The sequence below is a fragment of the Aegilops tauschii genome, chromosome 2 (assembly GCF_002575655.3).
Source record: "Aegilops tauschii subsp. strangulata cultivar AL8/78 chromosome 2, Aet v6.0, whole genome shotgun sequence".
In the NCBI taxonomy this organism is placed as follows: domain Eukaryota; kingdom Viridiplantae; phylum Streptophyta; class Magnoliopsida; order Poales; family Poaceae; genus Aegilops; species Aegilops tauschii.
In genome coordinates this window covers 26,181,691-26,325,869 of record NC_053036.3, presented here as the reverse complement: position 1 = coordinate 26,325,869, position 144,179 = coordinate 26,181,691, and the positions used below count along the sequence as shown (strand labels likewise).

Here is a 144,179-nt window from a genome sequence, read left to right as displayed (position 1 = left end):
ATACTAAAGGAGAGAATACATCGGGGGTATATATTGAAGAATAACAATGTTATGAGATCTGGGGAGACACATGTCATATTGTGAACTTGATGAAGAAATAGACCCTATCTCATTTTTTTTCCGCTGGTCGACCAACCAGTCTAGGTGCGCAGTCACCACAGTAGATCTATTCTAAGTCGCTAGAGAGGGGAAAGAAACATTCAAGCCGAAGGAGACGTATACAGTCCACACGTGCATGCATGCATGCATGGACCCACGAATCCAATGCAAATAAAGCTGTGGCTGCTAGCTTGTAGCAGCCGACATGTATATATCTATGTACGTCCAAGTACATGGACAACTCTGTAAGCACTGGATCTTGAACAAGAAATTTTTTATACTATGTAAGACATGTAACCAAGTTGGTGGAAAACAATCATCAAGGCTGCTAGAATGACAGCCGGACATGCATCGATGTTTTTTTTATCTTTCTCGAGGTCAAAGGAATCTCACGGTGCATCGCAGGATGTATCGTATACGTAGTAGCATGTAGATGTATATTTTAAGCGAACTAACTATAACCAACGTGACTAGTTTAATTGTACTTTGCAGCCACCACGTTAAATTGGCTATGGCTCCGCAAAAAAAGAATGGCTATGGAGGTCTTCTTTCAGGAAGGTAATGATGTCTGTGGTTTCCCTGGCGGCTGCTAATGCGGCAGCTCGACGGACAGTAGGGAGACGCCATTGGGATTGGTCCTTGTTGACCACTACAGCCTTCGGCGGGTAGAAGCAGATTGCAGGGGCCGCCGAGTGGTCCATGTGAGAGTTTCTCTTCGGATCCGGTGGTTGACTTCAACATGGAGATGTGAACTTTGAACAACGGTTTGACGCAGATAAATGGTTGTGCAGCGGCTGCTGGGGTCGTGCAAAAGAGGTGGCGACAACACATAAAGGATATCAATGATGTTGCTACTTGAGCACTCGGTTTCGAGCGGTGGGGTGAAAACCTAGGTGGAAGTGCAATTGGCACTCAATTATAATTTTGGTGCCGATCACAATATGATGTGCGAGGACTAATGTTGGTTGCTAAGTTTATCTCACGACATTAGCTTCACTACTGTGTCTACAGACGTCGGTAGCCCCATCGATACAAAAAGGGAAATAGACGGTGTTTTCGGTGACTCGGAAAGTTTTTTGGGTTTCTTTTTGAGTCATAGGAACATTCATACTATTAAGATGGGTTGCTGTGATTTCGGATTTGGAGGAAAACTTTTCCATGCACCATTATCCCAATCTGTGTTAGGTTTCGTGGGAAGAAGAAGACTCCATTTTTTTTCCTTACTAGTAGTCCGAGTGACCGGGGCTCCCACTGTCTGGGCGCTCGGAGGCACCGGAGAGATGGCCGCTAGGTTTGGCCAAGTCCGGGTGCCCGGGGTCACCCGAAAGTCAATAGAGAATGAAATGTGTAAAGTTGATATAATTAGTTTAGAATGAGTGCACGTGTCACAGCCCTAGCTAGTCATTGCTTGACTTTGCATAATCATCCATGCAACATGTTTAAATTCAAATAAAGTTGAAATGGGGATTGATCAAGCCCTAGCATCAGAAGAATTCAAATACGTTCAAATAAAAATATTTTCAATGAACCCAAAATGCCCTTCATAAAAGTTCATGATTTTTGATCAGGGTGAAAACCTCTGCCAAAACTGATGCACATATTTCTAGGCCATTCTGGACTTTTGAATTAACTCATATTGCATTTGAATTGGGGCATTTAAATACTATAAATACTTTTGAATGCTCCAACAATTCTGGTATTAGTTGAGGGCATATGAAATAATTCATTTAGTGCCCATAATTATTTTCAGAGTTTTTAAAAGTGATATGGTTTGGAAAACCAAATTAAAACAATTGCAGAATTAGAAAAACAGAAACAAAAGGAAGAAAGCTGACCTCTGTGGCCTGTTACTGTAGCATCTGGCCCAACTCCTCCCCTGGCCCAGCCCACTAGGGGAAAGGAGGTCTTCTTCCTCCTCCTGCCAGAAGGATGCAGCGCGTGGTCGCCGCAAGAGCGCACGCGCCTGGCCAGCTCCACACTGCCTGCCTCCTCCCGACCCGTCCAAGGCCGCCACGACACCCCTGGAACCCGCTGGGCCTCCTCCTCGAGCTCATTCCTTCCCCTGGCCCTCTCTCTCTCTTTCTCTCTCTCTCTCTCTCACCAACCGAGCGCCGGCGTCGCCGCCGCTCTTCGTTGCCGTAGCCACAGCCACCGCCTCGCCTCCCCAACGAGTCCAAGAGCTTAGCCAAGACTCCCTCGTCCTCTCCGGCATGCCACGAGACACCGGGCGCCCTACATCGTCGCCATCGACGTCATCTTCATCCTCGGTTGCCGACGATCGCCGCCGTGGCTCCGATGCCGTCGAAGCCTCCCCCGAGCTCGCCGACCCCTCCGTTCGATCTGCTATGAGCTGCTGCATCGAACCCTTCTTCCCACTTGCTCGATTGCTTCCTCTTACGCAGTTGCCCTTCGCGGCCGAGAGCTTGGCTCCGTCGGCCAAGTCGTCGCCGTGGCCACCATCGCCTAGGGCCGCAACCGAGCACACCACCGTGCTCAGCGCAATGCCAGAAGCCCAAAACCCCCACCCACTGCTCCTGCCGTGCACCGCATCCCTGTGTTCGTCGTGGACCGAACTCCGGCCGCCGCCTCTGTGCTCGCCGTCATCATTTCCGACGACCCCGAGGCATCCCGATCGCTTTGCTAGACGCGGTCGAGCGCGGGCTACCTTCTGGTGGCCTTCGCGCGTCCAGCCGCCGTCTGTGGCGCAGCCCCGGTGAACATCCGCCGCGTTTTTGGTCGCCACCGGCCGAACTCCGTCGACTGCCGACGTGGCCGTCATTAGGACTAACCACCCACCTAATTAACCACATCACTGCCACTGACAGCGGGCCCTACCGCTGGGTCAAACCCAGTAAGCGCGGGATTTGACCGCAGTTAACTAATGAGTCACTGACCAGTGGGCCCCACTCGTCAGGTTTGACCGCTGTCATGCTGACGCAATAAAGCTTTTATGGCGTTTTTATCAATTCAGGAAATTCCAGAAAATTGCTTGAACTTCAAAAAATCACAGAAAATCAACCGTAGCTCAGAATGAAATAATTATATATGAAGAATTATTAGAAAATTCCAAAGGATCTGTTTTGGCATTTTCATGCATGTTAGAACAACTTTTGTTCACTGTTTAGGACAAATCATATAAATGGCATTTAAACCATCACATATGGGGTTTAATTTTGAACCTTGGGTTCAAACCAACTTCATTTAAATTGTTGCTAGATGCCTTAGCCCAAATCACAACATATTGCCATGTCATGATCATGCATCATATTGTTGCATTGCATTGATTGTGTTCCTTCTGTGTTGCCGGTGTTTGTCCCCTCTCAGTAGACGTTGTTCGGACGATGTGATCGATGACACCGATGAAGAGCTTTTACTATCTTCAGATGTGCCAGGCAAGCAAACCCTCTTTGATCACTCTGATACAATCCCACTCTCTCGCTCCTGCTCTCTTTTACTGCATTAGGACAACAACGATTCAACTGTTACATATTGCGGTAGTTGAACCCCTTTCCTCTGCATGACCTGTCTTTGCCACAGTAAATAGTTGAAACCCACTAGCATGAGTAGGAGTTGTTTTGCGCCATGATGTGCCTACTCATGCATGCTTGTTTGTTATGCCTTCTATTGCCTAGAGTTGTGTCAGGTCTGATTCATCGGAAATGAATTGGAATGTGGTCATCATGTCCTACTATTGAGAGCTAAGTGTGTGAACACGATTTGGTAAAGGTGGGTTGTCTCATTGAAGCCGTGCTCAGGAACTGAGTTCCGTTTTGGTGATCCAAGATAGTTACTACCACACATTGGGCTCCGGGCACTCCAAGCTCTCTCGACTTATTAATCGCCATGATCTCTGTCCAGGAGTTGCAACTAGTTTCTGGTGCTTGTAGTATGTTGGAGGCCATGCGCAGCGCTGACCCTAGGGGTGGGCTGTGATGCGGTAGGCACGTGGCACGGTGTACCGGGGCATCCGTTTGGTGGGCTCGGGAACCCTGCACACATCGTTTGGGGCCGTAGTGGAAACCCCGGCCGGATCTCCTTGCGGATGGACCCGAATAGGCGATAAACCTGGACTAGAGACTTGTCTGGTTAGTCAGTTCGTGGCCGACACCCTCGCCAGGCTTCCGCTTGAAGGTGTCCGAGATACATGACGTGTATATGGAAGTAAGTGGCGAGAGCGCGTGTGAAGAAGTACACCCTGCAGGGTTATAAATGATCTATTTGAATAGCCCTGTCCATGGATATGGACTACTTGGAACGCTTACATTGTTCATAGACAAGTGAAAGTGGATACTCTAAAATGCGCAAGATAAGCGTGAGTGCTATGGATGGCCTTTTCGTCGGGAGACGAGAGCGGATCCATAGTGGTGTATTGATATGGTGAATATCTAGACTCGTGTGCGCCACCTCAAAAGAGTTACCGGCAGTCGTAGTACAGGATAGCCACTGAGTCAAAGCTGGCTTGTTGCAATTAAGCTCCACCACCCCTTTGCTGATACTGATGCATATGTAGCTAATTCTGATGTAAGTCTTGTTGGGTAGATTTGTACTCACGTTCGCTTAATTATATTTTTGCCGAGGAGACTTCGGTCTAACTAGTAGTTCCACGTGGACTTCGACGTTTAGCTTGTTACCTCAGCTACGATCCTGTACCCTTGGGAGGGTCTTGTAGATAGTCATGCTTCTCAGACTTTTTCATTTGTAGTTGTCTGTACTCAGACATGTTATGTTTCCGTTGCCTGTATGCTCTTCAAGTTGGGTCATGTGACCCCTGTTTGTAATAAATGCTATGTGGCTCTTCTGGGCCTTTATCTACATGAGTTGTTGAGTTAAGTTGTGATGCCATGTTGTACAACACATACTTGCATGTAATGCGTACGTGTAACGTGTATTGCTATGTGTGGGATCCGACACCTAGTTGTTTATTCTTGGTAGTCTCTCTTATGGGGAAACGTCTCCTAGTGCTTCCACTGAGCCATGGTAGCTTGCTACTGCTCCGGAACACATGGGATGATCGGCATGTGTCCTTCTTTGCTCCTGTGTCTGTCCCTACGGGGAAATTTCACGCGGTGCTTACCGGAGTCCTGCAAGCTTGGTACGGCCCGGTTTCACTCGCTGCTGACCGACACGTGCATAGCTGGGTCATGTATGCATGTCCCTGTAAGTTAGTGCCACCTTGGGTTTACGGATGCTAGCGAAACTATCATATACGTGAGCCATCAGATGCATGAGAGATGCTTCAGCAGATCTGCGCTCCCTAGAGAGAGAGAGGGAGATATATATATATATATATATATATATATATATATATATATATATATATATATATATATATATATGTTGGCGTAGGAAACAAGGGGTTTGCGGACAGTAGTGGAGAGAGAGACGGAGAACTGCTCCCACGAGTCGGAGCATCTACACGTGAGTAGCTCTGGCTCCTAAAATGTCGGCCGACACGCTCGTGGCCGGACAGTGACCGAGCACACTTTATATGTAGTCTTCCACAACTCGGTACCTCATTATCAAATCTTCAAATCCATACAATTACATGCAACGTAAAACCTGGTTCAGTCGCGAGAAACCCATGAAGTGAAGGTCCAGCCGCTGATAAGGTAGAGTAGGACATGAGACACGGACTGGCTCATGGGACTCGAGGCGCCGCCGTTTCCCATGTCCTCCTCTTCCTTGTCGGATCCCACGGCGTCGATGTGAGGTCCACGATAGACCCCTCATGGTCGAAGCTCAACACCTCCACCACGACGCGGTTGCAGCACGTGCCAGTCACTCGTAGTGGCTCTGCCGCGGCGTGCGAGTCCGCCTCCGCGAGGGCTGCGCGACCTCCCGCTCCCTTTGCCTCGCACGGCGGGCTCGCCACTCTACGATAGCGGACGGGCTATGACTCATGTCGGTGTTTACCTCCGACTCGGAGCCCGTGGGGTTGTGCCGCCGCCACGACATTGGTGAGTTACTAACTATTTTTTGACAACCCAAATAACTTTTGACATGCATATGTGAGTACATCTATTTTGTTTTCTATATATTGATCCATATTTTAAATTTTCGCTTTAGATATATTTAATAGCTTTGTTAACGTATTTCTTCTAAGGGTACACGACAATACATGTGTCCTGTAAGTTTCACTTCTCTTAACGAACATTATAACCTAAGTTCCAGCCCCCCAAAATTAACAATTTTTCCAAGGTTATGGCTTTTAATTTTCTATAAATACAATCACCTCATAGATTCGTAAACTGCATAGGTACGTGAATATTTCTGTTATAAGATCCAGACGAATATTTTCTTTGCCGCCAATATTTGATATGCCAAAGATCTCGGTCCTTCAAAGAATTAAAGAGAATGAGGGACCGGCGGGAGGCACGAAAAACCCTAGCCAAAGGGTCCTCTTTCTTCTGCGGGAAGAAAGAGAACGAGGCCTTTATTCCTTTTTAACATCCTGAATTGACATAGTTGCATGTTGAGAGAACTATAGTTAGTGTGGATCAACTACTTGGATATATTGGATTACACTGCAACGGCAACGGTCAGACACCACCATGCCTGTAAACACTAGCACGGCATCGTGACCCTGAGCAGTGAAATGCACATCTGCTATGCAACACAGAGATTTGGCATTGCACAGCGTGACATACACACGAATAGTATTGTGCTTCCGTTGCAAAAATAAATAAATTACATTGCGCTTTAGCGTCTATCAAACGTGTCAACCTCTTTCCGTTCGATCAACAAGGGCGCATTTGGTGCAATTAACCCATCTTCGGTGCATTGACATGACAGCCTAGCACATTCTTCATTAACCATGATTAAGCAAGACGTTAGCAACAATAAACACACTTATTTTGCGAGTTCCAAATTAATTAAATGTGTGATGCATGTCACTCAAACATGCCACTCTCTTGAGGTCTAGCACAGAATTAAAATGCAGGTATATAGCCAATGCCATGGCAGAGGTGATGTGGATACAAACATTACTTTATGAGTTTAGTCCTTGTATTATTTCCACTCAAAAAGAATAAAGAAGAACATTGATCTTAAAGCAAAAAAGGGACGCACGGCACCTACATAATTTTACACTTGCTTTTGACATAAAATATTTCTTTGTTTACAAGGCAACCATGGCAAACACTGAACATGTATACTTCACAAAGTACATGATTTTCTCCGATTAAGATACACTCAAGCACCTTCTACTCCTGCGAGGAGTGGTGTCGTCAAATCCGATTGAGTAAGAATTTCCTGAAGGATTAAATTCTTTTCAATCAATTTCCTCAAGGATTCATAAACATGCGTAGAAACTTTGAATGATGGGTAATCAAACTTAAATCAATTTAAGGGATGGACGACCTTCTGGGGAGGTGCGTTGTCAGAGAATCCAATGCTCTTCCTCTTGGTGGGGAAGATGATGAACACAAAGCTGGACAGGAACGCCATGCCCATTGGCAGATTCTTGAGCAGCTCTTCGGTGTTCCTGTTGGCGTCCGGGAAGAAGCAGTTCTGCAGCCCCACGTCGCTGAACGCCACCATGAGGAAAACCACAGCCGCGAAGAAGGCGTGCATGAAGTCCAGCGGCCAGAGGCGGAGCCTCCGGAACTGATCAAGATCGTTCCACTCCTGCCTCTCCTCCTCGCTGGAGAAGTTGAACACGTTGAAGCCACACAGTGTGGCAATGCCGTAATATAGCTTTCCATCGCGGCGACCAACGATGCTATCGGTGAAGGAGAAGAAGAGGCACGCGGAGGCAAGGACAGCGACCAGCGTCCCACTGAGCCACTGGTTGGAGGTCTCGCACTTGCCGTGGTTGGTGAAGGACGGGGACAGTGCCTGGTAGGCCAGCACTGTGCCTGTCGGCAGGAGCTGCGCCAGGTTCGCGACGCTCGACATGACCGTGGCCGGTGCAGGCCCCTTGGTAGTCATTGGCGTTGCTGTGCGGGCAGCTGTTATCTCATTGTCGTCCTCGTTGGTCAGTGGATGTATCTGGATCGCAGTAGAAGAAGAAGAGGCCACAGTACTTACTGTGCTAGCTAGGAAAGTAGGAATGCGTACTCCATGCTGATCGACAAGTAGCTGTTTATATAGACACAGAAGTCCTATGCGGATGATTCCAATGTCCAAGTTAGCTAGGTTGGCGCCTTGATTAGTCTTACTTGGTATTGCTGTATGATGAAGGGCTCTACGAATCAATCGTGGAAGGAATAACCACGTACTTACGCCGCTTGGTCTCCCTCCTCCCCCGCGTCGCCTCCCCGAGCGGGGCGACCGGGTGCTCTCGTCGCCCCTCCCAGCCCTCCCCTCCCCCTCCTTCCCTTCCGCCGCCGTCGGCCTGGGCCACCGGGCCTTGCCCGCGTGGTGCCGGCGGCGGCGGCCCCGGCCTTTCCCCCCCGCATGGCGCCTCGGCTCGGGCGGACGGCGGCCGACGGGGGTGCTCCTCGGCGGCAATGGATCCGGCGGCGGCGCGGCTCCCTGGGCGGCGCAGTGCTGGGGGGCGTGCGGGCGATGGCGCGGCCGCTTGGCGGCGGGGCGGCGCGGTGGCTCGCGGCGGGCCTTCCCGGCCCAGATCTGGGCCCTTTTGGGCTCGATCTGGGTCTAGGCGGGCCTGGCCCGGTCTGCTTGCGGCGTCTCCGGCGGGTCGGGGGCGTGACTCGTGCTGGGGGTGGTGGCGACGGTGGCTCGCGTTCTGCAGCGCGGCGACGGGGGCTTCGCGAGCCCGTTTCGGGCTCGGCTGGGCCAGGGGTGGCCCGGTTTGCCCCTGTGCTGCGTCCGGCCGGATCCCGCCGGAGGCGGTGGAGGATGTCCCCTCCCGCGAGGCTGCTGATGTTGCCGCTCCTGGTTCCCGGTTGCGTCGTCTTGTTTCAGTCGGTCCCGTTTCGTTTGCCATGGTGAGACAGCGATGGAGACTGCTCGACCGTGGTGGCGCAAGTTGGTGGGCGGTGTGTTTGGTGGCGCGGCATGGATCGTCTGGGGTCGTGGTTGGTGGGTGGTCGGGAGAAATCCTTGTCGGCAGGGTCGGCACCGACGCGGTGACGCCCGTGGGCGCCGCCGTGCCTTCCTGAAGGGCGTCGGGCATACCCCTTCCACCTCACCCCTCGCGTACCGGGGGAAACCCTAGGACATGTCCGGGCAACAGCGTCGTCATCGTCGCGATCCTTCTTGAAGGTGTTGTTTGGTATGCGGCGGTCTGGAGTGCTAGGAGCGTGGTGGAATTTTCCGATGGGCGCGGCGGTTGCGGGTCCTCATCGTTTTCGTTGATCCGCCGTTGTTGGCATTATTTTCTCTTCAGTTCCTTTTTTGTTTCTTTTGGGCTTGCTTGTGCTGAGGCCCCAACATTTGTATCGTGTGGTCGTTGCTTTATAATATAAAGCGGGGGGCAACCCTTTTTCGGTAAGGGCTCTACATGAGTGCATGTACCTGGACTTCAACTCTCTAGCTAGTTTTGATTAATGGTTAATCAACTTATAACCAACTCGTATGACATCTGTAGTTAGCATCCGGCACATGTGTAGTATATGCTATGCAAGTCTTTCTTCCAGGAAGGTGAGGAAGGAGAACTAGTAGTTAGTCATCGGCACATGAGTACGCCACTTTTTACTCAAGTTAATTTCCTCCTTAGATCTACTGTGTTCCAAATTACATCGCACAAAAATTTATACGAATGAAGTTATTACAGCTCAAAGCATAACAGAACAAAAGAGGCCATGCATTTTGGAAGTCAGGAACCACAGGTCCTTGAAAATTTTGGAACTGTATAACTTGTGGCGACAAGGATATAATTTTTCTAGAAACACCAAGTGCAACACGACGCACTCCATTCCAAGTTACATCACACATAAAATTTATACGAATAAAGTTATTACTGCTCAAAGCATAAGAGAACAAAAGAGGCCATGCATTTTGAAAGTGAGGAACCACAGGTCCGTGATAAATTTGGAACTGTAGAACTTGTGGCGACAAGAATATAATTTTTCTAGAAACACCAAGTACAACACAGACGCACTCACACCATACCATCACATGGACGCACTCACACAATGTCTCTGAGATTGGAGTCGCGAAGCTCAGCGTTGAAAAAGGCCTCGCTAGACGGAACGTCACCTCCGATCGGAAAATACTTCACATTAATGAGAAACCAAAGCGGGAAATCTGCAGTTTGCTCTTGGTGGGTTGGGGTACACCCATTCTCCTAACCATGCAATCAGAGGTAGGAGGTTGGTTGTTCCGTATGTACTAGAAATACACATATTCAATTTTGTTGTTTTACACAAGCGGAACAAGTATTTGCAGTTTGCACATACAATTTTTTTGGTAGTTATCTTATATTTAGGGTTCTTTCCCAATTAATTTAAATACTTATCCTAAATTTATGTAATACTTAGTTTATACAATTATGTTAATAATTGTAAAATGAAGTGGGGGTATGATGAAGAGGGGTAAGGAAGAAGTGGTGTGTCTCAAATAGGAGAGAACTCTTGAGGCAAACTGGATTTACTTCATGACCATTTTTGTAAAATAACAACATCGATCTTAAACAAACAAAGTGAATGGATGGTTGTGATAGTCCTAGGAGATTGGGATGCTTTACTACATACTTGTACAATTGATTTTTTTGGCAGAAAAACTATTTGTTTGTAGGAAACTATGACATACAATATATATACTTGCAAAACTTCATGTGTTTCTCTGGTGATATGATATACAGTCAATCAACATTTATTACACATTCCATTATTTTCAATCAATTCATATTTTTGAACTGGTCTACTCCCATTTTGATTACTATGACATAATAGAACTACATTGTGTGGTTACAACAAACAAGATACTGGAAGTTGAACATGTTGATGATACGGGAAGAAAATAGTGAATTCATGCAGTATTAAGAAACCCACATACACACACCATGGAGCGAAAAAGTTGGTAGCAAACCCTACCAGTACAAAAACAAATGATTGCGACATCCACGCCATCATATTACATGGCAGCATAAAATTTATGAACACTTAGTCTAACATGGGTGGCAACTATGTACACTTTCACTGATCTTTTGTTCTTCAAATTGTTGGACTCAAACTTTGTTCAAGGGATGGACGACCTTCTGGCGAGGAGTCGTGTCATTGAATCCAATGCCCTTCCTTTTGGTGGGGAAGATGATGAACACAAAGCTGGACAGAAACGCCATTCCCAATGGCAGGTTCTTGAGCAGCTGCTGTGTGTTCCTGCTGGCATCCGGGAAGAAGCAGTTTTGCAGCCCCACATCGCTGAACGCCATTATGAGGAAAACCACCGCCGTGAAGAAGGCATGCACGAAATCCAGTGGCTGAAGGCGGAGCCTCCGAAATTGGTCGAGATCATTCCACTCCTGCTTCTCCTCCTCGCTGGAGAAGTTGAACACGTTGAAGCCACGCAATGTGGCGAAGCCGTAATATAGCTTTCCGTCGCGGCGACCCACGACGCTGTCGGTGAAGGAGAAGAAGAGGCAGGCGGAGGCGAGGACAGCAACCAGCGTCGTGGTGAGCCACTGGTTGGAGGTCTCGCACTTGCCGTAGTTGGTGAAGGACGGGGCCAACGCCTGGTAAGTCAGCACCGTGCCCGTGGGCAGGAGCTGCGCAAGGTTCGCGATGCTCGACATGACCTTGTTCATGGTAGGCGTTGGCGCTGCCATGCCGGTAGCTCCTATCTCACTGGCATCGTTGTTGATTGGTAGAATTATCTGGTTCGCCGTGGATGACCCAGAAGAAGAAGAAGAAGAAGAAGAAGAAGCCATTGTAAGTACGTACTGTGCTTGATTAGGGGGTGCTCGTGTCCAAAGGAATGTTCAACTTGCACTTATATAGTCAAATTAATCCGATGCGGACGATTCGAAAGTCCAATGTCCAAGCTAGGTACACATGCATGCATGTATACCTTGGTTTGAACCACTGAAAAAAAAGTGCGCGCTCGCTAATAAATTAATATACAATGCCTAGCTAATTGCACATTAGCATATGCTAATAATGTATTTTAAGGGTGGAAGTATTTTTTTCATTGGTTTGAATTCTTTTTTGTGTGTGTGTGTGCAGATGATTGGTTCGAACTCTGTAGCTAGGTGTGTTTAAAAGTTGGTGTAAATTTATTTTATTTTTTTGAAAAGGAGGATAACCCCCAGCCTCTGCATCAGAGTGATGCATGCATGGATGCATCCATATTATTAAAACAACTAGGATAACAAGTGTGTAGTGCAAGTCTGGCTCTCAAACGGAACAAAACAAAATGAAATAAAAAGGTGCCACATCCGGCAGAAATAGTAACAGCCCACGATGCCTACACACCTAGTCTACTAGTAGCTCGCCATCCAAATCGGTTGAAGATACCCCCATGCTATCGTCTCCCATCGGTTGCACCCAGTATCCAAACACTCCCTGGAATCCACATGGGTGAGTAACGACCACGTATGGATCCAGGCAGTAGCTCTGTAAATAACCTGCAAAAAGTTGATAAAGTTTTCCCGGTTAAAGATTATGTCATTCCTAGTGTTTCATATAGCCCATAATAATGCGCATACTCCTATCCGAATATGTCTCGCTATGTTTGAGTCCACTCCATTTAGTCACGTTCCAAATAACATGTTCATACAAATTGGAGGGATAACGTTGAAGGCTATATGTATCATACGCCACAATAATTTTGCCAAAGGGCAATCGAGAAACAGGTGTTGAATAGATTCACCCTGATCACAAATTAATTATAAATTCTTGTGGAGATCTAGGCCGATGTTGATCTTGTGGAGATAGTAGTTGTGCGTTCAATCTCTTGGGAGAAGTTTCTTCTCTGTTTTGACATGGCGATGATTGAACGAGTATACTTTGAAGAATAAGGATGCTATGAGAGCTGCGGAGACACATGGCATGTGGTGTGACGGGTCTAATTTTTTTTCCGCTGGTTGATGAACCAAGCTAGGTGCGTCATGGCCGCAGTAGAGATATCTTCTATTCAAGGTCGCCAGAGAGGGGAAAGAAACATTCACGCCGAAGGAGACGTCTACGGTCCCACGTGCATGCATGCATGGACCCACGAATCTAATGGAAATAAAACTGCGGCTGCTAGCTTAGGGCATGTACAATGCATAGCCTCAAGGTAATGCCTCGCATGCCATGTAGGATCGGATATGACGTAAAGTATGTTCAGATAGGGAAGCGGGATCCTCTCCAGGAGGCGGGTGCTTTAAGGGAAAAAGTGTGGTCCGGTGACAAAAGCTGAAAAGGTGGAGTGGAAAGTAGAGATGCATGTGTACTAGAGTTTTTATTTTTTATTTCTTAATGAGGCCCACTAATGGTAGCTTGCATTGGGAAGAAAAAATAAATGTAGGTGCCTCAAATTACTTTTTGTCATGGGGCATATGTATCCATATGCCACCATTGTACATGCCCTAATAGCATTGTTGGAGCCGCCGACATGTATATATCTATGTACTCCCTCCGTTTCTTTTTAGTCTGCATATAAGATTTGATCAATGTCAAACTTTGCCAACTTTGACTAAGTTTAGAGAAAAAAATATCAAAATTCACAATATGAAATCAATATTGTTAGATGCATCATAAAATTAATTTCCATACCATATAGTTTTGGTATTGTAGGTGTTGATATTGTACATGAAGAACTCTGTAAGCACTCGATCTTGAGCAAGGCATGTAACCAAGTTGGAGGAAAACAATCATCAAGGCTGCTAGAATGACAGCCGGACATGCATCGATGGTTTTTATCCCACGTCACCAAGAATAATCCTCACCAGTGACATGCCATTAGTAGGCGTTCTGGCCCACCATTTGTAAACAATTCTGCGGTAGTGTATGATCCAACCTTTTTTGAAAAGTCCGAAAAGCCTCAGCCTTGCATGAGTATTGCACACAGCCTATTGACTGGGATCTCGTACGTGACAGTGGCTCCCTATGAACCTCATTATCAGCATATTGCGGCAACATCAATCGTATCAAAAAAACAAATGAATATTGAGTGGTTGAACCATCATATGTAAAGCAACTTGGTGCAACCACTCGTGCCAATTAGACATGCATGGTCATGACAAGAGAGACGTATGAATTGACACGGTAAAAAAAAGCGACCTCTCACAACATGAGCGGCTGTTCGACAAGGCATCGATATCTAGCTTCTATCTATTCAAGTTGCCGGACAAGAAAAGAAACGACGTTCAAGGTCCATATGTACAATTACCAAGTTGGGGAAGCAATCCGAAACAAGCATAGTAGCAGCTTCGCCATCATTTCTGTTAGAGTGACGACTGGTGGGACATGGAACGTTTTTATCATTCTCGCAGTCACAGAAATCTGTGTGCACTGCATGCTGTATTGCTATATTGTATACGTACATATAAATCTTCCATTGGTCTATCCTTGCGCACATAGAATGGTTTTCACTTTTAGTGTACTTTCGTTTTAATCTCGGTGTATAGTGAAATCATTGACTTTCGGTCAAAATATTTCAGCAACCAGTGTTACACACATGCTCAAATTGTTTTTAAAGGATCTGGTTGGATTTCAGTCAAAATTAATTGAAAAATTTGGGTATTTGGCCGAAATGAAAACCGAAATGACTGAATATGAGTGAAATTCAGTGTCTTTGACAAACACTGCAATATTTTTGAAACTGAAATTTAAAATCATGGCACGTAATAGGAAATTTCAGATAACCATTGGCATTGATGATAATAAGCGCACTTTATGTAATATGTTTGTTCCTCTTATTTACTCCCTCCATTCCCAAATATAAGTCTTTTTAGAGATTTGAATGCGGACTACGTATGGAGCAAAATGAGTAAATTCACACTCTAAAATATGTCTATATACATCCGTATATAGTCCTTATTGAAATCTCTAAAAAAAATATTTAGAAATGGAGCGAGTATTCCCTAAGGCAAATACATCTGGAGAACATGCACCGTTCGTTCTGCCATAGTTATGTTTGCTGAATCCACTGGTGCTGAGAAGACATGCATGGCATATGGCATGAGACTATGAGAGAGACGTCTACCCCAGGTGCATGCATTTGCAAAGGAACGTCTACCCCATGTGCATACAGGTAACCTCGAATCAAATGGAAATACAACTGCGGCTGCTCATAGTGTCTGTTGTAGCCGCCGGCGTGTATATATACATTTTTATATACGCACGTACTTACGCGCGTACATGGACAACTCTGCAACTACTGGACCCTGAACGAACACCAAATTATACTTACACTGACATATAGAGTAACCAACTTGGAGAAAAACAATAATCACGGATGCTAGAATGACAGCCGGACATCCATGGTTTTTTATCCTTCGATTCTTGGGTCAGAGGAATCTCTCGCTGTATTGCATGATGTATCGTAGGTGTGCATGTATATCTTCTATTCATGATCGCCAGAGTGGGGGAAAGAAACATTCTACAGTCCCCACGTGAATGCATGCATGGTCCCACGAATCCAATGAAAATAATACTGCGGCTGCTAGCTTGTAGCCGCCGACATGTATATATCTAAGTATGTGTGTACATGGACAACTCCGTAAGCACTGGATCTTGAGCAAGGAAAATTTTATGCTGTGTAAGGCATGTAACCAAGTTGGAGAAAAACAATCATCACGGCTGCTAGAATGACAGCCGGACATGCATTGATGTTTTTTTTATCTTCCTCGAGGTCAACGGAATCTCACGGTGCATCGCAGGATGTATCGGTATAACTAACTATAACCAACGTGAGTAGTTTAATTGTACTTTGCAGCAAGCACGATAAATTGGCTATGGCTCCGCAAATAAGAATGGCTATGGAGGTCTTCTTTCAGAAAGGTAATGATGTGAAATCAGGTCTGTGCGTTGCCTGGCGGCTGCTAATGCGGCAGCTGGACGGACAGTAGGGAGACGCTATTGGGATTGGTCCTTGTTGCCACTACAGCCTGCCGCGGGCAGAAGCAGATTGCAGGGGCCGCCGAGTGGTCCATGTGAGAGTTTCTCTTCGGGTCCGTGGTTGACTTTGGCATGGAGATGTGAACTATGAACAACGGCTTGACGCAGAGGAATGGTCGTGCAGCAGCGGCAGATATGCATCGCGTGTAGCTGCTGGGATCGTGCAAAAGAGGTGGCGACGACACATAATCGATATCAATGGTGTGCTACTCGAGCGCCCGGTTTCGAGCTCTGGGGTGAAAACCTAGGTGAAATTCCAATTGCCACTCAATTATAATTTTGGTGCTGATCACAATACGGTTTGCGAGAACTAATGTCGGTTGCTAAGTTTATCTCAGGACATTGGCATGTCTATTGTGTCTACAGACGTCGGTAGCCCCATAGATACAAAAAGGGAAATAGACGGTGTTCTTCGGCGACTTGGAAAGTTTTTCGGTTTCTTTTTAAGTCCTAGGAACATTTGTACTATTAAGATGGGTTGCTGTGATTTCGGATTTGGAGAACTGAAAACTTCTCCATACACCTTTCTCCCAATCCGTGTTAGTTTTCGCTGGAAGAAGAAGACTGCAATTTTTCCCTTACTAGTAGTCCGGGTGCCCGGGGCTCCCACTGTCTGGGTGCTCAGAGGCACCAGAGAGATGGCCGCTAGGTTCGGCCGGGTCCGTGTGCCCGAGGTCACCCGAAAGTCGATAGAGAATGAAATGCATAAAGTTGATATAATTAGTTTACAATGAGTGCACCTCAGTTTCATCAGCTAAAGCTACCTACAGGTTCTCATCTTTCAAATGGACTACTCTACAACTATTGGTTGCCCCTTGTACTTTCTAGTTGTTTAATTAACAATTATTTGAGACTAAACAGAAACATTCCGGGAAGGAACTTCAAATGAAAACCTTGGCATTAATTTTGGTCTGCTTATATTTTTCTTATTTGTTCAGCCAAACGGGAGCATTAAGAACCAAAGAAGATTGGTACAAAAGAAAAGGCACCTTAGTTTTTAGTTTCTCCCACGACATCATCTGTTGATACATGGAGTTTTAACCAACGGCGCGGTGATACCGATGCAGGCCGGAATTCGTAACGCACTCGACGTCGCCTTGAAGAAGTAACGGCGCAGCGATGCTGGTGTGCCCGACCCACGAACGTTATGAGCATTTTCCGATGTGGCAATGTGACGTGATTGATCTCTTCTCGACGAAGGGACGGTGCGGTGATGCTGGCGCAGGTCGACATCTGTGGAGCAACAAGGTCGGACCGTTTTGACACTGGTGCGTTGTGAAGAGCACTTCAAAAAAGGCTCCAAATTTGTAGGCACGTTTTTTAGGACAAAACACAATACCTTAGAAGCATAAATTTGATGCACTGCTCGGGCCGCCCTCGGAGTTTGAAGTATCGGGTTGAGCTGAAATTTTGAGAGCTTGTCGACATAACAATTCCGCATGATATGAACTATCGGATCTTCCAAAGGATGTATGAGCTGACAGCTGGATTCCTCGCCCCGAACCCGGGCGGATTTCTGCGCAGATCCGATTGGGCCTCGGTATATTCAGCGATTGCCAGAGATTCTGTCATAGGAATGCGATAAAATTTTATTGGTCGTTGTAGACTCATTTCCGCACAATTTGACCGAAGGAATTGTCAAAGCAACGCTCAAGGAGGAGTGGAGGGCAAAAATGAATCCGCTGCCCAAAATATTTTGCACAGCCCCCGAGCTCCATGGACGATTTTCTCCATGATCTTCATTGAGATCAAAGTTGATTTTGATAAAGACGCGCACTGATCTTTGACAGATCTGACATGGGGTGTAGTCCTCAACTTGGCCCAGGTAACCAGCTGAGTTGGCGCCGAAGATGAAAATTCGTTCCGGCGTGTAGATCACGCCGCAACCGATCTAATCTTTTGTCACACAGCTGCGACTACACAGATGGACCTGTAGGGGCCACCCATGATGGAATCAAATCCAACAAATCTCGGGTAGGGGGTCCGGAGTTGGTAGCCTTGGTGCGATGGTAACAGAGACACAAATTTCACCTAGGTCCGGGCTCTCTCGAAGAGATAATACCCTACGTCATGCTTTGATTGTATTGATTGGGGGGTATAGAGTACATGTTGATCTATCACGAGATTTTTTGTCTATGAGAGTAGTTTCATCTCTATGATGTGTTGAGACTCTAATGATCTATCGACTAGCCAAGCCTCGTCTTATATAATGTATCGTAGGCCTAGGATAACAAGACTCCTAGTCGGCTACGTCGATGGAGAGGAGTCCTTGTCTTGTATGCCAAGTCTTGGGAATCCCCTTGCATGCATCATGGGTTGCCCGAAGTGACCCGAGACCAAACCGACAAAGGGGGTCCTCACACAGCCCACCTAGCTAGGAGTAAACATGGTAAGTACCACTGGTCCTTTTTTGCGAATAAGTACCCTCTAGTCCTGGACACCATCATGCAGCAACTGAATCTGCTTGAGAATGGCAAGGAACATTGCCTCACTGTAAGGCTCGTAGTGATGGCTAAGAGGAACACACATCATCTAGGAGGTAACAAGGGAGACGATCGGGCATCGAAGGACCAAAATTATTGTAGGCAACCAATTATTGTGAGCATCATCAAGCAACCAATTATTGTAGGCAACTAGTTTCATCTGGTAGGCCTTGGAACCCTATTCAAGAAAAATAATACAAAGACTTATTGTTACAATGACATAGCAATGACAAGTATAAAACTTTACATGGCTATAGAGCCATATGATTTAAAGTTCCACATATTTCTTATCTCTGAGACCATAAATTTATTTCACGGAACTGTTCAATACGCTAAAGATGATGCCCTTGCATTTGCAAAGCCAACCTTGCTAGCTAGTATGGAACGACATCGATCCTTCGTCCTCATTGAAGAATCTTTCATGTCCCAAACGGATATCAGAGATTGCTCATGCTTGGAGAGCAAGTTGATGACATCTTTGATGGATGGCCGCTTTTCACGCTCTTGCTCGACACACATCAGGCCGGTTGACATGACACGCTCCATCTGCCACCGCCACTGCTCCAAATCCCCTCTCATCCGCTCATCTAGCATCTCAAGGATGGCGTCCCTGCTATAAGACTCCCTAACGGCGGCGATGAGGTTGTTTCGGTTCGATGCCCTTCCTGGGACGACTGGTCTGACACCGGTGGCTACCTCCAGCAGAACCAACCCAAAGCTATATATATCAGAGGCTGGGCTCAGCGTGCCGGTCTCGATGTACCTGGGGTCCATGTAGTCCATGCTCCCAATCACGGTGGTACAAGGAGTACATACGCCATCGTGGCAGCTGACTTGCCGCACGAGCCCAAAGTCACCGAGCTTGGCCTCGAAGCCCTCTCCGAGCATCACGTTGCTAGGCTTGATATCCCGGTGTAGCACGTACCTCCTGGCCGAGTCGTAGGCGCCATTGTGGAGGTAGTCGATGGCGGTTGCGACGCCGAGAAGGATATTGTACCTCTGTGGCCATGTCAATGTCCCCCCACCGTCGCCGCTGACGTGGAGATGGTCGCTGAGGCTACCGTTGGGTTCGAGCTCATAGACAAGCAACAGCCGACCATTGTCGTCGCACCAACCGATGAGTGACAAGAGGTTCTTGTGGCGCAGCTGGCACAAGGTCTCGATCTCGTGCACATAGTTCTTCTGGTTCCTCTTCGACGTCGGCTGCCGCATCTCCTTCACCGCCACCGCCCGTAGGTCCGGCATTGTTAGCCGCCCTCTGTACACATCGCCAAAGGATCCCTTGCCAATTTTCCTATCCTTGGAGAAGTTATCCGTCACCACTACTAGCTCAGAGTACGAGAACTTCCTGGCAACTTGGATTTTTCCCGGTGATTGGAAAACATGATTAATTAATAGAAATTATTAGATCAAGTGGCATTTTTTAGTTTAATTGAACAGTTAAATCAAATCATGATATATGTTTACCTTGCAAAATTGTTTCATCGAGACACCGTCTTCCACGGTGCATAACAGTACTATAGAGAAGAACGAGAACACTGGATAGGAGACCCGCAAACAAAACTGTCGCGATACATAAGAATATCAGCCACAATTTTCTATTGGTAGGGGATGGATCTGTAAGCAAAATAAGAATCAGTTAATGGTGCTAATTGGCTAAGTCTTTTGACAGAAACATACCAGTTCAATATATGATTATTATTCTAACAATTTATCCTCCACAAATTCCGAAATAATATAAAAATTCTATTTTTTTCCTCCTGAAACATTGGCTTGGCTCGTATTTTCATCTATTTTTATTTAGTCTCGCTAACTCTCTAAATCATCATGTTCTGGAGAACTTTGCTCCCTTGTCAATTTCGGCAAACAAAAAGTTACGGCTGTAAACTTTAAGATATGCAAAAGAATCATATAGTTTATGCACAATTTTTTTTGTTAAAAGTACAAACTGTGGAAAGAAAAGGTAAGAGATTTACTTTATTTTTTCATTCATCTCAAATTTTCATACTTTTTAACTAATATATGCACACATATACATTATCTCATAAAGTAACAATGATGTGAAAGTCGGGCACATGCACATGATGACATGATGTTGCCATGCAACGTTGGCAGGGTCGTACATTTTCGCATGGACTAGAAGGAAACTAGCTAGTACACCTAGGTAGGCCAGGAAAAACACACACATGGTATAGGTAGTTACCTGTTGAGTGGAAGGACCAAGCGAGCAGCTGGTGCGACTGGCTGAGGAGTCCCGTGGCCGCCGTGAACCCGACGGCGGCATCCTGCACAAGGCCGGCGTCGTCCCTGAGATCCATCGTCGCGTTGAACTCGTAGGTCATGCTCGACTCCGCCGCCAGCTCAGTTTTCCGAAGCACCACTTTCATCACCTTGGACTCGGCGTCGTACGTGATGCTCGCCCACAAGGTGCCACGGAGGCTCAACGGCGGCAGGCTTCTGGTCAGGTTACACCTGGTGCCGTTGACGTCGATGCCGATGTGGTCGCCTCTGCTGGCGGTGCCGTCCTCGCTGGAGGGGTCCCAGCCGTCGTCGTTCCGGCGCGTGTCGAACTCCACGCCGAGGGTGTGCCGCGAGTCGCCGGCGCCGGTGCTGTTCTTGTGGCTGAAGAGCCCGAGGAGGCCGACCTCCCAGCCCGGCGGCGGGAAAGGCCCGATGAAGAACGACATAGTGCCGCCCCCCCGTCTGGAGTTGTCCGTTGTGTTGTCGCCATGGACGATGGCGAAGTGGAAGCTGGTGGTGAAGCTGGCCCTCCTGCCGGCGCCGTCCCACAGGCGCACTGGCTGCCGGTGCGTGACGCCGCCGGTGAGGTTGGAGATGTCGTCGGTGAGGATGAGGCGGTCCCTGCCGGCGTAGGACGCGTTGATGAAGTTGAGCTGCTCGTGGTCCGTCGGGATGGTGAAGTCGTAGTCGAAGGATAGTGCGGCGGCCCGAGGAGCTGTGTAGGCGGCTAGAAAAAGGTAGCAGCTGATCAGGCAGTACGTGGGGAGGAGGATGCCTCTTGCATGGGCCATGGCTAGCTGCAGCTAGCACGAGAGAGTTAAGCTAGTGGTCCGTACCTATCAGGTTGCTTGCTCATGCAGGGGTGGACAACTATTTATTGATTGGGTTCAAGCAGAGTGGGCCTGTAGACATTGCAAGCTGATTGTGACAACTGCAACCCTATACATTTTTTATTTTTTGCTGAATGGAGATGTTGGTGGCTGTTCAGGAATAATATCTTAGTTTTTTTCTAAAAAAAAGGAATATCTTAGTTTCAATATTTATATTGTGTTTCCGCGCTAGAACCTGGAACTCATGGTAGAGCATTCTATTTGGAAGGGCCAGTGTGGAGTGTTAGAAAGAGAGAAAATAGTTTTTTTTACATGTAACCGAAGCCACATGAGCTGTGTACACAATTATCGGTTGGGGTTAAGAAGCAGATGAGCAAATTCTATTACTCTGGCAGCCGGCGACTACGAGAAAGAGTAAAGAAAGCGTATACTATGGGACTATGTGCAGGTTCATTATTGTATGTACATCTTCACAGAGACTTGCTACTGCTAATGAAAGTAGCTTTGTTGTTGTATACGTGGTGACACAGACACTGGTTTATCTATGTCTGCATTCCCTGGATCCATAAAAGATGCAACGACAGCAGTAATGGCTTACCAGGGCGAGTTTTAAATCAGTGCCGGCTAGCATCGTCAACGATCGATCTGTACATGGAGCACATTTTCATCTACTCCAATCATATGTGCAACGCACCCTTCCATATGCACTTCATGTGCTAGCTTCAGGAGCCAATCAGCCAGCGTAGACCACATTGTTCAGAAATAACTGCCAAGTCAAGGACCGCACGCTGGCGCAGTGGTGGGGAACAGCCGGTGGCTGGTTGGCTCCTGAAGCTAGCACATGCCCGGGATCGATCCCGAGGGACTCAAATCTTTAACTCGCAACTCAGAACTTGCAAAAGTGGAGTAGTGTGGACGCGGCGAGGGGGCAGTGAAAGAGTGTGGACGCGGCGAGAAGTGGGCTGGCCGGTCCACAGCTTCAGCATTAAAAAATGACAGATTGGAGGGCGGCTGTGAGGCTGACGTGTGGGTCCGGAAATCCGTGCGGATTAAATGGGGTCGGTAGGAAGCAGTTGCACGGCCAACATGCGGGCCGATGGAGGACGAGTAGTGTTAAGAGTAATCCCGTGTCCGTCTTGTATGTATGCGTGTCCATGTAGGATACTAAGCCTAGTCGGTTTGGGTTTAGTTCTAGCCTGATAGTATATATACATAACCACCCCGTGTAATCTGATCAACGAAACGAAAAGGCAATACAAAGAAAAATCCAGGAGCGACACGCCCCTGTGGCTATCACCAAATCAGTTTCGTTCCTGTTGTTTCCTTCGCTAAGTTAATTACTTGAGTCTCGCCAAGTTGATCGAAGGATCGATCTAGCTAGCTTGCACAGACTCGTACGTACGTACGTAAGTCCCAGCTAGACACGCACGTACGCTGCTTGCAGGGAAGATCAATCAAGCTGTCAGCTTGCTTGCCTCCACACACGTACGTGTATCTGTCCTGGGTGAATTGATCTAGCAATCAAAAGTCAACAATTGGTATCTAGAGCCTCGACGATCTACGATCTTCGATGACGGACAGTGACAAGGAGTCAGTCAAGTCCGGCAACGGCGGTTCCAAGGCGAACAAGAACGGCGACAAGGTGAAGAAGGGCGGCAAGTCAGCGACTAGTGGTGGCGGAACGGGTGGCGCCAACGTACTGGTACACCGCAACATCCCCATCCAGTACCCGATGCTCACCGACGCCAACTACGGCATGTGGGCGGTCAAGATGAAGATTATTCTCCGAACCCTTCGAGTGTGGGAGGCCATCACGGACGAAGACGTCGACGAGGAGTGCGACGAAGGTGCCATGCGCCGCCATAGCCCATTCTGTGCCAGATTCCGTGCTGATGACATTGGCGGAGTTCGAGACAGCAAGAGAGGCGTGGAACGCACTCAAAGAGATGAGGATTGGAGAAGATCGCGTCACGAAGGCTCGGGCACAAGTGCTGAAGCGCCAATTTCACATGTTGCAAATGGAGGAAACTGAATCGGTGAACGACTGTGCCATGCATCTGAATACTTTGGAGGGAGAGATCCGCGCGCTTGGTGCAAAGATCGAGGAAGCCGAGATTGTGGAGAAGTTTTTTAGCTCGGTAAATGATAAATTCACGTACATTATCGGCACGCTCGAGCAGCTTTACGACATCAACGACATGACCATAACGGAGGGGATCGGACGCTTGCGGACGTGGGAAGAGAATGATCGTGGCTGTCGAAAAGGCAACGGAGGAGGTAGTGACCAACTCATGTACGCGCGTGCAGATTGGGATTCCCCAAGTAGGAAAGGAAGGCGCAACGTTGGTGAAGGCTCAAGCAACGCGAAGCGCGGCGGACAAACCGAAGAAGGCAAAGGAAAAGGCAAGCCACAAGGTCGTGGTAAGGCGGACCGATCTAAAGAGCGGAAGCCACGGAACTTGGATATGTCCGAGGTCAAGTGCTATAACTGCAAGGGTCACTTTGCAAAGGATTGTCCGGAGCCTAACTAGAGGGAGATCAAGGCAAATTTGGCGAAGCAGGAAGACGAACGTCCAGGTCTTCTGATGGCCAAAGTTTGTGATCTCGTGGAGCCTAACAAGCGGGAGATCAAGGCAAATTTGGAGAAGCAGGAAGACGAACGTCCAGGTCTTCTGGTGGCCGAAATTTGTGATCTCGTCCAAACGGTGGTTGTGAAACCAGACCGGAAGGTGCTACTTCATGAGAAGACAGTAATACCAAAGTTATCCGGAAACCAAAACGTGTCATGGTATCTAAACACGGATGCCAGTAACTACATGACGGGGTGCAAGGAGAAGTTCCTCGAGTTGGAATATGATGTTCAAGGCTCGGTCAAGTTCGGTGATGGTTCATATGTGGAGATTTGTGGGAAAGGTTTTGTCTCTTCGAGGGTCTCACAGGAGAACATCGCATACTCACCGGAGTGTACTACATCCCATGGCTTCGCAACAACATCATCTCTGTCGGGAAACTTGATGAGAATGGATGCAAGGTGGATATTAAGAACGGAGTGATGACGATCTTCAACAACCTCCGAAACGTGCTAGCCCGTGTAAGTCGCACACGGAACAGGCTCTATATCCTCAACCTTGATCAATTGCAACAGGAGTGTTGGCTCGCCAAGAGTGATGATGATTCGTGGTTATGGCATGCTAGATTTGGACACGTCAACTTCTATGCCTTGAAGAAGATGTCGAAGATCGAGATGGTATCTGGGATGCCGTTTATCTACCATATTGATCGAGTATGTGATGGGTGCTTGGTTGGAAACAGCAGCGCAGGCCGTTCCCTGCTCAATCCACCTATCGTGTAAGTGATGCATTCGAGCTGCTCCATGGTGATCTATGTGGCCCTATCACCCCAGCAACTAACGGAGGAAAGAAATATTTCTTCCTAGTCGTAGATGACTACTCGAGATATATGTGGGTCACTCTCCTACGATCTAAAGATGAGGTGTTTGAAGCGTTTAAGAAGCTCAAGGCTGCAACAGCGATGGAACACAAGCTGAAGGTTCACACTCTAAGGACAGATCACGGCGGAGAGTTTACGTCAAACGAGTTCAACGACTACTGCGAGAAGATTGGCATAAAGAGGTTCCTCATGGCACCTTATACGCCGCAGCAGAACGGGGTTGTTGAAAGGTGCAATCGATCCATCGTTGACATGGCGAGAAGTTTACTCAAGAGCAAGAACTTGCCGGGGACTTTTTGGGGAGAAGCTGTCTCGACGGCGGTCTATCTTCTCAATCGGGCTCCAACAAAGGAAGTGATCGGCAAGACTCCGTATGAAGCAATTTACGGACGGAAGCCGAATGTGTCTCATCTACGGACGTTTGGGTGGGTGGCACATGTGAAGACGGTGGAGCCGCATCTCTCAAAGCTTGCCGATCGCTGCACCAAGTTGGTGTTCATCGGGTATGAGAGGAGTTCCGGCACCAAGGCATACCGCTTCTACGATCCACGAACCAAGCGTCTACGGATTTCACGCGACATCGTGTTTGAAGAAAACCAAGCGTGGAATTGGAGCGCAGCAGCCAACGATGCTCCAAACAGTAACATATTCACAGTTGAATTTACAACTGATGATGATGCAGGGGAAGGCGTCCAGGTGGTTGGTAGGACACCCAACTTAGTTGATAACAATGGTAGTGATCATCATGGTGCCGACATGAACAACGACGCGCATGGGTCGCAAGGTGATAGCGACAACGACGCGCAAGACATGGGTAGAGATTTCGGCAACGACATCGACAACGAGGCGCATAGTGATGATGACAATCAAGATGATGGTCACGATCACGACGACTACCCGACGACGCGGATGCCAAAGACCCGGCATCCACCACGCCCAAGACTCAACCGTCTTCCACAAGTGCATCGACGCCGACACAATTTGTGTCGCCTCCTTCGCAAGCCACAACGGATTCTTCCAGGCCTCGTCGCTACCAGACCCTTAAGGAAGTCTACAAGTACGCAAAGCCAGTCACGCTTGAGTACTCCGATTTGTGTTTACTCGGAGTTGAGGAGCCGGCGAACTTCATAGAGGCGAGCAAAAGCTCAAGTTGGATGCACGCCAAGGCTGAGGAGATGAAGGCGATCGAGAGCAATGGTACGTGGACTTTGGTAACCCGACCTCCAAACCAAAAGGCAATAGGTTTGAAGTGGGTTTATAAGTTAAAGAAGGACACGAAGGGTGCCATTGTGAAGTACAAGGCAAGACTCGTCACAAAGGGCTACGTACAATGTCAAGGAGTGGACTATGAGGAGGTGTTTGCACCGGTTGCTCGAATCGAGACGGTGAGAGTGCTCCTAGCCTTGGCAGCACAAGAGGATTGGAAGGTTCATCATATGGATGTGAAATCCGCTTTCCTCAACGGCGACCTCAAAGAAGAAGTGTACGTGGAACAACCCCTCGGCTACGAGAAGAAAGGAGAAGAAGGGAAATTTAAAGTGTATAAGCTCAAGAAGGCACTTTATGGGCTGAAGCAAGCGCCAAGAGCTTGGAACTCAAAGTTAGACCGAAGTTTGGTCTCGCACGGGATTAAAGAATGTTCCCTCGATGATCCAAAGGATAGTCTACCAAGACCGAAGAACAGGTGAAGATTGAAGACACGACCAAGGATGAGTGTTGCCGTCAAGCTATGGATGACTCGACCGTAGCAAAGTTAGTCCCTGGAATGCTACGAGGAACGACGAAGGCATTGCCAAGGGTAAAGCATACGAGCAATCACATTTGGGATCTAGGTCGAGAAAGTAAGGACATCGTGATTAGGGGGTGAATGTTAGAGTAATCCCGTGTCTGTCTTGTATGTATGCGTGTCCATGTAGGATACTAAGCCTAGTCGGTTTGGGTTTAGGTCTAGCCTGGTAGTGTAGCGACCCGACCTCATACGGTCATGTCTCTGTGCTTAAGTGTCATCCCTGGATCGGTATGCTGACACACACAGTACTCGAGGATACTATTACCTCAATCCAAATAGCGGAAGTAACAAGGTTGTGGATTCCCATCAACACCAATGGCAAAGTTGAGTGTAGAAATCGTAACCCTAACGTATCACTTACTCGTCATAAGAAATCCTGCAACATGAGACGTTGCAGCCACAAGGGTCAGTACATTGAATGTACTGGCAAATTCACACCATAGGATAATAATGAATAATAACTATCACTACATGCATATATGGCTGGTGGATTCCCTACTGCAAAGGAATATATTTTACTTAACTACAAAAGTTGATTGATAAATATTGAGAAGGTTCCTCCAACTCAATCCCAAAATAATAATCATTAACCCAATCAAATTAATTTAAATAGAGTGTTGGGATCAACATGATAATCCAAGAACCAGAGACTCAAAATTGTCCATAACCGAGGACACGGCTAACCATGATTAGTTTGTACACTCTACAGAGGTTTGCACACTTTTCCCCACAAGACTCGATCTCCTCCGTTGGATTTCTCGCACTACAGGGTGTTTGAGAAACGGATGACCGAGACACAGTCTTTCAGAAACATTAACTCTTTACTCCGGGCAGACCATACCAACCTACATCCCTCTACCTGCTGATCCACCTCTTCAAGGGCTCATGCAACTTACTCAACTATGCTAGAGCCCATAATAGCTTGTGGCTGCACACGGAAGTTTCTAGCATGAATAACCTTATGATCCCTTTGAGCCTGGGTGGCATTCCATAGGATGATCACACGGGTCCTCCGGGATCCCCTTGGGCAAGCACTGGGTTCTCCAGGTGCCCGGGCAAACCACTGGGTGCTCCAGGGTGCCCCAACCAATCCACCCAGATGTGTGTTAAAGTAGCCACCTTAAGTTAACCATTAAATAATAATCTCACATCTGTCATGGATACACTCAATCCCAAATCCACGTCTACGAGCATAGCATAGCAGTATAAGCATAACGTAGTAACTCCCAAGGGTTGAATGCAAGTCAATAGGTTCCTACCTCATCAACTACTTCCCAATACCCACATGTTATCAAATCCTAACCATGCAATGTTTGAGGGTGAATCTAATGCATAAAAACTGGGTATGAAAGGGATATGATCAAAGTGTGAACTTGCCTGCAATGTTGATGAAGATGATTCGCACTCAACACTCTTGATAGATCTACTCGTCACAGTCCGGTCAATCTACCGTAAGCAAGCAATAGTAATCACACATAAGCAATCACTCAAAAGATCAGAAAGATCGAAGAAGACGATTCGGAAAACATCAAAACCAAGCAAATAACTCTTGCAACATAAGACAATTTCTAACAGCACCAAAATTATGCGAATTTGGCCTTATCAGAACGTTTAGGTCAAGAGCTTTAATTTGCAAAAAGAATCAACTCAAACGGAGCTACGAAACTCAAATTACGATCAAACGAAGTTTGAATTAAAATCTGGTCTAAATCAAATTTTAAACTTTCAAAAACACGTTTGAGTTGGATTACTGGATACAGGGGATCATAACGAAGAAGTGGGCGTTGGTTTCGTTGGATTTGGACAAACGAGTAAAAAGTAGTGATCGTTTGAAGTATAGGGACTAATCTGTAAAAACTTTAATCACAGACGGGTCCCTGGCAGAAATAAAATAAAACGAAAAGGCTACTAAACGAACGTTCGCTAACGAACGCTAACGAACGAAAAACCGTTCGGTGCAAACCCTAACTAACGAACGTTCGTCAAATAACTAGACTAAAAAGAAAAACCGCGGTTTAAAGAAAAACCGAGAAAGCCAAAAATAACCGATCTAGGGTTCGGTTTTTATACCGGTCCTTGGCGGTTCGGCGGTCTTCAGCGGTAAACCGGCAACTCTCCGGCGAGGCTGCGGACTCCGGCGGGTCCGGCGAGCTCCGGTGTTCGCGGCGGGGTGCGGCGGTGGGCGGCAGCAGCGGCGAGGCGAGGCGGAACGGCGGCGCGCGTGCAGCGGCGGTGGCGGCGGCAACAGCAGCAGCAGTATGCGGCGGCGGCGGCGAACTAGAGTTGCGGCAGCGGCGGAAAGCGAGGAGCGGCGCGGCGGAGCAGAGAGAGAGGCGGGGGTCGAGCGACGGCTTAAATAGGCGGAGGGGGCGACAGGTGGCGTGGAGGAGGGGTCAAGGGGAGAGGCGGCGAGGAGGAGTCCGCGGCGGGGACGGCTCGGACGCCGAGGCGGCGGCGATGGCGTGCGGGATCCGGCCTCCTGCGTGAGGTCAGGGACGGCGCGGCTGGGCTGGGCTTGGCCTGGCCCGGTTGGGTGCTGGGGAGGTGGGGAGCTGGGCCGGCCCAGTCGGCGGGAGTTCTTTTTTTAAACACAGACAAAGATTAAAAAAATATAACCTAAATAAAATAAAATAAACTATAGGCATATAATATATCAAAATTTTCAGAAAAAGATTTTCTAAGACATGAACATTTTTCTAACGTCAAATAAAATCCACACAAATTGAAATAAAATAAAGAGTGCTACTGCTCTAGTGAAATCCAGTAAAAATCATTTTAAAAATAACAAAATTTATTCAAATTTATTTCTCTCCAATTTTCTGATGTAGGGAATCATGTTACCCTATTTTTCATAAAAAAATTTGGAGAAAAATAATTTAAATAAAACCAAAATAACTCCAAATTGAAAATAATTTCAGAAGGACTTTAAATTTTGATCCTTTTAAACTTTCAACTCATATTTCATATGTTTTGACGAAGTCATTTTATCTTCGCTCGTGAAAATCATTGAGTTGCTTAAAGTTTCTGAATTTGAAATATTTTCAAATGAAATTCAAATATTTTCAACACCTCTTTTCATTTAAATAAATGAAAGAAGTCATGTCATCTTCTCTCCAGAGTTTTGTGATGAATAGAATTTGAATTCACGGAAATCATAAAATGCAAAAATGAAAGTTTGGGAAAGTCATTTTATTCCCTCTAATTTAACTTTCAAAAAGTTTCGAATTTCACTCAATCAATCACACAACAATCAAACACTCAATCAAATCTATCTATTTATTATAACATTCCAAAATTTAGAATTTTGGGATGTTACAGGTAGTATATATACATGACCACCCCGTGTAGTCTGATCAACGAAACAAAAAGTCAATACAAAGAAAAGGCCAGGAGCGACACGCCCCTGTGGCTATCACCAAATCAGTTTCGTTCCTGTTGTTTCCTTCGCTAAGTTAATTACTTGAGTCTCGCCAAGTTGATCGAAGGATCGATCTAGCTAGCTTGCACAGACTTGTACGTACGTGAGTCCCGGCTAGACACGCACGTACGCTGCTTGCAGGGAAGATCAATCAAGCTGTCAGCTTGCTTGCCTCCACACACGTACGTGTATCTGTCCTGGGTGAATTGATGTAGGATGCGTGCGCATCCATCTAGTGTCCGTCCGGATGCCAATCCGGTCCAGATTTGTGCTGGATTTGGGTGGAGGCGGACACGAACCGGGTAGAAAATGAGTATGCTGCCGCGCGTTGTACCGTTGGTTTTGTCTGTTTGAACCAAAATAGGCACACCTGGACCAAATGGGGTCGCCCGTTGGAGTTGCCCATCGAACCCATTACTAGTCGCGCAAGGGGCGCTTGCTCGCCTATATATGCCACGTCGAATTTTACTGTCGCAGGATATCTAGCCCAGGTAACACCTCCCCGAGGTTTCATGTATTAGTAGAAAAATGGCCATTTGTCCCGATTCGTAAGGCCCATCTGTCCCGGTTGCGGATCCGGGACTAAAGTGTCGTTACTAAAGCCCTAGGCCTTTAGTCCTGGTTCTTATACGAACCGAGACAGATAGGCCTGCACGTGGCCGCTGCGGCCAGTCCAGGCAGGAGGGCCTTTGGTCCCGGTTGGTGGCATCAACCGGGACCAAAAGGCATCCACGCATCAGCAGCTGGCAGAAGCTGAGGTTTTTTTTTTGAAAGGGGATGGTTTAGGGGTTTTGGGGGTTAATTTAGGTTGTTAGCTAGCTCATAGAGTAGTGTCCTCTCTTATCTCCGTGCTTGGTCGACGCTACGTACTATACGTATAGAGAGGCCCTCGACACGCTAGCTAGTAAGCAAATGAAGAAAACCATTAAGTACACTACTTCGTCATGAACATATGCATACCGAGAGAAGTGATATCGACCTCTCCTTCTCTGAGAGATTGGGCGAACAACAAGTTTTCGTATATCTATCCAACGCTACGTACAGGCTACATATATACAATATTAAGATCTCTTACAATATATATATATATATATATATATATATATATATATATATATATATATATATATATATAAAATCCCCTAATTACATATGAACTCAGGTGCAACATGGTATTCTCCGTCTTTATTGATGACATGGTCAAGAAAGAATCCCGCCAATTCCTCTTAAATTGCTTTGATACGTAGTATCCACAGTAATCATTCCCTTCTTCCTGCCACAAGTACTTTACGAGAAATGGAGGTCAATCAAACTGATAATGAAAGCATTATAAATGGCATTGATGAAAGTAGCTAGATTCAACAGGAGATGCACGGAACAAGCTAGCTAATAGTACTTACTTTCGGGTATCTAAATCGCAGCTCCCTCGGCAGTCCTGGAGATTGTGCGGTGAATACTTTCCAAACCCTGCGAGACAAAGAAAATAATTACTTGATATCAGGAAAAAATGAACAAAAAAGTTGCCGATACGGTGCGATAATGATCGATTGAACTTACTTGTTGATAATTTTAGTCATGTCCACATAGTTCTCTGGATCTTTTTGTCTCGAGTCTAAGACGATTACTAGTCCCTGCTCAAGCTTAATCTCCAGGAGAATATAGTGGTACCTGCGCACGCATGCATAACTAATCAATTACATTACTATAACCTCGAATAATAAGGGAAAGCGAATATGCACAAGACAGTAACACTCACTTGCATTCGTAAAAAAGTTGGCCTCGGTTTCTTTGGCTTGATGTTTAACCGAATATTCATCTATGAGATTTGTGTTAATGAACGCAATATCATACATTTCTGCTTTTCTGCATTCGACGATCTTCAATCTGCATAATATAGTGAGGATAATTATAAATACATGCAATGAAAGAGCTGAGCTATATATAGAGACTTAATGACAGACAGTTAATTTATGGATGGCCTTTTGATTGAAAAAGGCGAAAAACTCCTCAATGGAACATACAACAGATCAATTCCAACGAGGTCGTGCTCCTCTTTAACTCCCAGCGTCAAAGTATTCGTCCCCCCAGACTCTCTGCAGGTTTTCATCATGTACCAATCATGGAATCTTCGCATCATCGTTGTTAGAGATCTTTCATCTTTGACGAGAGGCTTCCCGTAATGGTATTTGTGTTCGTCCACCTCCAAGAAATCATAATGTACATCGTCGGGCAGGTAATCTTCAAGATTGGTATAACCGGCCACCATCCTCTGACCATTAGCGATGATATCGCTAGAAACCTTGAGCGGGGGGCACGATTGGTTCGCTTGTTCACCGAGCTGGGCAATTTTTTCCCAGCTCGTCGTTCTGCTAACCTTCGATGACTGAGAGTACTTCCCGACCGCTCCGCTTCCTTATATACCTTTTCAGTAATGCGCTCATAGTTGTTTTTCGGCGGAGACGGTGGTGGTTTCTTCAGGGCATCGATAGTGCGCTTTACTTTCACCGGATCCATCTTCTTCTCCGGAGGTGGATATTTCTTTGCTTTCACAGCTTCAAAGAAGTTTGTCACTTCGGCTTGCACGATCTCCGCGGTTTCCTCCACGGTCCCCTCGTATGGTAACTTCTCTAGAGGCTTGAGAGATGGACCGAATCTGTATTGCCTCCGCCTCTGGCTGTACTGCTAGACGCCGGAGCAGACGGAGTGGCTGCGGCTGTCTTCTTTCGTGCTTGCTTACGAGGCGGAGGAGAAGGACTACGATGCGCCGGAGTAGTCGGAGCGGCGGCGGGTCTCTTCCGCCCATGCTGGCGAGGCGGAGAAGGAGGAGGCTGGCTGCTCGGGTGCGCCGGTGCAGGCGGAGAAGGAGGCGGAGTGCCGCCACGCGCCGAAGAAGGAGGCTGTGTGCCCTGATCACTCGCCGGAGGAGGAGGCCGAGTGCCCTGACTCGCCGGAGGAGAAGGAGGAGGCGGAGGCGTCCAGTTCGGAAGGTTGATGAGCTCCTTCCGCCATAGGCATGGAGTCTTCATAGAAGAACCCACCCGAGTCTCCCCTTCACCCGTAGGGTGGTCAAGCTCGAGGTCCTCAAATCCATTTGTTATTTCATCCACCATCACGCTGGCATATCCTTCAGGAATCGGCTGGCAATGAAAAGTTGCGCCAGGTTCAGGAGGTGCAACAGAGCCAACAGCTGCCTTGACTTTCAATTTCAGCCATTGCGTCATAAGGTGGCACTGTTGAGACTCCGTGATAGCATCTACGTGGTAGCTAGCAGGAGCCGTGAAGACAGGCTCCTGAAGCAGCTCGGTGGAAGCCACGCTGCTCTCTGCTGAGATTGCGGGGTAGCTTCGGCGGGTTGCTTGCTGCGAGCTGCGTCTCGTTCCTCTAGCGCTTGTAACCTTTCGTGCAGCGCCTGTATTTGGGTCAACTCCACTTTCCTTTTCCTGCCACGTCCTTTGTAACCACCTGCCTCGGGAAACCCAGCCTTCCACGAAACGGAGCCTGGCGTGCCTCGTGTCCGTCCGGGGTGCTCAGGATTCCTGAGGGCCTGTGTGAGCTCGTCATTCTCTCTGGCCGGAACGAACGTCCCTTGCTGCGTTTTTTCGATAAACTCCTGAAGCCTCGTGATGGGTGTTTTCAGCTGCTCGCCCGTCCAAATGCACTTCCCTGTTTCAGGGTCCAGTGTTCTCCCAACCCCGATGAACCAAGTCCTTGAACAGTCTGGCCAGCGCAATATCTCTGGTTCGATCCCTTTATCCTGCAGGTCATTCTCAGCATTGTCCCACAACGGCCGGGCTTTCAGGTAGCCACCTGACCCCGTGCGATGGTGATGCATCTTCTTTGCAGTATTTATCTTGTTTGTCGCCGACATCTTATTGGCCTTCTCATAATTTTTTTGGGCGACAAATGCGTCCCAGTAATATTTGATCTTCTCAAATCGGCCGATGAATTATGGAGTCTTGTCATGGTCGACTAACGTTGATTTCAGCTCATTCTTCCACCTCCTGAATAGCTGAGCCATCTTCTTAAGAGCATGAGCCTTGATCAATGGCTCTTTAACTGGCTTCTCTGGATGCTCCTCTGGCGGTAGGGTGAAATTTGCCTTCAGCGCGGTCCAAAGATTAGCTTTCTGCTTATCGTCGACATAAGACACCCCAGAGTCTTCGTCCATAGGCTTAAACCATTGCTTGATGCTGATCGGGATCGTGTCCCTAACAAGAAACCCGCATTGAGCAGAAAATGCTTGCTTGGTCTGGACGGGTTCAATCGGTTGGCCATCGCGATCGATTTCGGTGATCATGTACCTTTCATCCGAGCGCAACTTTCTCTTTGGGCCTCGTCTCGTTACCGAAGTTTTGCTCGACCTGGAGGGCTAGAAAAGAAGAAAGAAGAGAGTTAACATGTGTACATACCAAAAACAATTAATGCATCAATTAGCTATAGTCAGCACATGCTGAATTAATATATATACCTGGCCGGACTCCGTTCCGTCATCGGAGCCGTCATCACGGTGTCCTTCTTCCACCGGCATTCGGTCACCGAAGCCATCATAATCATGTCCTTCCTCCTCCATTGTTCGATCACCGTAGCTTGCTTCTTCACCCTGTCCTTCCAGACCATCGGTGTCGTTGAGAAACGACAAAACAACATCACTTCTGGCTGCGATTATGTCCCCCAACCCCGCTTCTGTTGCTTCGTCTCGAGGGTGCTACATAGTTTCTGCAAATATTTACAACATGGCAATTATTATTCAAACATGACAGATGGATATATTTACAACATGGCAACAACGCTTCAAGGGTTTGGGGTGGCCTCGACGACAACGCTCTTTTAACTTGGTAAATTAGGGTGGCCTCGAGAGAGTTTGTCGGGTAGGGGGCGGCGGGAGGGGGTAGGAGACCGACATCATTTTTTTAGGGTTTGGGTGTCTTCGAGAGTTTTGGTTGAGCGAGAGGGCCGGGGGGTGCTCCCGTGGTATAAGTTATCGTGGTCGAGAGGGGTATATATATCGACCACCCCTCATGTGAAAGTAATCGGGGAGCGGGTTATTTCGACAACGACGACATACATACATGGGAAGGGGGTATATCGACCCCCCCTCATGTTGAAGTTATCGGGAGGGGGTATATCGACAACGACATAACCGATAAAAAATAAGAAGACGAAGAAGAAATAAAAAGAGGAGAAGAAGAAAGGAATAGAGGAGAACATCGAAGAAAAAAAAGAAGAAAAAAAAGAAGAAAAAAAAGAGGAGAAGAAGAAAGTACATCTATGATCCCTCGACGTCCCCCCCCCTCTCTCATGAACAAAAAAAAGATCTATGAATAAAAAACATCATGTTCTATGAACAAAAAAACATCATATTTCATCCACATCCATGCATACATCATATATGTGATCATCTATGAAAAAAAAAATCATATTCTATAAAAAAATCATTATATATATATGAACAAAAACAATTATGATAACAGGCACATATATGAAAAAAAGAACCATATATATGAAAAAAATGCCAGCGAGGGCGCCGGCCGGACCAAGGTGAGAGGAGCGCGGGGTCGGCGGCGAGGACGGCGACGGGGCAGTGGGCGCGCGCTCGGGGAAGGGGGCGACGACGGGGGTTGGCCGGGGCGGCGCGCGTCGGGGTAGGGGCGCGGGCGACGGCGAGGGCGTGGGCGACGGCGGACGACGGTGAGGGCGCGGGCGACGGCGACGACGAGCATGGGCGACGGCGACGGCGGGGGCGGCCGGCGGCGTCGGGGCAGCCTGGCGGTGTCGATGTCGTCGGCGTCGTCGGGGCGGCAACTGCAAGATGAGAGTGAAAATTTCCTATGTGTGAACTTATATAGCAAAGCCTTTAGTCCCGGTTGGTGCCACGAACTGGGACTAAAGGTGGGCATTAGTCCCGGTTGGTGCCACCAACCGGGACCAAAGGTCTCTTTTCAGCAGCCGAAAGGGCGGGAAGCAGAGGCCTTCGGTCCCTGTTGGTGGCACCAACCGGGACTAAAGGGGGGGCATTGGTTCTGGTTGGTGCCACGAACCGGCACCAATGCACCCCTTTAGTTCCGGTTGGTGGCACCTACCGGGACCAAAGGCCCTGTGCTGCCCACGTCACAACCAAAACTTTAGTCCCACCTCGCTAGTTGAGAGAGCTCGAGAGTGGTTTATAAGCGCTGTTGCGCCAACCCTTTCGAGCTCCTGTCAACTACAGGCTTTCGGGCCTAATTCGTCACGATGTGCCTGTGGGCCTACATAAAATGTGCAGGAAAGTTGGCATGGTATCATCATTTCATCCACAGCATGTGCAAGAAAGTAGAGAGGGTTACGGCAAAAACTGGATGCACTTCGTGTACAAAACAGACAGTCTCTTTCGAAGTATCAGGGTTTCATACGGAAACTCGTCTGTTACAAAGGGATTTTATTTTTTTGAACATATTTGAACTCCAGACTTTTTCTGTGTTCAAAATGCACCATTCGAAGACACATCATCAATTTCAACCCTTTCTGACTTCATTTGTTATTTTTCATGCATTTACTGATTGTTTTGAGCTATAAGACCCTGAAATTAAAAAGCATTCCAAATGAACTCTGAAAAGGTTGAAAGTTGGCATGATATCATCATTTCATCCACATAGCATGTGCAAGAAATTAGAGAGGGTTACGGAAAAAACTGGATGCACTTCGTGTACAAAATGGACAATCTCTTTCGAAGTATCAGGGTTTCATACGGAAACTCGTCTGTTACAAAGGGATTTCATTTCTGCACATGTAACTGCAGTGATATTCTAGATCAAAGGCATCATCATAATAGTTGTGGAGAGAAAGTCTTCACTTTTTCTTCTATCAAAGGCAACATCATGAATAGATTAGTGACCAAATGAATAGAAGTTCATCATCACATTAAAACCAAAGTACATACATAGTTCAAATTGAACAACATATAGCTCTCCAGAGCATCTAGTTTAACCAAACATTGAAACTATGTAAAACCTTTCAATGCAACAACAAATGCGATCATAATCACAACCAAGGTAACAATTGATCAAACGGCATAATGATACCAAGGCCCGGTATGAATGGCATATTTTCTAATCTTTCTAATCTTCAATCGCATTGCATCCATCTTGATCTTGTGATCATCGACGATGATACGTCTCCAACGTATCTATAATTTTTGATTGCTCCATGCTATATTATCTTCTGTTTTGGACATTATTGGGCTTTATTATACACTTTTATATTATTCTTGGGACTAACCTATAAACCGGAGGCCGAGCCCAGAATTGCTGTTTTTTTGCCTATTTCAAAGTTTCGCAGAAAAGAATATCAAACGGAGTCCAAACGGAATGAAACCTCCGGGAACGTGATTTTCGGAACGAACGTGATCCAGAGGACTTGGACCCTACGTCAAGAAAGCTACCAGGAAGCCATGAGGTAGGGGGCGCGCCTACCCCCCTGGGCGCGCCCTCCACCCTCGTGGGCCCCACGTTGTTCCACCGACGTACTCCTTCCTCCTATACATACCTACGTACCCCCAAACTACCAGATACGGAGCCAAAAACCTAATTCCACCGCCGCAACCTTCTGTACCCGTGAGATCCCATCTTGGGGCCTGTTCCGGAGCTCCGCCGGAGGGGGCATCGATCACGGAGGGCTTCTACATCAACACCATAGCCTCTCCGATGAAGTGTGAGTACTTTACCTCAGACCTTCGGGTCCATATTTATTAGCTAGATGGCTTCCTCTCTCTTTTTGGATCTCAATACAATGTTCTCCCCGTCTCTCGTGGAGATCTGTTCGATGTAATCTTCTTTTGAGGTGTGTTTGTTGAGACCGATGAATTGTGGGTTTATGATCAAGTTTATCTATGAACAATATTTGAATCTTCTGAATTCTTTTATGTATGATTATTTATCTTTGCAAGTCACTTCGAATTATCAGTTTGGTTTGGCCTACTAGATTGATCTTTCTTGCAATGGGAGAAGTGCTTAGCTTTGGGTTCAATCTTGCGGTGTCCTTTCCCAGTGACAGTAGGGGCAGCAAGGCACGTATTGTATTGTTGCCATCGAGGATAACAAGATGGGTTTTATATCATATTGCATGAGTTTATCCCTCTACATCATGTCATCTTGCTTAAAGCGTTACTCCGTTCTTATGAACTTAATACTCTAGAAGCATGCTGGATAGCGGTCGATGTGTGGAGTAATAGTAGTAGATGCAGGCAGGAGTCGGTCTACTTGTCTCAGACGTGATGCCTGTATACGTGATCATACCTAGATATTCTCATAACTATGCTCAATTCTGTCAATTGCTCAACAGTAATTTGTTCACCCACCATAAAAACTTATGCTCTCGAGAGAAGCCACTAGGAAACCTATGGCCCCCGGGTCTATTTTCCATCATATTAATCTTCCAACACTTAGCTATTTCCGTTTCCTTTTATTTTGGTTTTATTTTACTTCGCATCCTTATCACAAAAATACCAAAAATATTATCTTATCATATCTATCAGATCTCACTCTCGTAAGTGACCGTGTAGGGATTGAAAACCGCTTATCGCGTTGGTTGCAAGAATTTATTTGTTTGTGTAGGTGCGAGGGACTCGTGTGTAGCCTCCTACTGGATTGATACCTTGGTTCTCAAAAACTGAGGGAGATACTTACGCTACTTTGCTGCATCACCCTTTCCTCTTCAAGGGAAAACCAACGCAGTGCTCAAGAGGTAGCAAGAAGGATTTCTGGCGCCGTTGCCGGAGAGGTCTACGTAAAAGTCAACATACCAAGTACCCATCACAAACCCTTATCTCCCGCATTACATTATTCGCCATTTGCCTCTATCAGTTTCCTCTCCCCCACTTCACCCTTGCTGTTTTATTCGCCCTCTCTCTTTCGTTCGCCTCGTTTTCACTTGCTTCTTGTTTGCTCGTGTGTTGGATTGCTTGCTTGTCACGATGGCTCAAGATAATACCAAATTATGTGACTTTACCAATACCAACAATAATGATTTCCTTAGCACTCTGATTGCTCCTCTTACCGATACAGAATCTTGTGAAATCAATGCTGCTTTGTTGAATCTTGTCATGAAAGATCAATTTGCCGGCCTTCCTAGTGAAGATGTCGGTACTCATCTAAATAGCTTCGTTGATTTGTGTGATATGCAAAAGAAGAAAGATGATGACAATGATATTGTTAAATTGAGGCTATTTCCTTTTTCGCTTAGAGATCGTGCTAAAGCTTGGTTTTCGTCCTTGCCTAAAAATAGTATTGATTCTTGGAATAAGTGCAAAGATGCTTTTATCTCTAAGTATTTTCCTCCCGCTAAGATTATCTCTCTTAGAAACGATATTATGAATTTTAAGCAACTTGATCATGAACATGGTGCACAATCTTGGGAGAGGATGAAATTAATGATACGTAATTGCCCTACGCATGGTTTGAATTTGTGGATGATTATACAAAAATTTTATGCCGGATTGAATTTTGCTTCTAGAAATCTTTTAGATTCAGCCGCGGGAGGCACTTTTATGGAAATCACTCTAGGAGAAGCTACTAAACTCCTAGATAATATTATGGTTAATTACTCTTAATGGCACACTGAAAGATCTACTAATAAAAAAGTGGATGCGATAGAAGAAATTAATGTTTTGAGTGGAAAGATGGATGCACTTATGAAATTATTTGCTACTAAGAGTGTTTCTTTTGATCCTAATGATATGCCTTTGTCTACTTTGATTGAGAATAATAATGAGTCTATGGATGTGAATTTTGTTGGTAGGAATAATTTTGGTGACAACGCGTAAAGAGGAAACTTTAATCCTAGGCCTTATCCTAGTAATTCCTCTAATAATTACGTCGATTCCTACAACAATTCTTATGGAAATTTTAATAAGATGCCCTCCGAATTTGAGACTAGTTTTAAGGAATTTATGAATTCGCAAAAGAATTTCAATGATTTGCTTGAAGAAAAATTGCTTATAGTTGATGAATTGGCTAGGAACGTTGATAGAATTTCTCTTGATGTTGATTCCTTGAAACTTAGATCTATTCCACCTAAGCATGATATCAATGAGTCTCCCAAAGCCATGAGAATTTCCATTGATGAGTGCAAAGAAAGAACCGCTAGGATGCGTGCTAAGAAAGATTGCTTTATAAAAGCGTGTTCTTCTAATTTTTATGAAAACAAAGATGAAGATCTAAAAGTTATTGATGTGTCCCCTATTAAATCTTTGTTTTGCAATATGAATCTTGATAATGATGAGACTGAATATGATCCACCTTCACCTAGAAGGCGTTCCAGAAATTCGGAGTTTTTAGATCTTGATGCTAAATTTGATAAAAGTGGGATTGAAGAGATCAAAACATTAGATATTAATGAACCCACTATTTTGGATTTCAAGGAATTTAATTATGATAGCAGTTCTTTGATAGATTGTATTTCCTTGTTGCAATCCGTGCTAAATTCTCCTCATGCTTATAGCCAAAATAAAGCCTTTACTAAACATATCGTTGATGCTTTGATGCAATCTTATGAAGAAAAACTTGAGTTGGAAGTTTCTATCCCTAGAAAACTTTATGATGAGTGGGAACCTACTATAAAAATTAAGATTAAACATCATGAATGCTATGCTTTGTATGATTTGGGTGCTAGTGTTTCCACAATTCCAAAAACTTTGTGTGATTTACTAGGTTTCCGTGATTTTGATGATTGCTCCTTAAACTTGCACCTTGCGAATTCCACCATTAAGAAACCTATTGGAAGAATTAATGATGTTCTTATTGTTGCAAATAGGAACTATGTGCCCGTAGATTTTATCGTTCTTGACATAGATTGCAATCCTTCATGTCCTATTATTCTTGGTAGACCTTTCCTTAGAACGATTGGTGCAATTATTGATATGAAGGAAGGGAATATTATATTCCAAATTCCATTAAAGAAAGGCATGGAACACTTCCCTAGGAATAAAATAAAATTACCATATGAATCTATCATGAGAGCCACTTATGGATTGCCTACCAAAGATGGCAATACCTAGATCTATCCTTGCTGTTATGCCTAGCTAGGGGCGTTAAACGATAGCGCTTGTTGGGAGGCAACCCAATTTTATATTTAGTTTTTTGCTTTTTGCTTCTGTTTAGGAATAAATATTTGTTCTAGCCTCTGGTTAGATGTGTTTTTATTTTTTAATTAGTGTTTGTGCGAAGTTAAACCTATAGGATCTTCTTGGATGATAGTTATTTGATCTTGCAGAAAATTCCAGAAACTTTCTGTTCACGAAAATAATTGTTAAAAATCACCAGAACGTGATAAAATATTGATTCCAATTGCTGCTGATCAATAAACAAATTTTTTGGGTCGTCCTATTTTTACTGATTTTTTGGAGTTCCAGAAGTTTGCGTTAGTTACAGATTACTACAGACTGTTCTGTTTTTGACAGATTCTGTTTTTCGTGTGTTGTTTGCTTATTTTGACGAGTCTATGGCTAGTAAAATAGTTTATAAAACATAGAGAAGTTGGAATACAGTAGGTTTAACACAAATATAAATAAAGAATGAGTTCATTACAGTACCTTGAAGTGGTCCTTTGTTTTCTTTCGCTAACGGAGCTCACGAGATTTTCTGCTGAATTTTGTGTTGTGAAGTTTTCAAGTTTTGGGTGAAAGATTTGATGGATTATGGAACAAGGAGTGGCAAGAGCCTAAGCTTGGGGATGCCCATGGAACCCCCAAGATAATCTAAGGACACCTAAAAGCCAAAGCTTGGGGATGCCCCGGAAGGCATCCCCTCTTTCGTCTACTTCCATCGGTAACTTTACTTGGAACTATATTTTTATTCACCACATGATATGTGTTTTGCTTGGAGCATCTTGTATGATTTGAGTCTTTGCTTTTTAGTTTACCACAATCATCCTTGCTGTACACACCTTTTGAGAGAGACACACATGATTCGGAAATTATTAGAATACTCTATGTGCTTCACTTATATCTTTTGAGTTATATAGTTTTTGCTCTAGTACTTCACTTATATCTTTTAGAGCACGGTGGTGGATTTGTTTTATAGAAACTATTGATCTCTCATGCTTCACTTAGATTATTTTGAGAGTCCTAAATAGCATGGTAATTTTCTTAAATAATCCTAATATGCTAGGTATTCAAGATTAGTAAAAACTTTCTTATGAGTGTGTTGAATACTAAAAGAAGTTTGATGCTTGATGATTGTTTTGAGACATGGAGGTAGTGATATCAAAGTTGTGCTAGTTGAGTAGTTGTGAATTTGAGAAATACTTGTGTTGAAGTTTGCAAGTCTCGTAGCATGCACGTATGGTAAACGTTATGTAACAAATTTGAAACATGAGGTGTTCTTTGATTGTCCTCCTTATGAGTGCCGGTCGGGGACGAGCAATGGTCTTTTCCTACCAATCTATCCCCCTAGGAGAATGCACGTAGTGCTTGGTTTTTGAGGACTTTTAGATTTTTGCAATAAGTATGTGAGTTCTTTATGAATAATGTTGAGTGCATGGATTATACGCACTCTCACCTTTCCACCATTGCTAGCCTCTTCGGTACCGTGCATTGCCCTTTCTCACATTAAGAGTTGGTGCAAACTTCGCCGGTGCATCCAAACCCCGTGATATGATACGCTCTTTCACACATAAACCTCCTTATATCTTCCTCAAAACAGCCACCATACCTACCTATTATGGCATTTCCCTAGCCATTCTGAGATATATTGCCATGCAACTTTCCACCATTCCGTTTATCATGACACGTTCATCATTGTCATATTGCTTTGCATGATCATGTAGTTGACACAGTATTTGTGGCAAAGCCACCATTCATAATTCTTTCATACATGTCACTATTGGTTCATTGCATATCCCGGTACACCGCCGGAGGCATTCATATAGAGTCATACTTTGTTCTAGTATCGAGTTGTAATCATTGAGTTGTAAATAAATAGAAGTGTGATGATCATCATTTTCTAGGGCATTGTCCCAAGTGAGGAATAAAAAAAAAGAGAAAGGCCACAAAAAAAGAGAAGGCCCAAAAAAAGAGAGAAAAAGAGAGAAGGGACAATGTTACTATCCTTTTACCACACTTGTGCTTCAGAGTAGCACCATAATCTTCATGATAGAGAGTCTCTTGTTTTGTCACTTTCATATACTAGTGGGAATTTTTCATTATAGAACTTGGCTTGTATATTCCAACAATGGGCCTCCTCAAGTGCCCTAGGTCTTCGTGAGCAAGCAAGTTGGATGCACACCCACTTAGTTTCTTTTGTTGAGATCTCATATATTTATAGCTCTAGTGCATCCGTTGCATGGCAATCCCTACTCCTTGCATTAACATCAATCGATGGGCATCTCCATAGCTCATTGATTAGCCTCGTTGATGTGAGACTTTCTCCTTTTTTGCCTTCTCGACATAACCCCCATCATCATATTCTATTCCACCCAAAGTGCTATGTCCATGGCTCACGCTCATATATTGCGTGAAGGTTGAATTTTTTTGAGATTACTAAAGTATGAAACAATTGCTTGGCTTGTCATCGGGGTTGTGCATGATGAGAGCATTCTCGTGTGACGAAAATGAAGCATGAATAAACTATATGATTTTGTAGGGATAAACTTTCTTTGGCCATGTTATTTTGAGAGGACATAATTTCTTAGTTAGTATGCTTGAAGTGTTATTATTTTTATGTCAATATGAACTTTTATCTTGAATCCTTCGGATCTGAATATTCATACCACAATTAAGAAGAATTACATTGAAATTATGCCAAGTAGCATTCCGCATCAAAAATTCTGTTTTTATCATTTACCTACTCGAGGACGAGCAGGAATTAAGCTTGGGGATGCTTGATACGTCTCCAACGTATCTATAATTTTTGATAGCTCCATGCTATATTATCTTCTGTTTTGGACATTATTGGGCTTTATCATTCACTTTTATATTATTTTTGGGACTAACCTATTAACCAGAGGCCCGGCCCAGAATTGCTGTTTTTTGCCTATTTCAGAGTTTCGCAGTAAAAGAATATCAAACGGAGTCCAAACGGAATGAAACCTTCGGGAACGTGATTTTCGGAACGAACATGATCCAGAGGACTTGGACCCTACGTCAAGAAAGCAAGTAGGAAGCCACGAGGTAGGGGGCGCGCCTACCCCCCCAGGCGCGCCCTCCACCCTCGTGGGCCCCATGTTGCTCCACGGACGTACTCCTTCCTCCTATATATACCTACGTACCCCCAAACGATCATATACGGAGCAAAAAAAACTTATTCCACCGCCGCAACCTTCTGTACCCACGAGATCCCATCTTGGGGCCTGTTCCGGAGCTCCGCCGGAGGGGGCATCGATCACGGAGGGCTTCTACATCAACACCATATCCTCTTCGATGAAGTGTGAGTAGTTTACCTCAGACCTTCGGGTCCATAGTTATTAGCTAGATGACTTCTTCTCTCTTTTTGGATCTCAATACAATGTTCTCCCCCTCTCTTGTGGAGATCTATTCGATGTAATCTTCTTTTGCGGTGTGTTTGTTGTGACCGATGAATTGTGGGTTTATGATCAAGTTTATCTATGAACAATATTTGAATCTTCTGAATTCTTTTATGTATGATTGGTTATCTTCGCAAGTCTCTTCGAATTATCAGTTTGGTTTGGCCTACTAGATTGATCTTTCTTGCAATGGGAGAAGTTTTTAGCTTTGGGTTCAATCTTGCGGTGTCCTTTCCCAGTGACAGTAGGGGCAGCAAGGCACGTATTGTATTGTTGCCATCGAGGATAACAAGATGGTTTTTTTATCATATTGCATGAATTTATCCCTCTACATCATGTCATCTTGCTTAAAGCGTTACTCTGTTCTTATGAACTTAATACTCTAGATGCATGCTGGATAGCGGTCGATGTGTGTAGTAATAGTAGTAGATGCAGGCAGGAGTAGGTCTACTTGTCTCGGACGTGATGCCTATATACATGATCATACCTAGATATTCTCATAACTATGCTCAATTCTGTCAATTGCTCAACAGTAATTTGTTTACCCACCATAAAATACTTATGCTCTTGAGAGAAGCCACTAGTGAAACCTATGGGCCCCGGGTCTATTTTCCATCATATTAGTCTTCCAACACTTAGCTATTTCTTTTGCCGTTTTTATTTTTGTTTACTTTACTTTGCATCTTTATCACAAAAATACCAAAAATATTATCCTATCATATCTATCAGATCTCACTCTCGTAAGTGACCGTGTAGGGATTGACAACCCCTTATCGCGTTGGTTGCGAGGATTTATTTGTTTGTGTAGGTGCGAGGGACTTGCGTGTAGCCTCCTACTGGATTGATACCTTGGTTCTCAAAAACCGAGGGAAATACTTATGCTACTTTGTTGCATCACCCTTTCCTCTTCAAGGGAAAACCAACGCATTGCTCAAGAGGTAGCACATGTATGGTAAACGTTATGTAACAAATTTGAAACATGAGGTGTTCTTTCATTGTCCTCCTTATGAGTGGCGGTCGGGGACGAGCGATGGTCTTTTCCTACCAATCTATCCCATAGGAGCATGCTGATAATCCCCAAGTGAAGGGAATCATCGTAGCAATTCCCAAAGGTGTAATTGATAAGTATGGAGTGTCGAACCCACAAGGAGCTAACGGTAAGATCAATATTCTCTCAAGCCCTATCTGCCACTAATACGACTCTACGTACACCGAACGTTTGCTTCCAACTAGAAACGAGAAATAAAACTACGTTGTGGGTATGAAGAGGATAACTTTGCATGATATCGGAGAGCTAAAATATAAAAGTAGGTGTTGTTATCATAAAGTTAGAATATATTACCATATATTATAAATAGGGAGTGTGGAATAATGATGGATCGGTGTGCGGAAATGTCCTAGGCAATTGTTAACAAGACCGGTAGTCGTCATTACAATTTCACATGAGGGAGAGGCTTAAGAGAACATACTTTCTCTACTTGGATCATATGCACTTATGATTGGAACTCTAGAAACTACTAAAGATCATTAAGGTAAAACCCAACCATAGCATTAAAGCATCAAGTCCTCTTTATTCCCATACGCAACAACCCCCTTACTCGGGTTTGTGTTTCAGTCACTCACCAAGCCACTATAAGTGAATCATGAACGTATTGCAACACCCTACAGCGGGAATCCCTCATGCTTGCGCGACACGGAGGGCACCATAGGATAGCACCAAAATAAAACATACAACTCGTACCAATCTAGATCATCAATCAACCCAAAGACAAAGGATATCTAATAGCATGAATACTTCATAAATTATAGATACATTCGATACGTATCAGCATCCCCAAGCTTAATTCCTGCTCGTCCTCGAGTAGGTAAATGATAAAAGAAATAATTTATGAAGTGTGAATGCTAGCAGGTGCACAAGTTTGATCAATGATAATTTCAATCACCTTTTCTAGCATCATTATATGTCATAACAGCAGCTCATCACATAAAACTTTTCATGATCAAGTAACAAGCTATTCACATGTTAAAGTATAGATCATACTTTCTTGAAAACTAACAAACAATGCTCTTAGTCATCAAACAATTGCAATTCATGTTATTTTCAGGGAAGGTCTATGTAAAAGCTTTGATTCAGCAAACTCCACATACTCAACTATCATTTAATCTTTCACAATTGCTCACACTCATGTGATATTTATGGGTTCAAAGTTTTAATCGGACACAAAGAAAAATAGGGGCTTATAGTTTCGCCTCCTAACCTTTTACCTCAAGGGTAATGTCAACAATAATAATTTATGAAAACCTACATCCAAGTGGATATATATATATAGATCGCTCAAACACAAAGTGCTTGCCAAAGGAAAAAGTGTAAAAAGGAAAGGTGATGATCACCATGACTCTTGTATAAGGGTAGAAGATAAAAGTAAAAGATAGGCCCTTCGCAGAGGGAAGCAGAGGTTGTCATGCGCTTTTATGGTTGGATGCACAAAATCTTAATGCAAAAGAACGTCACTTTATATTGCCTCTTGTGATAAAGACCTTTATTATGCAGTCCGTCGCTTTTATTTCTTCCCTATCACAAGTTCGTATAAAGCTTATTTTCTTCGCACTAATAGATCATACATATTTAAGGAGCAATTTTTATTGCATGCACCGATGACAACTTACTTGAAGGATTTTACTCAATCCTTAGGTAGGTATGGTGGACTCTCATGGCAAAACTTGTTTAAGGGATGTTTGGAAGCACAAGTAGTATTTCTACTTGGTGCAAAGAATTTGGCTAGCATGAGAGGGAAAAGGCAAGCCCAACATGTTGGATGATCCAAGACAATATAACGTTTCGGATATAGGAAAACATAACCCATTAAGTTCTCTTCCTTGTCCAACATCAACCTTTTAGCATGTCATATTTTAATGAGTGCTCACAATTACAAAAGATGTCCAAGATAATATATTTATATGTGAAATCTCTCTTCCTTCAATATTCTTTCATGAATTGTTCAAGTGACCAATTCTGCGTTTGCTTAACTATCAATAAGTTTACTACCTATACTTATTCTGTGTGAAGTCATTACTCCCCATGATATTCAATTCATTCAACCATTTACTCACAGGATATATGTGAAGCACATGAGTAAATGACAAACTACTCCAAAAAGATACAAGTGAAGAACACTGAGTAGTCAAATAATTAACTAGCCATGGGAGGATTATTTTTCATTCAAGATTTAAGATCCAATGATTTTATTCAAACAGCAAGTAAAATTGAAAATACGCTCCAAGCAAAACACATATCATGTGACGAATAAAAATATAGCTCCGAGTAAGGTATACCGATAGGTTTGAAGACAAAAGAGGGGATGCCTTCCGGGACATCCCAAAGCTTAGGCGCTTGAGTCTTCCTTGAATATTACCTTGGGGTGCCTTGGGCATCCCCAAGCTTAAGGTATTTCCACTCCTTATTCTCCTCATATCGATATCTCACCCAAAGCTTGAAAACTTCAATCACAAAAAACTTAACGGAACTTCGTGAGATAGGTTAGTATGATAAAGAGTAAACCATTCACTTTGGTACTGTCAAAGACAAGGTTCATAATTTTTCTCACACAATTCCTACTGTACCATATCATTTCTACAATTTATATTGAGAAATATAATCCATAGAAACTAGAAAACAAGCAAACTATGCAATGAAAACAGAATCTGTCAGAAACCGAACAGTCTGTAATGATCTGAATGGCAACCATACTTCTGCTACTCCAAAAATTATGAAATAAATTGGTGGACGTGAGGAATTTGTCTATTAATCTTCTTCAAACATAATCAACTAAAAATCCCTCTTCTGTAAAAAATGACAGCTAAGCTCGTGAGCGCAAAGTTTCTGTTTTTTACAGCAAGATCACATTATCTTTCACCCAAGTCTTCCCAAAGGTCTTACTTGGAACTTTATTGAAACAAAAGCTATAAAATATGATTAATACAGTAGCTTAATCATGTAAGCACACAAAAACAGTAATGGTAAATGTTGGGTTGTCTCCCAACAAGCGCTTTTCTTTAATGCCTTTTAGCTAGGCATGATGACTTCAATGATGCTCACATTAAAGATAAGAATAGAAACATAAAGAGAGCATCATGAAGAATATGACTAGCACATTTGAATCTAACCCACTTCCTATGCCTAGGGATTTTGTGAGAACATAATTTATAGGAACAAGAATCAACTAGCATAGGAAGGCAAAACAAGTATAACTTCAAAACTTTAAGCACATAGAGAGGAAACTTGATATTATTGCAACTCCTACAAGCATATATTCCTCCCTCATAATAACTTTCAGTAGCATCATGAATGAATTCAACAATATAACCATCACATAAAGCATTCTTTTCATGATCTACAAGCATAGAAATTTTACTACTCTCCACATGAGCAAAATTCTTCTCATTCGGAGTAGTGGGATCACTAATTCCTAAAGTTGACACTCTTCCAAACCCACTTTAGATGATAGTATTATTTATACTCCAAAATATATAAGTGAAGTACATGGAGCATTCTACCATTAATATAGTTTAACCAATATCCAAGCTCAAAATATGTAAGTGAAGCACACCAAGCATTCTATAAAACCATACTCAAAAGATCTAAGTGAAGCACAAAGAGCATTCTATAAGGTCATACTCAAAAGATATAAGTGAAGCACATGAAGTATTATATAAATAAATGAAGGGCTATCTCATGCTAGCACGGTTCTTAAAGGAAAAACAAAAACACAAAGGACACAAATCATGTGAACAAAACAAAAAACCGAGGTATACCGATATTTGTTGAAGAAGAAAGATGGGATGCCAACCGGGGCATCCCCAAGCTTAGATGCTTGAGTATCCTTTGAAATATTTACTTGGGGTGCCTTGGGCATCCCCAAGCTTGAACTCTTGCCTCTGTTTATTCTTCTCATATTGATAGTTCCTCGATCTTCGAACACTTCATCCACACAAAACTTTAACAAAAACTTTGTGAGATCCATTAGTGTAATAAAGCAAACTACCGATTTAAGGTACTGTAATGAACTCATTCTTTATTTATATTGGTGGTAAAACTACTGTATTCCAACTTCTCTATGGTTCATACCCCCGATACTAGCCATAGATTCATCAAAATAAGCAAACAACACGCGAAAAACAGAATCTTTCAAAAACAGGACAGTCTGTAGTAATCTGGAAGTTTAGTAAACTTCTGTAACTCTTAAAATTATGAAATAAATTTTACAATTTGAACCATTTGTACAGAAGTAATGTGCAAAACGTTTCAGACACATTTGACCTTCCAGTAAAAAATGTAAATTCATGCACTACAGGCAAAGTTTCTGTTTTTGTTCTGCACATAGTAAACAAGCAATCTAATCATCCAAAAACCAAAGCTTGGCACATTATTTTTATAATACAATGGATATACACAAGGGGATAATTATTTACAGAGAAACTTCCATGAAAAATTCTACATTGTTTCCGTGAGCATGAACACAAGTGCTCAAGGTCGACCCTCACTTTTTCAATGCATAACTTTCCAATCACTTCTCTTTTTGAAAAAACTTTTTAGGCATGAGAGGCAAGTAATTTTTTTTGGTATTTTCATTCTTATTTTTTGTATGTTTCACCCACAACTAAACAGAAACAAAAAGGAAAAAAAATCTACTTAGTGAAGAAAGCAAACAAGCACACACGAGAATATCAACCCCACGCTATTGCTCCCCGGCAACGGCGCCAGAAAAGAGCTTGATAATCCCCAAGTGAAGGGAATCATCGTAGCAATTCCCAAAGGGGTAATTGATAAGTATGGAGTGTCGAACCCACAAGGAGCTAAAGGTAAGATCAATATTCTCTCAAGCCCTATCTGCCACTGACACGACTCTACGTACACCGAACGTTTGCTTCCAACTAGAAACGAGAAATAAAACTACGTTGTGGGTATGAAGAGGATAACTTTGCATGATATCAGAGAGCTAAAATATAAAAGTAGGTGTTGTTATCATAAAATTAGAATATATTACTAAATATTATAAATAGGGAGTGTGGAATAATGATGGATCGGTGTGCGGAAATGTCCTGGGCAATTGTTAACAAGACCGGTAGTCGTCATTGCAATTTCATATGAGGGAGAGGCATAAGCTAACATACTTTCTCTACTTGGATCATATGCACTTATGATTGGAACTCTAGCAACTACTAAAGATCATTAAGGTAAAACCCAACCATAGCATTAAAGCATCAAGTCCTCTTTATTCCCATACGCAACAACCCCCTTACTCGGGTTTGTGTTTCAGTCACTCACCAACCCACTATAAGCGAATCATGAACGTATTGCAACACCCTACAGCGGGAATCCCTCACGCTTGCGCGACACGGAGGGCACCATAGGATAGCACCAAAATAAAACATACAACTCGTACCAATCTAGATCATCAATCAACCCAAAGACAAAGGATATCTAATCAAAACATCATAGGATGGCAACACATCATTGGATCATAATATGTGGCATAAAGCACCATGTTCAAGTAGGGATTACAGCGGGGTGCGGGAGAGTGGACCGCGTAAAAGAGATGAGGATGGTGATGATGATGGTGATGTTGATGAAGACGATCACCGCGGCGATGTTGATGAAAACTCAAAAACAAGGAAAAAGGAGAAACTGGCACTGGGCTCTAGGTTAATAGGTTAGTCCCAAAAATCATATAAAATAGCATACAAATGCATATAAAACATCTAAGATGGATAATATAATAGCATGAATACTTCATAAATTATAGATACGTGGGAGACGTATCACATGTGCGTAGTGCTTGGTTTTTGATGACTTGTAGATTTTTGCAATAAGTATGGGAGTTCTTTATGACTAATGTTGAGTCCATGGATTATACGCACTCTCACCTTTCCACCATTGCTAGCCTCTTCGGTACCGTGCATTGCCCTATCTCACATTGAGAGTTGGTGCAAACTTCGCCGGTGCATGCAAACCCCGTGATATGATACGCTCTTTCACACATAAACCTCCTTATATCTTCCTCAAAACAGCCACCATACCTACCTATTATGGCATTTCCATAGCCATTCCGGGATATAATGCCATGCAACTTTCCACCATTCCGTTTATCATGACACATTCATCATTGTCATATTGCTTTGCATGATCATGTAGTTGACATAGTATTTGTGGCAAAGCCACCATTCATAATTATTTCATACATATCACTCTTGGTTCATTGCATATCCCGGTACACCGCCGGAGGCATTCATATAGAGTCATACTTTGTTCTAGTATCGAGTTGTTATCAGTGAGTTGTAAATAAATAGAACTATGATGATCATCATTTTCTAGAGCATTGTCGCAAGTGAGGAATAAAAAAAGAGAGAAAGGCCAAAAAAAGAGAAGGCCCAAAAAAATGAGAGAAAAATATAGAAGGGACAATGTTACTATCCTTTTACCACACTTGTGCTTCAATGTAGCACCATAATCTTCATCATAGAGAGTCTCTTGTTTTGTCACTTTCATATACTAGTGGGAATTTTTCATTATAGAACTTGGCTTGTATATTCCAACAATGGGCCTCCTCAAGTGCCCTAGGTCTTCGTGAGCAAGCAAGTTGGATGCACACCCACTTAGTTTCTTTTGTTGAGCTTTCATATATTTATACCTATAGTGCATCCGTTGCATGGCAATCCCTACTCCTTGCATTAACATCAATCGATGGGCATCTCCATAGCTCATTGATTAGCCTCGTTGATGTGAGACTTTCTCCTATTTTGTCTTCTCACATAACCCCCATCATCATATTCTATTCCACCCATAGTGCTATATCCATGGCTCACGATCATGTATTGCATGAAGGTTGAAAAACTTTGAGATTACTAAAGTATGAAACAATTGCTTGGCTTGTCATCGGGGTTGTGCATGATGAGAGCATTCTTGTGTGATGAAAATGGAGCATGACTAAACTATATGATTTTCTAGGGATGAACTTTCTTTGGCCATGTTATTTTGAGAGGACATAATTGCTTAGTTAGTATGCTTGAAGTATTATTATTTTTATGTCAATAATTAAATTTTATCTTGGATCTTTCGGATCTGAATATTTATACCAAAATTATGAAGAATTACATTGAAATTATGCCAAGTAGCATGCCGCATCAAAAATTCTGTTTTTATCATTTACCTACTCGAGAACGAGCAGGAATTAAGCTTGGGGATGCTTGATACGTCTCCAACGTATCTATAATTTTTGGTTGCTCCATGCTATATTATCTTCTGTTTTGGACATTATTGGGCTTTATTATGCACTTTTATATTATTTTTGGGACTAACCTATTAACCGGAGGCCCGGCCCAGAATTGCTGTTTTTTGCCTATTTCAGAGTTTCGCAGAAAAAGAATATCAAACGGAGTCCAAACGGAATGAAACCTTCGGGAACGTGATTTTCGGAACGAACGTGATCCAGAGGACTTGGACCCTACGTCAAGAAAGCTACCAGGAAGCCATGAGGTAGGGGGCGCGCCTACCCCCTGGGCCCGCCCTCCACCCTCGTGGGCCCCACGTTGCTCCACCGACGTACTCCTTCCTCCTATATATACCTACGTACCCCCAAACTACCAGATACGGAGCCAAAAACCTAATACCACCGCCGCAACCTTCTGTACCCGTGAGATCCCATCTTGGGGACTGTTCCGGAGCTCCGCCGGAGGGGGCATCGATCACGGAGGGCTTCTACATCAACGCCATAGCCTCTCCGATGAAGTGTGAGTAGTTTACCTTAGACCTTCGGGTCCATAGTTATTGGCTAGATGGCTTCCTCTCTCTTTTTGGATCTCAATACAATGTTCTCCCCCTCTCTCGTGGAGATCTATTCGATGTAATCTTCTTTTGCGGTGTGTTTGTTGAGACCGATGAATTGTGGGTTTATGATCAAGTTTATCTATGAACAATATTTAAATCTTCTGAATTCTTTTATGTATGATTGGTTATCTTTGAAAGTCTCTTTGAATTATCAGTTTGGTTTGGCCTACTTGATTTATCTTTCTTGCAATGGGAGAAGTTCTTAGGTTTGGCTTCAATCTTGCGGTGTCCTTTCCCAGTGACAGTAGGGGCAGCAAGGCACGTATTGTATTGTTGCCATCGAGGATAACAAGATGGCGTTTATATCATACTGCATGAGTTTATCCTTCTACATCATGTCATCTTGCTTAAAGAGTTACTCTGTTCTTATGAACTTAATACTCTAGATGCATGCTGGATAGCGGTCGATGTGTGGAGTAATAGTAGTAGATGCAGGCAGGAGTCGGTCTACTTCTCTCGGACGTGATGCCTATATACATGATCATACCTAGATAATGTCATAACTATGCTCAATTCTATCAATTGCTCAACAGTAATTTGTTCACCCACCGTAAAAGCTTATCCTCTCGAGAGAAGCCACTAGTGAAACCTATGGCCCCCGGGTCTATTTTCCATCATATTAATCTTCCAACACTTAGCTATTTCCATTGCCTTTTATTTTAGTTTTATTTTACTTTGCATCTTTATCACAAAAATACCAAAAATATTATCTTATCATATCTATCAGATCTCACTCTCGTAAGTGACCGTGTAGGGATTGACAACCCCTTATCAAGTTGGTTGCGAGGATTTATTTGTTTGTGTAGGTGCGAGGGACTCGTGTGTAGCCTCCTACTAGATTGATACCTTGGTTCTCAAAAACTGAGGGAAATACTTACGCTATTTCCTGCATCACCCTTTCCTCTTCAAGGGAAAACCAACGCAATGCTGAAGAGTTAGCAGACGACATCCGCAACATGCAACTCCAATATCATCTTCTCCTCCTCAATTTTTTTATTTTTTCATTCAAGTAATTATTTTCATCTTCAACTAAATTTAACCTCTCGACAATACGGTTGGTTGGAATTTCCGGTTCAACCACCTCCTAGATAAATAAAATCTATGTCACGTTGGTTGGCATAATTGTCATAAACAATAAATGAACCAAATAGTTATAAAAACATAATATATACCACATCCGAATCATAGACAGGACGAGGGCCGACGGGGGTGGATACCAAAACCATCTCACTATATAATAACAAGGAATAATAAAAGTAAGAAAATTAGACAAGTATCTATCTGAAGTAAGAATTTTTTTCTTTTAGAAAGAAGATAAGAACAAGAGGCTCACCACAGTTGTGCCGGCGCGGGCGATCGACGGCGGTGAAGATGGGGACGGGGCGTGACGGACCGCTAAACCTAGACAGATCTCAGGGAAATTGTAGCTCGGAGGTCGAGTTTCGAGAGGAGAAAGATTAACTAGTGTGGCTCGGGCATTTCATCGCACACCTCATGTGCATAGGAGGTGAGCTAGAGCACCCAAATGCCTCCCCCTCGCCGGCGAGCAAAAAACAGAGCACTGTGGAGTGCTCTGCTGCGGTGATGGGGTATATATAGGCAACTCATAAGTCCCGGTTCGTGGAAGGAACTGGGACTAAAGCTCCCTCTTCTGTCCCGGTTCGAGTCACGAACCGAGACCAATGGTTGTGGGCCAGGAGCGAGGCCCATTGGTCCCGGTTCGTGCCAGGAACCGGGACAAATGTGTCCAGACGAACCGGGACCAATGCCCACGAGGCTCCGGTCGACCCCCTAGGCTAACGAACCGGGACAAATGCACCCATGGGTCCCGGCTCGTGAATGAACCGGGACTAATGGGCTGGCCAGGCCCGAACCAAAGCCCTGTTTTCTACTAGTGATGCTTGTATGCAGTCAACACCGTATCGAGCCCCACGCCCTCGTCCTCCCCTTCTCCTTCGCAGGCACGTCTCCTCCTTCCCTCGGCGGTCTGATCCCCTTCCTTCTTGTGCACGCCGCCTACTCCCCTCCTCCGGCTGGAGCAAGGTGCCGCCGTCCCTCCATCCTCGCGACGCCGCCTCCTTCCTCCGCCGCCGGCAGAGGCAACCTGCTAGGGTTCAGTCGCCGCCGCCAAAACGGATGGCGTGCTCCTCGGCGAGTGGCCCGGCAAGTTCTCTCTCTCCAGCTATCAGGACACCACGAGACCCAGATCATCTCCACCGATAAGGTCCAATCCTTCCTTCATCCACTGATTTTGCTGCAAGCTAGATGTGTTCTTTATCAGATCTGATGGTTTTCAGGTGGTTGCATGCTGCTGCGCCTCCAGTCCCAGCTATGTCCGACCTTTCGCATTCCCTTCACTCTCATCAGCTCCTCCTCTCGGTTTGATTAGCATCCCCATTTGTCCACACCTCCAGTCCTTGGTTTCTACATGTTTGTGAGACTTCAAGGTTTAAGTGTGGCTTTAGTTGAGGTGAGGGCCTACACCCGTGGATCTGATCACACTATTTTTTTGTCTTAGGTTCAGCCAGGTATGCTCCTGTTGTGTACATTCCATGGCTAATGTTTTTGGGGGAAACTTTTCCAATTCACTTCCTTTGTCATGTTCCTAAAACCATGTTCCTTGAAAAGACAAGAGTAAACGGGAAAACTTACTTTCGGTTCATATGATGCAGACGAAGAACAAATGATAGTTTATGAAAGATTTGAGTGCAGGTATACTCAAATCAATGTCTTTTATCTAATTGACTGGATAACTACTTTTTAGGTTTCTACTGATTATTACATTAAGACATGTAGAGAAGTGAGGAAATATCAGGTGCTCCCATCCTTGGGATGCTCCCCCTATACTCCAACTTCAAAAAAAAAAATTTGAATGCTTCAAAAAATTCTGATTTTTTCAATGAATGCTTACAATAAATGTAACTACAAGTCCTGAAAATTTCAGATCTAAACTCTAACTGAAAATTGAGAAACAAAAATGTGAAATCTAGCATGAATAGTGTCATAAAAAGACAAAAGCAACACGTGACACTATTCACACCTGAATTTTTCTTTTTTGTTTCTCAATGTATATTTTGAGTTTGGACCTGCAATTTTTTGGTGTTGTAGACACATTCCTTGTGAGAATTCACATTTTTTTCTGAAATTTTTGAAACATTTAAAATTGATGTTTTGAAGTTGGAGCATGGGGAGCATCTGAAATTTTCCCGTAGAGAAGAGTATCACACGCGCTGTCAAAGAAAGAGGAATGGGAGTAGGAAACGGACACGCAGCCACTAGTAGAAAACATGGCATTGGTTCGGCCCTCGTAATACCATTAATCCCGGTTCGCTCACGAACCGGGACCAAAGGAGGCAACTGTCCCGGTTCGTGAGCCCAGGGGGCCGGCTGGGCCACGTGGGCCATTGGGGAGCATGGGGAGCACCTAAAATCTAGCATGAATAGTGTCATAAAAAATCATAAAAATGTTTGTGTGTTCATATATATGCAAAGAATATGTCAATTTTTTCATAGAATTTTTTAAATTTTGTTCTGTTGTAATTTTGTTCATAGAATTTTTATGATTTTTTTGTTGTAATCTTGTTCATAGAATAAGAAGAGAAAGTGTTTAATAGAATTAGTTAGAAAAAAATAGAACTAGTTAAACTAGTTTATTTTTAGTAAGTACTACTTTATTCTATTTATAGTAAGTGCTTAGTAGTTGAACTAGTTGATTTAATAAAACTAGTTTATTTTACTATAGAAGTAGTTTATTTTTAGCAAGAAAATTAATAGAACTAGTTTATTTTTTTAGTTAAAGCAATTATTCCCGCATCGACTCGACGATGCCAATCCCGCATCCTCATCGTCGACTCGGTGGAGGAGGCCGGCTTGATCAGAGGGGCCATGTCCGGGACTGGGCTCCGCCGGGCTGGTTTTGGGAGGTGCTACCTTCCGGGGGGCGTAGGTTGGTGAGGAGCCATTCCGTCATTGACCCGATCCTTGTTTGGTGGCGGTCGCGTGGGCCAGTGATGGTGCCGAGGCTTCCGGACACCGCGGAGGTGGTACGTCATCGTGTCAGCGAGGAGGACGAGCACGTCCGTCGATACATGGTTGCGTTGGAGTGCAGGTTCGACAATACCTGGCAGGTTCTTCAGGGATCTCACTGGAGCTATGATCATGTGATGGTTCCTTCTCTTTGGGTATCCACCGCCCGCGCCGATACCCGTCGGGCGCTACGGTTCTAGCTGTACTAGCGATGCTATATGTATGATACTATTCGAGGTGTATTAGTGATAATATTCGACGATGTACGGACGCATGGAGATGATGTAGTTTTGCTTATAATTGAATGCATCCTAATTTGAATACTACTTTATTTTGTGATTTGATTTTGCTTATTGAATGCTCAAATTGGAAAACTACTCCTACTTTGAATGCTAAAATTGGAGAGCACTATGCAAGGCGTATGCATATGATTAGTTGATAGCTTATAGGGTTTTTGTTTTCGCAGAAATCTAGGAGCCCCCCTCCATCATCCCCGCCGTCGTCCCCGTCACCGACCCCCTCCGACCTCGAGGTGAGACCAGCCACAAACCGGTTTTAGAAAGATAATTAAACGATATTTCGGGTTGACTTTAAGTCTATTGAGTCTCCACCATATATGAGAGGACAAAGAATCCCGAATGTTGTCGTGGGGGTAGCTTCTCCTTCGTTCCCGTGTGCTAGACAATTTGGTGTAATGCACTCGGGAATGAAAGGAAGGAGCTACCATCACCCACGGTCGCAAATGTCTGAGAGGAATCACTGAGGGAGAGTTCCACCATATATATATATATGAGAGGACAAAGAATCCCGACTGTTGTCGTGGGGGTCGCTTCTCCTTCGTTCCCGTGTGCTAGACATTTTGGTGTAATGCACTCGGGGACAAATGGAGGAGCAACCATCACCAACGGTCGAATGTATACACCACGTGAGCTGAGAGTTTTCAAGAAAAGACTCGACAAACCGATAGTCAACCCGTGATGAATAATAATGATCTAACTTAGGTTTTTTAGTACATATATTTAATTATAGACATTTAATATTTGAATTATGAACATAGGAAATGTCATACTCGGACGACGAAAGTCTCCCGTGGGAGTGCGACTGCTGCCACCACGACCGAGGTCTGTGCGACACGCCTCACCTAGACGAAGATCGGCGCTTCAGTATTAAGCTGGAGGAGATCTTCGATGTTGAAACGGTACGCAACGACAACAAGTGTTATTTTTTCGTAATTAAGCACGACTTCAACTATTTCAACGTGTACTTTTCATGTTTTACAATTCGACTAGCTTATCCCATGCCATGCAAGACGCTACGTCTTCGAGAGGATGGGTTTTGAAGACCATGAAAGTATGGAAACAAAGAAAATTCACCTAAGGACCCATCATGATATAGATTTTGAAGTAAATCTGTATAATTCTGAGAGCGTAACCCATTTTGGTTGCAAAAATTGGGAAGCATTTTGCAAGATGTATGGTTTTGATGAGGGTATGCTTGTCACCATGGATCTTGGTGATCCTGACATCAAGCAAGACAATATGGACATTTGGGTCCTTGTTGATACGCCTTCAATTCTACCGCTATGTGAGTTTCTCAAACATAGTTATTAGCTAATTTATATTGTTCATTTCAAAATAGTTGACGGCTTATTTTCATTGACAACTTATTTTGATTGTTCAAACAATGTGCGCAACATGGTAGACAGAACCTACTACACCGATGGCTCTGAGTTAACTTATAAGGAGAAAACTCATCTGGTCGAATTTTGTACTGATCTTGAGAATTACAATATCTATTCTAAAACTCCTCCACATTATGGTCAATACGTGCCACTAGTGCACGTGTTGAACTACGGTAACTACTATGGAGATACCCTGGTAAGATTTCTTACTATTACGATATCCGTGCATCTTTTGCATACTTCTAAAACTAGTACATCATTGCTAACTATGAAGTTATTACTATGTTTTTCAACAGATAATCCCAGAGGATTGTGTGCCTCATTTGATGTATCAGAATGGTAGCCTTGATGTTTTGAACATACAACCAGGTCATCCTAGAATCTCAACTGTCCATACCGGATTTCTAAAAGAAGTGGAGACATGAAAATCAAAGAATGAAAAAAATGTATGGACAGTCGCAAGAAGGTTCTTGGAAGCAAAAGGAAGCGAAGCGCAAAAATTGGAGACAGGATGATCTCCATTCTCCATAATGGAGAGTCGGGGTCTATATTGTTTTATGCTATTTTACCTTAAAGAGGGTATTTATGTCCTACCTAATACTGATGATCGTGTGCTAAGAACAATTAAGTAGGGTTGGTTCGATGACTATGATGATGATGATCGTATGACTTGTTATTAATAACGAGTAGAAGTTGTATGATGATGATTAGTAGGACTTGTTATTATGATGATGCATGATGCGGGCATGAAGATTTATTATATATCAGTGGGTGAAATGAACATGGATTGGAATGAAGTGAAGGCAACAAGCATGTGGTGCATGTCGAAAGTAGTACTAATCCAAACTTGATCAAGTTAGGATTAATATTACTTTCGACATGCACCACATGTTGCCTTCACTTTAATCTAAGTCATGTTTAGGCATAGCAGTAGCGTTGGTAAATCAAGCACGGAAATAAGAGAGATCAGTTCTCTCTGTTAGCTAGCTTACACACCCTAAATTACCCCTAAACCCTCCCCCTTTAAAAAAACAAAAACACCAGCCACTGAAATGCTGACACGTGGATGCCTTTTGGTCCCGGTTGATGTCACCAACCGGGACCAAAGGCCCTCCTGCCTGGGCTGGCCGCAACGGCCACGTGGAGGTCCATCTGTCCCGGTTCGTGTAAGAACCGGGACTAAAGGGCTAGGGCATTAGTAACGACCCTTTAGTCCCGGTTCAACAACCGGGACAAAAGGCCCTTACCAACCGGGACAGATGACCCTTTTTCTACTAGTGAGCTGATTGATTTCAATGGCAAGGACGCAAGGTACTTCAAAAATGGCAAGGAGTCCAACAAGAAAAGGAAAAGAAGAGTAGCACGGCACAGCAGGTTTTAATTTGTTAATTGTACAGCAGGTTTTAATTAGAACGGACACGATTTATTAGAACTAAATGTAAAAGGCATAGATGCGTTCAATGGAAGTTGATGGAGTACCATTAACTATTGGAGGGGTTTGAATCATTGAAAATAATAGCATGCTATAGCGCAGCTAATAGCATGCTATAGCTTGCCAAGGAATGGCTCGCTACAATTAACCAGCAGTTTTGGCCAAGCACAGCTCCACCACAGAGGCTGCAGCTGGAATACCAGGGAGGTTTAAAACCCATATGGCACAGGCATGAGAGCAGCCAAGACGAAGGTGCTCCAGGATTTCCTCCTCTCCACAGAAGACACATGCAACACACGAGATGATGCGCCTGAGATGGAGGTGGGCAACGTAGGGGAGACAACAACAATGACACAACCAAAGAAAGAACTTGCAGTTTCCCAGGAGCGTGGCTGCGCCATATGGCGGTTGAAAGATTCCACTTCATGCATGGACATGGCATGGTTGTACACGGTGCAGGCCGTAAGACCTGCACTGGAGGGGTGCATGCCGCGGCTGTCGGGCAGACCAGGTCTGAGCACCACAGAACTGAGCTCGTCGTGTGGGCTGGCAAGCTCTGCACGCACAGCTGCAAAGAGCCTCGGGTGGAAGTCATCTTCTATGCAGGGGAGAGTAGACGCAAGCCCGCCACCCAGCCATTGGGGTGGAACGCCATGCACTGCCATCTCCGACCACACAGATCGTGCAATCTCAAAATTGCACCAGGGTCACCTAAATCCTGCGATGCAGACCACCCATAGAGCTCGATGAACCACACTAACCATGAGGTCGTGGGAGGAGGATGGATGCGAGCAAGTAGCCTCATGAGCAGGCAGGTCCGCAGGTGTTCTCGAGGCGCATGTCATGCACGCCCAGGCCACTCCTTGCTCTAGGTTTGCACACTTTGGACCGGGCAATCTTGCACTGAGAATTGTTCACCGTCGTGTCATTGGCCCAGAAAAATGCCAGGCAATAAGTTAAGGTTTAAAGGACTTCTTCGAATTTATGATAAAATTTAAAAAAATTGTACCGGGTTGGAACTTTAAGAAAATTTGAACAGTCTCACCGCAAAAATAAATCAATAATTTGAGGAATCTAACTTTCAATAGATTATAAGAATAACGTTGAAAAATCAGATCTATCAAATAAACTATTATGATTCCATCACAAATTGTGGAAGTTTCTAAGAAGTTATGAGAAAACATCAAAGATTTAAATAGCGCGCTATAGCGACGCTCCCGACCTGTGCTACGCTACGCGAAGGTCATTTTCACGTACGAAGTATTAGCATGCTAATAGCGCGCTAGAGTTCACTTAGCGCTAAAATTAGGCCTCCAAATAGCGTTAGCGGCTTACAAACCCCACCTGATTCTCTCGAGCCAACCCTATCCCCACTCCCGTACTCATCATCAAGCCGGAACTGTGGTGGCGGCCGACCAACGACCAACCATGGCGGCGGCCTCGACCTATGACTCCGGCGGCTGACTTTCCTCGCCACTCCCTACCAGCGACGGCGGCTTCCACCAGGCGATGCAGCTCCCGGCCACTTCGTCTCGGCTGCTTCCTACCGGCCACTTCGGCACTTCCTCTGCTGCCGGCGAGGACGGCATCCACCAGGGCACGGAGCTCCCCGCGGCGACGGCGTCCATGAGGCGATCATGAGCCAGCAAATCCCATCGGCAGGTAAGCCAGTCTATCCTCTGTTCATCTTCTTGTGAATCCTTGTGCTACTAGCCTGTGACAGAAAAATGGTGAATGGCTGAATGCTCCTGCTTCGCGACAAAAATGAATGCTCCTGAAGTTTTCACTTATATACAGATACATTGGAAGTTTATTTGCTGATTTGGTTCTCAACATTGGTTTGATGCTTAGCAAAGGTCAACCTGTAGGTTAGGCCCCTCTGATTTTCTAGATGGAAAGAAACGTCTCCGTAGTATTCTAGGTGCAAATTGAGTTTGGTTGATGATCCTGAACAGCACGGGAGAGTGAATGCTTCAATGTTCATCACGTGTATGTAGAATCTGGACTGCTTCATAATCTGTTTTCATCATTAGTACTACTAGATAAGTAGTAATCTTGAACATCTTTGTAGCTTGCAAAAACCAGATTGCAATTAATCCTGAACATCTTTGTAGCTTGCAAGAACCAGACTGTTGCTGGATCTTTATCACTGTGTAACCCTATGGTCTTAAAAAACAACATTCTAGTAAATGCCAGCCTCTCTGTATAAATCTTTGGGCTTGCAATTTTGCTATATTTCAATGAATGAATGCTCCTGATTCTGCTATATCTAAATCTCTACAATACTTGTTCTTTTGTAGAACAACTAGTTCTTTTATTTTTCATTTTTTTATTGATTTATGCTGAAACGCTAAATGAGGCTTAGCACGCTATAGGCTTTTGGCCGAGCCGCCGCTAGGAGGCTTAGCGTGCTATTTAAAACTTTGGAAAACATTCACAAAAATCCCTGAAAAAAGCTTCAAACAAATTCTCTCATATCGACATGCCAACGCTGACCCACAAACGCCCTGCTGACAGATATGTCCAATCATGAGCTCCTCGAATGGATCCAGTTGTTATGTTCTGAGTTGTTGGATTGTTGCCGCCGCCAGATCGTACGGTGAAAAGGAGGTGGGCCATGCAGAACAGAAAAATGGCTCCACGCGAAGCAGAGGCCAGAAGGCTGGTCAGAATCAGAAGTAACCACGGTTACCCGCTCCAGAGTGTCACTTCTACATGTGTTTGCAACAATTCCAAAACCCCACAATCCTACTTAGATGACACATTGGCACTAGTAGAAAAAGGGCCTTTGGTCCCGGTTCATAAGGGCCTTTAGTCCCGGTTCTGGAACCGGGTCTCGGTTCTTACACCAACCGAGACTAAAGGCCCTCCACGTGGCCGCTGCCTGGAGGTCCACCTTTAGTCCCGGTTGGTAACACCAACCGGTACTAAAGAAAATTTTATGATTTTTTTTTAACTTTTTTTGATTTTTTTTATTTTCAAATTTCTGAATTATGTTAACCTCTAATCTCTAATCACCCCTCATCATTCCAAATCATCTAACTTCCCGAATGGTCAACCATCCTCTCACTACTCCAGCCTGAGCACGCTTAACTTCTGGGTTCTATTCTCCCTCGTTTCCAAGTATGCACTTGTTGTTTTCCTGACAATAGTAAGATGTCAATCATATTAACCATCAGGAATTTAGCTTGAGCATGAAGTCACACATTTCATTGTTTGAGTTTGAAACTATTGTTCTAAAAAACAATAATTATTTAGTAACACTAATATTTCTTGAATAAGTAGTTTGACCATAGTTTGACCAGATTTGACCAAAATTCAAAAAACTGAAATAATTATTTAGTAACACTAATATTTCTTGAATAATTAGTTTGACCATAGTTTAAAAAAAATTGCGAATTTTTTTAATTTTTTTTTTGATTTTCAAATTTCTGAATTATTTTAACCTCTAATCTCTCATCACCACCCCTCATCACTGCTCAATTTATCCTCTAATCTCTAATCACCCCTCATCATTCCAAATCATCTAACTTCCCGGACGGTCACCCATCCTCTCACTACTCCAGCCTGAGCACGCTTAACTTCCGGGTTCTGTTCTCCCTCGTTTCCAAGTCTGCACTTGTTGTTTTCCTGACAATAGTAAGATGTCAATTCTATTAACCCTCAGGAATTTAGCTTGAGCATGAAGTGACACATTTCACTGTTTGAGTTTGAAACTATTGTTTTAAAAAACAATAATTATTTAGTAACACTAATATTTCTGGAATAATTAGTTTGACCATTGTTTGACCATTGTTTAACCACTGTTTGACCACAGTTTGACCAGATTTGACCAAAATTAAAAAAACTAAAATAATTATTTAGTAACACTAATATTCTAGAATAATTAGTTTGACCATTGTTTGACCACAGTTTGACCACAATTTGAAATTTTTTGAAATTTTTTGCCTCTCCAGATCTGAAAAGCGCCGTATCTTTTTTTCTGTTAGGTTTTTGAGGATTTTGAAAATGTTTAACGGGGTTCCCCCAGTTAAATTCGGATGTAACTTTTCGAGTAGATGATTTTTCATATAAAAAACTTTTTCATCCGAGTTCGCATGCAGAAGTTATGCCCATTTTAAGAAATTGCAGAGAGATTTTGCAAATAAAGTCGAAATTCATATTTGTTAATTTTCCCAACAACTAGACCACATATCACATGGGAAACTTATTTTATTTTATTTTATTGACATTTCCATCATTTTCTTTTGTTTTTTCTAAAACTGAAAATGCGGTCCACCAGGGGGGGTAGAGTTTGATGGGCCCTTCAGTACCGGTTCGTGCCATGAACCGGTACTAATGCCTCAAAGCCCATTAGTACCGGTTGGTGGCACCAACCGGGACTAAACGACTAACCTTTAGTCCCGGTTGGTGCCACCAACCGGTACTAATGGGCATCACACCCTTTAGTCCTGGTTCGTGGCACCAACCGGGACTAAAGGGCCCAGGTGAACCGGGACTAATGCCTTAGCCGCACGAACCGGGACCAATGCTCACATTAGTCCCGGTTCGTGACTGAACCGGGACTAATGTGAATATTGCCCTGTGACGAAAGCCCTGTTTTGTACTAGTGATAGTTTGACCAGATTTAACAAAAATTCAAAAAAACAGAAATTTGAGCATAACTTTTTTTCCTTTGAGAATTTGAGAATTCTAAAAATTTGCAAACAGGCCGGGGGGAGAGTTTGAAAATGGGACCTTTAGTACCGGTTCGTGCCATGAACCGGTACTAATGCCTCAAACCCCATTAGTACCGGTTGGTGGCTCGAACCAGGACTGAAGGTCTAACCTTTAGTATCGGTTGGTGCCACGAACCGGTAGCAATGGGCATCGCACCCTTTAGCCCCGGTTCGTGGCACCAACCGAGACTAAAGGTCCCATTTGAACCGGGACTAATGCCTGTACGGTGCCCTAGCCGCTCGAACCGGGACTAATGCACACATTAGTCCTGGTTCGTAATGCAACCGGGATTAATGCTCTTTTCTGGCCGAACCAAAGCCCTGTTTTCTACTAGTGTGGCCTCCAAGTTTCTCAAACAGAAGCAAAGAGGACATAATCTTTGATAGCAAGGATGTGATCTACTGAATGTTTGATACGCGCAGTTCTATAATTCAGATGTCATTTACACTGAGTTGAATTCTATCACATTCAGGAGCACACTTCATTGCCCCTCATCCCGCTTTATAAGAGAGTGGTCATAACTCATAACTTGCAGTGGTCATATTCACCAAACCTTTGTACCATGAGTAAACACAACATATGCCTTACCTACTACAAATACAGATCACACCTCCTACCACATTGGTATGGACATAAATATAAAGGACAAGACTAATACAGGACTTTGAAAAATTTCCCATCTACAGAAATATATTAACAAATTATAGGACATTCTAGTGAACCTTCCTTTTTTTTTACGAAAACATTGTCATACCAGAGACTATTGAGCTCGCCTAACATATATTGATTCTATAACTTCACAAAAATGAAATAATGTAGTGGGTTCTGTTTCAAAAAGAAATATATGATTAAACCTGCCAAATTGCTACTCAAAACGGTGATGTAGAGATGTGTTGGCTGCTTAAAACAAGGTTCTTTTGTATGGTTTCATTCCATAATGCTTCCTACCTCCTAATTTTAGCTCACGACCAATATACATGACATCTTTTCAATCTATTATGTTTCCCTTCCAATCGTACCAGGTCATAATAAACAAGTCATAATTTTAGCACAAGCTCAGGTAACTCTTGTTGAAAAGTATATATCGCAAAGGTCATCCTGTTTTCAGCTCTTCATTGATAAAAATGATGTCTTAAGTAATCCCTTTATTGATTATAGCATCTTGATCAGATATATTCAGTGTACAGTAAAGTTTTGTTTCCCTTACATAAATGTTTTATTAGTTCTGTACGTACAACTTCTTATCTACTCCCTTATTAATTCTGTACTTTCTAGATCAGCTTCATTATGAAGTAACAAAAATTTAGTTATAGCTAATAGTAAAGAATGGGACTATCCTTCCTCCCATGGACGGTAGAAAGGCTCGCCACGTCTAAGTAATCCACCAATGTTTTGTTTCTCTATGTCTTTTATTATTACCAAATTCCTGGCAGGATAAACTTTTAGAAGAACTTAATATTTTTATTCCAAATATCTCTTTGTATTATTACTTGAACAAGCCATCGATACTCCAAGAAAAAATCAATGATCAGAACCGAGGTATTCAATAGTGGATAGAACACATTACTGAAATAATTACCATAAGGCTGGTTCTGTTTGCCTTTGTTCCTAAAGAATGAAATGATGAAAGAGAGCAACCAGTGACGGCACATCTTTCGGGTGGGCCAATTGCAGGCTTGCAGTGGCCTTTCTCTTCCACCAGCCAAAAACTAGCATCATACCTGGCTGGGTTCCGAATAGAGCAAACGGCATGGGCCAATTAACTAGCATGATTACTTCATGATCTTCTATGGTCCTCAACATCAGCCTGCACATCTCATGATCATGGGTGGTACACGGGCTATTCCCAAGGGTGATTACGAAGGAAAATACTTCTGCTAAGAGAGTCCTGTGCACCCCCATGGCTTTACCGAGATCTACTTAGCTACTCTGTTTCTACAAATATCCTAATGCCTCTCTATCTTACTTCCACGACCTGATATATAATGCATTAGCTACCAATACTTGATATCTAATACATCGCCCGGATCTTATCAACGGATGAAATATAGAAAGGCCATCTTCTTTAGTTCGAATATCCTTTGATATTCAGGAGCACACTTCACTTTGTCAACCTTCTCCTGCTTTATAAGATAACAGGCATAACTTGTAGTGATCATATTCACCAAACCCATCTACCGTTAGTCCTTCACTAAATTTAAGCAAGCTCCTTATTTTTACGGGGTAAAGGGGATTTTCATTACTCACAGGGGCATCTAAGCCAAAGCCAAGTTTAGAATGAAATCTAACCCCGAGTACAACCACACTGCGTTTCAGGGGGTACTACGGTCGTATGCGGCAAGTTCATGGCTAACCTTATTCTGTGAATGATGACAAAGAGTAAAAAAAATATCTCCCTATCCTTAGTTGAGGACAAGCTCTTAATCTCTTGGATCACAAAGCGATGTACTGATCTCTCATCGGATTTTGCTGTGATCAGCGACACTGCCTCAGCACTATCCAGTTTTACCGAAATTGGCAGTTTCGTCCGGTGGGGCGCTAGCTCCAGCCCCTCTCTGCACGCCGCGAGCTCAGTGCCCAGCGCGTTACCACATGTACGAAGTTCATGGCAAGCGCTGAAGATGATGTTTCCCTGAGTATCCCGGAGGATCATGCCATCTACTACCATACCTGTAGCCGGTATAAAGCTTCCGTCCGTGTTCAACTTGGTCCAGCCTGTACCAGGGTCGACCCATCTCAGCTCCTTTTTAGCTAGGACGCTGGCTGTGTGTGCTGGAGGCGCAACTCCTTCACATACTACAAAATACAGATCACACCTACTTCCTCACTGGCATGGTTTGATATTATGCCAAGAGTGAGTAGGAAATTTTCCATGCACACAATCAGATTCACAGACCATTACACATTGTGATGAGCCTTCCATTCGTGACGGAAACATGTCATAGGGGGAAATAGTCAGGTCGCCCCAAATATAATGATTTTATAACTTCCCTTCCTCATTGGCATTCTTTCTATGTAGCTGCAGAATTTTTTAGAGAAATATGTACAATTATGGGCTGCATAAAAAAGTACAAATATGCATATCTATAATGGATACTTTTAGCTATTATAGATCCACACATTTTTTTCTTTCTCGTGCAGCACACAAACAACCGGTCCCAAGCCCAGGTAACGGAGGAGGGTTGTGATAGGCTTGGCGAGCCAATGTAAAAACTCAGCCACTCTTATGGAGATGAAACCCAAAAGGGCTATGAACAGGGGTGCATGGAAGCTTGCTATCTACCCCTAAAAAAAAAGCTTGCTATCCATGTGCCAGAGCAATGAGTTAGTTGCGAGATCTTATAGGTTTCACCTCTAGCCTACCCAACTTGTTTGGAACTAAAGGCTTTGTTGTTGTTGTGCAGCACACAAACAATAATAGTTCTTAGTATGGTTTAATTGCTCAGACTTCTAGAATTAGATATTGGAACTTCCAGCTTATTCCCAAACTTAAGAATATGATTTTATGTTTTTCTAATTAAAATTTGCTCGAAGTGAGACATGGGAGCTGGAACACCTCGCTCCATTGGACCATGTTTGGAGTGCAGATCAAATATTAAAGTTGGCAGATAGTTAATAGAAAATGTGCCATTGCGATGTGTTGGCATCTTAGAACCAAGATCTCCTAGTGTATTGTTACACTAGAAGGGTATGCGCGCTTTGCGGTTCAGCTTGCCTCTGAGCATCTCTCCTGCAGTTGCTCTCCTTTTTTTGTGTTTACCTAATGTTGCTGATATTGTTTTTAATTGGAGAGATCGTCCTAAGGTCGATTCAGTATTCCTTATATTGGCAGAACGCGGGCCAGCCACCTACACAAGCGAAAGGCCTGATAAATAGAGGAACAAAGAAAACAAATGATTCCAGCAAACAAACACGGAGAAACAACAACATCAGAAAGAATTGAGAAACACCACCCCTCATAAAGAGACATACGACAGGGTTCTCCCCAATGAAAGAACCAACTGTAGAACTCGCACACCATCACAAGATTGATAACGCCAAAAATCCATCATATCAAAACAAAAACACGTCACCTAGAGCCCACCGACAAAATATCCCATCAACATCGAATCTCATGAGTAAGCATGACAAGACCTTTCCTCTTGTCCTGTCCCCAAATCAAAACTAAAAGAAGTATCACAACAAATGGGAAAACAATGGATGCTTGATGAGCTAATCAAATAGAGTTACATGGCAAAAGTAATTCCTACGCATACTTGTTGCAATCACAACATACTTTGGTGGCATCGATGATGTGAAACCAACCTTGGGCTCGATGATGCCAGTAATAAATTTGGTATTCTTCCCCTCCTTCATCTTTGGCAAGTTCAACTACAAGTTCTCAACTCTCATCTGTCATGGTACCCAAACCACCAAAATCAGCACCCATGTGGCCACGACATCATTCATTCGTCGTGGCAGTATTACACTGTTCAGATCATGGACGATGAATACGAGGTGGGGAATCTAGCGAGCTTAAAGGCCATGTTGAAACAACTGTGGTCTCTAGCATGGTGGAGCAGATGAAGCCAACACTCTGCCCAAACCCGTTAATGCAATAGATGTCCAAGAGCACGGACTCGAAGAGCACATAAAGCACCATCTTGCGACTCGCTTCATTGCCGCTTGCCGACGCATTTTGGAGGGTACTTAATCCACAACACCATCAATAGAAAGATAGGGCATGGTGCAGCGACATAACCGTCGAATGAACCGATGCCGCAGTCTCCAGTTGCAATCCAGAAGTAGCAAACTGGCCCTTCTTGTCTCTCCCTAGGAGCCCAACTAAGCAACACATGTGGAGCCTACACACATTGCCCAAAAGGGAAACTAGGCAGCATGATGACATCAGATTGAGCTACGTGTAACAAGCGTCTTGACCTGTAGGGATAGGTAGAAAAACCACGAATCGATATGTGGATCAAAAAACCGGAACCGAAGTAGGAAAAGGTTGGCAAATGTCCGCTGGACGGCTGCACCGGTGCATGGTCCATGCGCTTGCTAGCCGAGCTTTTGGACGGGCCTCCTGCCATGTCTGCCAAGCGCCAGTGATCACAACAAGTGAGCATGCCGCCACTGACGCTCACACCATCGATCAGGTGGATCTACTGCCGTACATCTCGACACGTACGCCATGCAACCCTAGCAGCTTCTGCCGCTGCCCGCTTCTAGATCGATCTTGTTCGTTCGATTACTGCTTGAAGATAACCCGGCCAACTCTGCTACTAGATCACAAGTCACCGACTATATTCGCTTCCGTATCATGATCGCTTGCTTCCTTCGTCCTCTAGATTAACGCAACACGACCTCTTAACAACTTTGTTATGATACCACTTGTTAGAATTAATCCGACGCACGTAGTCGATCATCCGAGGACCAAGCAATCACACGAGCACGACGCCGAGATTTGTTAACGAGGTTCGCCGATATAGCTATATCCCCGAAGCGTGGTCCTCCCCATGACACGGTCACAATACAACACTCCAGCCACCTGGGGGCCGGCACACGTTGCCGGTTCCCCCTGCGCGTCTGTGCTATTATGTTGGCATTGGTTACATCGTGTGTCTATCCCGCATTATAGGAGAGGCGTAGGATACGAGTGTCCTGAGAACACGCCTTTATATCCTATCTAAACATAATACCACTAGGAGTCCAGCTGTAACATATCTGTTACACAATATTCGACACAATCCTTTTTTTGACCCCACCTTTTTTCTGTTGTAAAAGAAATTACCGGAAAATAGGAGAGCACCGCTAGGTGCTTGGCAATAGAGTAAATGCTCCGGCTCATGCCGCTTGCTACAAGTTCGCGTCCACCAACCCACAACGCTGCCTCCGTCCTGCCCTCACTCTCAATGTCCAATTCACCACCCTTTCTTGAGCTCAAAGAGTAGTGGCGGGCCTAAGATGGCCTAAGATTCAAAGATTGTGTATTCACAATTGCAAAGGCTAAGGTAGAATTAAACTTTTGCCCATGTTGTTGGTGTTCGGTATGTGCTCAAATAGCCTATAGCTTTGCTTGACGACGGGAGAAGAAAGCGACACCTACAGCGATGCTCAAGTGTAGCTCAGCTAAGGAGAGAGTTGAATTATAAAAGTGATAGGATTTTCTTTTCTATGGGAATCATGCGCAAGAACAATGATGCGGTAGTCGACTCTCCCCGCTCCAACATCTGAGTTGTTGAAGAAGGCCCGCTGCTGCGAGCACATAGGCCTTGGCAACGAGACTTGTGTTGCGTTTGAAGTTTTGCGACACTAGCCCTATTGGGCTCCCTCGAACTGTTTTTTTTTCCTTTGAAGCAACGCTTATGCTGCGACGGCAACAAAATTACCATCTTAGGCCCAGTCCAGACAAAGCTGCGGCCAACGAGGTGCTGTCCGACCATCGCAAAATCAGCTACCGCCGGAGGCTGGGAACCCTCATACCCCTACTCCAGGCTTCTGGAACACCATGGTGCACCATATCGTACGGGTGATGCTCGGATCTGACATGGATAAAGCGCAATAAGGAACCCTACTTCATCTGCGGCCGCGATAGACTTTCTCAGCTTCTACCACCGTCGAGGAGCCGCTGCAGCGAGCCGACATGGATCAAGCGCAATAAGTCAAAAATGAGTCTTAAAACTAAATTAATAATGTTTTGCAGAGAATAAATCCTTATATTAGCAAATAAATGGAGTGAAAATTGCAGTAAAATTTTGCTCATATTACAACCTTTTTTTTGGACAAAATGTTTATACCTGGCGTTGTGCACCTCGGTTCGTGACAAATAAACAACAAATATGACCATGTCTCCCCTGGATTTTGTGTGAACACGATACATTATAAAATTTTCCACCTTCCTGGTTCCTTCCACTCGTCAGTGCAAGACACACAGACAAGAGCGTGGCAGCAAATTTGACCATTCCCAACACCATGAACGCTGTCAACATGGAGACCACGGGCACCACTGGCTCAATCCTCGGCCATGGAGCAGGCGACGGCCCGAGGGTGCTCCTTCTCCCGTTCCCGGGGGCGCAGGGCCACACAAACCCGATGCTCCAGTTCGGCCGCCGCCTCGCGTACCACGGCCGCCGCCCCACCCTCGTCGTCACCCGGTACGTGCTCTCCACCACCACGCAGCCTGGCGCGCCGTTCCGCGTGGCCGCCATCTCGGACGGCTTCGACGCTGGTGGCATGGCGTCGTGCCCCGACTACGCGGAGTACTTCCCGCGACTGGAGGCCGTCGGGTCCGAGACGCTGCGGGAGCTCCTCCTGTCCGAGGCGCGCGCTGGGCGGCCAGTGCGCGTGCTGGTTTACGACCCTCATCTTGCGTGGGCGCTGCGGGTGGCGCGGGCGGCCGGCATGGCCACCGCGGCCTTCTTCTCCCAGCCGTGTGCAGTGGACATCGTCTATGGGGAGCTCTGGGCGGGGCGGCTGGCGCTGCCGGTGACGGACGGGTGCGCACTACTCGCGAGAGGAGCGCTGGGCGTGGAGCTTGGGCCGGAGGACATGCCGCCGTTCGCGGCTGTTCCGGAGTCGTAGCCGGTGCTCACGAAGACGTCTATTAAACAGTTCGACGGGCTGGAGGACGCCGACGACGTGCTCGTCAACTCTTTCCGTGACATCGAGCCAAAGGTGCGCCATACTTTGAGACTTGTCTGCTCTGCTCTGCTCTGCAGGTGAGCGTTTGTGCTTAAAGAAGTCCTTGGAAATTAAACTTTACACGTTCTGCACTGTTGAGAGCAGAGCTTTATAATTTTTTTTTCTTTGACAAAGAATGAATTTTATTTGCTCAAAAAGTTATAATTTTATAATGTTACTTATAAATATGTATTTTTATTGCATTTGTATGTTCTAAATATCTTACCAACAAAGCCGTTGCCTTCATCATTTAACAAATAGTATATTTTTATTTTACTTTTTAGTTTATAAGAGGAGTAAAGCACAACAAAGACACTCCAGACACATGACAGGGTGTAAGGGGAGCACGTCTACTACTTTTCTATAATCTTTTGTTCCACATTTCTAACATGAGGAGGACGCGAAACGGAAAATTCAGCTTGAAATATATGGTGGAGCACAGTGGCCTCATGTGCTACAAGCTAGGACTTGCATGACCACTAAACATACATGTGTTCCGCCAATCAGCTATTAATTTTATAGGACACATTGGATTGATCATGTGGAGCGATTCATATGGGTAGGGGCGAACAAATACGCTCCTGTGAGTAGGACATTTTCATACTTGATTCTTCTTAGTCAGTTTTATATGGAATAACAATTTGCCAACTGAGCAGGAGGAAGAGTACATGGAGTTAACATGGAGAGCGAAGGTGGTAGGCCCAACCTTGCCATCATACTACCTTGATGATAATCGCTTACCATCCAACAAGTCTTATGGTTTGAACTTGTTCAGTGCTGATGCATTATGCATGGATTGGTTAGAGAAGCATAGCATTTCCTCTGTTGCGCTTGTATCCTATGGGACCGTCTCTAACTATGATGCAACCCAGTTAGAGGAACTTGGCAGTGGGCTATGCAATTCTGGCAAACCATTTCTTTGGGTTGTAAGATCAAACGAGGCACACAAGTTATCTAAAGAAGTCAAACTGAAATGTGTGAACAACGGACTAATTGTTGAGTGGTGCCCCCAACTTGAGGTTTTGTCACACAAGGCAATCGGTATGTTAACCCAAATTACATTTATTTTACTCTTATTATGGAGATAAATATAAAAAAGGTTTTACAAAGTTAGAAAATAATGATAACACTTTAGATTTAAATTCATGAATATACTTGTAGGTTGTTTTGTTACCCACTGTGGATGGAACTCAACATTGGAGGCAGTTGTTAGTGGTGTTCCTCTTGTGGGAATCCCACATTGGGCGGACCAACCCACCATAGCGAAGTATGTGGAGAGTGTGTGGGGAATTGGTGTGCGAGTACGGAAGGGCGAGAATGGGTGGCTAAAGAGGACAGAGGTCGAGAGGAGTATTAGAGAGGTGATGGATGGAGATAGAAAGGATGAGTTCAAAAGAAATGCTGCAAAGTGGATGAGAAAGGCGAAGAATGCAATGCAGGAAGGAGGGAGCTCAGATAAGCATATTGCCGACTTTGCTGCAAAGTATACGGCAATATGAAGTCATATCAATGCATTCCCTACTTCAAACTAAGCAAGTAAGTGGTGCTTTCACTGATACAATTCTTTTAGAGAGAATAACGTACGTTGTAAGTAGAATGTTATCTTCTCACCATTTATAAGGATGTTCAATTTTTAGTGTACTATAAACACGTGAAAAATTCTTTACATGGTATAGAATCAATTTGAATAGATCGTATGGAGCCTATAAAAGTATTGTTATAGAAATAGTCAATGTATTCTATCCATGGATATTCTTAGTGTTCCACACAATAAAACAGTTCCCCATTATTAATTAAGCTAAGACGATGATTCTCCATTAATGCTAAAATTGCTTTGAATGCATATTTAGAACTAGGAGTTCTCTAAATTTAATTTCGCACTGAAATTTGAAACTAACAAGTGTATACAATACAAGAAACCAGAGATGTCTTGGTTAATCAGATACATCCAAAGACACATGAAAGATTAATCCATGGTTTCAAAGAACATCATAATATGCATATGTAAGATAGCATAACCATGTCCCCTCTGTCAATGTCTATCACATCATAGCACAGGGTACCCTACGTTAGGCTCTTTTGGGAAGCGGGAGTTTTCTCATAATCTTATTGCAATTGATTGATTTCTTTGAAATATTGGATGTAGTATGCTCTAATGATACAAATTACTAGTAGGATGCGTCCAAGTTTTGTTAAGACATTACATTACATTCCCACAAATACTTGAAGACACTGTAGAATACCATGAATATATGAAAATAACTTTCAGAGTTTACTATTAACATAGTCAAATCTTTAGACATTTGAAAGCTTCATGGAATATCTACATAATTCTTAATCGATTTGTTCGATATAATATATCACCCATGGTATTAATTTATAAAGAATAAAAATGTATGCACATAAGATACATCATCTCAATATAATTTACGGATACGTATGAACTACACATAGGACATGGCGACCTTATTTATCTGAGAACTATCCATATGTATGATTACGTGGAATTTGGTGGGATAATTCCTATTTGGTGGGTAAGAAGGCTCCATGGAAAGACCACACATGGCCTTTTTGTCTGCAATGTCCTTCTCCATTCTCAAGTAGCCATCTTCACCCCAAGTTGCGCCCCATGAATTCTTCATCAACCAATAAGTTGTACCATCTAGCCTTTCCAAATCCATTTGCTGCAATTCCATGGTCCATGTTAGTGCCGGAGGACCCAGTCATGAGCCCGCCATAGTAGAATTGGAATGTCATGTCGCCTCCGTCCACTGCTATAGACACTGGTTGGTTGGCCAGCGCCTTCATAGGGCGCCCTCGTTATTGACAAGCACATCATCAAAGCCGGTGATGCTTGCTTCGCTATTGGATCCAGCCTTGCACTTACCATCAGTTGGAGTATAAGGGTAGCTGGACTCCATGGTAAGGCCTCTGTATTGATAATGAATTTGAAGGCATCATCCATGAGTCCTCCCTCACAGCCTTGATCTTTACCATGGACATCACAGTAAACCAACTCTTGCTCCGACAGCGACAGTAACTTGCCAGTTTTCAGTTTTACAAGCCCTTTCTCGCGGCAACAACAGAAAATGCCCAACAACGGCTTAGAAATAATGGTGTTGCTATAGTATTGTCCTATACATTATTAACACATATGCAACACATTTTTGTGTACTTACCACACAGGCATTGATCCTTGATAGGGTTGAAACCACTAGTAGAAAAAGGGTCATCTGTCCCGGTTGGTAAGGGCCTTTTGTCCCGGTTGTTGAACCGGGACTAAAGGGTCGTTACTAATGCCCTAGCCCTTTAGTCCCGGTTCTTACACGAACCGGGACAGATGGGCCTCCACGTGGCCGCTGCGGCCAGCCCAGGCAGGAGGGCCTTTGGTCCCGGTTGGTGACACCAACCGGGACCGAAAGGCATCCATGCGTCAGCATTTCAGTGGCTGTGGTTTTTGTTATTTTTTGAAAGGGGGGAGGGTTTAGGGGGTAATTTAGGGTGTGTAAGCTAGCTAACAGAGAGAACTGTCCTCTCTTATTTCCGTGCTTGATTTACCAACGCTACTGCTATGCCTAAACATGGCTTAGATTAAAGTGAAGGCAACATGTGGTGCATGTCGAAAGTAATATTAATCCTAACTTGATCAAGTTTGGATTAGTACTACTTTCGACATGGACCACATGCTTGTTGCCTTCACTTCATTCCAATCCATGTTCATTTCACCCACTGATATATAATAACTCTTCATGCCCGCATCATGCATCCTCATAATAACAAGTCCTACTAATCATCATCATACAACTTCTGCTCGTTATTAATAACAAGTCATACGATCATCATCCTCATAGTCAGTGAACCAACCCTACTTAATTGTTCTTAGCACATGATCATCAGTATTAGGTAGGACCTAAATACCCTCTTTAAGGTAAAATAGCATAAAACAATATAGACCCCGACTCTCCATTATGGAGAATGGAGATCATCCTATCTCCAATTTTTGCGCTTCGCTTCCTTTTGCTTCCAAGAACCTCCTTGCGACTGTCCATACATTTTTTCCATTCTTTGATTTTCATGTCTCCACTTCTTTTAGAAATCCGGTATGGACAGTTGAGATTCGTAGGATGACCTGGTTGTATGTTCAAAACATCAAGGCTACCATTGTAATACATCAAATGAGGCACACAATCTTCTGAGATTATCTGTTGAAAAACATAGTAATAACTTCATAGTTAGCAATGATGTACTAGTTTTAGAAGTATGCAAAAGATGCACGGATGTTGTAATAGTAATAAATCTTACCAGGGTATCTCCATAGTAGTTACCGTAGTTCAACACGTGCACTAGTGGCACGTATTGACCATAATGTGGAGGAGTTTTACCATAGATATTGTAGTTCTCAAGATCAGTACAAAATCCGACCAGATGAGTTTTCTCCTTATAAGTTAACTCAGAGCCATCGGTGTAGTAGGTTCTGTCTACCATGTTCCGCACATTGTTTGAACAATCAAAATAAGCTGTCAATGAAAATAAGCTGTCAACTATTTTGAAATGAACAATATAAATTAGGTAATAACTATGTTTGAGAAACTCACATAGCGGTAGAATTGGAGGCGTATCAACAAGGACCCAAATGTCCATATTGTCTTGCTTGATGTCAGGATCACCAAGATCCATGGTGACAAGCATACCCTCATCAAAACCATACATCTTGCAAAATGCTTCCCAATTTTTGCAACCAAAATGGGTTACGCTCTCAGAATTATACAGATTTACTTCAAAATCTATATCATGATGGGTCCTTAGGTGAATTTTCTTTGTTTCCATACTTTCATGGTCTTCAAAACCCATCCTCTCCAAGACGTAGCGTCTTGCATGGCATGGGATAAGCTAGTCGAATTGTAAAAGATGAAAAGTACATGTTGAAATAGTTGAAGTCGTGCTTAATTACGAAAAAATAACACTTGTCGTCATTGCGTACCGTTTCAACATCGAAGGTCTCCTCCAGCTTAATACTGAAGCGCCGATCTTCGTCCAGGTGAGGCCTGTCGACCTCCTCTGTTTGATGGCCTATGGAGATGCTTCCTTCTGGCCTAGCACGGTTACGAACATATTTCTTGAAGACTCCCATGAACCTCTCAAAGGGGAAACATATTGTGTAGAAATACAGGGCCCAGAATGGCAATCTCGTCGACTAGTGGCGCCGTGGACCCGGTGCAGATCTATTGTGATAATAGTGGCGCCGTGGCTCAGGCAAGGGAGCCAAGTTCGCAACATAAGACAAGACATATTGAACGCAAATATAAACTCATTCGACATCATGTCGAAGCGGGTTTAGTGAAAGTACACAAAGTTCACACGGATCTGAACGTGTCAGACCCGATGACAAAGCCTCTACCACGAGCAAAGCATGAGCAGCACCAGATAGCCATTGGTGTTAGGGAAGCCACGTAACTGGATTATGACTCTAGTGCAAGTGGGAGTCTGCAGGAGATATGCCCTAGAGGTAGTAATAATAGTTATTTTGTATCTCCAAAGTTTGTAATGAATGTTTAGCTTCCATGCTATAACTGCAATGATTCTCGAGTTTGCACTATCCATGAGGCTCGGAGGGAAACTCATGTGCACGTGCGGTATACTAAACGGTAAAATGTATTCCTAGTCTTGCCTCTAAGACTGGCTCATGTATTGCATGATGATCCTATTTTCCTGATCATGGGCATGTCTATGCTGGCAATTCTGAGGGCGCGATGTTGGTAGAACACTTGTGTTGAATCGACCCAAATTGATGTTATGCTATGAGATTCTTTTCATCACATGTTTATGGTTAATAACATAGAGATAGTTAATGTTTGCATAATTCCTTAGACCATGAGAGTATCGAGTTCCTTCGTACTTGCTTCGTGAACTTTGGGGTTTGTTAAACGTCATCCGTAACTGGGTGGCTATTACGGCGGCTTACGGGTTCACGGAAAAGTATGGCAAGTAACGAGATAGCTCAAGATTGGGATTTGCTCCTCCGATGATGGAGAGATATTCTCGGGCCCTCTCGGTGTTACGGTATCCATAATCGTCTGGCCAGACACCTTGTGATTTGATCACTAGGATGCCGGAACACGGAAACGAGAAAAGAGAACATAATCGGTAACGAGGTAACTTGCATGGTGGACAAATTGTTCGTCCACGGGGATGCAATAAATCTCACCTCGGGTGTTTGTGACATATCGTGAAGCAACAGGAATAGCTCACTGCAACTGGAGGTTCACTCGAATATTTATTCGTGTGGGTATAGGGGTCAATATGGGTGTCCACGGCTCCGATATTGATCATTGATCGGAAGGGGTTCCGGGTCATGTCTATACTTCACCGAACCTATAGGGTCACACGCTTAAGGGTCATCTATCTGCTGAATACTAGACAGGGAGTCTGAGAGAAAATCACCGAAAAAGTTTCGGACATCGGAAAAGTTCCGCAGAGAGAGGTCATCGGATGAGTTTCGGTGAAACCGAAAAGTTGTTTCGAGATATACTATTAAGTGAAATTGGTTTCGGCACATGCCTGATAATTCTTGGAGGGTGCCAGAATCATTCTGGGAACTTCTTGGAATTTTCCGGGATAAAAACAGGAAATGTTCCGGAGCTGCTGGAGCCACTTCAGATGCGTTTCGCAGATGAAAATCACTAAACCGGAATTGTTTCGGAACGCATTGAAAATTATTTTAGTGGGTACTGGAAATGTTCTAAGCCCACATAAATATTTTCAGTTCGAACGGACGCTGAAAAATGTCGTCGTGAATAGTGAAAATCAGCTTTATGGATATTTTTTGGAAAGCCACATTTTAGGGCTTTTGTGAAAAGGCTTCTAGAAGGGCTTGGGGGCCAAGGAAGCCCCTCATGGGGGGCCCCCAAGGGTTTGGATGGCCAAACATGGTGGTGCTCCATGGAGCTCCACATGGCCTCCCATTTTGCCCATAACACCCTCATGTGTGACCTAATGCATGGGAGTTTTTGGTAATTTGTGGAGGCACCCTACCCCTTGGTTTTCCTATAAATAGGGGGTGAGGGGGCTGCCCAAAGATCTTCCCTTGCTCTCATACACATGCCATGACTTGTCTAGCTTCTCTCTCCCTCCCAGCGAAATAGTTTCGTAGAGCCGAAAGGCTGTCTGGGTTCCGGCAGGAACTAGTTCTGGACGGCGAAGCCCTGCCGGATAGCTGACACCATATGTGTGCAACCCCATAGAGAGATTGTAGTTTCGATCTTTTGCCCGAGGGGCTTTTCGAGTATCCTCCCGAAGGGCTGTCCGAGTTACCGTCCGAGTTTCGAGGATCCTCCCGAAGGGCTGTCCGCCACATCGTCCGGGGGACTGTCCGACCGCCTCCCGAAGGGCTGTCCCGCGAGGGAGTACATCCTCGCGGTTGGGAGGTTGTAAATCCTAGCTGCGGGGATCTGCACCGACGATCTCCACCGACTCTACTTCCGCTGCGCTTCGAATCGGTCGGATCAGATCAAACCTTGTATGCAGTCTCCATAGTGGTCCCGGGCGTGCTCGCTATACCGAAATTTTTGTTTTCTGTCGCGTTCCCCTAAATTTGTGCCATCGCATCAACTTAGCATGCTCTTTGTTTCTGAATAGACGTTTCATCCGTGGTATTATAGGAGCATACCACATCACCTTGGTAGGAATCCTCTTCCTGGGGAGCTCACCCTCAACATCATCATGGTCATCTCGTCTGATCTTATACCGCAATGCACCGCATACCGGGCATGTGTTCAAATCCTCGTACGCACCGCGGTAGAGGATGCAGTCATTAGGGCATGCATGTATCTTCCGCAGCTCCAATCCTAGAGGGCATAGAACCTTCTTTGCTCTGTACGTACTTTCGGGCAATTTGTTATCCTTTGGAAGCTTCTTCATCAATATTTTCAGACGCTTCTCAAATCCGTTGCCAGATACACTATTGTCTGCCTTCCATTGCAGCAATTCTGTGGGGTACTGAGCTTTGTGTTGTCATCTTCACAATTTGGGTACAACCCTTTTTTGTGATCCTTTAACATGCGACCGAACTTCAACTTCTCCCTTTCACTTTGGCATTGTCTCTTTGCATCAGCAATGACCCGGTGAAGATCATCATCGGGCACATCGTCCGGTTCCTCTTGATCTTCAGCTTCCCCATTGCAGCATCACCGTATTCAGGGGGCGAACAGTTGTCATCATCCTGTTCTTCTTCGTTGTCTTCAATCATAACACCTCTTTCTCCGTGCTTGGTCCAAACATTATACTATGACATGAAGCCCTTCTCAAGCAGGTGGATGTGAAGGGTTTTCGATTCAAAGTAAGACTTCGTATTCCCACAGATAGGGCATGCACAATACATAAAACCATTGTGCTTGCTTGCCTCAGCCACTTTGAGAAAATAATGCACGCCCTTAATGTAGTCGGAGGTGCATCTGCCACCGTACATCCATTGCCGGTTCATCTGCGTGCATAATATATAATTAAGTGTGTCAAAAACCATTACAGAACATCATGTATAGAGAAGTGACACTACTAGGGAAAAGCCTAGCAGTAGCGCGGCTTTTTGGCCTATCAGTAGCGCGGGTTGCCGCGCTACAGATAAGGCGCTACAGCTAAAGGTTAGGAGTAGCGCTTGTCAACACACGCTACTGCTATATGTGATTAGTAGCAGCGGTTTTCTCATAGCGCGCTGCTGGTAAGTACTAGCAGCGCGCCTCCACTCCCGCGCTACTACTATTATTGCATATTCTATTTCTTTTTCGTTTTATGTCATTTCATACACCATTATACAAGTTTTCATACTGTAGAAATTTAGAGATTGTTTTTACATCATAATGAGTTATTACATCAGTGGGTGAAAGAGCCGTGGACTAGTTTCAAGTGGATGGATCCATCCACTTGAAACTAATCTGTGGTTCTTTCACCCAATGATATAATAAATCGTCATCATCATCATATCATTAACAACTTATCATCATAATACATGATTATCATATAACACCTCCTCATGATCATCATTTTGATCAATGATACATCATATAGCAAGTTGCACTAGTAGAAAACGGAGCTTTATTACCGGTTTGTAAGGGCCTTTAGTGCCGGTTCTGCAACCGGCACTAAAGGGTGGAGACTAAAGCCCCCCCCCCATTAGTACCGGTTCGGCACGAACCACCACTAAAGGCCCACCACCTGGCGTGAGCTCGCGCCGTGGTATGGGGGACCTTTAGTACCGGTTGGTAACACCAACCAGTACTAAATGTTTTTTTTTTGATTTTTTTTGAAGATTTTGGAAATGAAAATTGATTATTTTTTCGATTTTCAATTTTCTGAATTATTTGATAATTTAGTCTCTAATCACCCCTCTTAATTGCTCAAGTGTGGATCACTCATTCCAAATCGTCTAACTTCCCGGCCGGTCACCCATCTTCTCACTAACCCAGCCTGGGCACGCTTAACTTCGAAGTTCTATTCCCCCTACTTTCCAAGTCTGCACTTGTTGTTTTCCTGACAAATGTAAGCTGTCAATCCTATTAACCCTCAGGAGTTTAGCTTGAGCATTAGGTCACACGTTTCACCGTTTGAGTTTGAAACTATTATTCTAAAAAACAGTAATTATTTACTAACACTAATATTTCTTGAATAATTAGTTTAACCACAATTTGACCATAGTTTGACCAGATTTGGCCAAAATTTGAAAAACTGAAATAATTATTTAGTAACACTAATATTTTTGAATACTTATTTAGTAACACTAATATTTCTTGAATAAGTAGTTTGACCACAGTTTGACCAAAATTCAAAAAAACTGAAATTTGGGCATATCTTTTTTTCCTTTTACAATTTGAGGATTCTAAAATTTTGCAAACAAGTCTATGGCGGTCAAAATCGGATGCGGATTTTCGTGCTGAACATTTTGATATATTATACATTTTTTTCTGACACCGTATGCAAAAGTTATAGCCAGTTTACTTTTTCATAACACATTTTTGCAAAACATGTCCAAATTTAAGTTTTTTAATTTTCCTAACTAGTAGATGTAGTAATATAACTACATCTCAAAGAATTTTATTTTTTGAATTTTTTATCATTTTCTTTTGTTTTTTCAAAACTGAAATGGCGATACACGGGGGGGGGGGGGGGGGGGGGTAGAGTTTGAAAATTGCCCTATAGTCCCGGTTTGTGTCTCCAATCGAGACTATAGGTCTGACCCCTTTAGTCCCGGTTCGTGGCACAAACCGGTACTAAAGGTTAGCCCTTTAGTACCGGTTTGTGCCACGAACCGGGACTAAAGGGGCTCGTGGGGCCCCGGCCTGACGCCAGCCTGCCACCACCCCTTTAGTACCGGTTCGTGGCATGAACCGGTACTAAAGGTTCAACACGAACCGGCATTAATGCATAGCCGTTCGAACCGGGACTAATGGTACCATTAGTACTGGGCTTAAATCGAATCGGGACTAATGTGTCTCACATTAGGTCCTTTTTCTACTAGTGTTGGTCACTAGTCATAATCACAACTCCTCCTCCTCATCATCAACTCTAACACATTGTAGCACGTAATAACACATTGTACCTAGGACCTACTCCTCTCTCATAGGACCTACTACCCTCTCTTAGGTAAAATAGCAAAGAACAAGATAGGCCCTGACTCTCCATTATGGAGAATGGAGATTATCCTATCTCCAATTCTTGCGGTTTGCACAATGTTGCTTCCAAGTAGCTCCCTACGATTGAGCATACATTTTTTCCAATCTTTGATTGTCATGTCTTCATCGGTTTTAGAAATCCGGTATGAACAGGAGTGATTCGTAGGATGACCTGGCCGTAAGTTGATAACATCAAGGCGACCTTTCAGAAACATCAGATGAGGCACACAATCCTTCGAGATTTTCTGTTGAAAAACATAGTAATAACTTCGTAGTTAGCAATGTAGTTGAGTTTTAGAAGAATTTATGCAAAAGATGCACTGATGTCGTAATAGTAAAGAATCTTACCATGGCATCTCCATGGATGTTACCGTAGTTCAACACGTGCACTAGTGGCACGTATGGACCATAATGTGGAGGAGTTTGATAATAGATATTGTAATTCTCAAGATCATTAATAAATGAGATCAGGTGATTTTTCTCCTAATAAGTTAATTCTGAGCCATCGATGTAGTATGTTCTGTCTACCATGTTCCGCACATTCTTTGTAGAATCAAAATAAGCTATCAATGGAAATAAGATGTCAACTATTTTGAAATAAATAATATAAATTACTTAATAACTATCTTTGAGAAACTCACATTTCGGTAGAACTGGAAGCATATCAACAAGGACCCAAATGTCCATACTATCTTGCTCGATGTCAGAATCCAAGATCCATGGTGACAAGCATACCCTCATGAAAAGCATACGTCTTGCAAAGTGCTTCACAATTCGGGCAACCAAAATGGGTTACGCTCTCATAATTGCATAGATTTACATCAAAATCCGTACCATGATGGGTCCTTAGCTGAATTATCTTTGTTTCCATACTTTCATGATCTTCAAAATCCATCCTCTCCAAGACATAGCGTCTTGTATGGCATGGGATAAGCTAGTTGAATTGTAAAAGACGAAAATTACATGTTGAAGTAGCAAAAGTCGTGCTTAATTACAAAAAAAAACACTTGTCGTTGTTGCGTACCGTTTCAACATTGAAGGTCTCCTGGAGCTTAATGCTGAAGCGCCGACCTTCTACCAGGTGAGGCTTGTCGCACAGACCCCGGTCATCGCCGCACTAGTCGCACTCCGCCGGGAGACTATCGTCGTCCGACGACGACATCGACGACATTTCCTATGTTCATAATTCAAAGATTAAACTTGTACAATTAAATATATGTACTACAAAAACTAAATTATATCATTATTATTCATCACAGGTTGAATATCGGTCTGTCGAGTCTTTTCTTGAAAACTCTAAGCTCACGTGGTGTATATATTCGACCGCCGGTGATGGTAGCTACTCCTGTCATTCCAAAGTGCATTACACTAAAATGTCTACCATAGGGAACAAGGAGAAGCGACCCCCACGACAACAGTCGGGATTCTTTGTCCTCTCCCATATATGTTGGACACACTCCCTCACTGATTTTCGACCGTCGGTGATGTTCGTTATTCCTCCTTCCCCTAGTCCATAACAAAGGTCTAGCACAAGGAGAAGAAGGAAAAATGAACCCCACGACAACAGTCGGGATTCTTCTTCTCTCATATATGGTGCAGAGTTTCTCCCTCACTCATTTGTTGACTATCATGTATGGAGCCTCGACAGACTTAAAGTCAACCCGGAATGTCGTTTAATTATCTTTCTAGAAAATCCAAGCCACTCGATATTTCTTACATATTCTAGCACAATTCATGCCAAAATTCACGGAGAAATCCGGCATGACCTTTGCTAAAAAAGGACATATCGAGCGTCTGAAATTTGCTGAAACGGAAATTAATCAACACTCCGGCAAAACATAGGCCACTCGGAGGTGTAACCTACAAACATGGCCGGCCAATTGGGCAAGCACATGTCCTATTTGAGCAACACAAGATATACATGTTTATATCTACATCATATGAGCATTCAAACTTGATGGTCATTGCATTTCAATGGTTGAAAATATGAACAAAAACATTTCAAAATATCTTATGGGACTCATATTGACATGGAGATTTGGCTGGTCTCACCTTGAGGTCGGAGGGGGTTAGTGACGGGGACGACGGCGGGGATGATGGAGGGGCTCCTTGATTTCCGCAAAAACAAAAACCCTATAAGCTATCAACTAATGAAATGCATACACCTTGCATAGTGCTCTCCAATTTGAGCATTCAAAATAGGAGTAGTTTTCCAATTTGAGCATTCAATAAGCAAAACCAAATCATAAAATAAATTAGTATTCCAATTAGCATGCATTCAATAAGCAAAACTAAATCATCTCTTGCGTCCGTACATCGTCAAACATTATCACCAACACATCTCGAATAGTATCATACATATAACATCACTAATACAACTAAAACCCTAGCGAACGACAGGTATAAGTGCGGGCGGTGGACACCCAAAGAGAAGGAACCATCACAGGATCATAGCCCCAGTGAGATCCCTGAAGAACCTGCCAGGTATTGGAGAACCTGCCCTCGAACGCAACCATGTAGCAACGGACGTGCTCGTCCTCCACGCTGACACGGTGACGTACCACCTCCCGGGGTCCTGAAGCCTCGGCACCGTCACTGGCCCACGCGACCACCAACAAAGAAGGTTCGGGTCAACGACGGGCTGGCTCCTCACCAAGCTGTGCCCCCGGAAGGTAGCACCTCCCAGTACCAGCCCAGCGGAGCCCATTCCCAGACATGGCCCTTCTAATCAAGCAGGCCTCCTCCGCCGAGTCGACGACGAGGATGCAGGATAGGCTTCGTCGATGTCGATGCGGGAATAATTGCTTTAACTAAAAAAATAACAACAAATGTGACATGTTCAAAATATGACATGTCCACTTCAAAATGAATCAACCTAGAATTCTGTTAAATACACCAAACTAGTTCTATTAATTTTCTTACTAAAAATAAACTAGTTCTATAGTAAAATTTTAATTAGACTAGTTCTATAAATTCAACTAGTTCAACTAAATTACTATGAATAAAAATAAACTAGTTCTTACTAAAAATAAACTAGTTCAACTAGTTCTATTAATTTTCTTACTAATTCTATTAAACACTTACTAAAAACAGTAAAAAACTACATTATACAATAGTAAAAAATACAGTAAAAAACAGAAAAAAAAATAGATATGGAGGGATCAGGGGGTGGGAGGAGGGAGGAGGAGGAGGGGGAGGAGGGCGGTGGGATCAAAGGAGGGAGGAGGAGGGGGTGGGAGGAGGGAGGAGAGAGGAGGAGGAGGGGGCGGTGGGAGGAGGGCTGCCGGCGAAGGAGGGAGGAGGGAGGAGTGGGCGGCCGGAGGAGGAGGGAGGAGGTGGTGACCGGAGGAGGAGGGAGGAGGGCGCGGTGGGAGGAGGAGCGAGGGGAGGAGGAGGGATGGAGGGAGTACCTCGGTGGAGGAGGAGCAGCTCGACGGCTACGACGGACGATGGGGCGTGCGGGGGAGAGTGACTGAGAGGGGGAGAGAGGGTCAGCTGCATGGGAACGATAAGGTAGGTTTAGTAGTAGCGCGGGTTCGAGAAAAGCGCTACTGCTACGGAGCATAGCAGTAGCGCTGGGTACGGATACACGCCGCTCCTAAGTGGGGCTAGCCATGTGCGCCCAGTTCAAACTTAGCAGCAGCGCGTTTTGCTAATACGCGCTACTGCTAAAAGGATAGCAGTAGCTTCATTTTGTCCAGCGCTACTGCTAAGATGTTTTGTATAAGGTTTTCCCTAGTAGTTTGACCAAATTAATACAAATTCATCATCACACTAAAACCAATGCCACACTATAGTTCTCATTGAAGAAGAAGAGGCTCATGGGGCACCTCATGTGCATAGGAGGTGAGCTAGAGCAACACATACCTCTTCCACGGCCAGCCAAAAAAACATAGCAGTGAGCGAACAGAGAAGTGAGCGGGCAGGGGTATATATAGGCTTCTCTTTAGTCCCGGTTTGTGGCTAGAGCCGGGACAGGAGACTCATCTTTGGTCCCGGTTCCAGCCACCAACCGGGACGAAAGGTGCTGGGCCAGGAGCGAGGCCCATTGATCCCGGTTCGTGTCTGGAATCGGGACCAAAAGTGTCGGACGAACCGGGACCAATGGCCCCCGAGGCCCGGCCGGCGCCATGGCCTCACGAACCGGGACTGATGCACCCTTTGGTCCCGGTTTGTGAGTGAACTGGGATTAATGCCCTTATCCTGGCCTCAACCAAATCCCTGTTTTCTACTAGTGTGCATACGCCTCCCCTGATGCCATATGTCCTCACCCACCACTAGCCGATGTCGCCAGGGCAAAGTCCCTCGTGGTTGTTGGCGGCGGGGTCTTCGTCCTCCTCCGTCGGGTGGCGCAGTGGAGTGCAGTATTGTAGGGTGCAGCGGCAGCAGAGCGTATGGCCAGGCTTGTGGCACGGTTTGTTGATGAGGATGTCGCTGAGTGGTGCTTTTGTTGGGTGGAGGCGCCTGTCAGATGTGACGTGACGGCAGGGGGGGGGGGGGGTCGCGGCAACCCAGCGTGGTTATCGATGTACGTGCAGTGTGGCGGTAGCTCCTCGCTGGTCTACCATAGTTCCATGGAAGCGACGTCTCTGACTCAATCTGCTTCGCTTTGTGTTGTTTCCTATCTCTGGCAATTGCGGTCATCATCTCCTGGATGGATATGGGGGTGTGCATGGATTTGGGGGAACCACATCCCAACACGGCAGCATCACCAAAGTCTATGCCCTATGGTGCCGATCCCTTTCCTGGAGGCTTCGGTGTGCATCCTGTCCCACTCACCTCCTCCATGAGCATAGGAGAAATTCTCTTTTCCTCTTCTATGTCAGGGGTTTTAACCTCAGGCGCCGCTAGGAATCAGACTACTGATGGTTTGCATCTATCAGACTAGCCATAGGCCGTCAGATGGAAGCAGGTTGTACATCCGATCACGCAAGAGATAACGAGCTTTCCTTTCCTAATTTATTGCTGCTTCATAACTGCTCCCATTACTTTGTCGTTTCTCCTCGTTTGATGCTCCAGATCAAGCTAGCAGATATCTCCATCACCACTACCTCCGTAAATAACGTGAGAAATTGTTGTTGATTTTCTCATCAGGATGTTTGTTTCGTTAAGATTATGAAGCAAATCTTGAATCCTGGTTTTCAGGTTAGTCTGTTTGCTTCCATATGAGGCATATCTTGAATCCATTATTATTTAAATTTGCTTCCATGAGTTTCTTGTGACTTTGCTTCGACATCAAAGACATTTTATTCCAACGTAATGTAGAATTAAACCTGCATCCATTTATCGATGAATTTCCTCCCACAGTATAAAACCTGAACGTGCTCAATTTGCTTTCATCATATAAAAATTATGCTTCCAGCACTACAAACCATGCTTCATAATCCGTAGACGTTTCTGGATTACTAGCAAGTTGTAGTATGCTGCACCACCGCTACTGTCCCATCCACCGTGTCCGACCTAGCAATTGATGACTTTCTTTTGCCCCACAAATCTGCTGCTGCTGACATCAGGATCCACAAGAGGCCAAAGAGGAGCACCTAGGCTGACACCATCGACTCTTGAGCATATGCGGTGCTTTGTCTTTCTGTGTGCAGCTATGGAAAAAGTGGTTACAAATAAGAAAGCTTATTTGTTGACTGAGGCGAACAAGAATGTGGGAAGTATGAAATATGGCAAATGAGGACGCATGTGTTATGTCGCCAAACATACAAACTGAACCCATTGTAAGTTATTATGAGATGAAGGCACAAAAGCATTTTTATAGACTACCGTGGCAAAATGAGTACTGTGTAGAAACACAGAGGTATGAAGTTGGAAAACAATGCAAATGGTGGATTATTAGTGTTGGGAGGAAGCATGTAATTTTGAAAAATGAAACGAGAAAATTTGCTCCCATCTAAAATTAATTGGTTGGAGCACAGAAGCACACTAAAAAACAAGCTTTTTAACAATAATTCTAACAAACAATCCTCAATGCATATATTTGGTACAGTCATGCTTTCATTTTTGTAGACGTATGAAGCTAGAAAATAGTTCAAATGGTGCATTATTAGTGTTGGGTGGAAGCAAGGAATTTTGAAACATGAAACCCGAAAATTTCCGCCAACTGTCGATGCATATATTTGGAAGCTCTTTATACAGGAAGCAATGAAACAATTTTTTCTCAGCATTTCTCACCGTCATTAGAAGCATCGAATATTGAAACTAAGGAATACCGATGGTTGCCCACCCACATTGCTGCGGGTTATCGAATTTACTAGGAGAAGCAACACCCAGAATGTTTGAAGCATATTTCAATGTCGGTCGAAGCATACGCTAATGGCGGTTGAAGCAAAAAGTTTACTATCATAGTAACATATGTGAGAAATATTGAAGTCTAATTAGATGTCCTGGATATAGGACCAAACAATATAAGCATTAAAGCTGGTAAAAAAATACATCAAACCACGCTCCTTGACACATTTAGGCATTACTAAAAAACAGAGTAGTAGATAATAATGTATGTGTACAATTTAATTATATGAAAAATAAAGTAAGCGGCGTGGTTGTCCTATAAATAGAAAATGATGGAAACATATGTCAGAAATGATGAAGCAGTCCTACCAAAGAACCGACACAGATCATAACATGTATCTGTGTGCAACATGTATATGTGAGAATAAAGGAAGTACACATATGTAGTGGTAGAAGCAAACATTACTACCGTAATAAGGAAGTGAGAAACAATGAAGCCTGATTAATGGTGGTCTAAACCAATTTATTATGTATGATCGAGAAAAAGATAAGAAGCAGTGGAAGGTTGGAAGCATGCTGCAACCTTCACTTATAATAGTACAATCTATTCCGAAGCTCTCGAAACAACATCAATCTCAGCGGCTCGCGATGAAGCATAGCCGGCAGTGGTTGAAGCAAAATTATGTACTATCTAGACATAATTAAGAAGTAGTGGGAGCATGTTGCAACTTTATTTTTTTGAAAGTGATACATAATAAGAATGGAATTTTTTTGGAAGCAACTGTTAAATGCAATCTCAACATATAACTTATATGTTGTGGAAGCATAGAATGTGAATGACCAAAGCTTGCCACCAATAGGTAGGTGCACCATTATACGGTCTAGAAAACCAATTTCATCTCAATTAATTGGTGGTTTCGTCAGGTTACACACTAAACTGGGCAGGCTCATGAGGTTAGGTGCAATTGAATTATGTCCGCCATGGTACTGATAATGAGGACAAGCTTGTATGACCGCAAGCTATATAGTAGATCAAAGAATCTATGTAGTACACATCTGAAGCATGGATGTTTTGAACCATGAATTAGTGCTATATCAACATGACTATCCTTAGTAGCAGGCATATAAATTTGCAAAAATTGTCACTAACATGTATATGCCTGTTTAGGTGATCAATATACCAATTTAGATGCTGTACAGAATTAAGAAGCACGAAAATATTAGTTTGGGAGCAGATCTATACTTGGATGGAAGCAAGAAAATTTGAAATCATGTCAAAAACTAATATTGCCTGGAAAATTGGGAGTCATATTATTGTGATATGCATATGAAACTAACCAAAATTCCATTATACATCGGATAGAACATAGATACACTCAACAAAATTCATCGAAGCAAGCATTGCATCCAAGATAAATGTTTGGTCCGCCTTGGATTATGTCCACATAGCAATTAATTTCATAATTAGCTTTCCATTACACCATCACACAAGATAAATGTGTGGCCGACCTTCTTAATTAGTCATTTGAATCGATCTTGAACAGTTCCAAATTAGAACTACTTACAATGAAATTCGAAACTAAACAAGAAGTGTATGAATTTTGCATGACAAAATAGTGTTGCTTTATTAATGAAGGCAATGAAACTTATGGATTTCCAATGAGGCAGGAAAGAAACCTGACTAATCAAGCAAACTGATCAGAGGAAGGAACAAGCGCCATAATTTCACATGTGTAATTGTCTGTTGCCGGTAGCCGGAGACCGGCGGTTTGCTGTGTGGTTAGATGAACTGGGCATATATGTCGCACATGATTGATCGGCATCGAGGGGTATCATCACGGCCAGATGAAAGACCCTTTGCAGCTGTTGGCTACTAAGGGACTCTGACGGCAAGGGATGGTTCTGTGAAATTATTTCTTTTGGGGTTGCTGTAGCTTGGACAAGTACACGGGTAGTAATCGTACACCAGTTTGGTCGAGCTCTGGTCCTCGAGAAGTAGATGGCAGATACCTGGCTGATTGCAATCGTTCCAATTGAGTTATCCATGTTCAATTCGCAATTATTCTTGTTTTGTTTGCATAGAGTCAACTGAGTAAATAGCATAAAAGTACTACAATTGTGGTTAGGGTTCCAAAAAACCACCAGATTGTTTTTCACTGATACTAACTTTGGGGTCGGCTGTTTCAAAAAACTCAAATCACCATGGGTTACAAAATTGATCTGATTTATGACAACTCCGGCCAGCTAATCAACAACTGGTAGTTTGACCGTTAGCTTACAAGTCGGTCCCACGTGTAAGCTATCTCTTCCTCCTCCTTTGTTTCTTCTCTCCCTGTCCTCTCCTCCCTCCCCTGATCTCTCTCTCTCTCTCTGCACGGCACACTCTCCTCCCCCAAGGCAGTGATGCCCCTTCCAACACAGGCGGCTCGATAAAAGCGTCGGGACTTGCAGGAGTAGGGGAATCGAGTGCGTCGACATGCGCTCGGAGATGGAGAAGAAGACGGCCGCTGCCGTGAAGGTAGGTGGCGTCTGCTCCTGTCTTGCCGCTCCCATGTGTTTTTTGCTTCTCTCGTGCGGTGCACTACCCTGTCCTGCAGTGGAGGCTCCTAGCTCGAGAAGTGGAGGAGCAGCAGAAGAGGATGTCTAGGTGTCTTGCGCGCTCGCCGTCAGATCCCACAAGGAGCACCTCACCTCTCTCCTTCCCACGGAAATTAGCTTCGACATGGTCGGCTCCCTCAATACGAGCTCGTCTCCTGCCGCTCCGGTCGGCCACCGACATTGGAAAGCATGGGAGCTCCGGCAGCATCCGTGAACCTCGACGCGCCGCTAAACCTGGCCAATGGCAGAAGCTGTCCTACGGGTGCCCGGCGGCAGCACTTCGTTTTAATGGCATGGTGCGGCGGCGGCAAGGAGCAAGGACATGATCACTTTAAAAAAACACAGGGACCCAATGCTTTTTCACAAACACTACGGGGACCTTTTTCTAAATTTGTAAAAAGAATTGGATTTTCAATATGAGGAAGAGGCACTTACATGTGGGCCTGACAGTTATAAACCGGATAAATTTTGTAAGCCATGGTTATTTCGGTTTTTTGAAACAACCAACCCCAAAGTTGGTAGGTATCAGTGGAAACAAAATCCGGTAGTTTTCTCGAACCCTAATCCAAATTGTAGGCTTGGCTATGATTTTCGGTGGTCTGGTTAGCATCGACCATCTTACTGAGTCAGCTGGCTGGCACCTTGAATTTGAAACTAAATCAAGCTTAAACAAAGCCTTAACATGGTATTATTTTTGGCTCCACTAGAATGGCAATCGTTGAGCCCTTTACCCAACTTAGTTGGTGCTTTAATGATATTCTCTTAAAAGGCAACAGTGTAATGCAAGTGGGCCATGTCGAGCGACCCACACTGATCCATCTTAGTTCTGTCAAAGGGATATGTGTGCACAACTTAAGCCACTTGTTAGAGAAGTGAACACCGGTTATGTGGGTGGGTTCAGTGGGTTGTTGATCCATTTTCATTTGTTGCATCCTGCTTTTGCCCTTTCTGTGTGGAAATCTGGAAAATGTTTGTGGTTTGGACTAATAATACTTCTACGTGTCAAAGGCTTTTAATTAACTACTATTCTTTGGAGTGGCGTTTTGTTGATTTTTTTTCTGATTATATTTTGTTGACTTCTATTTTTGAGAGGGTGTGTTTTCATTAACTTGAAGTTGAAACTTTATTCGGAGATGCTGTTATGTCATTCTTTGAATTAAAAGCTGCACTTGAGCAGTAGATCTGATTGGATGGTGACTTTACTAACTTTAATTCTCTGGGGTAGCGCTTTGTTGGTTATTCTTTTGAGTATATTTTTGTTAACTTATATTTTTTTGAGACAGTGTGTTTTTTGTAACTTGAAGTTGAATATTTTTTTGGAGACGCTGTTACATTTTTTTGGGGGCATTATTCGAGTTATTTATCAGAAACTAGATGCAAGTTAACTTTCTTTGTCTCGGCTATAGTGCTTAGAAAAAGAAAATGTTTCCAGTCTGACATAGGTGTCATGATTGCCGTGTGGATGAACTGTGCTTTCTAGTATTCAGTTTGGGCGAGGTAAACATTTTGATAAACAGACTCTTGGTAGAGTAGTAACTGCTAACAGGTGACCTGCCTTTGCCTATGAAGGTTTTAGAACATGGTTTTCTTTAAACTGTTGTCCAATAAGTATATGATCTGATGAACGTCTGAAGGTAGGACCACCCAATTTGTGAATTATTTGTCTGGGTATCTGTTGAGCTGGAGCCTGGTTCAGAAGGCTAGTGACAATCTGTTCTTGCAACAAAACTGATCCACAGAGAATGTGGATGCATCATGAAAGATAAGGGTCTGCTTTGGCATCTTCTTGCGCTTCATCAATTCTATGATATCACGATACAGTACACATGGTTAGCTTGCTTACTGTCGTGCATCTGCTTCAAACCAGTTACAAGCTGGTTGCATGAGTGCACTAGGTGGTTGGCATGAATGCCTGATCACGTTATACCTCAGATGAATATAATAAATATGTGCTACCTAGCCCTATCTTAAAAACAACAAGATGAAGTGGTTCATTGACAACTCATCATCAGTGCTCCCATATCCTGGATCATGAACTCTTTTGCTACATGGTGAAGCATTTCTTTCTCTTTGAAACAGAGGCAAATGATTTGCCTCCTCCATTACTTAAGCAGAAGAGAGTTGCTTGGTTAATTAATGAAAGCTGGGCGAAAACCATTGCAAACCGTTGAGCGGCACACATAGGATACCCCACACAAGCCTCTCCAAAGAGGGTCTCGCCGAGACAGCCCACCGGCATCATCGTCATCACTTCTGCTTTAGAAGGTCGAAGATTGTTTGTGGCAAAGTCGGAGTCGTTTGCACAGAGTATGGATTGACATGGTGAATTATTGATGTCAGCTGTAAATAAATCTAGATCGGAGAAATTATTTGTACGTGCCATTTTTCTTGGTGCCTTTAAAAATTACAAATTTAGGGGATGCATTTTCAGTCGAAGTAGTAGTATTTTCGCTGATTTGGTACATGCCTGATTGAGGATCGTGGCTTTCTTTACAGAGGGAGTACATGAGACTGATTTCGTACATATGAACATGCCTGATTACCTGTCGGGTCATGGCATGTACATGAAACTTCTTGCTTGCACAGACACTTCAGTCTCCTCACACGCCAGCAGACTACTATTAAAGACATCTAGCCAGAAGATAACAAGCTGTGATGGCAATGGTGAGAGTGAGATGAAGCTAGTGGATCTGCCATCCATGTGACACTGCTCGATCTTGGCTGAGAGGTGGATCTAAGGATGGGCTAATTCGCTATGGGTTGGGTTTGGCTCGGTTTGAACAATTATCAAATCCAAACCCAAATTTAACGGCATTGTTTGCCAACCCATGCAAGAAATCACGGGCAAAAAATTGTGTAAGCGTCCAAACCCAATGGGTCTATGATGTCTTCCCAACACATATACATATGATACAAGCAAAATGCGTACCAATTTTGAGATTAGCACTTTGGACACTATCAAATAAGCATAATACCGGTCTAAGTTTCTCATAAAATGACAACACGACTTCCGCCGTCTAAACTTGGATGACATGGGCGATGACCCCAAATCGCGTCACCACCAGACAAAGCCCATGCAGTGACGGGGTCTTCTCCCCTTATTATGGCGTGTGGTGACGTAGAGGTTGGTGGTCGGCAGTGTGGCTAGTGGCGTTACGCCGACGTATATGCGCGTGGTTGCCGACGCTGTGGCCCTATGGTGAGCTTCCCGGCACAACTTCGCGAGTGGGAGGCGGCAACTTGGGTGCTGGTGCAGGTGGCGCTCTTTGGCGTCTGTGCTGGATGGCTGGCGACCACGGAGGTTGGTGTGGGTCATATAGCTGGAGCAGCTTAGCCAGATTAGGGTCATCCCGCTTGGATATGTGAATGAGGTTGTGGATTATGTGTGGTAGCGACCACGGAGGGCTCACCGCTGCCATGGGAGGTGATGGGGTGGTCCAATTGCGATGGATCCATTCTATGCAGTGCAGTTCGGCCCGACAAGGGTCGGGGCTCGATCGTTGGTGGAGTTCAAAAGCAACGGGATATTTTTCGACTAGATAGAAATAGTAAATTTGAATTGAGTATCTTTTACTTTGGATCTGGCGTGAGCGGCGACTTGCCTAGTTGTTAGAGTTGTGGCTCCAATGTGGTTGTGTTGTGCATTTCGTTGGTCGTGTAGATGGCGGGCCACCAGTTGGTGGTGGTTGGCGGTGTTGGTGTGTCATCACCCTCGACATTGTTACTCGCGATGTGACATGGATGGAGGATGGTGCCATGGTGGAGCTCATTTTTGGCAGTGGGTCAGCGGCCATGCGGCTTCAGGTGTCGTGGTGATCATCGGCCGCGGTGAGATGCATGGGTTGCATCGCTATTGTAGCTTGAGAAGATGAACAAGCATGCACTACTAGGAAAAACCCTAGCAGTAGCGCGGGTATTTTGTCTATCAGTAGCGCGTGATGCCGCGCTACTGATAAGGCGCTACAACTAACATGTAGTAGTAGCGCGTGTCATCCAACGCTACTGCTATACATCGCTAGCAGTAGCGAGCTTTAGTGCAACGCGCTGCTGCTAATATTTGCAGCGCTTTTTAGCAAGAAGCGCTACTGCTAAGAGAGCGCTACTGCTAAATTTATTCCCCTCGCTACTGCTAGTTTTATTAGTTTCTGTTTTTTCTGCATATTTGTTTTCTATTTGAACAGGCTTATACAATAATCTTTAGCATATCATACACATACAAATGTAATCATAGCATATACATACAAATAGTCTCATCAAATCATGTCATCATCATAATCATCATCCAACACAAAGTGGTCTCTCGTCATCATCTTGAAAATACCGATACAAGTCTCGATTACTTGCAATCTAAACAATGATATACGCGAGAAGAGCTATCACTATGAGTGAGAGCGGAACTATGCAGTACATGAGTTCGTATCCCTCTCTCGCATTAGCGTGAACCTAAACTAACTACTGGCTGTCGCTCGGAGACCGGAAACCAGTACACCTGAGCCTGACACTCCGGCAACTCGTCGTATACTCCTGGCATAGCACTTCTTCGCCATCGATGATCTATGCACATGCATCGTCACATGAGTCGATGATATGCAACATATATAGTTGAGCAATAGAAAGAGACAGACTTGGCAAAAATAGAAGTAACATATCATAAGCATAAATAACAAAGTTCATCGTACCCAAAATTCCCTAACTAGAGTGATCTTCGCGAGTCGAGGAGGACGGTTTAATTACATCACAAATAAAGTTTCATCGTGCATAACTCAAAGTTTCGTCATACAGGAAGTATGGACTAAATGGACACATTGTCATATATCGACAATCACTCCAACATGTCGTGCCATCCCTCCAAGTCAGGGAGATAGTCCCCGAGCTTAGTGAAAGGCTTCAGGTCGAGACGCTGAGCGGCTACGCGTGTTCGGACGTCTTCCCGCGACATTTGTCCTTCTTCGTAGAACATCCCTGTTTTTGCGACGACCTCCTTCATGATGATTTGGGCAAGTTTGCGTTGGATGTGATAGAACTCAGCTCGAAGTCGATGATCCTCTATATCTCCTAAGTTCTTTGCCCATTGCAGAATATGGGCATCGCCGGATATAGGTGACATGCGAAGGTTCTGGTGATCCTGTCTGTCCTCCAGCATGTGGTGTAGGACATAGAATCCATCATTAAGAGAATCACTCAGTTGTTTGATGTAGCAGAAGTCGGTCTTATGGCCGAAGGCGGGCCTGCAGTCCCTTTTCTTCTTGTCCTTGACCTCTCCACCCCGTGCTATGTAGTAAAACATAGCACTGTCGAGAACAGACTTGATGTGAGTGTAATCCTTTTTGTTAATGTTCTTCGATGAGTCCAAGTAAAGAGCGTGGGAGTATCGAGGGTAGAGGATGATGAGGACGGTGCGCCCGCCGCTGCGCAAAATAAGTACACCTCAAATTAATTAGCCTCCACCGTGCAAATGAATGATTGAAATCGAAGGAAGGATATCCGCGCGGATGACTTACAGGGGATGATAAGGCACGAGAATCGCCTCCTTGTCCTTATTGGCGAGCATGAAACTGGCGATGTAGTCCCTCGCGTATTCACGATGCTCTGCGCAGACTCCCAAGAAGCCCTCGTGCATGAAGTCGGGTCAGCGACACAGATATAAGGTATCTGCTCAACCCCGATGAGGTATTTCATGTGCAAGGCATAAAGACGGACAAACGTAAAATCCAGCTTCTTCACGTGAAACATGTCGAAGATGTAGTCGAATCGAAGGAAGAACTTGTCCAGGACGCATGTGTGGACGTACGAACTTTGCCGCGGAACATTAACCACGTAGAGTGGGTATCCTAGATCTTTCGAGGCGATGAGGCCTTTCTCTATCCTGTAGGGGAACGCAGCAGAAAACAAAAAAAATTCCGACCTACAGACCAGCCCAGGACCACTATGGAGACTGCATACAAGGTTCGATCTTTTTCGTTACCGACTCGTAGCGCAGTGGGAAGTAAAGTCGATGACGGGTGCAGATCCCCGCAGCTAGGATTTACAACCTCCCAACCGCGAGGATGTATACCCTCATCTTCTTCTCAGACAGCCCTCCGGGAGGCGGTCGAACAGCCCCCCAGACGGTGTCGCGGACAGCCCTTCGGGAGGACTTTCGAAACTCGAACGGTCACTCGGACAGCCCTTCGGGAGGACCTTCGAAACTCGGACGGTCACACGGACAGCCCTTCGGGAGGCACTCACAAACTAAGACCGAAACTACGATCTCTCTACAGAGTTGCACACATACGGTGTCATCTATCCGGCAGGGCTTCGCCGTCCAGAACTAGTTCCCACCGGAACCCAGACAACCTTTCGGCTCTACGAAACTATTTCGCTGGGAGGGAGAGAGAAGCCAGATCATGCATGGCACTTGTATGTGAGAAGGGATGATTCTTTAGGCAGCACCCTCCACCCCTATTTATAGGCCAAGCCCAAGGGTGGCTTCTCCAAGAAGCCAAGGGGGGAAATACCAAAAAGGCCCTCAAGGTGGCTTCTCCAAGAAGCCAAGGGGGGAAATACCAAAAAGGCCCTCAAGGTGGCTTCTCCAAGAAGCCAAGCAAAAAGCACTTTCACTATTCATGACGACATTTTTCAGAGTCCGTTCGAACTAAAAATATTTATGTGCGCTCAGAACATTTCCAGTACCCACTAAAATAATTATCAACGCGTTCCGAAACAATTTCGGTTTAGTGATTTTCATCCGCGAAAAGCAAACAAGAATGCGTTTTCACTATTCATGAAGACAATTTTTCGTGTCCACTAAATCCGAAAATGTTTATGTGGGTCTTAGAATAATTCCAGTACCCACTAAAATGATTTTGGATTCGTTTTGAAACAATTTCATATTAGTGAATTTCATCTGCGAAAAACAGCCAAAGCGGTACCGGCAGCTCCGAAACATTTTCGGTTTTTATTTCTGAAAATTCCAAAAAGTTTCCAGAATAATTCTGGCACCCTCCAAAAATTATCAGGCATGTGCCGAAACCATTTTGACTTAATGGCATACCCCGAAACAACTTTTTCGGTTTCACCGAAACTCATCCGTGACCTCTCTCTGCGGTACGATTCCGCTGTCCGAAACATTTCGGTGTCCGAAACTTTTTCGGTGATTTTCTCTCAGACTCCCTGTCTAGTATTCAGCAGATAGATGACCCTTAAGCGTGTGACCCTTCGGTGAAGTATAGACATGACCTAGAACCCCTTCCGATCAATGATCAACATCGGAGCCGTGGACACCCATATTGACCCCTATACCCACACGAATGAATATTCAAGTGAACCTCCAGTTGAGGTGAGCTATTCCTGTTGCTTCACGATATATCACAAACACCTGAGGTGAGATTTATTGCATCCCCGTGGGCCAACACTTTGTCCACTATGCAAGTTACCTCGTTACCGGTTTTGTTCTCTTTTCTCGTTTCGTGTTCCGGCATCCCCGTGATCAAATCACAAAGTGTCTGGCTAGACGATGATGGACACCGTAACACCGAGTGGGCCCGAGTATATCTCTCCATCGTCGGAGGAGCAACTCCCAATCTCGATCTATCAAGTTACTTAACATACTTTCCCATGAACCCGTAAGCCGCCGTAGTAGCCATCCAGTTACGGATGACGTTTAACAAACCCCAAAGTTCATGAAGCAAGCATGAAGAAACTCGATACTCTCATGGTCTAAGGAATTATGCAAACATTAACTATCTCTGTGTTATAAACCATTAACTTGTGACGAATGTATCTCATAGCATAGCATCAATTCGGGTCGATTCAACACAAATGTCCTTCCTGACATTGTGCCCTCAAAGTTGCTTGGCATAGACATGCCCATGATTGGGAAAACATAATCATCATGCAAAACTTGAGCTAGTCTTAGAGGCACGACTAGGAATACATTTTACCATTTATTATTCCACACGTGCATATGGGTTCTCCCCAGAGCCTTTATGGATATACGGGCTCGGGAACCACAACAGTAATAGCATGGAAGATAAACATAATTATGAACAGGGAGATAATCAATAACATTTATTATTGCCTCTAGGGCATATCTCCTACAGACTCCCACTTGCACTAGAGACAATAATCTAGCTTATGCTAATGCACTTCACACCTGTGGCACACCGGTGTAAATATGCTTCGCTTGTGGTATAGCCTGATGTCCAACGGATCTGACGATTTCAGTTCCGTGCGTATCTTTGCATGTCCTTGCGTTTTCACGTTTTCACAAAATTCATATTTTGTGTGGACTTGGCTTTGTATGTATGTGAATCACAGGTCGAACCTGGATTCCTCAGACTGAGTTATGGAGCAACTACCTGCAGTAGTGTCCCATTGTCAAAAGCCATCTTGGAACTATACTAAGTTCATGAATGAACTATATGATTCAACATCTTCTTTGTCGCTTCTAAAGCGTCAACATACTTAGCCCTTGTTATAGAATTCGCCATAGTAACTAGTTTGTACAAATTCCAACTAACTGTGCCACCACATTGTGTGTTACACAAAACCCTTAATTTAAATCGAAAATCGCATGGAGAAAAGATGAAGACTGTATCGATGTAACATTTTACAACGAACTCTTCATGATCTCTGCTTGCGAGAAAACCATGTCATCAGTACTTACTCTAGTACTCTGTGACATCTTTCACTGTTGTCCCATGATCAGTAATTTGATCACTTTGGTATCCATACTCGCAACACCTTGGGAGTATCGGACATATCTGGTTGTTTTACATACCATGGAATACATGATTAATCCAAACACAAAAGTGTGTGGAATCTGCATCATGTATTTTACTCATCAGTGTTTTGGGACACCGAGTCTTGCAAAAACTCTTTCCATGTGACTTTGGCAAGAATCACTCCTTGGCGTTTTAAATGCTAAAAGGTTTTAGCATCTTGTCAATATGTATTCATTGCTTAGCCCCATTAGGTAAATCTATCTCCATAGATCATCATGCCTAATATTGAGGCTATTTAGCCTAAGCACTTCATCGAAAAACTATTTTCAAATGAAGTCCTAATTTGTGTCAAGAAATTTATTTCCAATTACCAATGTGCCAACCACATAAGGTTTTTAGAAATATTATTACGCTCCCACTTACTTTCTTGAATTACAAGCATCTTCGTTACCCATTGATGAAGTCAAAACCCCTTTGACCATTTCATCAAAACACGAAGATTCCAACTCCATTTTGCTCTCTTCTGTCCATTGCTGGAACTCTGAAGTTTGCATACCTACTAGCATCCTCTGGATCGACAAATTACTTTGGACTGTATCATATACAAGTCCTAGCTTTCATTTCCATCAGATGGAAATCCTTTTATCATCCATGTTTCATATCTCATGATTGAAATATGTATTAATTGCTAGTTCAACCCGAACCGACTTTAAGCATCGCTATGATGAAAACAACCTCATCGTAGTCAACTCTTGAACTTGTTATTTCAACAAGTCGAGGTTTATGGATAAAACATTTTATCCGTATCAGTTTTAAGTTCCATAAATATTCGTTAGACTCTAAGTCTTCCGAAAGGTGTATCAGGGTTTTAATCTTGAATCACTTATATGGAAACTAACTCGGGTTGTATTGTCATTTAGCCAATTCCGGAGTCAGGGCCCATCAACGCTTCCTTGTGTATCGTAGGTATAATGTTGCCTAACAACAATATCTCGTTTGCGCACCTGAGAGGTTTGCACGAGCCTTGCCTACGTGGTTCAGCTGCAAGTTCGACCGAAGTTCATACATTTTATTGTAGAGACTTCCGTATCAGACGCAGTAGGAAACTCTGGAATTACTTCCAAGGTCTCTTTCCTTTGATCTGATGACGTAGATACTGTTTATCTCGTCGAGTTGCACTATTCTCCCACTCACCTTTTTGAAAGAACCATTCTCTTTAAAAGCACACCGTTTCGCGGCAAAACTATTTGCCTCGGTATAGTGAGGGAGGAATACCCAACATTTTGGTATAACCTACAAAGTAGCACTTGTCTGATTTGGAATAGGTTTGTAACCTTTTACACAAGCCCCATATTCCAAATGTTAAGAAAAGATATAACATGGTTGGGCATACCATACCATGGCTTCATTTCAACAGACCCGATGTAGCTCTTTTCAGTGTAAAACCCGCAGTCTCTAAAGCATCACTTTAAAGGGATAATGGCAAATTTATTTATGTCATCTTTGACCTTACATGTCATAAATGGTTTGATTACATCTCCACGGACTTTCCACTTGCAGTGGTGTTCCGGGAGGTGCAAGTTTATGAAACCCCTTTCACAACTCATCAGACATTCGCTAAACATGTAACTCAAATATTCCTTTGTGCAATCAAATTGCAGAAACATAATTTTCTTGTTACAATAACTTCTACTTCATTTTTGAGAACCTTTCGAATGATTTCAAAAGATCCAGACTTACGTCTCATCAAGTAAATATCCATATATCTACTTGAGTCATTTCTGAAGATAAATAAATCCACCACTAACAACACATATCGGACTACACACATCAAATGTATGATCACTAATAAGTTTGTTGTTCGTTCCTTATGGCCTGTGAACGGTATTTTAGTCACTTCACTTTTCGGAGGAAAGTTGCAAGTGTCAGATGATTCAAAATCAAAAAGACTTCAAAATCCATCATAATGGAATTTTCCATGCGGGTTTCTCCAATGTGACCAAATGTAGTGCCACACTTGTGTGGTATTCTTTTAGTCTTGCGACATTTAGCGTCAGTGTTATGGATATATCATATTACCCTCAACATTCATAACATACGTCCCATCGATGATGGAAGTATGGCCCTTATGTTATTCATAATACTTAACAACAATTGTTGTTTTTATGAACAACTCTTTTGCAAAAAACATTGTGCAATTTGCGAGAGTGTATGAAACTCTAAAATGAATTATGAAAGTAAACCCAGAGGTATTGTATTATTATCAATATTCATAACATACATCTCATTCATAATGAAAGTATGGCCCTTGTGTTATTCATAACATCGAACATAAAAAGTTCTCTTATGAACAACCTTCTTGCAAGATACCTTATGCAATGGGATAGAGTTTGTAAAACTCTAAATGAATTATGAAAATAAATACAGACGACAATACACCGATGGAAGGTATAGTAACATTTACTATGTTCCCTGTGTATACCTTAACCTCATTTCTAGCTAGTCTTTCAGGCCATAGTAGTTCTTACATCGAGTTGCAACAGAATGCAATCGAGCGGGCATTTTTGTGATGAACTCACAATACCCAAGAATTAGTGATTAACATGTTTAACCATAATTCGCAAGAACTATATCTTTGACCAGCCTTCTATACATCAAAAACTGGTTTGACATTCATACATGAGCTGGATATTCTAGTCTTCTTTCCTTTTGCCTTTATACTTCTAACAATTTAACTTTTAGTATTTCTCCTACTCTCAGAAGAAGCACCCAACTTACGAGTGGCATTAGCCCCGGACTTCCTAGGCGTGTAAGTCATACTAACACCCTTTGGACACTTCCTTTCTCTTTAAGTTGTTGTTTTATTCACCTTTCATTATATGACAGGCGTTCTGCTGGATCCCTTTCCCAACAGTCAAATGCATAGTATACACTTTTACTAATACTTGCAAACAAACATTGCTTTGTTTGTATCTGAAAATAATTTTCAGTTCCATGAATATCATATAACTATCCCAACTTTTGAAGTTTGGGTTTCATGGAAGCAAACATATTCCACTTGACCGTAACAGAATTCTAGCTTTTGGATCGAAGGACGAGAGTCACATGATCCATAGCATTAGCGGGAGGATACGGAAAGCATGCGATAGGACAAAGTCCTTCTCGGCACTTTTGAGGACAATCCTCATATTACGTTACCAATCGTAAAGTTTTAATCAGATATTTAACAGCTATTAAATTTTAATAGGGAAGGTGGAAATGCGAGCCATTATTCTACAACTATTATGCAAGAAACGCTTAGACAGTGTTCATAATTAATTGCACTGAGAATTTAAACATGTTAATTCAACAGTGCGCTCCCACTCAAATCAATGTCTCTCACAATTAATTTTGAGTGATACAAGATCCAGACTTCAATTCATCGCCATAGAATCATCATCTCATAACGGGAATTTTAATCGGTAGGCCAACTTGCCGATCACATCTCTATGTGACTCTTGCTCATCTTTCGATGCGTGTGTTCCGAGCTCAGGACGATCCTGCCATGAACGTCAAGACAACCAAGTGATCTTGCTGCGAGGTCTGACCTCACCCGCCTCACACTTCTCTAATCGTTCGTACCCATGCATCCATGGCGCACCCCGAAAAGATAGGTGCCGTGACGGTGCTACACTTGGGAGAACAGTAACTACTTGATATTTTAAGTGAGAGATCACCCTAATAAAAGCGACTACCGCGCAATCAAGAAGGGTGCATCATAAGGGATAAACATCTCAGGCAATTCATAATAGCATGATATGGTATAGCCCTTTCTGACGGAGAAGTATTTCATTTCTTCGTCTTCGGCATTCGCGTCGGTGTTCACCTTCGCGAAGATTGCCACCACCTTGTCGATGCACCAGATAATATTGCTATCTCTATAGCTAACGAAATAATACATTACAACAAGGTTGACACGCAGGTCATTAAAGTGCAATCATATGGCTCCAGCCATCATGCCGAATCATGACACGCAGGTCATGTTAATCAAATTACATCATATAGTCATCTCATACATAATTGAATTAGTATGAGCACTGCTATACCACATCACATGCACATCCTGCAAAACCAAGTTAGACGCCTCTAATCGGTTTATGCAAAATTTATTTTACGTGGCTTCCAAGGTTTTGACTTAAACTGCAGCTACCAACATTTTATCATCAAGTATGATTATTCAGGTTGCTAGATTAACATCTCGGGGTGTATGAAACACAGGATAATTAAATCCCGAGCCCCATACTAAACTTCGTCATATGCATGACCCCTGTGCAGATCATATCTGCAATGCCCTTTCATCTGTGAATTTCATCTTTCTTTTGACTACGGGAGAACCCAAAGAACTGATAGCACTTCCATGATCAATCAGGATCACGGATTGCCAGAACTTTGTCAAATTCCACCATGCTGTCTCAAGATTGAGCAAACACAAATTCTAGGGAAGCAACAAGAACGTCGGGTAATAGATTTCATCTGTCACCTGCATAAATAATTTTCAGCAATAGATCTCATCCACTCCAAAATTATATTATGCAATACCCATACATCTCTATGTATTCTAGATCGCAACCTGCATCTACGCATAGCAGGGCTCATGATGCCACTGTAGGGGAACGCAGCAGAAAACAAAAAAAATTCCGACCTACGCACCAGCCCAGGACCACTATGGAGACTGCATACAAGGTTTGATCTTTTTCGTTACCGACTCGTAGCGCAGCGGGAAGTAGAGTCGATGACGATCGGCGGTGCAGATCCCCGCAGCTCGGATTTACAACCTCCCAACCGCGTGGATGTATACCCTCATCTGCTTCTCAGACAGCCCTCCGGGAGGCGGTCGAACAGCCCCCCGGACGGTGTCGCGGACAGCCCTTCGGGAGGACCTTCGAAACTCGAACGGTCACTCGGACTGCCCTTCGGGAGGACCTTCGAAACTCGGACGGTCACACGGACAGCCCTTCGGGAGGCACTCACGAACTAAGACCAAAACTACGATCTCTCTACAGAGTTGCACACATACGGTGTCATCTATCCGGCAGGGCTTCGCCTTCCAGAACTAGTTCCCACCGGAACCCAGACAGCCTTTCGGCTCTACGAAACTATTTCGCTGGGAGGGAGAGAGAAGCCAGATCATGCATGGCACTTGTATGTGAGAAGGGATGATTCTTTAGGCAGCCCCCTCCACCCCTATTTATAGGCCAAGCCCAAGGGTGGCTTCTCGAAGAAGCCAAGGGGGGAAATACCAAAAAGGCCCTCAAGGTGGCTTCTCCAAGATGCCAAGCAAAAAGCACTTTCACTATTCATGACAACATTTTTCAGCGTCCGTTCGAACTGAAAATATTTATGTGGGCTCAGAACATTTCCAGTACCCACTAAAATAATTTTCAACGCGTTCCGAAACAATTTCGGTTTAGTGATTTTCATCTACGAAAAGCAAACAAGAATGCGTTTTCACTATTCATGAAGACAATTTTTCGCGTCCACTAAATCCAAAAATAATTTTGGATTCGTTCTGAAACAATTTCAGATTAGTGAATTTCATCTGCGAAAAACAGCCAAAGCGGTACCGGCAGCTCCGAAACATTTTCGGTTTTTATTTCTGAAAATTCCAAAAAGTTTCCAGAATAATTCTGGCACCCTCCAAGAATTATCAGGCATGTGCCGAAACCATTTTGACTTAATGGCAGACCAAGAAAAAACTTTTTCGGTTTCAACAAAACTCATCCGGTGACCTCTCTCTGCGGTACGATTCCGCTGTCCGAAACTTTTCGGTGTCCAAAACTTTTTCGGTGATTTTCTCTCAGACTCCCTGTCTAGTATTCAGCAGATAGATGACACTTAAGCGTGTGACCCTTCGGTGAAGTATAGACATGACCTGGAACCCCTTCCGATCAATGATCAACATCGGAGCCGTGGACACCCATATTGACCCCTATACCCACACGAGTGAATATTCAAGTGAACCTCCAGTTGAGGTGAGCTATTCATGTTGCTTCACGATATATCACAAACACCTGAGGTGAGATTTATTGCATCCCCATGGGCCAACACTTTGTCCACTATGCAAGTTACCTCGTTACCGATTTTGTTCTCTTTTCTCGTTTCGTGTTCCGGCATCCCCGTGATCAAATCACAAAGTGTCTGGCCAGACGATGATGGACACCGTAACACCGAGTGGGCCCGAGTATATCTCTCCATCGTTGGAGGAGCAAATCCCAATCTCGAGCTATCAAGTTACTTAACATACTTTCCCATGAACCCGTAAGCCGCCGTAATAGCCATCCAGTTAAGGATGACGTTTAACAAACCCCAAAGTTGATGAAGCAAGCATGAAGAAACTCGATACTCTCATGGCTAAGGAATTATGCAAACATTAACTATCTATGTGTTATAAACCATTAACTTGTGACGAATGTATCTCATAGCATAGCATCAATTCGGGTCGATTCAACACAAATGTCCTTCCTGACATTGTGCCCTCAAAGTTGCTTGGCATAGACATGCCCATGATTGGGAAAACATAATCATCATGCAACACTTGAGCTAGTCTTAGAGGCACGACTAGGAATACATTTTACCGTTTATTATTTCACACGTGCATATGGGTTCTCCCCAGAGCCTTTATGGATATACGGGCTCGGGAACCACAGCAGTTATAGCATGGAACATAAACATAGTTATGAACAGGGAGATAATCAATAACATTTATTATTGCCTCTAGGGCATATCTCCTACATATCCGCAGCACATCGTCATGAAGTCTCCTTAGATCACCGAATCTGGCCCCTAGCGCTGCTTCAAGTAGGATTGGTTGACCGGGGATATGCCATTTTGCCGCACCGGGGATATCTATACGTTCTTGAACCCGAGGCTGCTGAGGCGGCTAGATCATAGAAGCAGCTTTTTTCCTTTCCTCGGTCTCTTCCTAGACTTCTTTACTACCGGAAGGTCATCCATAATACGTTCAGCCTCCGGAGACGGCAATTCAGGCACCGACTCATGAAGCTCAAACCTTATTGAGTGCCATCATGATGATCCTCATCCTCATCTATGGCGACATCACCAGCGACTAATGAAGCCTTTTCCTCACCCCTCCGCTATCACCCAGCACGACAGCCGACGCTAATTGGGTAGGTGACGTGTTGATGTTCATACCTAACTGCGTGCTCATGGGTGTGCTCCCGGCCGCCTCCAGACAAAGCAGACTCTTTGGCCACAATAGGACCCACCCATTGCAACAATCACCAAGCCGCCGCTGGGTCTCGTCATCATCCCCACTAGTACCAGAGGAGCCAAATTCTTGTGGCCCGGTTTGACACTGGCCACGGAAACCTTGAAGACGTCCGGGGGGATCGGCCGGCTATGGAACAATGGTTCCTTCGGCTCCATTATCGTCGCCTTCCCCACGTCCACCTTCTGGTCGCCGATGGTGTACAATATGGTGCACGGGGTTTTGTCGGCCTGCAAAGAAAAGTCTGCGACGTGAGACATCCGAAAGGCAACGAAAACGGGAGATTATACATTTATTGAAGGGGTCCGGTGTGACAGATACCGTGAGGGCGTCGAGCTCAGCCAAAGACGAAGAACCGCCAAGCACGTCAGGTGCAGGAGCCTGTGCCAGAGCAGGTGCGGGAGTCGGTGCGGGAGCAGGTGCAGCTGCAGGTGCTGCTGCAACGCTAGTCGAGCTGCTGCCCAAGAAGTCAGCAAGGGGAAAGTCCGCTGCATTTTTTTCTGGATTTTGCCTGCTCCAATTGAAAACGGCCGAAACCAAGGTAGTAGACATATCTACAAGGAACTGTTTTGCGGCAGCTACCGCTGTTGTGACTGTCTCAAATGATTTCTTCTCAACCGCAATCTCAACCTTCTTGTCGATGTTTTCTTCAGTTATCCTCTGTCTTTCCTTTCTCTCCTCCGTGGTCTCACGGTAGTACTTCTTCCACGTGGCACCATCTCCGACACCGTGCACGCGTCCATACGACGGTCGAGTCTCCACCGGGAGTCATTTCAATATGTTCAACGCCCGGTTGAATGGAGTGTCCCACTTGGGCCTCGCCAACGCCTCAGACGGCGAGTCGCTTTCGGCTGCAATCCTGTGCTGCTCTCTCTGCAAACGGCACAAGGATCGTTTACAAATATGACTAACGTGCAGTAGAATTGATCAGAAACTAAAATTACCAACAGTCTCATGAACTCCGTCGTGACCGCGTTCGTCTCGAAAACCTTCTTCCCTGGGTCCCAACGGTGCCGGGCCCTGAGGACGTCACGCTCCTGCGGGACGGTAAATTCCGCCAAGGGGTCTGGGATGCCCAGACTCGCGGCTTCCGCGTCCTCCTTGGCCCATATGGACCTCTTCCCGCCGTAACCACGGCTTCCGAGGTGGTGGCACCCAATGTTCCTTTGTTGAAGCCCCTCATGTACTTCGACTTTTTTTTGGCAGCTTCGGCCTCGCAAGCCGCCTTGAATATTTGAAAGTGCTCTGCCGTGATTGTCGGATTATCCTTTACAATCTCGGAGTAGGGTTCCTTTTTGTTGACGATCCGATATTTCACCCTTGGTTTCCAGGCGGCCAACGCGTCGCTAAACTTGGTCATGCCGTGTTTGTTTATCTTCTTCATTGCCGGGTCCTTATCGGGATCTTTATAATCCTTTTCATTCCGGCCCGGGAACAAGAATATCTGGTGGAGCTTATTTAGGAGGGAGGGCCTCATATTATCTATCTTGTTTAGTTTCTCATTGTTGATGGTGGCGGTTGTCCGTATGATGCAGCCTATTTGATTGTCGTAGCACGCGCGCGCTTCCTCGGGCGCTTATGGCTTAAAATTGCCGCCGTCCACCTCCGTGACCACCAGTCTAGTAGTCCTGAGCTTGTTAGGAAGCCGTTGCCTCTTTTCTTTCGGTCCTATACGGGCTCCGCTAGTCTCGGCGCCGGTCTCAGTCTCGGCGCCGGTCTCGATGCCGGTCTCAGTCTCAGCGCCGGTCTTAGTCTCAGTGCTGGTCTCGATGTCGGTCTCATTCTCCGATGTGACAAGTGGACCCAGCAACATCAACTGTTGATCGACGGCTTCCCTCAAAAATTCCTCTGCCGCAGGTACACGTTGTCGCAGTAACCAGAACCCTGTCCTTGATCGTTGCTAGCCATGTTTTCTACGATTAAATCTAGTCAATTAATTCTAGACCTAATAAAATGAATAATGACATAAAAAAGGCCTATGCTTTGCAGGAACGTTGACTCCTTCCCGGTGCGGCAAATCTCGGACACTCGATATGTCCTAGTTTGTAGCACAAGTCATGCCGAAATTCATGGAAAATTTCGGCATGACTTTTGTAGAAAGTGGACAAGTCGAGAACCTGAAATTTGCCGGAACGAAAATGAATCAACATTCCGGCAAAACATAGGCCACTCGGCTTTTTTCCCTGGAAACAACAAAGCCTCTTCGGCACAATCGAAACATGTGCAAACACAATTGAGGAATTTGCATATATCCTGACCACTTCAAATTTGCATCTCCTAGCGTTTGACACTTCAAGAAAATCTACACAAACCTCATGATCTCAAAAACTAAATTCAAAAACCAAATATAGAGTATATTTAGTTAACTACTGAACTAAACTTTACTCTAAACTAAACCCTACCGCCCTAATTAACATCTAGTTAAACAAACTCAATTGAAAAACAAAACCCTACTGAACTAATTAACATCTATATTATCTACTACTTAACATCTATTGTTACCCTAACTAAAAATATCTACAATTAACCATACTGCCCTAGTTAACAAGTACCATCACTATTACTAATTAACATCTACTACTACTACTAAAAATCATTATCTATGAACCCTAGTACTAATTAACATCTACTACTACTGCTAATTAACATGGCAGAGGAAGAAAAAGCAGAGAGAGAGGGGGTGGGGGAGGGGTGGGGGGCTTATAGAGAGGGGAGAGACGGTGGCGGGGAGGTGCTAGGCGACGGAGGTAGGGGCGGCGAGGGCGGGCTCGGGATCGGGAGGCGGCGGTCCTGGGCGGGCTCTGGCGGCGGCGGTGAGGTCGAGGGTGGCGGCGGTGAGGTCGAGGGCGGCGACGGTGAGGTCGAGAGCGGCGGCGGGCGGCGGCGGTGAGGTTGAGGGCGGCCTCGGGCGGCGGCGGTGAGGGCATGCTCGGGCTCGGGCGGCGGCGACAGAGGAGTTAGGGGAACAGGGGGAGAGGGGGGAAAGGAGGACTTAGCAAAATTTTGAGCCCGCGGTTGGATAAGTCGAACTAGCAGTACCGCGGTTTCGAAAATGGGCTATAGCTAAGTTAGCTATAGCGCGTTTTAGCAAAACGCGCTACTGCTATAGGAAGCAGTTATTTCTTTTGTTTATCCTTACATTTTCTTTTTTTCATTTCTCTGTTTCCTACTTCTTTCATTTTCATTTACTTTTCTATTTTTTTTCATTTTTCTTTTCTTTCTTAGCAGTAGCGCTCTACGCAGGAAACGCGCTGCAACAACGACCATAGTGGTAGTGCGCTTTTCGCGGAACCGCTTCTACTATTCCTAGCCTACCGCCAACACGGTGGGATTTATAGTGGTAGCGCTTTTTGCTGCACATGCGCTGCTGCTATAGTTGTAGCTATAGCGTGCTTTTCTGGAACGCGCTACTACAAAGTAGCAGTAGCGCCCTATTTTAACCAGCGCTACTACTATACCTCTGTGTATAGGCTTTTCCCTAGTAGTGATGATTCAGTGACGATGTGTTTGGTGAGCTCTAGGTGAAAGACTAACACCGACTTCAGATGATGCCGCCGCCGCCGATGTTCTTAGACATGGCTGCCCTCCTTGAAAACATCTTTGTAGATCCCTTCACCTCACTCGTCATTTTGATCTCGGGCTCTTCCGACCCAAGTTTTGGCCTTGGTCCGAGTGGCCATTTGTGTCGTTCCCGTTGCTGCCCCCTTGGGGGCGTCGCCTTGGAGGGCCCGGTCTATCAAGGAGTATTAGTATTGATTAGCTCTCCTTACATATTCCTTGAGCTATGCTACACATATAAATTGGTCCCCTAACAAATAAATTGATTGAAATTTGAGAGGATCAATAACCTATAATGTTGGCACAGGTCCAAGCTTGCGTACACACCAATAGAGCTTCAGCCATAGGCCCAAGTCAGCTACGATGTGCACGGCCACTAGTGCTAAAGGTTGATTCTAATGTCACCACTGTCATAGGGATATGCAATATTTTCATGAGCAATTCTTTGGAAAGTAGGATACATTGCAAGCCCAAACTTCCACCAAGTGATCATGTCCATATCTTTATCTGGTATTCTCTTGATTTTTTTTAGAAAAGGAGGATGACCCCCGGCCTCTGCATCTGAGAGATGCATACGGCCACTTTATTTATTATTCTCGAGGACCTTACAAAGTATTACAACAATATGCCCGAATCCACCATCTTGGCAACATCTACCGCTACTCCTACCCAAATGATGAAGGGGTGCTAGCTGGGCCACTACCCAGACCACTCACCTAAGCCTAACATCAAAAGCCGGAAGGGGTGCTACAGGGGTGGTAAGTCCTTGGTAGACAACATCTTCCTTCTTTAAGGCACTGGCTTGAAGCGTTAGGTCTTTTGTCAGCTCAGATATCACATGTAGGTTTTGTGCTTAGATTCGGAGAAGCTACCGCGAGGCATGTCACAGTTGGTTTTGCTTCACATTATTTTCAAATATATTTAATACTATATGTGCGCGCGCGAGCTTCAACCGATGTAGAAAGATGGGCCATATCCTCCTTCCTGAAAACAAAAGCAATTGCTAGTTGCGAACTGGGCAACTAAGTATGCAAGTTCAGACAACAACTATACCTCATGTCAAACTTCAGTATACAACAACTACAGCTCATGTCAAACTGCAGTATACAACAAGTTCCAATTTCAGAGAATCAGCGGTCGTCCCTTATAGGAAGGGACATTACTCTCTGTACGAATTGGGATCTTGCACCCCCAAAAAACATTCTGACACTCCACCCCTCTGCTGTTGTAGGTTTGGAGATAAAACAGGCATATGCCTTGAGAAAACAAAACAAAACAACATCCTTTTCGAGCATCTATGTAAGACAATACAACATGTTGACCGCACTTTTTGTACAGACGGGGCGTTCCATCGCTCTCCTCTTGCAGATGCAGACATACAATTAGCTTCACCACAGGTACACCGCTCTTCTACGCTGCATAGAAAAGGGAACACCATCAGTTTATGTTATAACTGGTAAGTAATACCTTGCACATACATTATAGTGAAAGAGCACACTTGCTGATAAACTAATGGACATGAGTACAAGGATAAGCAATCTCACGATGAATAACTAATTCAGAAAAAATTCTATTTCATTTTATTTTATTTTTGAAGAGCAATCTGAGTTACAATGCAAGTAGACACACAGCCTCACGATGAATAACTAATTCAGAAAAAAAATTATGTTTTATTTTTGAAGAGCAGGGGGGAGGGGGGGCAAGGCCCTCCCGCCTGAATATTTTCCATTTTCTATTGATTTTTCTCCATTACAGAGGCGATCTCAATTCAGAATTTCTATTTTCAATACCTTGCAAATAATTTTACTTATTTTATTTAAGAATTCATAAATTCAGAACTTGATGGAACACCTGCTTGTGCACAAATGAGATAAAAGGATAATTACCACAAACAAATATGGAAATTGCAAACATTCTGATCTCAGAAGCTTCCACTTACCAGAGATCTATAAGTTCTATCACCACTGCGACGGGAGAATACTCACAAACATCTCTTTCAGATCTTCATCTTCAGTCATCTGTTCCAAAATCCTGTCATTGGAAATAAATTCTGATGACCGGCTGCACTCTGCAGGCTGTGGCTCACTTGAAAATAGCAATTTGGACATTTGGTCCTTCTTAGCTTGTGTGTCATATTTGGCCTTCTCTTGTGTTCCTTTTGCGATTAGATTGTATGTATGGACAATCTTTTGTTGACCAATACGATATGCACGTCCAATCGCCTGCCTTCCAACAGAAGGGTTCCACACAACATCAAGGAGCACCACACGCGATGCTCCAACGAGGGTGATACCTTCTCCACACGCCTTGGTCGATGCAAGCATCACGTTGGCCTCGCTCTCCACATCATTGAAGGCCACCATCAAGGTTTTGCGGGTTTTAGGGGAGACATTTCCACTCATATACATGATCTCTTTGCCTTTGGTCCAGTTGAACTCATTCCTCAGTTGTTGCATCATCAACTCCAATGGTTCAAGAAACTGGCTAAACACAAGCACTCGCTCTTTTAAAGCTTGACATAGACGCACAACCTCGTACACAAACCTCGTCTTAACTCCTTCACTTGGCTTCAGCCGTAACCTCTCCAATGGAAGCTCGTCCACAACAGATGTTACTTCTTTTGGCAACTTTTCCATGCCAGCAACGAGGGACGGATGTACAGACGCAAGAGATATCTTGTATTCCGACTCAAAAGTGCTGCCCTGTGTCTTATTTTTCTGAGGATGTTTGCCACGTGTTTTATGTTTCTCCATCATTGCGATTATCCTCTTCTGGCTGGGAAGAGGATTCAGAATCACAACAGATTCTCTTAGTCCTTTGAGGGATTTATGAAGAATGTCGCCATTATGGATGTGCACAAAAGGGTCCAATTTTTTCATGATCTCGTCTACCATCACATCTGTCATGTTGTGTAGTTTCGAAGAAGGAAAGAAATCCATGGCTTCAAAATTTGCCAGAAGTAACAGGCTAAACATGCTCCGAAGCTCTTCAAAGTTATTTTGAAAAGGAGTTCCGGATAGGATAATTCTCCTTTTTGTACGAACTTCAGCAAGAGCCTTAAAAATATTGCTCTCCTTGTTCCTTGGCGTGTGTCCTTCATCAAGGATCAGCAAGTCAGGCCTTTGAAGAAGCATCTGCCTCAGCTTGTCATCATCATTGCCTTCTCCTTTGGTGAGCTTCTGGAACAGGCTGTAGCTTAGTCCAATGATGCTATTCCCCTCAGCCCACGATCGCAATTTCAGCGCGCGCATATAATTCTTGTCAATGCTGCTTATGGACAGCCTTCGGGCCAAATCCTTATCATTCGAGGCCAGTTTTTCGACCGTTTTATCTCCATGCCAGTGGATATCTCTGGAATTCAGTATGTGTAAAGGTATCTTCACATTCCATTTCCTGAACTCAGTTTCCCATGTGTCAAGCATCCCCTTGGGGGCAATGATGACCGGAAAACACTGCGGGAAAACCTCGAGGTAAGATTGAACAAATGTGATCGCTAATCTGGTCTTCCCCGTCCCTGGGGCGTGAGAGATCACACAGCCACTTAGAGTATCAGTTTTCACAATCTTCTTCACTTCTTCAATGTCAATTCCTCCGGCCAGTTTCTTCCACATGAAAGGCTTCCTGCTGGTGTGGGAACATGTCTTCTCGGATACCAGGAATGAGATTCCATACAGGGCCACTTTTATGACTACCAGTGATGTACTCTCCTTCATACCCCATTGTTGTTAAGATGCCATTAAAAATAATATTATCCATGTTCAGCTCGCGAGCCGTTGGTTCCCTTTCCGCTGAATAATTCCCCTAAATCGAGTGAAAAAATATAGGAATCATATGAGTCGATTACAAGAAGTATTGATATTGTCGGTGAGGTCTAAGCAGTTATTTGAAAAAAAATGTTGGATAGCGCAGTGCCTTACCATAGGGGCCATTACATATTTAATTTCAAGAACAAAGCCGCAGTGCTTGCACCAAGTTCCAATTTGGTCATCGGTAAATAAATCATGCTTCCCTTGACTGCTTAAAGTTTTTTGGTCTGATGGAATATCTTGCCCCTGGCTCTCTTCAACCTGAAATGCAAGATGTAAGGATTGTTTATATCTGAACAGTTAACTGGAGATGATCACAAATACAAAATTTACACGATTACAGAACTTATCATTTGAGAAAGATGTAACATGTTTGCATTTGATTTGTGAAATAAAATATAAGGCTTTTGTTTAAGCTTACGGGTGAAAGCTCACCCACCTGCGTTTGATCCGCAGGGGACACTCATTTCTATCAAACTAACGGACTGTTAAATGAGGGACTCTTCCCCCTTTAGCGAACATTTTATAGTATCAAAACAGTTAACTGGAGATGATCACAAATACAAACTTTTCCCAGGCACCGCAGAAATGAAATTTCCAGGATTGGTAGCGAGGACTATTCTACAGCAAACAATACTACTTCAAAGCAAATGTAGTACTAGTATAATGAGAAGCACTAGCAGAGAGCTAAGTACCTCCTCGGAGCTGTGAGCATTGGCATTGTTGGCTTCAAGGACAAAATCGTAGTCTCCCCACAGTTGATCCTCAAGCTCGTCATGCTCTGATTTCACTTCTGCTTCCTCCCCGAACTTGAACACCAGAGGCATCGTGTCGCTGCCGCCGTCCTGTGCATCGGCAGGAGCAGAGCCATTCCGGTAGCTCGGTATCCCGTCGAATAAGGAGGAGAGTCGATCATTGCAAGGGATGTCCTCCTCCTCCGGATGCTTCCTCTTGCGATGAGACAGGGAGCTTTTCTTGAAGGAAATGTCATCCTGCAGACCGCGCCCCTCTGCTGTGTTCGCAGCGCGATTCTTGGCGCGTCGTGGGTTGGTAGAAGAGCCAGCGTGGGTTTTGCCACGTTCTTTGGCAGCGGACTGCTGCCGGTTTGACGCTCCGGTCTTCGGCCGGCTTGAGCTCGGCCCCTTCCTGGCGTTCCATGGGAACGTTCTGTCGTCGTCAGGTTCAGCGTCTGGGTCGTCGTTGTGGTCGTCCTCTTCCTCTGAGCGCCCGCCTTGGCCGATCTGCTCCCGGCACCGTCTCTTCTTCTTCCTATTCGCCGGCCTTCTGTCTTCGCCGGCGCTGTCGTCCTCGGCCGCCCAGCTGGTTGGCTGAGGCGGTGGCACGGCTTCCTCTGGCTCGGAGCCGGAGGAAGATGTGTCGAGCAGGACCGGCCTGCTTACAGTACCACGTTTCAGCAGTTTCTTGTTGGTGCAGCTCAGCTGCGACCGTGTCCGCTCACTGATGAGACCCCGGCCGGGAGGGGGGGCGGTGGTGTCGGGCTCCTCGACGATCCACAACCCCTCGAATCTCCTCTTTCTGATTCTTGGCAAGCCCTCGACGGCTGGTCTGGCCCTCCCACCGGCCTCGCCGGTGCTGCGAGGCGCGACACGCTGGTCCTGCCCTGCCTCGCCGTTGCGTCTAGGCGCGACACGCCGGTCCTGCTCTGCCTCGTCAGATTCTTCTTCTTCTTCCTCCTCCGCCTCCTGCTCCTCCTCCTCCTCCTCCTCCTCCTCTGTCTCTGTAGTGTCGTCAGACTCCTCTTCGTCAGCATTGGCATCAGAACTGTCGTCGTGAGTGCTGTTTCCGTCGTCCTCCCCACCGACCTCCTCCTCTACGGATTTGCATCTGCCGGGGCTATTACCATTGTCATCCTCCTTCTTCTTCCCCTTCATCACATCCACATCCTCCTTCTTTCTCTTCATCACATCATCAGCCCCCTTGCTCTTCCCCTTGTTCTTCCTCTCATCATCATCCTCCTCCTCCTCATTGTCGTCACTTTCATCATCCTTGTTCGTCCCGTTCATCACATCCTCTTCCTCCTCCTCCTCCTCCTCGCTATCGCCACTATCGCCACAATCGTCATCCGTGTTCGTCCCCTTGATCCCATCCTCCTCCTCCTCCTCCTTGTTATCTCGGGATTCCTCATCATTGTCATCTGAACTTCCCGTCTCTTCATCTCCATCGTCATCCCCGCTGTCATCAGTTACCACAATTCTACTTCTTCGGTGGCCGTCGCGTGAACGATTACGAGATGCAACAACCGCGCCGGCCTGCCTCGCCGGCGCAGCACCATGCCGGCCCGTATGGCCGAATCTCCCATCGTCAGCTGAGCTGGTGTCTTCCATCTCTTCATCATCACCTTCCTCCACGCTATCTTCGGACACCACGGGTGCAGCATACTTCGCAGCCACTTTTCCTCGGTCGCCGCTCCGCGAACGAGGGCTTGACGCAACAACTGCGCCGGCGCCGAGCTGCCTCGCCGGCGCAGCATCACGCCGGCCCCTGTCGCCACCCTCGTGGCCGGATCTCCCGAGCCGTCCATCGTCGCTGGAATGATGAGACCGAGGACGACGGACGGCCTCGAGTCTCTTGTGCTTCCTCGACTCGTGGGAGGTTCGCGGTTCGTCAACAGGCCTCGTCGCGAGAGCGCGACCCCCCGCCCCGTGCGCCTTGGCTCCGCTCGACGACTCTCGTCTCTGCTGTTAGTAGTAATCTTGACATGCATAGATTTTTAGCCGCATGCATACAGGAGCGTGCATCACGGTCAGTTAGCCGGGCCATATTCAGTTGGTTGGCTGACTTGATGTGTTCAGGTTGTTGGCTAGCTTTGTGCATGAAATTGTGAGTGGACTCGGTCATTAGAGGATAACCACCACGATGGAGTAGTGGCCGGTGTGTTGGCCGGATCGTGCGTGCATGGATGCATGCAAGTTAGTTGGATTAGCAGGAGTTAGCGGCCGAGTGTGGCGGCTGGCCAGTGCGTTTGTGACTCTTTTGTACTGGTATTTAAAGCGATCAGGTGAATGAGAAAGAGCGTCCGTGAGGGCTGGAGAAACAATGTAGCCACTGTGTGATCGCCAAGGGAGCTTCTTGGCAAAGCTTGTGAGTTCTTCCTTGGTGCATGTGTGCGTGGGTGTGTGTGGAGTTTCTCCTTGTGTGAGGCAAGAGGTAGAAGAAGAGCGGCGTCGATGGAGGCGGCGCCAACATCTGCTTCTTCGCCTTCCTGGAGCCACCGGGCGAGGAGGCCGCCGCCCTCTTGCGACCTCTCGCGCGTGAATAATCCGAATCGCTTCTCAGACAGTAGAGGTATGTGGCTCCACTATCGGAGACAGGATCCGCCCCCCGGCCATGATGGCGTGCGGCTACCTTGTTCGAGCGCCAGCCGCGCATCTCGTCGTCGTCGCTGTCACTGTCGAGCTGGATGGACGGCGGATTCGCGGCGCCGGAGCGGACCACGGACGGAGAAGACGCCGTGGCCGGGTTTCGTCGCGCTGGCGGCGATCCCGCCGCCGCGCGACCACCGACCGACGGACCCTCCCGACCGCGTTCGCGACTACCGGGGCGGCCTCCCTTAGCGCGTCCTCCGCCTTCACCGCGTTCCGAGCGGCCACCCTTAGCGCGGCTTCCGCCTTCACCGCGTACCGGACCGGCGGAACGGCCCCCCGTAGCGGGGCTTCCGCCATGACGGCCGCTGCGACCTCCGTCATCGTCGCCGTCGCCGTCGATGTCGACGAGCGGGACGGTCTTGCGTATCGGGAGGTCGACGACCGGCGGCGGCTTGGGCATCACGGTGGGGCGGCGGTGGCGAGGCGGATGCGGGGTTTGGAGCGGGGTTCTGCGTTCGTGCTGGGTTGGTCACGGGGACGGCTCACGAGGGGCGGGACGCGCGTAGATTTTAGGAAATCTTTTCCCCTCTTCGATTGGGAAGCAGGAACGGAAGCTGTGCTTTTAATGACGGCCCGTCTGTCATTGGCGCTCAAGCGAACGGGTGAAAGATCACCGGATTAATGCGGGAGAAGAAGCGTCGGGGCGTACGCATTCGGCCATCTACAGCCTATGACCTGTGGGTCTCGACATTCCCCCGATTGTTTGGACCCAGTGTTCAGCGTGCCAAATATTTTTGCGGGTGGAGAGAGGTCAGTGTGGATAGGCTAAGCGTATCGTATCTTTAGTAGGGAAGATTGTCAAGCTCATTGGTAGCAAATTAAGACACCACCCCGCAATATCTTAGGCTACTCCCATGCAAATAAAATTAAATAAAATAAAATCTTAGGCTACTCTCTCGCGTTCGCAGTATTTCTCATGCGTACACATCGAATGAGAGTGTGGTCTGTAGTGTCCTGATTTTGCACATAAAGATTGCATGACACCGTGTTGTCATGCAGTCCAGGCCCGCCTAACTCACCCGTCTATCATTCAAGTACGGTATTGAATAATCAGCCAGACGGGAATTTTGGAGGTTAGAGGCACCTTGGTCTTCCACAGCCATGGGGCGATGAAGAGAGTCGAGCCTTCCAATAGTAGACCATAGGTGGAGCTTGCTAGATATGTCCCATATTTACTCCAACGTCAAGAGAACTTATCGTCCTATTGCATGTTGTACTCCACCGCAGCAGCAACATCCCATAGCTTGATGCGTTGTGTCAGTGCTTGAGTGGTAACTGGTAAGAGCACCTCAGATGTCTCGAACCCAAGCATAGTTTAGCAGTCCCTTGGGCACGGGGCGGTTGTTAGCAGCTTTAGCATTCACCTTGACCCACACGAGCTGTGCGATCTCACACGCCATTCACCCATTGATCCATCTGTCCTTCCAACACAGAGCCCTCTTGCCATTGCCAACTTGACTTGAGCAAGACTATAGAATATTGCATTTGACTTTTTGGGCCTGAGATGAGACCAAGGCCTTGCTAAGGCTTAGCTGGGTCCATGGGGTGAGCAATCCACGTGCTCGAGTGACGTGTTGTGGCGAACTGGCGGAAGCTCACTGGATCAACCGCGGGAGAATGAAGCGTCGACGCATAAGCGTTCACCGAGCTATTCCCTATGACTTGTGGATCTCTGAATGTTTGAACCCGGTGGTTAGTGTCAAATTGCTTGTGCGGGTGCAGTGGTCGGTGTCGAAAGGCACGGTGAGGGTTCATCCTACTGGATTTTCCGGGTGCCTATGAAAAGATCAAACAACCAGAGTTGGAACCTATACACTACAGTTTACTACTCCGTCTTGCTTGCGTAAAAAGCCTTAAATACATACTTGTCATTGTAGAGTCGCAACAACACAACTTGTCAAGTGCTGGTCAGCTCGTTCTCTTGCAAAGGTTCATGCCGGAGAATAAACCAATGCAATTAAAGACCATGATTCCTAACCAGAGTCTTTTCCTAAAGATTTTTCTCTATGTTCAATTTCTTCGATCCATCGGGAAAAAACATGATGTTATGCATTGCCTACATAACAGATGAATAAAAGACAATGTGATTTGCTAAGGTAGATGTACATGGTTGCTTCCATGGGATTCGGTTTTGTGTTGAATATGAATTCAAATTGAATGATAAAGGAAAAACACACGATGTTGAGTTGTGTGTGAGTCTAAAAGAATAATAAAGGAACGAAACATAATGTGATTTGCTAAGCTATGTATGCGTACCAGGTTGCTTCACGACACCCGATGATATAGTCAAAACGATAAGCAATGGGCGAGTTTTTTTTAGCACCTAGCGCTTTGAGTAGTGCCGCCCCAACATACCTAATGAGGACAAATGATAGATACAAGGAAAGACAAGTAAAGTGTTAACATGGCCCGTTCTGTCCCAATGGATGCTACCATGTTAGAGATTTAGGGTTACCTCTGCCTCCTCGATCCCATCCGCCATCCGCCATCCGCATTAGTAGCAACACGTAGTGGCGCAAGTAAATAAGCATCAACTATACTGGTGGTGTGGTGACGATGACCAGTTGACGAGGGAGATGCTGCAACGACCTTCACCACCATTACCTGTCATCCCTCGTCATGCAGAGCAAGGTTAAGTATTGATTGGAGTCATCGATTTTAGGAGGTGCTCGTTTTCTCGACAGAGGTTGTCTGCCTAGACATCCAAAGCATTGACGCCGTGTGTTTGGCTGGTGGACAATGAGCCTTACATGGCCTTTCAAAATCTTGGAGTTGTTTCACGAACTAGAGGTACAATGTTTCACACATCAAAATAATAGGAGGAGGAGACAACTACAGGAGGGGTAAGAAAAATGAGGGTGGCAGCGATGCTAGGTGGTAAGGAAAATGATAGATTTGCGTCGGGGGGAAGGGGATATATAAGGAAAGATAGCGCAATGTGGAGGGGGAGGAGGAAAAAGGCTAGGGCGACAGCGGGTCGTGGCGTTGGCGACGACGGGGAGGGGGAAGCTGGGGTGGCAGCGAGGTGGGGGAGGTCTATATGCCAAAAAGGCTTTCGCCCCGTTTATATATAAAGCAATGATCAACACCAGAAAGCTCCAAGGCGGCGCCTTCAGGAAGGTTACGACACCAGAAGGCTGTCACTGTCCGACCCGAGAGACAGAGTTTCCCCTGGAGCAACACGATGGCAATGAGAGCCGCGACGACACCTTCAAGAAGGAGACGAGCGGCGTCGCCGGTCCGTCCGACGATAGATAAGGTTTTCACCCCGGCCAACTCTCACCGCCACCGAACGCCACACCCCGGCGACCACGTCGCCCACACGGCCATGGCCATCGGGCAGCACCAAGCTGCGGGCTCTGCCCATGAGCACCGTGGTACCACCACTAGGGCCGCCGCCCCGGCATCCAAGACCTTGCCACCACCTCACCCGAGACTTGCTGCTACCCCAACCAAAGATACGAGTGGAAAGGACCCACCTTTCGCATCCCTGGGCGGCCCCTAGTGCCGTGACCCAATAGGCTGGCCAAATCTGGCCTCCATCGACTCGTCCTGCTACACCGGGAGCGAGACAAGGTCGTCCTGCTGCCGGGCGTGAGACGAGCTCGCTCCTCCAGCACCGGGCGCGAGACGGGCGATGGACCGCAGCTGGGATCGGGCCGACCCTCTGATGGAGGTAGCGCCCGGACAGGGGAAGGGGTAGAAGGCCGACACAGACCACCTAAAAACGGGCGAACGCCGGAAAAAACCAGCCGCAGCCGATCTGCCACCACCACACCAGCGTCTCCACCCCCTGGCCAGATCTGTCCGGAGCCCCGCCATCCCATACCGGAGCAGCGGAGACACTAGTCGCATCACCACCACCTCATCAGGGCTGCCAGCCACCTTGCCAACGCCAACCTTGACCATCCACCGGATCTGGGCAGGGAATCCCATATCCGTCGCGCTCGCCAACCACCTGTTGGAAATATGCCCTAGAGGCAATAATAAATGGTTATTATTATATTTCTTTGTTCATGGTAATTGTCTATTGTTCATGCTATAATTGTATTGTCCGGAAATCGTAATACATGTGTGAATACATAGACCACAACGTGTCCCTAGTAAGCCTCTAGTTGACTAGCTCGTTGATCAACAGATAGTCATGGTTTCCTGACTATGGACATTGGATGTCATTGATAACGGGATCACATCATTAGGAGAATGATGTGATGGACAAGACCCAATCCAAAGCATAGCATAAAAGATCGTGTAGTTTCGTTTGCTAGAGCTTTTCCAATGTCAAGTATCTTTTCCTTAGACCATGAGATCGTGCAACTCCCGGATACCGTAGGAGTGCTTTGGGTGTGCCAAACGTCACAACGTAACTGGGTGACTATAAAGGTGCACTACGGGTATCTCCGAAAGTGTCTGTTGGGTTGGCACGGATCGAGACTGGGATTTGTCACTCCGTGTGACGGAGAGGTATCTCTGGGCCCACTCGGTAATGCATCATCATAATGAGCTGTATGTGACTAAGGCGTTAGTCACGGGATCATGCATTGCGGTACGAGCAAAGAGACTTGCCGGTAACGAGATTGAACAAGGTATTGGGATACCGACGATCGAATCTCGGGCAAGTAACATACCGATTGACAAAGGGAATTGCATACGGGATTGATTGAATCCTCGACACCGTGGTTCATCCGATGAGATCATCGTGGAACATGTGGGAGCCAACATGGGTATCCAGATCCCGCTGTTGGTTATTGACCGGAGAGGCGTCTCGGTCATGTCTGCATGTCTCCCGAACCCGTCGGGTCTACACACTTAAGGTTCGGTGACGCTAGGGTTGTAGAGATATTGTATGCGGAAACCCGAAAGTTGTTCGGAGTCCCGGATGAGATCCCGGACGTCACGAGGAGTTCAGGAATGGTCCGGAGGTGAAGAATTATATATAGGAAGTCAAGTTTCGGCCACCGGGAAAGTTTCGGGGGTTACCGGTATTGTACCGGGACCACCGGAAGGGTCCCGGGGGTCCACCGGGTGGGGTCACCTATCCCGGAGTGCCCCGTGGGCTAAAGTGGGAAGGGAACCAGCCCCTAGTGGGCTGGGCGCCCCCCATGGGCCTCCCCCCATGCGCCTAGGGTTGGGTACCCTAGGGTGGGGGGGGGCTTCCCACTTGCCTTGGGGGGCAAGGCACCCCCCTTGGCCGCCGCCCCCACCCTAGATGGGATCTTGGCCGGCGCCCCCCCCCCCTCCCAGGGGGCCTATATAAAGGGGGGGAGGGAGGGCAGTACTAACACAGCCTTGGGCGCCTCCCTCCTCCCCTGCAACACCTCTCTCTCTCTCGCAGAAGCTCGGCGAAGCCCTGCCGGAGACCCGCTACATCCACCACCACGCCGTCGTGCTGTTGGATCTCCATCAACCTCTCCTTCCCCCTTGCTGGATCAAGAAGGAGGAGACGTCGCTGCGCCGTACGTGTGTTGAACGCGGAGGTGCCGTCCGATCGGCACTCGGTCATCGGTGATTTGGATCATGGCGAGTACGACTCCGTCATCCACGTTCATTGGAACGCTTCCGCTCGCGATCTACAAGGGTATGTAGATGCACTCCTTTCCCTTCGTTGCTAGTACACTCCATAGATGCATCTTGGTGGGCGTAGGAAAATTTCAAAATTATGCTACGATTCCCAACAGTGGCATCATGAGCCAGGCCTATGCGTAGTTACTATGCACGAGTAGAACACAAAGCAGTTGTGGGCGTTGAGTTTGCCAATTCTTCTTGCCGCTACTAGTCTTTTCTTGTTTCGGCGGCATTGTAGGATGAAGCGGCCCGGACCGACCTTACACGTACGCTTACGTGAGACAGGTTCCACCGATTGACATGCACTAGTTGCATAAGGTGGCTAGCGGGTGTCTGTCTCTCCTACTTTAGTCGGAACAGATTCGATGAAAAGGGTCCTTATGAAGGGTAAATAGAAATTGGCAAATCACGTTGTGGTCATACGTAGGTAAGAAAACGTTCTTGCTAGAAACCTACAAACCACGTAAAAACTTGCAACAACAATTAGAGGACGTCTAACTTATTTTTGCAGCAAGTGCTATGTGATGTGATATGGCCAGAAGATGTGATGAATGATATATGTGATGTATGAGATTGATCATATTCTTGTAATAGGAATCACGACTTGCATGTCGATGAGTATGACAACCGGCAGGAGCCATCGGAGTTGTCTTTATTATTTTGCATGACCTGCGTGTCATTGAATAACGCCATGTAAATTACTTTACTTTGTTGCTAAACGCGTTAGCCATAGAAGTAGAAGTAATCGTTGGCGTGACGACTTCATGAAGACACAATGATGGAGATCATGGTGTCATGCCGGTGACGAAGATGATCATGGTGCCCCGAAGATGGAGATCAAAGGAGCATGATGATATTGGCCATATCATGTCACTATTTGATTGCATGTGATGTTTATCATGTTTTTGCATCTTATTTGCTTAGAACGACGGTAGTAAGTAAGATGATCCCTTATAATAATTTCAAGAAAGTGTTCACCCTAACTGTGCACCGTTGCGAAGGTTCGTTGTTTCGAAGCACCACGTGATGATCGGGTGTGATAGATTCTAACGTTCGAATACAACGGGTGTTGACGAGCCTAGCATGTACAGACATGGCCTCGGAACACACACAATACACTTAGGTTGACTTGACGAGCCTAGCATGTACAGACATGGCCTCGGAACATGGAGGACCGAAAGGTCGAGCATGAGTCGTATAGAAGATACGATCAACATGGAGATGTTCACCGATCTTGACTAGTCCGTCTCACGTGATGATCGGACACGGCCTAGTTAAACTCGGATCATGTTTCACTTAGATGACTAGAGGGATGTCTATCTGAGTGGGAGTTCATTAAATAATTTGATTAGATGAACTTAATTATCATGAACTTAGTCTAAAAATCTTTACACTATGTATTGTAGATCAAATGGCCAACGTTGTCCTCAATTTCAACGCATTCCTAGAGAAAACCAAGCTGAAAGATGATGGCAGCAACTATACGGACTGGGTCCGGAACCTGAGGCTCATCCTCATAGTAGCCAAGAAAGATTATGTCTTAGAAGCACCGCTAGGTGATGCACCAATCCCACAGAACCAAGACGTTATGAACGCTTGGCAGCAGCGTGCTGATGATTACTCCCTCGTTCAGTGCGGCATGCTTTACAGCCTAGAACCGGGTCTCCAAAAGCGTTTTGAGAAACATGGAGCATATGAGATGTTCGAGGAGCTGAAACTAGTTTTCCAAGCTCATGCCCGGGTCCAGAGATATGATGTCTCCGACAAGTTCTTCAGCTGTAAAATGGAGGAGAACAGTTCTGTTAGTGAGCACATACTCAGAATGTCTGGGTTGCACAACCGCTTGACTTAGCTGGGAGTTAATCTCCCGGATGACGCGGTCATTGACAGAATCCTTCAGTCGCTTCCACCAAGCTTCAAGAGCTTTGTGATGAACTACAATATGCAGGGGATGGAAAAGACCATTCCTGAGGTATATTCAATGCTGAAATCAGCTGAGGTAGAGATCAGAAAAGAACATCAAGTGTTGATGGCGAATAAAACCACTAAGTTCAAGAAGGGCAAGGGTAAGAAGAACTTCAAGAAGGACGGCAAGGGAGTTGCCGCGCCCGGTAAGCCAGTTGCCGGGAAGAAGTCAAAGAATGGACCCAAGCCCGAGACTGAGTGCTTTTATTGCAAGGGAAGTGGTCACTGGAAGCGGAACTGCCCCAAATACTTAGCAGACAAGAAGAAGGCCGGCAACACCAAAGGTATATGTGATATACATGTAATTGATGTGTACCTTACCAGTACTCGTAGTAGCTCCTGGGTATTTGATACCGGTGCGGTTGCTCATATTTGTAACTCAAAACAGGAACTACGGAATAAACGGAGACTGGCGAGGGACGAGGTGACGATGCGCGTCGGGAATGGTTCCAAGGTCAATGTGATCGCCGTCGGCACGCTACCTCTGCATCTACCCACGGGATTAGTTTTAAACCTCAATAATTGTTATTTAGTGCCAGCTTTGAGCATGAACATTGTATCTGGATCTCGTTTAATTCGAGATGGCTACTCATATAAATCCGAGAATAATGGTTGTTCTATTTATTTGAGAGATATGTTTTATGGTCATGCCCCGCTGGTCAATGGTTTATTTTTGATGAATCTCGAACGTGATGTTACACATGTTCATAGTGTTTATACCAAAAGATGTAAAGTTGATAACGATAGTCCCACATACTTGTGGCACTGCCGCCTTGGTCACATTGGTGTCAAGCGCATGAAGAAGCTCCATGCAGATGGACTTTTGGAGTCTCTTGATTACGAATCATTTGACACGTGCGAACCATGCCTCATGGGTAAGATGACCAAGACTCCGTTCTCCGGAACAATGGAGCGAGCAACCAACTTATTGGAAATCATACATACCGATGTGTGTGGTCCAATGAGTGTTGAGGCTCGCGGAGGATATCGTTATGTTCTCACTCTCACTGATGATTTAAGTAGATATGGGTATGTCTACCTAATGAAACACAAGTCTGAAACCTTTGAAAAGTTCAAGGAATTTCAGAGTGAAGTTGAGAATCAACGTGACAGGAAAATAAAATTCTTACGATCACATCGTGGTGGAGAATATTTAAGTCACGAATTTGGTACACACTTAAGGAAATGTGGAATAGTTTCACAACTCACGCCGCCTGGAACACCTTAGAGAAATGGTGTGTCCGAACGTCGTAATCGCACTCTATTGGATATGGTGCGATCTATGATGTCTCTTACCGATTTACCGCTCTCATTTTGGGGCTATGCTTTAGAGACTACCACATTCACTTTATATAGGGCTCCGTCGAAATCCGTTGAGACGACACCGTATGAATTATGGTTTGGGAAGAAACCTAAGCTGTCGTTTCTAAAAGTTTGGGGATGCGATGCTTATGTCAAGAAACTTCAACCTGAAAAGCTCGAACCCAAGTCGGAAAAATGCGTCTTCATAGGATACCCTAAGGAAACTATTGGGTATACCTTCTACCTCAGATCCGAAGGCAAGATCTTCGTTGCCAAGAACGGGTCCTTTCTGGAGAAGGAGTTTCTCTCGAAAGAATTGAGTGGGAGGAAAGTGGAACTTGATGAGGTGATAGTCACCCCTTCCAAACCGGAAAGTAGCGCAGCGCGGGAAAATGTTCTTGTGGTGCCTACACCGACCTGGGAGGAAGTTAATGATGATGATCATGAAGCTTCAGATCAAGTTACTGAGCTTCGTAGGTCCACAAGGACACGTTCCGCACCAGAGTGGTACGGCAACCCTGTCCTGGAAATCATGTTGTTAGACAACGGTGAACCTTCGAACTATGAAGAAGCGATGGCGGGCCCGGATTCCGACAAATGGCTAGAAGCCATGAAATCCGAGATAGAATCCATGTATGAAAACAAAGTATGGACTTTGACTGACTTGCCCGATGAGCGGCGAGCCATAGAAAACAAATGGATCTTTAAGAAGAAGACGGACGCAGATGGTAATGTGACCATCTACAAAGCTCGACTTGTCGCTAAGGGTTATCGACAAGTTCAAGGGGTTGACTACGATGAGACTTTCTCACCCGTAGCGAAGCTGAAGTCCGTCCGAATCATGTTAGCAATTGCCGCATACTATGATTATGAAATATGGCAGATGGACGTCAAAACGGCATTCCTTAACGGCTTCCTTAAGGAAGAGTTGTATATGATGCAGCCGGAAGGTTTTGTCGATCCTAAGAATGCTAACAAAGTATGCAAGCTCCAGCGCTCAATCTATGGGCTGGTGCAAGCATCTCGGAGTTGGAACATTCGCTTTGATGAGATGATCAAAGCGTTTGGGTTTACACAGACTTATGGAGAAGCCTGTGTTTACAAGAAAGTGAGCGGGAGCTCTGTGGCATTTCTCATATTATATGTGGATGACATACTATTGATGGGAAATGATATAGAATTCTTGGAAAGTATAAAGGCCTATTTGAATAAGTGTTTTTCAATGAAGGACCTTGGAGAAGCTGCTTATATATTAGGCATCAAGATCTATAGAGATAGATCAAGACGCCTCATTGGTCTTTCACAGAGTACATACCTTGACAAGATATTGAAGAAGTTCAGTATGGATCAGTCCAAGAAGGGGTTCTTGCCTGTATTGCAAGGTGTGCAGTTGAGCACGGCTCAATGCCCGACCACGGGAGAAGATATAGAAAAGATGAGTGTCATCCCCTATGCCTCGGCCATAGGGTCTATTATGTATGCCATGCTGTGTACCAGACCTGATGTAAACCTTGCCGTAAGTTTGGTAGGAAGGTACCAAAGTAATCCCGGCATGGAACACTGGACAGCGGTCAAGAATATCCTGAAGTACCTGAAAAGGACTAAGGATATGTTTCTCATTTATGGAGGTGAGGAAGAGCTCGTCGTAAAGGGTTACGTCGATGCTAGCTTCGACACAGATCTGGATGACTCGAAGTCACAGACCGGATACGTGTATATTTTGAATGGAGGAGCAGTAAGCTGGTGCAGTTGCAAGCAAAGCGTCGTGGCGGGATCTACATGTGAAGCGGAGTACATGGCAGCCTCGGAGGCAGCACAGGAAGCAGTCTGGATGAAGGATTTCATTACCGACCTAGGGGTGATTCCCAATGCGTCGGGCCCGATGACTCTCTTCTGTGACAACACTGGAGCTATTGCCCTTGCGAAGGAGCCCAGGTTTCACAGGAAGACCAGGCATATCAAGCGTCGCTTCAACTCCATTCGTGAAAGTGTTCAAAATGGAGACATAGATATTTGTAAAGTACATACGGACCTGAATGTAGCAGATCCGTTGACTAAACCTCTCCCTAGAGCAAAACATGATCAACACCAGGACGCAATGGGTGTTCGATTCATTACAATGTAACTACATTATTGACTCTAGTGCAAGTGGGAGACTGTTGGAAATATGCCCTAGAGGCAATAATAAATGGTTATTATTATATTTCTTTGTTCATGGTAATTGTCTATTGTTCATGCTATAATTGTATTGTCCGGAAATCGTAATACATGTGTGAATACATAGACCACAACGTGTCCCTAGTAAGCCTCTAGTTGACTAGCTCATTGATCAACAGATAGTCATGGTTTCCTGACTATGGACATTGGATGTCATTGATAACGGGATCACATCATTAGGAGAATGATGTGATGGACAAGACCCAATCCTAAGCATAGCATAAAAGATCGTGTAGTTTCGTTTGCTAGAGCTTTTCCAATGTCAAGTATCTTTTCCTTAGAGCATGAGATCGTGCAACTCCCGGATACCGTAGGAGTGCTTTGGGTGTGCCAAACGTCACAACGTAACTGGGTGACTATAAAGGTGCACTACGGGTATCTCCGAAAGTGTCTGTTGGGTTGGCACGGATCGAGACTGGGATTTGTCACTCCGTGTGACGGAGAGGTATCTCTGGGCCCACTCGGTAATGCATCACCATAATGAGCTCTATGTGACTAAGGCGTTAGTCACGGGATCATGCATTGCGGTACGAGTAAAGAGACTTGCCGGTAACGAGATTGAACAAGGTATTGGGATACCGACGATCGAATCTCGGGCAAGTAACATACCGATTGACAAAGGGAATTGCATACGGGATTGATTGAATCCTCGACACCATGGTTCATCCGATGAGATCATCGTGGAACATGTGGGAGCCAACATGGGTATCCAGATCCCGTTGTTGGTTATTGACCGGAGAGGCGTCTCGGTCATGTCTGCATGTCTCCCGAACCCGTAGGGTCTACACACTTAAGGTTCGGTGACGCTAGGGTTGTAGAGATATGTGTATGCGGAAACCCGAAAGTTGTTCGGAGTCCCGGATGAGATCCCGGACATCACGAGGAGTTCAGGAATGGTCCGGAGGTGAAGAATTATATATAGGAAGTCAAGTTTCGGCCACCGGGAAAGTTTTGGGGGTTACCGGTATTGTACTGGGACCACCGGAAGGGTCCCGGGGGTCCACCGGGTGGGGCCACCTATCCCGGAGGGCCCCGTGGGCTGAAGTGGGAAGGGAACCAGCCCCTAGTGGGCTGGGCGCCCCCCCCATGGGCCTCCCCCCATGCGCCTAGGGTTGGGAACCCTAGGGTGGGGGGGCTTCCCACTTGCCTTAGGGGGCAAGGCACCCCCCTTGGCCACCGCCCCCACCCTAGATGGGATCTTGGCCGGCGCCCCCCTCCCAGGGGGCCTATATAAAGGGGGGAGGGAGGGCAGTACTAACACAGCCTTGGGCGCCTCCCTCCTCCCCTGCAACACCTCTCTCTCTCTCTCTCGCAGAAGCTCGGCGAAGCCCTGCCGGAGACCCGCTACATCCACCACCACGCCGTCGTGCTGTTGGATCTCCATCAACCTCTCCTTCCCCCTTGCTGGATCAAGAAGGAGGAGACGTCGCTGCACCGTATGTGTGTTGAACGCGGAGGTGCCGTCCGTTCGGCACTCGGTCATCGGTGATTTGGATCACGGCGAGTACGACTCCGTCATCCACGTTCATTGGAACGCTTCCGCTCGCGATCTACAAGGGTATGTAGATGCACTCCTTTCCCCTCGTTGCTAGTACACTCCATAGATGCATCTTGGTGGGCGTAGGAAAATTTTAAAATTATGCTACGATTCCCAACACCACCACCATCCAGAACGGGGCAAGGGGCCAGATCCGCCACCAGCTCGCGCCTGGGCACCTGAGCCCCGAGCCCTAGAAAAGGGGAGGAGGCGGCGCTGGTGACCGCAGGACGCCGGGAGGAGGGAAGGAGCCGGGGCAGGGCCTGCCCCGACGCCCGGCGCCACCAAGCAGAGGGGAGGTGCCCCGCGGAGCCCACCAACTGTGTGCGGGAGAGAGCCGCCCCGTTGGTGCCAACGCCACATGGTCTTTTGTCGAAGACGCCCCCGACGGTGGGGAGGGAGGGGGTTGAGGCGAGGGGGGCGGGGAGGCGGCGCCAGGGTTTCCTCCTAGGGCCCCCGCGGGAGCGCCTCTGGGAGGGAGGGAGGAGGAGTCCCACCAAGTCTGTGGGGATGTATATAAGGAAAGGTAGGGTACCGTCGTCGGGAAAGGAAGACATGGTGACGACAGAGGGAAAGAAAAAGGCATGGGTGTCAACGGGGCAGGGGGAGGTATATAAGGAAAGATAGGATGGCGGCGGCTGGGGGGAGCTAGGGTGGTAGCGGGGGGTGTGGGAGAAGGAAAGATAGGGTGGCATCGGCGAGGAAGGCACTACTAGGAAAAGGCCTACTAATGGCGCACCTAATTTGGCCATTAATGGCGCATTAGTGGTGCGCCATTAGTAGCACGCCATTAGTATATTTTACTAATGGCGCACCACTGGTGCGCCATTAGTATCTGGTATACTAATGGCGCACCCCAGATGCGCCATTAGTATATACAAGAGTGCGCCATTAGTATGCCTCCCAGGGTGCCATCTATACCCAGGTGTTTTGGCATACTAATGGCGCACAGCAACGGGATGCGCCATTAGTAACTTCGGCATACTAATGGCGCACTGTTTAGTGATGCGCCATTAGTATGCTCTGGCATACTAATGGCGCACTATGATGTGATGCGCCATTAGTATGAATATTAGGTTTTTTATTTTTTAATTTTCTGTTTTTTGCACAGGTTACAAAATGTATAATTGGACAAAATATAGACAGCACACATCAACAACAGATTCATCGAATACTATAGAAGATTATACAATTCATCATTTTAGTCTCCGAATACAATTCATCATATTAGTCTCCGAATTGAAAAGACCGAACAAAGATAGAACATTATATTACAAGTCTCGAGACCGCGAGTTTGTCTTCACATTACAAGTCGATATCGATCATCTAAACTACCATCACATAGAAGAGAGCTGCGGTCATCACGATGAGCATCATCACGATGAAACTCGTCTTCATCCGGTTCCTCCAACGCTCCCTCCCCTCTCCCGCTAGATAGCGGTCGTATCTAGATTTGGCCTCGGCCCTAGTGGCGTACCCTTTGTAACTGTTACCGCTGAATCGGTGAACCTGTCTCCGACACTCCTCCCAGTCGTCGTAGACTCCGGGAACATTACCCTTGTACACGACATACCACGGCATCGCTATGCAGTAGCCAAACAAAACGTTAGTACCAATTCACAGACAATACATAAGCAATATATAAGTATGCAACAGAACGATTGGAAGAGAAAAGCAAGATATTAGTAGCATCGATTACATCTAAGTTGAACGACTCTCGAAACCAAAGAGACATACTACAAGTTCATTAAAGTTTAATTACAACATGAGCCAATCGATGTTTCAGAACTAGACACAGCATCACTGCTTTCGACTCGACTCAAGGGACCGGAGCGTGGATGAAGCCGCCGTCTATCGTGGGAGTCATGAAACAACGGGCGTTGTCAGCCTGCATTTGTAGGATTGTATCGATGTCACTGTTGGACGGTTGATTTCTGAGGTAGAACAGCCCCGAGGTACGAAGGACATCTTGATGGATGATTTCCGCAAACTCCGACTGGATGCGAAAGAATTCTTGGCTGATGTCCGCGTCCTGGATTGCCCCCAAGCTTGCGGCCCAATCTTTGAGATTATTTGGTAGGAGAAGGTGATTATGGTCCCGCACGATCGCCTGCATGTGATGGATGGCGTAGTAGGCATCCTTCTGACCGCCAGGCGGCTGCTTGACGCAGCAGAACGTCGTATTGTGCGAGAACACGTGCTTGTCGTACTTATGAATAGGCCTGGTGAAGGTGCCTCCAGATTTGACGTAGCCGGGGAGAACATCATCAAGAACCTTCTTGACATTTGTGTAGTCTACGTTCGACTGACGGTCCGGGTCAAAATACGTGGCCATGGAATATTTGGGGCTTAGGAGGATGAGCGTGCAATGTGTGTCACTGCAGAAAACACGGAATGTTAAAAGAAAAACGATCGAAATCTAAGAATTCATATGTTACGGGGCGGTTGAGGGGAGGACTCACTCGGGAAAGTAAGGCACGAGGAAGTTGTCCTTATCTTGGTTTGCCAGAATGACGCCTTCGAGGTAAGAACTCGCGACTTGCCGGTCCCCAGCGCTGCCCAAGATCGTGGCATGCATGTAGAAGGGGTCGACTATCACGATGTCCGGGGTCTTGTCGCGAATGATCTGCATCTCCATACTCAACGAAAATAGCCGAACGAAGGTGTAGTGCAGCGGATGAAGGCTCAACATAGCGTGGATGTCATCAAACCGCAGGACGATCGTACCCCCGATGGAGTTATCCACAAAGCCCTTGCCCTCTGGCACCTTGGCCGCGAAAACCGGGTATGCCACATCCTTCTCTCGGAGACGCCGCTTCTCCAAAGAAAGCACACTGTCATGCAGACTCCGCATAGCACCGGTTGCAGCATCGAGCATATTTCTCGGTAGCATCGGCCTACCCGCCACATGCACCCTCCTCGAGATATCCGCAGTTGAAGGTGGCCCGTCCTGAGCACGGATCGTACTAGGTGCCGGCTGGCCCGCACCCTTGTTAGTCTTTCTTTTGCGTGCCTTCTTCTTGATCTCCTGTAATGGGACCGAGTTCTGCTCACAGACCGCCTTCTTGAGTGTGTTGGGGCTGATCATATTTGGCACCTCGCCTATCTGAGGCTCGGTGAAGTCGGCAGCTGGAGGCGGCTCCTGAGAGCTGAATTGCAGACGACGCCTGTTGCAACTTGGCTTCTCCGTGGTACCAGCTAGATCGCACACGTCTTTTGTTGGGTTGGGTTCTTGAGAAGGAGGCCCCATGAAGTCGCCACCGTCCCCATGATCGGCAAAGTACTGATCGACGTTGGCAAATGTATCGTCGTCGTCGTCGTTCTGATCCTGTGCCATATGCATGTTTGGATCCAGTGGCATAGGGATGTCCAGTACCGTTGCGGCGGTCTTGCCATGGGGCCGACTTGGCGCCGGCACGACTGGTGGTGTTGTCTTTGGGGTGGTGTCCCCCGCCCCCAAACGAATCTGGCTCTTCGGCCAAAGCAGGGGCCAGCTCAGGCAGGCGCTGAGGTTCATCACGTCATCATCGTCGGCCCCCATGGGTTGAATCGGAGGTAACACCTCGTCGCAGCCTGGCAGCACCCGAACCAGTTGAACCGTAAACAAGTTGGGTGGCATCTGGGTACCGTGGAACAAGGGGTTGCCCGGTTGAACGATTTTGCCCTTGGCAACATCGACCAACTCGTTGTTCACGAAGTGCAGGAGAGTGCACGGAACGTCAGCGGCGCCCTGCGAAAACATGTAGGGCGTTAGGGATGCCCAGTCAAAGGCAAGGAGATGAAGTCCTCGGCCGAGAGAGGCTTAATTAGTTACCGTGATGATGGCGTCGAGCTCGGCTAATGTCGAGGCACCGCCAACGGCGGGCGTGCAGTTGACGGAGGGGCCGCTTGCTGCAGAGGTGCCGGCCGGCGTACACCCGGGTGCATTAAGCTCCCGTGCCGGCGTCGGAGACACCAATGCCGCCTCCGCCGGTGACACCAATGGCCCCGCCATTGCGTTCAGCGAGTTGCTGGCCGTGAAGCAAGGAATCGGGGGCGGCCCCTGTTGGCCGCCCGCAATCCACGCACTAATCCCCTGGATCAAGGTAGGCACAATGGCGGTGATCGTCGCTCCGAGTTGTTGTTGCACTTGCTCTTGGACAATCTCTGGAATCCGCGCCACCTGTGCCCTGAGTTCTTGAACCTCGCGCGCCTGGCTTTCCGAGCTGGTCTTTTTCTCCTTTCGCCCAGCAGTGTCATAGTATGACGACCATTTTGTCGACAAGCCTTTGCCGGCCACACGACCAGCTGACGTCGGCTTACTGAGCTTATCCTTGTTCTTCATTACATTCAACGCCCTATTTAGAGTGGTGTCCCAAGGGTTGCTCTTAGTCGACCCCGCGCTACTGCTTTCAGTCGCCTGCGGAAGGAATGTGAACCATTTAGAAATTTGGCTTCATTAATTAGAATGCAACCATATGGAGCTAATTACGAGGGGGTGTATTCCTTACCAGAACAAGCTCAAGCGCCCTGGTCTTCGGATCCGTGGTAAGCTCCTTCGTTTTCGGGTCCTTCTTGTACCGGGCCCTGACAAAGTTCCTGGTCTGCTTGTCACCGTATTTATCGAAGAGGGGCGGTAGGCCTTGCTCGGCACGGTCCACCTCCTCCTTGTCCCATATAGGCTCCACCACTCTGTAACCGCGGGGACCGAGTGTGTGTTCCCCTAAGTTCAGCTCCCGCATTTCTTGCCCCCACTTACTTGATTCGGAGTTTGCGGTGCTCGAGCAATTGATCTTGAAGTCGTTGTAGTCATCTTCGGTGATTGAAGGATTTTTCTCCTTGATCTTCTCATAACTCTCACCTTTCTCGATCATTCTCTTCACATTGCTTTTCCAAGTAGACAGGGCCTTGCTCATCTTCGTGAGGGCAGCATTGTTCACTTTATTCCCTTTGAGGCTTGTGTTTTCAAATTCAGCGGGGAACTTGTATCGTTCGTGCAGCTTCGTGAAGAGGAGGTTGCGCAAATTCCCTCGGTCAGGATGCCTCAGGTTCTCGGTGTTGATCGAGACGGTGCTCCAGAGAATGCACCCGAGCTGAAGCGAGTACCCCTTGACTATTCGTTCGGGCGCCGTTGGATTCCCGTCGGAGTCCACTTCAGTAACTTCCTCCTTGAGGGTGCGGAGCACGGTCGGGCGCCGGTCCTTCCGTTGCCTCTTCGGTTGGCTGCCATCTGTGCGTGCGCCGCCATTATCAGTGGTGGCATCCTCGGCGGCACCATCAGTGGTGGCATCCTCGGCGGCACCATCAGTGGTGGCATCAGTGGGGTCATCCTCGGCGGTACCATCAGTGGTCTCAGGATCGGTGGGGAAGGCGGCGTCCTCATACAAGTGAGGTTGTTCCTCCATCTCCTGGGACAGCATCCAGAATGGCTTGACGCTCGAACCCCCGGCCTCATCGTTGTTGGCCATGTTTCTCTCTAAATAGGAACAAAGTTTGGTCAAAAAGTTGGTTATTGTCAAGGAACAAGATCATGGTCTCATCATTTAGGGTTTGTCGACACCGAGGCATCCTAAAAGCTAAGCTTTTATCATTGAGGGTTTTTCGACGCCGAGGCACCCTAAAAGCCTAAGCTTTCATCATTTCGGTTTTTATCGACACCGAGGCACCCTAAAAGCCATGCATTAGTCACAAGTACGCCGGGGCACTTGATCCTACTTAATTAACTACTAAGATACCCCGGCCCATGCATTAGTCACATGTACCCCATATGTCCTATTTTTAGCAAAGTCATGCTAAAATTCACGGAAAATTTCAGCATGACCTTTGCTAAAAATAGGACATATGGAGTACCCGAATTTGCTGGAACGGAAGTTAATCGACATTCCGGCAAACTCAAGGGCCTCTCGGGTGGACAAGGCAAAAAAGGCCTCCATCACAACATGGAAAATACACCAAGCAGTATCATCTCCAAGCAGTATCATCTCCAAGCAGTATCATATTTGTAATGACTGAAAATATTTACTTCAGGAAATATTTACTACTGTAGTTTCTGTTACAAACAAAAAAAAGACTGAAGTTTGTCCTAGCTATATTTCAGGATGATTTTTCAGTTGCTCATGCTTTTTACAAATTGTAGCTACTGTTTTTTATACCTAAACAAAATTGCCCTAGCTATATTTGCTACTGTTTTTATACCTAATTTTTTGCTACTGTTTTTTTAATTTGCTACTGCTTTTTTTATTTGCTACTGTTTTTATACCTAAACAAAATTTCCCTAGCTATATTTGCTACTCTTTTTTTATTTGCTACTGTTTTTATACCTAATTTTTTTGCTACTTTTTTTAAAATTTCCTAAAATATTTCTAACTTTGCTAACTGTACTGTGCTAGATTTGCCCTAAAATCTATGCACAAAAACACAGAGAAGGCATTAGGCATTACACAAAAACACAGAGAACTGCTATAATGTACAACAGGCTTTTGGTTTCTGGAACCATTTCATGCCCAAGTGATCTGATCCTTGTACTTTTGCTACAATGATACAGTGATACAAGTAGAATATGAAGGCATTAGGCATTACAACAAAAGGAACAGAGCTGCTATATTTACAACATGCTTTGATACATACACCACCAAAGTCCAAAGAGTAACCACTTATTAGCTACCAGGAGTAAGTAAGTAACTAAATACACGACCAGAGAATAACTCACTTTGCCTCTCACTTGCTTCCTTCACCTCAGAGCGATCTTCTCTTATTACTACTCCTGCACAACATTGTCATAATTTTTATTATCTTCACAACCAAGGTACTGCATTCTGTAACAACCAACTACAAAATTACAAATCAATCAAGGACATGTGGTTATTTCCTCCGCACTAAATTGGCAGGTGAGTCACAAAAGGAACCCCGCCAAGTTTCATAGCACTATCACCCAAACAAGGTACTGAGTTTCTTGGAGCAACTCATAAGCTGGTCTGTGGTGCTAGTTCATGATGAACTATGCAAACGTGTACAGAGATACACAAGAGATTTAGTCTTATACTCCATCCAGCACTGTGTCCACATATTTGGCAATATCTGCCTAATCAAAGCGAGGTGCTAGTTTGCTCACTCTTACTTTTACTGCTCATATACTGTTCAAATATGTTGGTTAGAAACATGTGCTCTAAAAAAAGAAACTTATTATCTGTTCAATATGAGTAGGATTACTCAAGATTCCCCTTGTATGTAAGTAGGCGGTGCTTAATTTAATGTTATGGTGTTCTATGCATTGCTAAAAAACTCTGTTACCGCCAAAAAAAACTGTTACCTCTGCCTTTTTTATTCCATGGTTTTAGTCCAGCATGAGCATCCTAACCATTTTTACTAAGGTTTTTTCTTTTGACACACCATACACGAAGAACTATCTGGACATGTAGTTGCTACTGACTGGCAAGCAGGCTTCTAGGTTGCTGCATGACCAGAAACGTCGGCGGGGAAAAATGGAGGCCGGGGTGGGTTTACAGTGTAAATCCACTTAGAATTATAGTGTAAATTAAATCCACTGGATTCTAATTACAGTGGAACTCCCGTAAGAAAAACACTGTAAATCCAGTAGGAATTACAGTGTACATCTACTTAAAATTGTAGTGGAACTCCACTAAGAAAAACATTGTAAATCCAGTAGGAATTACAGTGTAAATCCACTTACAATTACACTGTAAAAACATGAATTACACTACAAATCCAAACAATGAGAAGTACAGTGTAAATCTACTAGGAATGACACTATAAATACAGACAGAAATTACACTGCAAACCCAAAAATGACAAGTACAGTGCAAATCTACTAGGAATTACACTCTAAATCCAGACAGGAATTACACTGCAAATCCTACAAGGTTTACACTGTAAAATCCATTGAGAAATGCAATCACAATTCCCAAGGCGACCAGCATACCAATCCTGACAACAAACCATTGAGAATTACAATCCCCATCTCATAGACTGATAGAACTCACAAATTAAAGGAGGGATATGATAGGTACAGAGAACAGGGGAGAAGGTTCAGACTAAAACTCACACATCACACACGGCATGCCAAGCTAAAAAAAAGCGCGCACACCCTGTAATGTTGGCGCATCAGGAGTCCAAAAGCAAAGTTCAGAGACAGATTGTTGTATTAGGAGCAGAGAGGGAGAGGTGGGAAATGGAGGCGGGGGTGATTTGGATGGGGTACCTGCGGGCGTAGAAGACGGGGGCGTCGTCGGGGACGAAGACGTCGACGCTGTGGATGTTGGTGGTGGTGCGACGAGGTCCGGGAGGCGACAAGGTCCGGGTGGTGGTGGTGCTCCGAGGAGACGAGGAGAGCGGCGCCGAGGAGACGAGGACGACGGGGCGGCGGGGCGACGGCGTCGGAAGAGGAGAGGGCGGCGTCGCGGCGTCGGGGCGTCGGGGCGGAGACGAGGACGACGGGGCGGCGTCGAGGCGGCGGGGCAGCGGCGTCGGGAGAGGAGAGGGGAAGGGGATCGAGGGCGAGGGCGAGGGAGAGAGAGGGGATAGGTTATCCAACAGGTACATCCATACTAATGGCACACCTCACCCTGGTGCGCCATAAGTACATCCATACTAATGGCGCACCTCACCCTGGTGCGCCATTAGTATTTTTTTTTGATTTCTGCTCGAGCCAACAGGTTATCTTCCACCTTACTGATCCACACCAAGTTCCCTCTACTAGCTCGATTGGTCAGCAGCTAGTTCTCACACCAGGAGGTCCTGGGTTCGATTCCCGGGCTCCACAATTTTTTTTACGCATTGAAAATGCTGTTTGATATTTATTTGTGTTTAAATATGTTCAAACTTGTTTAAATCATAACAGTAATATTTTTTTATAAGACAGTAATAATTTTTTTAAAAATATCATCAAACAGTAATGCCGGTGGAGCGGGGGAGGGTGCGCGGCGTGCGGGGGGCCGGTGGACCGGGGGGTGCTTGGCGGCGAGGGGGACCGGATCTGGCGAGGTGGGATAGCGATCGAGATGGAGGGGGATCGAGATCGAGTGTCCATGAAATTTAAAAATATTCATGATAGTTCAAAAAGTGCCCATGAAATACAATCGAGAAATGAAGGCTACGATTTAAATACAATCGATCTCTTAGCTAGCTATCTGTTCACAATCTTCTTGCCCTTCTTTTTCGCAAATGGAGTTCTTCTGTGGAACGGACGTCCTTTAGGTAGGGTGGTCCTGCTTCTTCTTGTGGTGTATGCTGCTACTTCATCATCGTCGTCATGTTCGATTCTCGGGTCGCCGTACTTGTCGAAGTCTTGCTCATTGGCTACTCCATCCATTCCGATGATCTTCCTTTTGCCTCTCCTCACGACAACACGACTGGGCTTTGACGGGTCGGTAATGAAGAAGCATTGGTCCACTTGGGAAGCCAGTACCCATGGCTCATTTTTCGTGGTGACGTTTGCGCCTGCGGTCTTGGATTTGGCTTCGGGTATAACCATGGTGGTGAAATACCGGTCTTCTTTTAGGACGCTCTTGGCCCATCTGACACGGAACATTGGGACCTTCTCTCCAGCGTAGCTCAGCTCCCAGATCTCCTTGATCCTTCCGTAGTATCTGTCCTTGTCGTTACCGGTGTAGGATTCCATCGTTACCCCGGAGTTCTGATAACCATCGCTCTTCATGTCCTTGGCCTCGGTGTAGAATGTGTAGCCGTTGATATCGTACGCCTCATAGGTCATCAGGTTGTGCTCGGCGCCCTGTGACAAGGCGAATATGAGTTGTTCTTCCGCGGAAGAATCCTCATGTAAAGGGTACGACAGAAGCTTCTGCTTGAACTAACGCGTGAAACAGGAGTTGTGCTCTTTGAGTATATCTCCGTCCGTCCTCTGTTGGCCTCGGTCATTGTACGTCTTCTTAATAAAGGTTTTGTGCTCTACCACCCAAGGATCGACCACGTCTATGTGTTGTAGCGCGACTAGGTTTGCTCTTTCAAAGTCGGCGAGTCGACCCTCGAAGTCGACATGCATTTCGCGGCGACCCTCACGGTGACCCCATCCAGCGAGCCTGCCGAGGTGCCTGTTGACGGGCAGACCAACGGGGTTCTCGATGCCTAGATAATTCGTGCAGTAGGAGATGCACTCTTCGGTCAGAAAGCCACTGGCTATGCTTCCCTCTGGACGTGACATGTTGCGAACGTATCCTTTGATGACACCATTCATCCTTTCGAACGGCATCATGCTGTGCAGGAACGTCGGCCCGAGTTGGATGATATCGTCCACGATATGGACCAGCAGATGCACCATAACGTCGAAGAATGCGGGCGGGAAGTACATCTCAAGCTCGCATAGTATCACCACGATCTCTTCCTGTAGCCTTCTGAGTTGCCTCACGCCAACAGACTTCCGAGAGATGACGTCGAAAAAGTTGCATAGGCCAAATAGCGTTTCACGGACGTGCGCGTCCATGATCCCACGGATTGCAACTGGAAGTATCTGCGTCATCAGCACGTGACAGTCGTGAGACTTCATCCCGCTGAACTTCAGCTTCGCTAGGTCTAGGTATCTGCTTATCTTCCCCGCGTAACCGTAAGGAAGTTTTACTCCTACGAGGCAGGTGAAAAACTGCTCGATCTCCTCCTGACTTAGAGTGAAGCACGCGGGAGGGTAGTCATTTCCGGTCTTCTTGGCCTTTTTGCCTTTGCGACGACTTTCCGTGTCCTGCTTCGCCTCATCATCATCATCATCATCATCATATATAGCGTGAAGCTCCTGCCTGATGCCCATTGATTTCAAGTCTGCCCTTGCTTTCGGCCCATCTTTGGTCCTCTCTGGCATGTTGAGCAGGGTACCAAGCAGACTCTCGCACACGTTCTTCGTGATATGCATGACATCAAGGCTGTGAGGCACACGGTGGATCTTCCAGTACGGCAAGTCCCAGAAAACACACCTCGTTTTCCATACCTTCAGCAGCGGCTCTGGCGCCTTTCGCTTCTTTCCCGGCTCTGGCGCCTTTTGCTTCTTTCCCGGCAGTGGGCAGTCTTTCCAATTTTTCAACAGCTCGTCTATTTCCTCGCCGCTCCTCGTACGCGGGCATCCTCGGGGTTCGGTTTCACCATCGAATAGATCCTTGCGTTTTCTCCACGGGTGATCGTCGCGAAGCCACCTTTGATGTCCCATGAACATGGTTTTCGAAGACCCGGGATCTCTATCTAGCTGGCGATACGTTGTGTCATCCATGCACCTGACGCATCCAGAAAATCCGTGGACCACCTGCCCTGCGAGATATCCGTAACCGAGATAGTCGTGCACCGTCGTGAGCAGCGCGGCTCTCATAGGGAAATATTCTTTCTCTGCGGCGTCCCACGTATTGGCTGGCGTTTTCCACATCGTGTCTAGCTCCTCTTTCAGAAGCCCCAGATATAGATTGATGTCGTTCCCTGGTTGTTTCGGTCCTTCGATTAGCATACTCATGTGAATGTACTTCCTCTTCATGCACAACCAGGGGGGAAGGTTGTACATCCACACAAACACAGGCCAGGTGCTATGTGTGCTTCTCTGGCTGCCAAACGGATTGACTCCATCGGTGCTCGCGCCCAGCACCATGTTCCTTGGATCGTTCCCAAATTCTAGGTCTTTGAAGTTCAACGCTTGCCACTGGCTCGCATCCTTAGGGTGACTCAGCATCTTGTCTTTTTTATCTATCTCCGGATCATTTGCGTCATCTTCTCGCTTCTTCTCCTCCCTATCCGCGTGCCAACGCAGGAGCTTTGCTACCTTAGGGTCCGCGAAATACCACTGCAGACGAGGAGTGATCGGAAAGTACCACACCACTTTTCGAGGAGCTTTCTTCCTCTTCTTGTATCGAGTGACGCCGCACACCGGACATATGGTAGACTCCGCGTGCTCGTCCCGATAAATGATGCAATTTTTCATGCACACATGGTATTTCACGTGCGGTAAATCCAGAGGACACACGATTTTCTTCGCCTCCTCCAAACTGGTCGAGCACTTGTTCCCCTTGGGAAGACGTTCGTGCCAGAATGACATGTTCTCGTCGAAGCATGCGTCGGTCATTTTGTGTTTTACCTTCATCTCCAGAGCCATGAGCGTTACTTTCAGGCGGGTATCCTCGGGCCTGCATCCTTCATACAATGGAGTAACCGCGTCTAACTCAAGTTGATCCATCTTGGCTTTCTCTCGGGCGGCAGCTCTTGCGTTATCCGTCTGCTTGAGAAGCAGCTCTTGAATATGA

The 144,179-nt window shown here is 45.3% G+C and overlaps 5 protein-coding genes and 3 pseudogenes across 5 annotated transcripts; 2 read left to right on the top strand and 6 right to left on the bottom strand.

Annotated features, from left to right (window-relative positions):
* Positions 1 to 7,082: 7,082 nt before the first annotated feature.
* Positions 7,083 to 8,028, bottom strand: LOC141040659 (protein DMP10-like). Its single transcript, XM_073506776.1, has one exon. The coding sequence runs from the start codon at positions 8,026 to 8,028 to the stop codon at positions 7,438 to 7,440; it is 591 nt and encodes a 196-aa protein (XP_073362877.1). The 3' UTR covers positions 7,083 to 7,437.
* A 3,127-nt stretch (positions 8,029 to 11,155) lies between these two features.
* On the bottom strand, positions 11,156 to 11,749 carry LOC109783707 (protein DMP10-like). Its single transcript, XM_020342306.3, has one exon. It carries the CDS (start codon positions 11,747 to 11,749, stop codon positions 11,174 to 11,176), a length of 576 nt encoding a protein of 191 aa, XP_020197895.3. The 3' UTR covers positions 11,156 to 11,173.
* A 6,829-nt stretch (positions 11,750 to 18,578) lies between these two features.
* Positions 18,579 to 21,561, bottom strand: LOC109783695 (L-type lectin-domain containing receptor kinase IX.2-like). The gene is made up of 4 exons (XM_020342297.3): positions 20,733 to 21,561; positions 19,997 to 20,146; positions 18,896 to 19,884; positions 18,579 to 18,707 (listed from the first exon to the last, which is right to left on the bottom strand). The coding sequence occupies exons 1-4, from the start codon at positions 21,559 to 21,561 to the stop codon at positions 18,579 to 18,581; spliced, it is 2,097 nt and encodes a 698-aa protein (XP_020197886.3).
* A 1,609-nt stretch (positions 21,562 to 23,170) lies between these two features.
* Positions 23,171 to 24,131, top strand: LOC109783685 (uncharacterized). The gene is made up of 2 exons (XM_020342287.1): positions 23,171 to 23,447; positions 23,518 to 24,131. The coding sequence occupies exons 1-2, from the start codon at positions 23,171 to 23,173 to the stop codon at positions 24,129 to 24,131; spliced, it is 891 nt and encodes a 296-aa protein (XP_020197876.1).
* A 7,413-nt stretch (positions 24,132 to 31,544) lies between these two features.
* On the bottom strand, positions 31,545 to 34,968 carry LOC141040658 (uncharacterized; annotated as a pseudogene).
* Positions 34,969 to 72,345: 37,377 nt separating this feature from the next.
* LOC109746624 (UDP-glucosyltransferase UGT13248-like) lies at positions 72,346 to 74,653 on the top strand (annotated as a pseudogene).
* Positions 74,654 to 75,598: 945 nt separating this feature from the next.
* LOC141040657 (senescence-specific cysteine protease SAG39-like) lies at positions 75,599 to 76,387 on the bottom strand (annotated as a pseudogene).
* A 37,123-nt stretch (positions 76,388 to 113,510) lies between these two features.
* LOC109746623 (uncharacterized) lies at positions 113,511 to 120,819 on the bottom strand. Its single transcript, XM_073509507.1, has 6 exons — positions 120,737 to 120,819; positions 120,392 to 120,527; positions 116,682 to 118,685; positions 116,098 to 116,247; positions 114,120 to 115,887; positions 113,511 to 113,595 (listed from the first exon to the last, which is right to left on the bottom strand). The coding sequence occupies exons 1-5, from the start codon at positions 120,817 to 120,819 to the stop codon at positions 114,139 to 114,141; spliced, it is 4,122 nt and encodes a 1,373-aa protein (XP_073365608.1). The 3' UTR covers positions 113,511 to 113,595; positions 114,120 to 114,138.
* Between the last annotated feature and the right edge of the window lie 23,360 nt (positions 120,820 to 144,179).

Bases quoted from the DNA above. Each gene is read 5' to 3' on its own strand.
- LOC141040659 (XM_073506776.1), bottom strand. From the start codon at position 8,028: ATGACTACCAAGGGGCCTGCACCGGCCACGGTCATGTCGAGCGTCGCG.
- LOC109783707 (XM_020342306.3), bottom strand. From the start codon at position 11,749: ATGAACAAGGTCATGTCGAGCATCGCGAACCTTGCGCAGCTCCTGCCC.
- LOC109783695 (XM_020342297.3), bottom strand. From the start codon at position 21,561: ATGGCCCATGCAAGAGGCATCCTCCTCCCCACGTACTGCCTGATCAGC. The intron at 20,147-20,732 runs GTAACTACCTAT...TTTTGCTTACAG, and splicing joins TTGGTCCTTCCACTCAACAG to ATCCATCCCCTACCAATAGA. The intron at 19,885-19,996 runs GTAAACATATAT...GAAAAATCCAAG, and splicing joins CGATGAAACAATTTTGCAAG to TTGCCAGGAAGTTCTCGTAC.
- LOC109783685 (XM_020342287.1), top strand. From the start codon at position 23,171: ATGACGGACAGTGACAAGGAGTCAGTCAAGTCCGGCAACGGCGGTTCC. The intron at 23,448-23,517 runs GTGCCATGCGCC...AGTTCGAGACAG, and splicing joins CGACGAGGAGTGCGACGAAG to CAAGAGAGGCGTGGAACGCA.
- LOC109746623 (XM_073509507.1), bottom strand. From the start codon at position 120,819: ATGGCAAGAGGGCTCTGTGTTGGAAGGACAGATGGATCAATGGGTGAA. The intron at 120,528-120,736 runs GTGAATGCTAAA...GGACATATCTAG, and splicing joins CACAGCTCGTGTGGGTCAAG to CAAGCTCCACCTATGGTCTA. The intron at 118,686-120,391 runs GTGAGTTAGGCG...TACTACTAACAG, and splicing joins CGTACTTGAATGATAGACGG to CAGAGACGAGAGTCGTCGAG.